This window comes from Pistacia vera, unplaced genomic scaffold, assembly GCF_008641045.1.
Source record: "Pistacia vera cultivar Batoury unplaced genomic scaffold, PisVer_v2 Contig84, whole genome shotgun sequence".
Lineage (NCBI taxonomy): Eukaryota > Viridiplantae > Streptophyta > Magnoliopsida > Sapindales > Anacardiaceae > Pistacia > Pistacia vera.
In genome coordinates, this window is record NW_022196712.1 from 3,957 (window position 1) to 137,308 (window position 133,352).

The following is a 133,352-nucleotide window of genomic DNA, read 5'->3' on the forward strand; positions in this document are numbered from 1 at the left end:
AAACAGTTATCAAACACCGAGTCAAGGTATCCAGAGATGGCGTGACTAGCTTTTGCCTTAGTAGTCACCTCCAGAAAGCTGCGACCTTATTTCCATGCCCACACCGTCCATGTTTTAATCAATTACTCGCTCAGACAGGTCCTTCAGAAACCAGAGGCCTTGGGTAAATTGCTTAAATGGGCCATGGAATTAAGTCAATTTGATCTGCATTATAGACTGAAAACAATAATTAAAGGGCAAGTTGTGGCTGACTTTATATTGTAGTTCTTCGATCAACCAGATCGGGAACCCAACCAACCAGCCAGTGAAGTCGTCCAAGAGACTGTTTGAAACTTGTTAACATGGAGCCTCTATGTTGATGAGTCTTCTAACAGAAGAAGAGCTGGAGTTGGTCTTTTACTTATCGGGCTTGAGGGTACTCACATCTATGGAGCCCTTAGGTTTGGATTCAAAGCCACAAATAGTGAGGCTGAGTATGAAGCGCTATATGCTGGTTTACAACTAGCAAGAGAGATGGGATCATAAATGATCGACATCAATAGCGATTCCCAGCTGGTAGTCAGCCAGATATTGGAAGAATATCGATCCAAGAAATATAGTATGATTAGTTACTTGAAGAAAGCCAAGGCCACACTTGAGCCCTTCAAGCACTAAACGATCAAACAAATCCCGAGAGATAGCAACTCTATTGCGGATGTTTTGACAAAGATAGCTTCATTGCTGGACCCCAATGTGTCGGATAATATCCTGATCAAATACATCGAAGTTCCCAACATCAACTCATTTGACCAGACGGTGGCTATAACTGAATCTGTGTCTTGGATGATTCCTATCATTCAGTAGCTTAAAGAAGTGGTTCCTTCTAACAGTAAGACTGAGGCAAGACTCCTATAGACTAGAGCTACCTGTTACACCCTAATCGGAGACAATTATATAAACAAGGATTTAGCCATTCTCTTCTCCGATGCATTGTTTTAAAACCCGAACCGAAAGGCAACTTGTTTTGCTACCTGTGTGGACCGGCCGGTTGGACCGATGACATCAGCGACAATTTTATTTTTTAAAAAATTACATATTAATCCCTTAAATTTTAATATATTACAAAATTTTCCCTAAAAAAGTTTAAATTAGTCCCTAAATTTTTTATTTATTTCAAAAATACCCTAAAAATTACCAATTAATCCCTAAACTTTTGACATATCTCCAAAACACCACAATAAAATTACAATTAACCCTTATAATTTTGAAATATTATAAAACCCCCCTAAGACCTGAACTAGACTCGAGAAGTTGCCGAGTCCCAGTTCGACCGGTCTAGTACGGTTTTTAAAACAGAGCTCCGATGTATGACAGATGAAGATGTAGACTATGTCATGAAAGAGATACATGAAGACATCTGTGATAGTCACACTGTCGCACGATCTCTCACCAATAAAATTATCATTTAGGGATATTATTGGACCTTGCTTCACGTAGATACTTATAACTTTGTGAAGAAGTGTGATAAATGTTAGAGATTCACAAACATACCGCAAGCTTCTTCCCACTAATTGACAACGATGACCAGTCCTTGGCCATTCGCTATGTGGGGAATTAATCTCATCGGTCCCATGCCAACTGGTAAGGATGGTGTCAAATATGCTATAGTCACAGTGGATTATTTCACTAAATGGGTCAAGGCAGAACTTTTAGCCGCGATCATCACAAATAAGCTCAAAGACTTCGTCTTCAAGAATATAATGTGTCATATGGAATTCCTTATACACTCATCTCAGATAATGAGAAACAGTTAACAATGAGGAGTTCAAGCATTTTTGCGAAGAACTAGGGATTCATAAGAAATTCACCTCAGTAGCAAGACTACAAGCTAACAGACAAGTTGAAGTTGTCAATAAAACCATTAAACACACTTTCAAGACCAAGCTTGGCATAGCAAAAGGTAATTGGGGCGATGCTCTCCCAGAGGTTCTATGGGCATATAGAACAACTCCGAGAACTTCTACTTTAGAAACACCATTCTCGTTGGCATATGGCTGACATGCAATGGTCCCAATTGAAATAGGGACTAGTTCCCTTCAGAGAGAATTTTATAGTGAGGCAAACAATGAAGCACTTATGTGTGCAAGTCTGGAGTTGGTTGAAGAACACCGTAACAAAGCTCAATTAAGGATAGCTTTCTACCAGCAATAGGCTAAGAGTTTCTTCGACTCCAAAGTCAAGAGAAGAGACTTTCAGGTCAACGACTTAGTCCTCAAAGAAGTATTTCTTGGTACAAAAGAACCAAGTGCAAGGGTATTGGGGCCTAACTGGGAAGGTCCCTATCACGTCGCTAAAGTGATATGACCTGGGACATATCATCTCAAAAGACTCAATGGTTCTGAAGTACCGCAAGCTTGGAATGCTAAACATTTGCAACCTGATTATTAGTAAATTTCGAGCTCTTGTATAGTTTTTACAATCTCTTTTACTTGTAAATTTCATCAATATGATTATTCTAATTCTCCCCCAAGAATTACTTGTGTCATAATCTCAAGTTTTTATAATCCTATTATTTACAATGTTGTACAAGTTATGCGATCAGAAAAATTGTTCTCATTTAGTGAAGTGCTTAAATTTTAAATTCTAAAAGTGTTATCACAAATGGCAAAAAGTCTTGTTTATATATTCAAAAAGTATGTACAAGGACGATTAGAGAGCTACATCAAAAGTAAAGAGGAAAAAGAGATTCTTCGAGAGCGAGCTGAAGGGAGGACGTTCACTTCTCTTATTAGGATCCCTGACTTCAGTTGCTGCGACCTCAGGTTCAATATCTGGGTCTTCGAGATTCTCTGTTTTTTGGTTATCCCCCTCTTGGATAGTCTCAGAGTCTTCCTGATCTTTAGCCGACTACATTGATACGAGGACTACCTGATTTTCCTCAAGAAGGCCGAAAAGGTCTAACTGTGGGTTTTACTCTTGCAAGCTATGAATAACTTGCAGTGACCACTGCCCAACCCTCTTTTCCACCTCAACATTAAGCTGTCGCATCTACTTGGTCAGTGAAATCACTTGCCCGCGAGACGCCTCGAGCTTTCTATATTTTGCTTTGATCTTCTTCTCTGTGTTCGCCTATAGTGTAGATCAAGATTCCTCCATCTCGCGGCTTAAGCTCTCTAGAAGCTCACTCTCTCTCTTTTTCTTGAAGCTCTTGCTTACGCGAGCTCAGATCTCTAGTGAGCCTTGCCACTGTTATCTAAAGCTCTTTGACCTAGTCGTCCTTCTTTTGAAGCTTGCTTCTAGAACTCTACTACTCGTAGAGCAGAATTTTTTTTGCCTGAAGCGTGTCCGCCTGAAGTTATGTTTCCCTTGAGGCTTCGTTGGAATCCGTAAGGGCTTGCCTCAACTTGACGATCTCCTCCTTCATTTCATGGAGTTTTCCTTCGGAGTTGATTTTCATTTTGTTGTGTGTAATATTCAAGGCAAGAATGGATTGCAAAGAAAATGAACAAGATTTAGTTTTTTTTAATCAAAACTAGGGACTTGATCATGTCGAGAATTTCCTCGGTCTATTCTTGGTCGGCTTCTCCTTCTTTCCCTTGAGTGTCCTCATCTTCCTTCCCTTGAGTTGCCTTTGGCACATCCTTCGGAAGGGCCTTCAAAGTATGAGAGATTTGGGTGGGCAATAATCTGGTGAGCAACACTCCAAAGTCGTATGATTCAGATTTAGGCCCTTCTGCCATTATCACCTTCATCTTCTTTGTGCCCATGGTCTTCTTCTTCATCGGACGTGCTGCAACGAGCTGGGGAGCTTCTTCATGTCGCTCCACAGTTGGGCGCCTTTTGGCACCAGTTTGGGTCCCCACTACAAAGACATTGGCTGGAGTTGCTCTAGCTTGGGATTCTTGGAACAGTCTGGGGAATTTGACTCCCATAGATCGTTTTTTCCTCTTCGGCTGATTGCTGCTACATGACATTAGAAAATTGTCAGCGAATAAAGTCTAATATATAAAAGACTTGGGGTTTTTTAGTAAAAGAAAAACTTACGAGTTGAACCGTCCAAATATGCGTCAAGGGGAAAGAATTTGTACTTTCGAAGATTCTCTGCCATCACGAGTAGCTTCGCGTCACGACCTCTGTCCGTAAGTTGACCAATAGCTTGAATGCAACTGTGATCTATCAACATCTACAATCTGGTAGTTTTGTTTTCTACATAAGAAAAGAGTTTGTTAGTCTATATTTTGGAAAAAAGAACAAGTAAAAAGGGTAAAGGACCTGAAATTGAAGGGGAAAACCTACTTGGTTCCTAAGATTTATAGACCCCTTGTACTTAAAGAAAAAATATTGGGTTTCATATGGTCTTGTATTACTGGGATAACCAAATATTCGTCCCTCGATCGTTGATCGCTTGGAGAGGTAGTATGAATCCTTATCTTTGCTCTTCTTCAAAACATAGGCAGATGCGAGCTCCATCGTCGTTGGCTCTCTGAGGTTGTGCTCGCAGAATGATGTATAAATAACAATTGCTATCATATATACATCTGGCATCAACTGGAATGGTGCGACTTGGAAGTGGTCAAGTATCAACCTGATGTAGAGGTGGAAGGGAATTCTCACTCCACATTTCAAAATCGCTTCGAAAATCATAGCCATTCCCTCGGGAGGATCTTGAGCCATGTATTGCCTCTTTCGGAATACCTCTTCCAAAATCGCATATTGGTCCAACGCCTTCTGTATTTCTACCAGTGTGGCAATTGACCTTATCAACTTTTCGGGTCTTTTAGAGGTACCTAATGGGTGTGAGCTTTCATCGCTGGCTCTTCTCATTTTAGGAATCTCCACTGGCTCTAGTGTTTGTAAAGGTATGACATCCAAGAAAGAATCAAACCCAGAAAAAATCTACTTCATACGACGACTCATAAGAAGTAGAGGAAAGCTCTATGGCTTTTGCCATGGCTGTTTGGTTTCTAAACCTAAAAACTTCTAAAAATGGTCCTCTAAGACTCTTTACCTAAGTTTTTAAGCCTTCAAGTGTTTTTCTCGAACACTACCTAGAAGTGCTTCTTTCCTAACCTACTAGATACCCATAACCACCATGACTATAAAAAATTGCAGAAATGTGAAAAAGAGTAAAAGAAATTTCTTTACCTCACGATGGTCGGAAATGGGTGCTCTGATGTAGCATTGGGTTCGCATGAACTAGTGAAGTGAGAAAGAGTTTTTTGAGAGCAAGAAAATGATGTTTTCTCTTTGAAAAAATTTGAGTTCTCTGAAAAATTAGGGCAAAGTTAGGGTTTTATGTGAAGAAGGTGACAGTAGAAATCCTTTGTAAGCAAATTCTGGGCGGGAGTTTATTCTTGGCCGTAGATTGCAACCATGTTTCATCGATCCATGGGAAGAGTAACTTCCATGCCTCGCAGAAACCAACCGATGTTAGCCTGTATCGAGAACATCAATCGCTGGTGTAATTATCTCTTTCACATTTAATGCGCTCTCATCGCATTTAATTCGTCAAAAGAGAATGTCGTTTTAGTATGACTTGTATTTAATGTTCATGGCTGACACTTAATGCGCACAGTGACACGTCTGTTAGATAAAAATTACTTTATTGACTGAGCCAGCTGGCAAATGCAATAGATAACATCTAAAGAGGTCGTTCAAAAGAGACATCTATTCACAATGCCAAACGCGAACACCAAACAAGATGGTTCAAAAATTTTAGCTATGGGAAAATCTATGTTTTTTAGGTCGTGAATGATAATCAAAGCTAAAAAAATCCTTTGATGTCTCAAGACAAGATCAAGTTCAAGTCGATAGATCTTAGTAAACGTTCACATTAGGTCGCATGCCTTACTCTCAAGTCATAGTTTTCGACCAACCGCCAGTTCTCAAGTCAAGATAGAATTTTAGAAGTCAGATTAAGCAACCAACTTCAGGTCACCTGCAACGATGTGATTGCCCCTCAACTTTCAACTCGAGCAAGCATCTCTGAAGTCAAGTTAGGTCGCGGCATAATCATGAAGTTCTCAAGATCCAATTCCTTGAATCTCAAGAACTGAGGAGCTTCTGTTATGCCTAAAAAATCAGGGCTGACATAAGTTGATGTCAGCAAGCACCAATTAGAGTTCACAAAGGCTTTGCATTGTCCAGAGTCTACCACGTCACCCAAGTTAGAAAGAATATAGCTGTTAACAACCTAGCCGACTCAAGTTTTGTCTGTGAATAAATTTGGTTTGCACACCTATCCAAGCCCCATTTAATTTAAGCATATTTCCTAAGTTATCAACCAATGAGATGCCATGAGGGATTTGCATGGCACCAACCCACTTGTAGATATGTAATCATTACTTTTGAGTTCAGCAGGTATTAATAGGCAGCTTCCCCTCACAAAATTGAGATCAGACACTCTGAATTTAACAAAGAAAATAGCAAAGACACCTTATGGGAAAAAGACTAGCTTGAAATTCTCTAAGAACACTTAGAACACCAAGAACTTGTAACCCAGATCACAGTTTGCGACCTCTTGTAAACTTGGCTAATAACCAAGAACTCACTCCTATAAAAGAAAACAGTGGATGTATGATTCGCTTTAAGCATCCAAACCACTATAAAACTCTCATTGTCTCATTTACTTTAAGTCTTTGCATGCAACTGTGATAACAATATTCCATAATCAAATCTCATAATTGTTCACGTGTAATTTTTAAGATCTTTCTTAGCACTTTGCATGTGCGAGATCGTTGATGTTAAAATCACGCATCAACAAGCTTAATCTAAAATTTAAAGTTAAAAAGTGTTAGAATATTACATTTGTGCTTTGAGAAGATCGAATAAACTATCCTTTATGGTTTAGCTAAGCTCAAGAATAAAACTTATAATAAAACTAGATTTTTTATTTGTTTTGAGGTAATGGGGAATGTTGACATGCAAATCTGAAATGCATTGTTTTAAAACCCGGCCGACCCCGGCCGGTTGAATCGGTTTAACCAGGACCCGACAGCTTCAACGAGCCGAGTTTAACTTTTTCGATTCACCCCCAAACCCTAAGATTTGGGAGGATGATCGGCGAACAATCGATGGTCGGAAGGTTAGGGATTTTGAAGACTAAGGTTCGGTGAATACAATGGTGGTGGTGTCGTTGATTTCCGGTGAGTAAATCGACCGGAAATCGAAGAAACCTAGCAGCGGCAACAATGGGATTTTTTCGGCGATTGGCTAGGCTAACGGGGGTGGGGTGAAGTGGGTTTTGGTCGGGAGGAACAAGGGAGTAATTCCTGGGTGATGGGGACGTTTGTAGGCGCCGGCGTGGATGAGATCTGGCCTGGAATACCCACACTGGCGTGGATGAGATCTGGCCGAAATCGAACCTATTTCGGCCAGATCTTGGGTAGATTTTAATGGAAATGGGCTCAAGGGAAGATTGGGGTTGCATCTGGGGTGTCGCCGCTGCCAATCAGTCACCGGTCGATTTTTAGTTGGGGTGTGTTTGAGAAAGTTCAAACATGTAGGGACTTGAAGGTACTTTTTAGGGGTGTATTTGTTGAGTTTTAAAATTTTTTGTCAACCGGTCAACCCAGGCCCAAAAAATTTGCTGGGTTTCACCCCGGGTTGGGTTTTAAAACATTGCTGGAATGAGAATATTTGTTGAGCCCTCATGTGTTTTGATATGTCAGAACTAATCAAAATATTGATTGAAATCTAACAAAAATGCAAAGGTATGACTTAAGTCATAACCAAATCAAAAATGTAGATTTCTTCAGAATGGAATGCTAGTTCATCTCAATCGAACGCTCGTTCCTACCTTGTTAAATTTCTCATAAACTTGTGTAACATGGAAAGACATCGTTCCTCATGCCCGTTCACGGTTCTGTCAAATTTCTGACAAAGTTGTTCAAGTCATTCTAAATGGAATGACCAAATCGAATGCCCATTCCAAGCATACCGAAGACTTAAGCAAGAAGGCTAAAGCACGCATATGGAGAAAAAACGATTAGAATGAATGACCATCCATCAAGTCCGTTCCATATGAATGACATTGTTCCATTCATCGTTCATGCTTCTGGAATCTTAACACAAATCTACGATCAAAGAAGGAACACCCGTTCCACGTGGTGGAATGCCTATTCTAGTCAAAATCAAGATTTGGACTTGGAAGTTTCAAGCTCAAATCAAGTTTTGGAATTCAAGTGTTAGACCCAAATGACCTTAACTCAAGCTTGTTCCAGAACTCATCAAAGATCATTCCATAAAGGAACGACATCGTTCCAAGAAGTCGTTCATGCTTTTGGGAATTTTTGGACTTTGAAGATCTAAATATGAACGACCGTTCCAAAGTTCACGATAGGGGAACATCACTTTCAATAAAGCAAACAACCATTCCAAAACCTCGAAGTCAACGAAAAAGTGTCTGTTGGTGTGATGGTGCAATGCCCGTTCCTTTGAATCTGCAACTTTGCATAAGTCATTATATGCAACAACGACTTTATTTTTCAAAGGGGTTGGTGAGATATAAATTTAGCAATTTATTGCTAAAAAAGCAGTAGACAAGAGAGATACAAGTGACTAAACATCAAGAACATTCTCACATAATACCTAGAGCTAAAAAATCCTAATTATAACTCTCATTTGTACTCATTATAGAAAACCTTTCGACAGTACCTTAAAATTATATTGAATGTATAAGCCTAGCTTAGATGTAAATCATTCACAAACACTTTCGTATTAATCTTGTTGGCTAAATCCTGTAAATCTAGAGGCAAAATCTTGTCAAATTATTGTAGCGGCAAAATCTTGTGAAAACTAGTGTAAAGGTGAAATTCGATTATAGTGAAACTTCAAGGAGGCTGCCTTGAAAAAGTGGATGTAGGAGGCTTGTGGATATAGTTCCAAATCACTATAAATCTCTGAGCATTTCTCTTCCCTTAACTCTCTTATTTATTGCTTATTGAATGCTTATACTGTTATCTCATGCATTTAAGACATATTTATTGATTATAGTATATTGTTCATAAAGTGAAATCATTTATTGCACATCTTTTGTTGTCTCTTGTGTAGTTTAAGTGTCCATAACATTTGGGTAGTTGGAGAATTAATTATTTCGCATTAATTTTTTAATCTCCTATTCACCCCCTCTAGGAGTATTTGCCATGTTAGAGTTTGACAATTCTCATTCCTATTGTATTTTAGATATTCTTATTTTTCCTTTATTGTAGAGATTGCATCAGTATTGTAATGATTTCTATCCTTATATAGCTATCACATTTATAGTATAAATAGACAATGTTGATTAAATTATAAAATTCAATAACAAATGAATTCACTAAATTATCTCCTTAACTCTCCTTTGCTCATAACTCCAACATGGTATCAAAGCATCCAGATCCAGGACAATGAGTAGCTATTTCTATAGATATATGCATGTCTAAGAAAATTTTGTCAACAAGATGATAAATGTCTAAGGAGGTTGGGTTTTAAATGAGACTGTTTGTGACCCCTCCAGTGTTCCTTGGGAATTTTACTATTGCATATTAAATCATTTTCAGCACTTACTACTATCCTGGGTCATTGAGTTGTTGTCCAACATCTTCCCTAGTGACTCCTACTATTCCTTCTTTGGAGATAGTCTTTCAATGACGGTCCTCCCGTCTCACTCGACCTCCTATTTGGACAGCTAACTATGTTTGTCCAACCATTTCGGCTCCCTTCTTGGGTACTACTTATCCCACATCCAATGGTAGACAATAATCACATCTATTATGCAAGCTTGAAGGTTATGACTTATACAAACCATAAGCTTGAGGAGGAGTGTTGACATGTGAATATGAAATGAGAATATGTGATATTATTCTTATTCATATTGTATTTTAGATATTATTATCTTTCCTTTATTGCAGAGATTGCATCAGTATTGTAATATTTTATATCCTTATATAGCTATCACACTTTTAGTATAAATAGGCAATGTTGATTCAATTATAATCAATTCAATAACAATTGAATTCACTAAATTATCTCATTGAGTCTCCTTTTCTCATAATTCCGATAGAGAAGAGAACAAAGATAGAAAAATGGAGAAAAGTTAGAGAGTGGAGAAGAAAGAAGTTATGCTAAGGGTATTATAGCCCAAAAATCTTATAAAAGGTCTTACCTACTACTATAATTAAAAGTTATCCTTAAAAAAGGGTTTATTAAGTAAATTTCTCATATACAAATGATAATGTATAGTTGTTATACCCCCATACTTTTAAGAGAATAATTATTAGCTCATTGAATTGCACCCAAACCCAATTACCAAAGGCAAAAGTTAAGTGATATTTCTTTTCTAATTTGATCATTAAACGAGATGTGGAGAGGTAACTTATTTCCATTTATGAAAGCAAATAACATACAATAAAGTCTAAAAAAATATATTCTTTGCAACATCAACATTAACACCAAAGAATTATATTACTTTCTTCTTTCTCACGTCAATACTAATTCTTTTTTTTCTTTATTATTAAACATGCCCCATTTGATACCTTGCTTTGGCTATTCTTGGCTATATTCAATTTCCTTTGTTTCACTTTTATTCACAATTAGTTAAAGAGTACTATATATCATATTCTTCAAGGTTCTATTGTACCAATTTCACTTCACCTAATGCCATTTTGAATGCGGTGCGATATCTTCTTTGCATACTTTGTTGTTTTGAATCTTTCTGGTTTGTCTATCTTCACAAATATTTGAAAAAGAAAATCCAATTAGTTCAGGTATGACATATATATATCCTCTTCTATATTGTGTTATCATATTCTTGCAATTAGTTATGTTGATCTAAACTCATCACCTCTCTTTCTAATTAGCATTTTGGATTCGGAGTGATATTTTGTTCATACATCGATCTTGTTGCCTTCAATCCTTTCGGTGCTTGCATCTTTGCAAATATTTGAAACAGTTGATAGCCGATCAATTCAGGTATGACATTTTCTCTTCTAGCTATTATTTTTTCATGTTTTACCCTTTCCTCTAATTTATTTTATTATAGATGTTGTATCATGCACTGTGAAATATAGAAAATTAAAAACGAAAAACAATTTTTTTTTTTTTTTTTTTAAGCAAACAATAAGTAGAACTAATGTAGTGAGTAGATTAGCTAAATGTTACCCTAACGTATGTCTCGAATCCACAAGCAGTTGATGTACAATACAATGTAGAGGAAAATTTTCCACTATGGTTTTGGACACGATACATGTTATTATCCATCGTCGACCCACATAGAATCAAAGGGATCACCGGCTACGCTCCCAATGGCAGAGCCACCCTTAGGCCTTGCATGGCCATGGTCACCCCAACTTCAAGCCCATGGATGGCTCCTAGATAACTTGCTATGTATATAATGATTCATAAAGAAAATATATACTATTTTTTTCATTGGCCACCCTAATATTTTTATTACACATAAATTATTGATTCTGATTCTTTAATTAAATCATCATCATAATATATAGAGTTGTTAAATAGGAAAATTATTAATGGAATTCAAATTTATAATTAATGGATTTCCTAAATTCTTTTATAAAATGCATATGGGCCAAAAATCGTATTGGGTCATACAATAACGAAATAAACATATTATGGCCCAGTGCCTTTGCCCAATTCCGGTTGGGCCTATGCTTAAATCCATCTCGTGGATTGACCATCTTGTGGGATGACCCAATTTGTGAGAAGGACCATTCTATAGGCTAGACCATTCTATGAGTTGGACCACACCACAAGATGGGCTACTTTATGAGTTGGGCCTCTTTACGAGCAATGCCACCTTATGAACTGGGCCAACATACTCTTTGGGTCATTTCATGAGTTGGGCCTTTCTATAAAATTAAGCTAAATCGGACTCCAGCCTATTAGCCCACTTTCACCCAAAATAGGAATTAGAATCCATCACATTGCTAATTCATTCAAGTTCTAGTATCTTACATGAATTAGTACCATTGAACGGATAAAGGTAAGGAACAAGAGTTCCTTCCTTATTCGGACTCCCATACCAAGTAGGACTCAGAGTTCTACTAAGACTCAAGCTACCTTGAGCTCCTATATAAACAAAGGTCAAGTCTGTCATTATGCATGCATAGATAGCCTAAAGCTTTAGCTCCTAAATTCTTGCTCTTAAGAATCGTCGTCTTTCGTTGCCGTAAAGCTTAGTTCCGACTAACTTTACCATCCTCCGCTTCCACAAAGCTGTGCTCTGGCCATTTTTTGTTAATCCTGCCCTAGCCACATTCCGGTAAATCCTTTCTTGCTCTCAGCCCTCACTACACTTGCCTTCAAACATGCTGACTTCAGCGTCAGTCGTAGTGCCTACGGCAGACACCACACTAGGGTGCCTTGAGCCTTCTCGTTTATTCTTTCTCTTTGAGCATGTCCATCCGATTATCAGTGGCTCGCTTCTCACAAGATTCGTCCCTTCTAAATCAACTATAGATTTTACCGTCTACAAAATGTAAAACTTCATTTTTGAATCTCCTTTTTCTTTCTCTAATAATAACTCATTCTCTCCGATCTTCAAAAATGATTTATTTTATTTTGAAAAAATTTCTCTTGAAATCAATGATATTAGGTTTGGAAGTTCCAAAGTATTGTATATTTTTTATTTATTAATTTAATATAAATTTAAAACTATTATTTAATCAAATTTTATTCTCATTTTCTTTTCAACATGTAAAATTGAAGCATTAATTAGATTGAATTAACCAAAAATAACCTATTTTCATATCATTTTTTTTTTTTTTAATATATAAGAAGAACACTTTCAAGTTTAATTTTTTTTGAACTTGTTGTGTGTGATTTTTCCATTAAGCTTAGAGAAGTTAGAGTTCCGTGAGGTTGTAGTTCAACCCAGAATCAGTTCAGCTCTACACTTATCCGACCCAGTATAAGCTTGTCGAGATATAACTCGACCCAACATAAGCTAGTTGCAACCAATCCTAACAGCTGTTCTAGCAGATCATAGATAAGCTCAAATCTCAAATATTTCGGAAGAGATCAGATCAACAACAATGATAGCATGATTTTAGCACTCAATCATGAGAATATCGGAGTTGCACTTTAATCTTGATTGTAATTCCTTTAATTTCGTTCTTTCCTTTGTAAAAAACTGATATATAAACCCCTTCCAACGATGGAAGAGGGGTTAACAAATTATTCTAGGCATTATTGTTATTTCTTATAAGTTCTTTAAGCAATAAGAAAAATAGTAGACGTAGGCTCAAGATCTAAACTTGCCGAACCACTTTAAAAACCTTTACTTGCTTTGCATTGACATTTATATTACACTGCTGATTATCTTTAATCACGCACACATCGGTTTAAGGTCAATCGGATCACTCTAGTTAGTGTAATTCTAACATCAACATTTTTGCACTAGAAGGAGGGCCTCCGCCTACTTTCAAAATTTCCAGCAAACAATTTTAGTGACCCGATCACTTAAAATTTCAAATGGCCCATACCAGATAAAAAACCACCATCGAAAACCACAACAACATGGAAACCGCCAATCAGGAGGTGCATCAGACTGCTCCTCTAGGTCGACCACCAATGCCGCCAGTGCAGCAGGTTGCAAATCAGTAAAGGGTAGGGACTTCAAATCCCGAGAATGACCAGGTAATGGAGATGATAAGGACGATGGTTGCATAGGCGGTGTAACAGAAAATGGCTAAATTAAGGAATTAGCAACCGGCCCACTAGGACCTTGATTAGCCATGCTTCATGAAGTTACTCAAACGTGTTGGAATGGCTCGACTGGCGACCAATCTAGCTCGTCGACACCAAGAAGCGATCGTCACCCCCAACACCACAGGGCACATTTCGCTCACAAGTGTGAATCCCGTGGGCAAGTTAACCTCGGGAGGTAACCGAGCAAACAACCTATGGGGGAAAATGAAGCCCATGGTTGACAAAGGGATGCTCGTCCTAATCGGCGAAACAATCAATGCCAGCGTGTCAGTTTTAACCCACGCCAAAGGTGGGGTCAAACCTCGCAAGCTAGCGAGTTGAGCCGCGCGCGCCAATCTGACAATGACCGACGTTTCAGTTTTAATCAACGTCGTGAGCAACGTACAGATGAGCATGATAACATCTATCAATCCAACCATCATGACTCCACCTCACGCATGATAGAGTAGGCTCACAAGCAACTGATCTCCGAACTCACCTGCTCAAGGTAAGGCTAAACTGAGCTTGCAGCCTAAATACTCCTTATGATGAGGACTTAGATCAGGTGCAGAGAATGCTCGAGGTTATAGTTCGACCCAAAATCAGTTCAACTCAATACTTGTCCGACTTAGCATAAGCTCGTCGAGATATAGCTCGACTCAACATAAGCTAGTCGCAACAAATCCTGACAGTTGTTTGAACAAATCACAAATAAACTTAGATCTCGGATATTTAGGAAGAGATCAAATCAACATCAATGATAGTGATCTTAGTGCTCAATTGCGAGAATATCGGAGTTGCACTTTAATTTTGATAGTAATTCCTTTAATTTCACTCTTTCTTTTGCAAAAAAATGGTATATAAACCCCTTCCAACGATGGAAGAGGGGTTAGCAAATTATTCTAGGTATTGTTGTCATTTCTTGTAAGCTCTCTAAGCAATGAGAAAAACAGTGGACGTAGGCTCAAGATCTAAACTTGCCAAACCACTTTAAAAACCTTTCGTGTTCTTTACTTACTTTACATTGACATTTATATTACATTACTGGTTATCTTTAATCATGTACACATCGGTTCCGATTCCATCAAGATCAGTCAGATCACTCCAGTTGGTGTAATTCTTGCATCAACAGAACTCTTTTAATCAATTCATAGTCTACCACCCCTGGACACAAATCCTCACTCTGCCCCTGCACGCGCCCTCCTCTAACTCAAATTTCTTCTTAAGTGCCCCTTCTAACTTAGATTTCTAGGTCTGCCACTAGTTAATAATACTTCACTATCAATGATAAGGTCTCAAACTCATTGCTTGATGGTTCATCTAGCATTTAGGATTTAACCTCTCATTGGGCGCGTACATTTGCACTACCAAAGATCGATGCTCTTTGATCTTCATTGGTACATTATGTTGATGAGTCTCGTCTTCAAACTCTTAATGCTCATAAGCTAGCTTCTCTTCATGTGTGGCTAAACTGACAGACATTAGAAGGATTAAAAGGATCGATGGTCTACATAAGAAGGGGGTGAATTGGGTATTTAAGGCTAGTTCCATATTTTACGTTAAATTACCCCCTTCTTTTTTGGGCCTCCTAAATTATTAAATCAGTTTTAATGCAATTAAAGAACTTTGAGAAATTATAAAATAAATAGAAAAGGAATAGAGAAAACCAAACATAGTATTAATAGTAGTTTGTCTACTCCTTCGAGATTCTCATTTGAAGATTTTCATTATCTCACATCCCACTTAGTCTTCAAGAAAGACTAACTGTGTGTAGCGTGTACTTATGTCCACTCATATTATACAATGTTTAATAGGTCTGTTGTATATAAGCAAGAGAAAATGGGACCTAGCCTATTATATTGGAATTTTTATTAAAATATAAATTTTGTTTTTCTTTTGAAGAAAAACACTCTTTATCGGGTCCACCCACCAGATAGCCCACAACCTTGGTCTACGCTAAAACATCATATCAAGTTCAACTTAGGTTTAAAGCCCATCAGGTGCACCTGGGAGTTACATAAAGGAACTTGAAGATTGATAGGTATAGCTTATGAAGTTTGAGACTTCGAAGACTAAAGCTCTTCAATTACCTCTGAAATCTACTATTTATGCAGAAGTTAACAAGTTCTGTTAATTGTTTGTTTTAATAGGATAAAGGAACTTGAAGATTGAAATGTATAGCTTCTCAAATGCTTCCATTGAAGAGCATAAACGCCAAGAGTTGAAAATTGATATAAACGAAAAGTTAGAGCCTGCATCTGAGTGTTGTATTTATAGGGTTCCTACAGATCTTCGCAAAATAAATGAAGGAGCCTATACTCCTCAATTAATTGCTATAGGTCCTCTTCACCATGGCAACAAGGACTTGGTTGAAATGGAAAAACAAAAAGTGAGATAAAAAAGATTTTGGTGAGCGAATCCGAGCAAAGAAATGGGAGGATCTTATAACATTCATAAAAGATAACGAGAAAAAAATTCGTAATTGTTATGCTGAAGCTTCCCAACTTCGAAGTTTTGAGTATATAACAATGATTTTATATGATGCAATCTTCATCATCGAGCTCTTCTTGAAGAACTGGGAAGGCAAATATGATCTTTTGCTGGAAAAATCACGCTTATATTCACGTTTAAAACAAGACTTGCAATTGCTTGAAAACCAACTTCCATACTTCATCCTCGAGAAAGTATACAGTTTAGATAAAATTGAAAGAGAAAACTATCCTGGTGTCTTCATTGATCTTTCTCGTATGTTCATCTCTGATAACTTTTCTAATAGAGAACTTTCTGGTCAAGCAACAGTTCAGCATTTCACTGATTTGAGAAGACATGATTTAGTACAAAACCTCCCTGAAGAATCTGGTCAACCTTTCTCAAATTTACGTTGTGCAGCCAAACTGAATGAGTCAGGAGTGAAGTTTAAGGGTATTAAGGGAGGTTGTTTACTTAACATAATACGCGAAAAGAGAAATTCTAGAATCCCAATTTCATTCCTCAGTGGAGTTGAATTAAAAATTCCACAAATGAAAGTAGTTGATCCTACAGAAACTGTGATACGAAATCTGATGGCACTAGAACAATGCCATTATCCATCAGACACTCACATCTGTAACTATATCAGTTTCATGGGTGATCTTATCAAGACAGAGAAGGATATAGATTTGCTTATTGAAAAGGAAATTATTTTAAACGGTATGGGCGATAATGCTACAATCGCGCGGATGTTTAATAGATTTGGCCTAAACATTTATTTAAGTGAATCCTGTTACAGTGGTATTGTCAAGGATCTAAATGCACATTATAATAATGGTTGGAACCGTTCCAGGGCAACCTTGAAGCGTGTTTATTTCAGCAATCCATGGAAAGGCACTGGGACTATTGCTGGAATTATACTGCTACTACTTACATTCATATAAACCATTTGTTCCATTAAGCAAGTTTTCTGGTCTTAGTAGTAAATTGTATTAGACATGGATTTATCTTTCAGTTGCAAAAGTAATGTTGAATTTAAACCTTACATTCTAGTTTTACAGTCTTGTTAAAATGTAATATATGCGTTTTTCATGATTCAAATCAATCGATTGGGCTTACTTTTATGAATGAGTATTGTTACAGTCACCGAAAATAGTGCACCAAATTCATGCACTAAATGATGCAGCGCAATTCTGACCATCAGATTAAAATTAATCGATAATCAAGATTGCACCATGTCACTCGATGCACTGTTTTCGGTGACTATATTATTTCCCTTATGAAAATGGGTAAGTCTTATTGGTTCTAGTGAGTTGACTCTTGTATCTCTCCTCTTGTTGACGAGAAGCTATCCTACCTTCGGTGTACCACCTCAAAATGCTGTGGTGGTACCACAAACCAATAATAAGTTAACACGTATTACATTTATATGAAATTAAATAATACAATGAAAGACAAAAAGGAAATAAAGCATAAAATTAAGTGTCAAATTGAAATGAATGTTTTTTTGTTGTTGCACTGACAATGCATCTTGTTTTTATTACCACCGCCACCTCCCCATATTTGCCAGCGCCACGCCTTTGCCATCATCTTCGCCAGCACCTTCGCATTTTTTGAATACATCTTCTGCATACAATCAAAGAACTCATTTCATTCTTCAAACAATAAAAAAAAAAATTCTGCCAATTCTTCAACCCAAAGCAAACCATCAGGCAGACATTTGACACACAAAGAATCCACACCATCAACTCAAGCTTCAAAGCAATGGTCGAATCAAGCAACATAAGCAACCCCCCAAAAAAATTTCAAATTCTGTGTCAGTTTGTGCAAGGAGGAAAATCAATGGTGGTGTTGTTAAGTTTAAGAATTGATGGTGTCGAGCGAAAATATAGTTGCTATAAAGATCTCTAGAACGACCAAGCAGTGGCGGATCCAAGAATTTCACTCGATAGGGGCAAAAAATAAACAAAAAAATTTGTGGGGGCAAAATGTCAAAGTCTTATAGGGGGTAAAATGCAACTAAATATAAATATTTATACAATCGAAGTTTTTTAAAATTTGAGTGGGGGCCGTGGTCCCCACTCGTCATTAAGTAAATCCGCCACTGCGACCAAGAATCCACACGAACTAATTTTTTGTTGTGAAAGTGGAAATTGTAACTTGTATGCTTGGTGGGTGCCAGATAGTTTCAAATGCAACATAGATGATGAAGAAGCTAACGTAATGTAATGACTAACATGGTCTTCCAAGAGGAGGATCTAATATAATCTTTCAAGTTCGAATACTTTTGAGGATAAAAGAGCAAGAAGAGGATCTAATATAGTCTTCCGAGTTTGAATTTCCATGGTTGCTAATTGGGGTGACCACTGGAGTTTGTACTTGGCCATTAGTTCAAGGGTCCTGAGAGATTAATTGAGATACGCGTAAACTAGCCCGAACACCCTTGATCATAAAAAAAAACCAATGTAATGGTCCTTATCAAAAATTTGTAACCACACAACCAAAGGAACCATCTTCAACTTTGAAAATCAACAACATTTACATAATCCTAGAGAATCATTCCCGACATGACATACAAAATCCATTCAACAAAAAGTCTACATACGTTCCACATAACTCTGAAATAGGATTCTACTTAGATTAACAAAAACAAAGATTTTAACAACATAAACCCTAAGTATAATATCCGAACATAATAACAAAAGCATACTTTATAATGGCTACATGCTTCTACTGTAAACCTTATCACCTATTAAAACATTGTCGAAAACCAACAATCGCCTTTCAAACTCAACCCAAAGTTTCCATTTTTTAGAAACTTTTCAATTGAAAAAGTACGAAATAAGAGATAGTCAACCTACTATCAACTTTCTCACCATCGAAAGTATGTTCTTCCCCCTTCCTCTCTTCTTCCTCTCTTTCAACTTCCCCCCCCCCCCCCCCCCCCCCCCCCAACAAAAAAAAAAAAAAAAAAAAAAAAAAAAAAAAAAACATATTTTGTCAGAAACCAGAAACTCAGCAAGCAAAAATTTGCTGCATGTTTGGCTTAATATTTTTATCCCTATTCTGGATCCTATTCTCCAAATAATGTTTGGCACACTATTCTAGAAATATTACCCTATTTTTTAATTACATTTTAACCCCATAAGGTTATTAATTTCACTAAATACCCCCTGAAAAAAGTTTAAAAATTAACAAAAACACCCCCATCAACCCAACTTGTCAGATTCCGGCAACCACCGTCGGTGATAGCCGGAATCTGTACAAACGGCCTAACTTCCGACCAGAAATGGCCGGAAGTTCACCGCTGTGGCCTTTTCCGGCCAGATCCACCACGGATCTGGCCAGAAAAGGTCGTTGACCGAAAACGACGGCCAAAGATAGCCCTCGTTTGGCCTTTTCTGGCCGTAACAAAATTTTTCAGCCAGATTCCGGCGGTGGTGGCCGGAATCTGACACTGCAGGTGGTGGGGGTGTTTTTGTCATTTTATATGTTAGGGTCTTTAGTTAAATTAGTAAACGTAAGGGCTTTTTCATAAATTTTTAAAATTTACCTCGTAATACTCCCCTATCCAATAACCCAATACTATCCCTAAAATCCTATCCAAAATACTAAACCAAATGCACCCTTGGATATTTTACAAACGACAAGTGCGAAATATCATCACTTATCAACAATGGCAGACAAAGACTGAATTTTTTTTCAAATTCATGGTTATGGTTACAATTGCCTCCTTTGTTTTTTTGCATCACAGCCAAATCACAACACCAATGAATATCAAATGTCATCGACGATTTTCTGACGTCCAAGCCCAAAGAACTTACTCCAGCAAGCCAACTTTCCTGTGTAACGCTTCATCTGCTGCAATGTCCCGGTTGTGGCTTATAAAGGGTCTTTGGGTGTTTAATAAAGAAAAATATTATACTTACAAAGACCCATACAAAGAGAGCTATAAAGTGACATCATCCAAAAGAAAAAAACAAAGAAAAAATGGAAAAACAGAAGGAGAGAAATCATGAAAATCAAGGATGGGGATTATTGGGGATTGTCTTTGTATGTCCCTTTTGTATATGTCTTTGTAAAACAAGTATCGTTCTTTAATAAAACCTTTTAACCTAGGGGAATTTTTTATTAAAATATTATTATATTCTAGATAATTTATGTTAGAATGTTGCAATTACTTAATTGCCCTACTTTATTCTGGTTTCTAATAGAATAATTGGACGGCTCGTGAAAATTGGGGGCTAAGGTCCAATTTTTCAAAACAATGAGCATTTTCAAATAATTCCTCAAATGCCTTTTTGAACTTTTTTCAACATTCTAATAACTTGCTTATAACTGAGTTTGACTTATATGATCAGACAAAAATTATATAAAATTTAAAGTAATATTATACTCACAACTAAATTATACAAACAGACAAAAAATAAAGCATAGAGTAGTATTTTAAATAAATTTTTTACCATTTTTGTCTGTTTGTATAACTCAATTATAAGCAAAATTTTATTGTAAGATTTATGTGAAATGACTACTATATCCTTTATTTTTTGTTCAAGAACAACTAAACATAAAAATTAGTAGAAAAATCAGGCATTATCACAGTTCTAGCAACAAGTTGGTAATAATTTGCCCTTCTTAAAGTGCTCCCTTGACCTTAAGTGTAGATACTAAAGCTTCATCAACTCAAAGTCTTCTTAAGTTGTCTCTGTTGGAGAAAGGTCTTGCCAATGAAAACGTATTTCTCGACTCTTATTTTGGATTCGACAATCTACAGCAGCTTGAGGATTTGGCACCATAAAATCATAATCTTAACGTTTAATTCAAAAACTATTTTTGTAAATATTTCAACTCTGTTTTTGTAAAAAAATGAGTATTGTATTTCTAAAATTAGCGAATACTCACTAAAAAAAAACTTATTTCAACTGCTTGTCTTGTGATTGGATGACAAGACTTCAATAATTTGGGTAGGTTACTCAAATGTCTTGTGTTCGAGTCTCACAAAGTGATTATCCACTACATTTATGACTTACTACTCTCGTTGACCGGTCTGACCTGTTGACCGGGTCAGGTTGACCTGTCAGGTTTTGGGTTGGGTTGACTGGGTTGTTTGACCCGTCTTGATAGTTGACTTTGATAGGGTCAATTTGACCCTTTTATCCTATTGGGTCGGTTCTTCTTGACCCGTTTCTGCAACTTTTTACCCAGTTTTTTTGCAGATTTTAACAGCCCATTTACAGCCATTTTTCCGGCATTTTAAAGGGGAAACTTGAATATGGACATATAACCTATATCGATGACAACTCAAATGACAATTTCTTCCTAAATTGGTGCCATAAATGGCTTCCAAAAACACCCAAACGATAATTTATAACCAAAATTTTAAGCTAGCATAACTTTGCAACCAGAACTCCGTTTTTGACAAATAATATACCGTTAGAAAGCTTTTTCAACAAGGATTCCAATGACATCAAAATCGAAGACAAATTCTATTTATAATAAAAGTTATGCTTGGTTTACAGTACGGGTTTTAATTGAAAAATCCCAAATTTTATGCAATATTTTCTAGATTTGCAACAAACATTTTCATGCTAGGTAGAGATTCAAACAACGCTCTGATACCAAATGTAAAATACATTCATATTTCAATATTCATATAAAAGTTGATAATATAATCAATTTCAACCTAAAATCTCCATGGAATATATGCGGAAGGAAATGACAAACCTTTAGCCATAGCAATTGTTGTTTAATCTTCTTGCTCCTTCAAAATACAAGATCTTCCACTGACTGCAATTTTAGAGTGATGGTTTTGAATCTAAAAATAAAAATTGTGTCTAATGGGGACCTGTAAAGTCTCTCTTTAATACGCAGTTGTCTTTCCATCAAATACAACTGCCCAAGAGAAGAGACACAACCATGTGACCACATCAGTCCACATCAGCATAAAAGTGTATGACCATAATGTAATTATATTAAAAGTGTAGGACCATAAAGCAAAAAGTCTAACATAGTCATTTTAAATAAATTTTGTACCATTTTGACTATTTGTATAACTCAATTATAAGCAAAATATTATTGTAAGATTTATGTGAAATGACTTCTATATCCTTTGTTTTTTTACGACTAAACATAAAAATTAGTAGAAAAGTCGGGCATTATCACAGTTCTAGCAACAAGTTGGTAATAATTTGCCCTTCTTAAAGTGCTCCCTTGACCTCAAGTGTAGATACTAAAGCTTCATCAACTCAAAGTCTTCTTAAGTTGCCTCTGTTGGAGAAAGGTCTTGCCAATGAAAACGTATTTCTCGACTCTTATTTTGGATTCGACAATCTACAACAGCTTGAGGATTTGGCGCCATAAAATCATAATCTTAACGTTTAATTCAAAAACTATTTTTGTAAATATTTCAACTTTGTTTTTGTAAAAAAATGAGTACTGTATTTCTAAAATTAGCGGATACTCACTAAAAAAAAACCTATTTCAACCGCTTGTCTTGTGATTGGATGACAAGATTTTAGGGTCCGGTTGTTTTATTATTTTGGATATAATTTTGGGAATAATATTGGGTAGTTGAATAGGGGAGTATTACGAGGTAAAAGTTAAAAATTTATAATAAAAAAACCCCTTAGGTTTGCTAATTTAACTAAACACCCTAATATATAAAATTTTTGTAAAATGAAAAAAACACCCCCACCACCCGCAATGCCAGATTTCAGCCACCACCGCCGGAATCTGGCCAGAAAATTGCGTAACAACACATACCGGTCGGATCTTGCGGGTATGACGTCAATATGGCCTTTTCCGATCAAATACACCACGGATCTCGTCAAAAAAGGCCAGATCTACTGCCATATGTATCTGTTGATGGCCGCAAATGGCTGTCGTTGTCAATCAACGACGACCATTTCTTTGGCCGTCAGATCAGTGAATTACCGGCCAGTTTCGGTCGTGGTGTAGGCCGTTGTGACAGATTCCGGTTACCATCGACAGTGATTGTCGAAATCTGGCAAGTATGGGTCGATGGGGGTGTTTTTGTTAATTTTTAAAAAAATTTCTGGGGGTATTTAATGAAATTAATAAACTTAAAGGACCTAAAAGTAATTAAAAAAATATAATAATATTTCTCAAATAATGTGCCAAACAATATTTGGAGAATAGAATTGGAAATATGAGTAGAAATATTGAACCAAACGCACCCTTAGTCATTTGAGTAGGTTACTCAAATGTCTTGTGTTCGAATATTGCAAAGTGATTATCTACTACATTTATGACTTACTACTCTCATTGAGCATGTAGGATCTTCAATGAACTTAAAAAACCGAGTATTAGTTGAGGTACATGTAATCTACCCCGAACAACCGATTATCAAAAAAAATAAAAAAAAACCTATTTCAACAAAAAGCGATTTTCGTGTAATTATTTTGTTGCAAGGAAAATGTGGGATTTGCAATTAAGAATGGTGGTACGAGGCCCATTAATGGGCCAGGCGTGAATCTCTAACTTTCATAAATCTGGGACAAACTGGCCCAATTTTAAATGCTTCTTAAATATCATACACGCAATTTTTGTCCAAACGTTATTTTATCGTCTCTTTAGTGTCTAAGCTTTTGCTTCTTACTATAATTAATTAAAGCATCATTAATTAACATTTAATGAAAAAAAAATGTGATTTTAAAATAATATGTGCCTAAAATTTATAATAACTTTAGAAAAAGTGTTGAACATATAATTAATCATACAACGGCTAGTTGAGTCAAAAAGATTAAAAATAATTAAATTCATAACTTTTAATTAAGTCAAAAGTTAAGCTTTTATAAAAGGGATTTTCCATTTATCATGTAAAATCAAATTTTAATAGTTAAGTTTTGACAATTTATAAAAAAATTAATTTTATACCGTGTACCTAGATTTATGAAACTCATAAAAACCCGTTATAATAAATAAATACTTTCTTAAATTATTATAAATAGTGTCCTAATTTTTAGGGTAGAATCGAAACTATTGTGTACACGATATGTCGGTTTCGGTTTTAAATTTGGTGGAATCAATATTATGTGGGTCTAGACTTGGAACTGAGGTTCGGGTAGTCGAATTGTATTTGTAATCATGTAAATAATTGGGGGTGTATTGTATTTTTTATAAGACATTTTTGTTATTTTGAAAACAAAAGGGGTGTATTGTAATTTTTATAAACAGTGTCAAGTACCCAAACTCGTAAAGGTTCAATTCTAGGCATTTAGGAATTAGCACTAACCGGGTCCGATTCCTAAATCCTAAGAATCGTTGGGTTTGAGTCTGGTTCTAGTTCCATGGGAATCCGACCCGCGCACCCATAATTATAAATTTAGTAATTATTAAAAAAATAATAAACTATAATTAAGATATCAGGATTTATTAGTTTTTATCACATGAATCGATGATATAATTACGTAATCTATGTGTACTTGTTTGCAGTCATTAGTATCTAAAGAGTTATTCCGGCTTTTTTTTTTTGGGGGGGGTGAAAAGGCGCTAAACGGTGCGTTTTGAGGATACGAAGAACTCGGGCGTACTGGATCACTCACTCGGACACGCTCTGTTTCTTTTTCCGACTCTCTGAGTCTCTCAGTCGCTCTCGCCGAGAAAACCCCATTTAGCTCGTGGAAAAAGATGTATTAGCAGACAAATTGAGGGCTCAACGTACGAATTTTAACTTTATTATGAAAAACGATGAAGCTTTTGAGTTGTAAACAACTATGAACAAGAAGAGTTTAGCAATTCTGTTGCGCGCCAGAATGAGACCAAACAACTCAACAAAACTCGCTCTCTCTTCTTTACCTGTAAGTACTCTACCTTAGTTCCAAAATTCAAACAATTTTTGGCTCTAAAACTATCTTATGATTTTTAAATTAATTTCAAAATAGAACGAGGTGAATCTAATGCAATCCTCTGGTTCACGTGCTGCGCAACATGCTCTGGAGAATGAGAACAAGCCGCAGAAGTATGTTATTACATAGTATTCAAATTTTCAATTTTCAATTAATATAATTATTGAATGTTTTGTTATTATCATTCTTGGTAGAGAATTTGAGCATGTACGAGAATCAATGCGGTTGGCGATATCAATGAATAAAACTGAAGTTTTAGATACCGTGCTTAATGATTTTTCAGAGGTGAAATAAAACTGTTAAGTGATTATTTTAGAAGGCATATATGAACTATATTGTTAGTATTTTTGATTAATTTGTAATGTAATGCAGGGTTATTATAGCCTTTCTTATGAAAATCGGCGGACATTATTGCTTGTATTAGCTAAAGAGTTTGATCTAAATAGAACACAAGTTCGTGAATTGATAAAGCAATATCTTGGAGTTGACTTTTGTGCTTATTGTTGTTGCTTATTCATTTGTTTGTTGATTTGAAATTTCAAGTTTAGTGATATTGATTGAGTGTTTTAGAAGCTTTCTAGTGTCAGGCGAGGAAGCGCAGTTGGCTGGTGCTGAAGAGGCGGGTGGTTATCCCGCTGCTTTTTACCGTGTTGAGCGGAATTTGAGACATGCGCTTAAGCCGATGTATGAATCTCTTTTTGAGCGGCTTAACATGCATCCTGGAGGGTTGAAGTTTTTGTCCAGTCTTCGAGCTGATATTTTATATATTCTCACGTAAGGTTATGGTCCTTACGGTGTGATTCATTTTACTCTTGTATCATTTAGTGTTGTTGATGTTATCAATGATATGAACTCGCCAAAGGGAATAAATTTCTTGAATTGGTTATCTTGCAACCATTCAGAGAGGAGAATATTGCTTCCTTGAGAGCATTGGATTCCTATCTAAAGGAAAAACTCAGTACTTGGCTTAGTCCTGCTCTTTAGAGCTTCACCAGATTACTTGGGATGACCCAGCTTCTTTGCTGGAGAAAATTGTGGCTTATGAGGCATGCTTCTATTCCTTGTCTTGGTATGTTAATAGGTTTCCTTCGCAATGCGGGGTATGTATTTTTAAAGATATGTTTTTTATATAGGCTGTGCATCCAATCAGCAACCTTATAGATTTAAAGAGAAGGCTGGGGGTTGGTCGCCGGTGTTTTGGGTATTTACATCCAGCAATACCTGGTAAGCTATTCCTTTCACTGTTTGTGTATATCTAGTAATTAACAACAGTGAATGCTTGTTTTCATTTGGTTAGTTTTTATAAATATGAAGAGTATATTAGTATCTTGCATCCATATCATATTAAATGGTTTGCTAGAGGCTTTTGGATGATAAATTAGTTTTCCTATTAGAATTGCATACATTGATGCTAAATTTTACTGATGCAATGTTGAACTTGTCAGTATATTCAATGCAGAGATCTTGAGTCAATAGCACAATCATTAAATTTGACAGAAATTAGTATTAGCAGAATCAATCATGAATTGTGCGAGGGATGGCATTCTGTTGACAAATTTTTTTGCATCTAGACAATGTTTCTGATGTGAACTTACATTCATCTGGATAACTTGAGAATCTAAGTACCTTAACTTCCATGTTGCTTTGAAGTAGAAAAAAGTTGTTGATCATGTTACTACATGGATCCTTACCATTTGAATGTTTTTAATTTAATCATCCTGGTCTTTCTATTGGGTGTAATCCGATTATTTTTAATTATAATTATTCCAGGGGAACCTCTCATTTTTATTGAAGTTGCACTGTTGAAGAATGTGGCTCAAACAATTCAGGTTACTTTTCTTTCACCCTTTCATAGAATCCCCCTTTATTTTTTATGTATTGCTAACATTTTTTCTTATAATGGTAAGAAGTTTTATGGAATGATCCTCCTATACCTGAATGTGAGGCAACATGTGCATTATTTTACTCTATATCTTCAACTCAGGTAAATTCAGTTACTTCTTTTATTCGTAAAAGGAAAAGAAGTATATAAAAAAACAATTAGATATATTGAGAAAACTCAGCTAAAGTTTTACAGGGATTACAGATGTTTATCATTTTGTGATTAGAACATTATCTTTTTGCTTAATACGATATCTTTATCAATTTAGATCTGTTGATCTTGCTAGTGTGCACTTATTCTTTCGAGGCTATTCCTGAGTTGATTGTAACTGAAGTCATTGTATATGCCGTTCACATGTCTAACTTTCTTTTTCCGTTGTGATATGCCCCAAGGGAAGGGTTCCTTTCATGGTCGTTACCTTTTCTGTACGATGTCAGAACATAAGCATGAGAAATCAGAATCTGAAATTTTTGAATTTTTTTATAGGAAATGTGGAAATTAGTGTTTTCAATGTGATCTGTAGTTAAACACGATTGCATACATTTGTAATTTGCAGCCTGGCTTGGCAGGGATCAATCTTGGAAAGTTTCTAATTAAACGTGTGATCACCCTGGTGAACAGAGGTATGCCACAGATTTCTATAAGTACTTCTGTTATTTAATCCATAATGTTCTTGAAGAGACAGGACTTTTAAAGTAGTGATATTCAAGACTGGTTCACATAGCTTTTACTTCAGTTGATACTGACTGACTACTTTTTAAATTTCCTTTTTATGTAAAGACTTGCAACGCGTAGCCTAGTCCCAGGGTTTCAGTGGCTTATTCAAAGTTGGCATCTCAATCGAAGCTTGCTGAAGTGGAAGACATATCACAATCATCAGACGGTGGATCATCTACTTTTCTGTATATTTACTTGAACCAGAAGAGAAAAAGCACTAGTGGATTTGTCCAAGTAAGCTTTGTACTTCATCTTCATCAACAATCTGTTGTCCTGATACTCAGATATTGTGAAATTATCTAAGGTTTTTTCTTCAAAAATGCTGAATTAGATACAGATTCAGATTCAGCTTTGTGTTAAGATTAAGATTGCATTCCAGTTGATGATCAGAAGTACCTAACCTTTCTTGATGAAACTTTTCATCTTCACAAATCGTGTGCCTCGTAGCTCATACTTTTCCTTGACTATCTTGGACCAATTAATACGAAGGTACTTTTGGCACATTATGGAAGTGTAAGTTTGGTTGCCTGTTCATCTGTCTCATACTCTTAAGATTAATTAAATTATGAAGCAAGATTGCTCGCCACTAGTATATATATCTCTTCTTCCATTATTCACTACAATATTTTGCCATTTTGTATTACAAGGGAAAAAAAATTGCTCTAACGTCCATCATAAAATTTGCAGTTGCAGGGAGTCTGTTGCTGGAAGAAATGGCACAGAAGTAATGTTAAACTTGCTGACATCAAGAAACCATGAGTGGAGCAATTCAGACAAATTGCTTTCAGTTCTCAAAGCCCCTCTCTTACGACTATGTGCCAGGTGCAATATCATTAAATAATGCTAGTTGATGAGTAGTGTTCATGAGTCAATTATAATATCAATCAAGCTTTTTTGAGAAAATTAATCATAATTATAATTAGCAAATACAATCAATGAATCTTTATTGAATTAAATTCATAAGTTGATTATAAATGCTATCCATGACAAAAAATATCACTAGAAATTGAATGATGGTGAACGGTGAGATGTAACTGTATAGTCTAGTTTCTTTTGTATTGGAAATTTTCAATCTGTTGTCTGGAAATATTCAATCTTTTTGTGTTAGTTAACTCAAAATGTGGAAACTGAGTTGTATAAGTATGACCTTACATAAATTAGTTCTGTTCAGTTGCTCAAAAGCTTGAATTTATGTATTTGAACGAAAGTAGAATTCAACGATGTTGGGTTCTTTGAATTAGGTACCTTCTACAAGAGAAAAAGAGAGGAAAGGCTCTAGACTCTGTTGCAAATTTTCACTTGCAAAATGGAGCGGTATGTCATACAAACTTACTTTATAGAGTTATTAAGTGTATACTTCTTGAAAATAGCATTTTTCGGATGTAGCTTATATGTTGTAATGTAGAGTTGGTGGATCGTTCCCTATAGTTAATTGATGACAGTTCTTAACCATGACCAAATAGTTTGTTTTTATAGATCACATAGGTGGACACCTAGAAAATGTAGTCAGAGTTAAGAATTCCATTATGATAATTTGAAACCTTTAATTTAAATACCATTGTGTTGTAGATGATTGAGAGGATAAATTGGATGGCAGATCGATCAGAAAAAGGCCTCAATCAAAGTGCTGGTATCATGGTGAACTATGTGTACAGGTAATTTTCTTCTAACACTAACTTCTACCTTTTGATTATGCCACAATCATTCATAGTAAATGATGAATTGCAGGCTAGGGCATATTGAAGAATATGCTCAATCATATTTCAGCACTGGGAATATCCATGCATCCGATGATGTCCGTCGCTACGTTGAGGTATTTTTTGTGAATGAAATAAAACAATGTCCAACTTTCTGTTTTGATATCCCTGATTTGCTATCATTTGCAGCTGTCGAAGGAACGAGAAGCAAAAACAGATTGAGGACGATAACAAAACATGCCGTGAAAATTTTATTTCCACTTCATCAACAACAGGTGTATGGGACAATGCATATAGAAGCAAACGTGATTTAGCATATGATCTCATTTGCTAGAGGACATGGCTTATATGGACCAGGATTTGATGGAAGACATTTGTGGTACGGCTTTCGCTTATGTATATGTTTATCTTCATAAGATGATTTTTTCGCACCTTGAAATGCTGAAAAAAAACTAATAAATTCTACCATGACTCATTGTACTCTTCAACTAATCGTCTATAATATACAACTTGCACATTGAATGGCAAAATATTGTTAGATTGTGTCAGGCACCCAAGTAAGCACTTCATCTTCATCAACAATTTGTTGTCCTGATACTCAGATATTGTGAAATTATCTAAGGTTCTTTCTTCAAAAATGCTGAATTAGATACAGATTCAGATTGAGCTTTTTGTTAAAGATTAAGATTGCATTCCAGTTGATGATCAGAAGTACCTAACCTGTCTTGATGAAAACTTTTCATCTTCACAAAACGTGTGACTCTTAGTATACACTACTTTTCCTTAACCATCTTGGACCAATTAATACGAAGATACTTTTGGCACATTATGGAAGTGCAAGTTTGGTTGCCTGTTCATCTGTTTCATACCCTTAAGATTTAATTAAATTATGAAAGAAGATTGCTCACCACTAGAATATATTTCTCTTCTTCCATTATTCACTACAATATTTTGCCATTTTGTATTACAAGGAAAAAAAAAAAAAAAAAAAAAAAGATTGTTCTAGCATCCATGATAACATTTGCAGTTGCAGGGAGTCTGTTGCTGGAAGAAATGGCACAGAAGTAATGTTAAACTTGCTGATATCAAGAAACCATAGTGGAGCAATTCAGACAAATTGCTTTCAGTTCTAAAAGCCCCTCTCTTACGACTATGTGCCAAGTGCAATATCATAAAATAATGCTAGTTGATGAGTAGTGTTCACGAGTCAATTATTATATCAATCAAGCTTTTTTGAGAAAATTAATCATAATTATAATTAGCAAATACATAGATGTATCTTTATTGAATTAAATTCATAAGTTGATTGAATCCTTTTGTGTTAGTTAGAAACTCAAAATGTGGAAACTGAGTTGTATAAGTATGACCTCACATAAATTAGTTCTGTTCAGTTGCTCAAAAGCTTGATTTTATGTCTTTGAACGAAAGTAGAATTCAATGATGTTGGGTTCTTTGAATTAGGTACCTTCTACAAGAGAAAAAGAGAGGAAAGGCTCTAGACTCTGTTGCAAATTTTCACTTGCAAAATGGAGCGGTATGTCATACAAACTTACTTTATAGAGTTATTAAGTGCGCACTTCTTGAAAATAGCATTTTTGGGATGTAGCTTATATGTTGTAACGTAGAGTTGGTGGATCGTTCCCTATAGTTAATTGATGACAGTTCTTAATCATGACCAAATAGTTTGTTTTTATAGATCACATAGGTGGACACCTAGAAAATGTTGTCAGAGTTAAAAATTCCATTATGATAATTTGAAACCTTTCTTTTCCTTCCCTTTGTGTTGTAGATGATTGAGAGGATAAATTGGATGGCAGATCGATCAGAAAAAGGCCTCAATCAAAGTGCTGGTATCATGGTGAACTATGTGTACAGGTAATTTTCTTCTAACACTAACTTCACCTTTTGATTATGCCACAATCATTCATATTAATGATGAATTGCAGGCTAGGGCATATTGAAGAATATGCTCAATCATATTTCAGCACTGGGAATATCCATGCATCGATGATGTCCTCGCTATGTTGAGGTATTTTTTGTGAATGAAAGAAAACAATGTCCAACTTTCTGTTTGATATCCCTGATTTGCTATATTTGCAGCTGTCGAAGGAACGAGAAACAAAAACAGATTGAGGACGATAACAAAACATGCCGTGAAAATTTTATTTCCCTTCACAACAACAGGTGTATGGGACAATGCATATAGAAGCAAACGGATTTAGCATATGATCTCATTTGCTGAGGACATGGCTTATATGGACCAGGATTTGATGGAAGACATTTGTGGGACGGTTTCGCTTATGTATATGTTTATCTTATAAGATGATTTTTTCGCACCTTAAATGCTGAAAAAAACTAATAAATTCTACCATGACTCAGTACTCTTCAACTAATCGTCTATAATATACAACTTGCACATGAATGGCAAAATATTGTTAGATTGTGTAGGTATACTGGATTTTCTAGATTGTATTGGCAAGTTTTCAAAGCCAAGCGAAGCAAAATCACTGAAAGAAACCTGAAATCAGTTCCTAACAACCAGATAAACCTCGTTTTAGAAGAATAATTTTCGGCTTATATTTATTTACTGCATGGGTATATAGAATAGAAATGTATATGTAGAACACCAGAAGTTATGTTTCACTGCTTATCAGCTTATGTAATTGTATTGCAGAACTGAGCAGCTTAGTCTGCAATGTCGAGATTGCCGATTTTGATCACTTCCCACTTTCTACATGACTAGTTTCCAAGACATAATCTCTCATAATTCTTGTGTTAGATTCATCGACCATCTGGAAAAAGCCAGCCACAATATACGACACAAGAATGAAATAAAACATCGAACGCTTAACAGAGAAGAAAGAAAGAAAGAAAAATCATTACCTTAATGGCTAATCGCTTCAAATTATCCCACTCAAAATCATGTTTACAATATAGACGGACCTCTAAGATGCGAAGAGCTTACATGAACCCCACACGATAGTACAAAATTTAACCACATGTTAGTCGTATGTGATAAACATACAAGAATTAAGTGCTCAAACTCATTCCAAAAGCTAGCTCAAAGAAAAGGGAGTCCAATCATATATATATATATATACCACAGTCTACTAGATTTGCGATGTGAGACAAAAAAAACTCTTTAAGTTTATATTGCTCAATTGTTTGAGGTTTCGGTTGCCTAGTGAACTTAGAAAATAAGAAACCAATGTGAGTTAATTAGAAAAGAAATTTATGATCATCAACATACCTAAACTCTTATGCCTTGAAGATTCGCGCATCAATTCAGAGATGAATTTATCTCCATCATTCAGAGAGTGTCTACCCAGAAACTCCATTAATTCTTTATATGCCTCAGGGTTATAGCTCTGTTCTGGGAAATAATAACCATTAAAATATTTTCCAAATCATAACTTAACAAAGGAAGTGTAAAAGAAAGAAAGTAAGAAACAGATGAAGAGGAACCTGAAGCTGGGCAGTGACAATCCTAACTGCAATATAATTGAAGAAATTGTGGAGATTTTTGGCTGCCTTGGCTTCTGGTGATGCTTCTCCAAATCCTGCATCCAACAAACTCACTGTTAACGGAGAATAATAACTAAATGTATAAATATTCAGAGCGAGGGAGGAATTAATTAATACCCACCGGGGACATACATCTTTTGGCAGTGCAAACGAGTGGAATTAGAATTCCTTTGCTTGAAATTGGATGGAGAGGAAGGGAAAGCTTTGTTTCTATTGAGTTTTGGAGGGAAAATAGAAAGAAGAGCTAGTGGGAGAACAGCATAGGCTTCCATTGATTTGTAACAGAGAAAGTACTATAGATTAGAATTCAACAGAACTCCTTTGTGTCTGTGAATCTGAGAAACTATCTCAACCAAAAAGCCTTAAGTTTCAAACAAAAATATCCCAAGTTCTACATACAAAATATCTGGGTGTCCACTTGTGAAGTGTATAAGCACATATCTCTCCATGGGTTCCACCACATTTTTTAGCAGATCTTGTCAATTACTTACAAGTTACATAACCTGATAAATTTGTATTTATTATAGTGTAAAATATGCCAAGAAATACCCCCAAAACTTTTAGATTTCGTTAGTCTTTAGAGCATAACCGTAGGGGTGAGCATGGATAAAAGGTAGAACTAGAACTAGTGGGTATGCACCCGTCAATTCCAGGTAGGAATTGGAACCGGTCCCATTCGGATTCGGTTTCGATTCTAGAAAATTGGAATTGGGAATTCCCGGGTTCGATTTTGATTCCTGTAATGTTGGAATCGGGAACCAAAATCGGGACTGGAACCAGAACTGAGGTCCAGATACTTAGGTAGGAATCAAGACTAAATTATAAATTTTGGTAAACTGTTGGGGGCGTATTTGCAATTTTTTGAGGGTGTATTTGACATTTTTCAAAAAGTAGGGGATAATTAAAATTTACTTAGGTACCCAAAATCGGAACCGGAACCGAAACTGAAACCTATGTTTCAGTTTTCGGTTCTAGGTTTCTAGGAACCGGAAGGTTCCGGCTCCAAATCTTAAGAACCGATCAGTTTCGGTTCTGATTCCCTCAAAAAATGCAGGGTACCCGGAACCAATCACCCCTAATCCGCATAACTAAACTAAGAAAATTAATATTATAACTACATTTTTTTTTTTTTTTTTTTGCAACTAAGATTTTCGGTCCAGTTTACACATAAGTCGACTAATCTTAAGGATAGATTAATGCAGTAACCCTCTACCACGACCCCTACCTAAATAGTAGATGCTCAGATGGTGAAGTAAACCTAAGACCGTGCATATTCTAGCTTCACTTCCAGACAAAATTTCAATTGCATTTAGGCTAATCAACAAGTCTGTAAACCCTCATATACCCTAGTATACGGGAGCGATGCTGTCCACAAACATCGTTCATTCTAGCATGAACCTCTGAAATAATTCTGAAATTTAAAGAATTCAACGCATGAAATGACAGTCATAGGCCTCCTCAAATTAGACCGGCGTGTGGATTAGGTTTGAACAGCCGACTATTTTGATACTCTTCTCCTCTTCATCGAGAGTATGCAATGGTAAGGTGGGTTGGTTCAAATTTAGACACAAAAAACAAAATAATCTACGAATCAAAGACGTAACATAATGACAAAAGTAGCAATAGATGTCTAAGTTTTATCAACCCATCAAAGAGATTTAGCTACATTACAAACACCAAACACCAAAAACCATTTTCACATTCACATGATCTCTCAGACAAGATACCAGAACTTCACAAAACTCCCCCCAAAAAAATGTCCATTTTCTCTAACACAACTAGAATTCCTCCACTCATTTTCTTAACCTTTCATCTTCTTCTTCTTCTTCTCCTTTCTGTTGGAGTTCTGGAAGCCCAAGCCAAGTGCAAAACCGGTTGTCGTCTTGCTCTAGCTTCATATTACGTATGGGAAGGCTCAAACCTCACGTATATTAGCACCATTTTTGGGAAACAAATCTCTGAAATTCTTCAGTACAATCCTCAGGTTCCGAACCAAGATAGTATTCCTGCTGGTGAGAGAATCAACGTGCCCTTTTCGTGTGATTGCTTAAACGGTGACTTCTTGGGCCACACTTTCACTTACGAAACTGTGTTCGGTGATACTTATGATAAAGTTGCCAGTCTTCCTTTTGCTAATCTCACCACCGAGGATTGGGTGCACAGGGTCCAACATTTTGATCCAACTAGAATACCGGACGGTGCTCTCATCATGTCACCGTTAATTGCTCCTGCGGTGACAGAAGCGTGTCCAAAGATTACGGGTTGTTCACGACGTACCCTCTTCGTCCCGGCGAGAATCTGTCCTTCATTGCGGCGGCGGCGCCTGTACCGACCGAGTTACTTCAGAGGTACAATCCCGGAATCGATTTCAGTGATGAGACAGGACTTGTTTTTCTCGCGGCGAGAGGTTAGTATATCTTTTATTACATGTCAAATGATCATTCTGCAACTGTATCAATCAATTCATTACGCGAAAATATAAATAGTTAATTTGTAACTGACTTTGTATGCAGAAGTTGAATATATTATACCTTTAACTGGAAATGCTATATGAATTCATAGGAAAGAATTTAGATAAAAATGAATTTTTGTCTAATTCAAAGTGGACACGAAGGCTTAATGTCACGACCCCTGCTTGTTGACTCAAGTGGGTTGCACTTTGCTTAGTGGCTAAGTATACTTCGGAGTTAAGTAAACTTAGTGGCAAAGAAACTTAAAGGATAATGCTTATCCACCACCTAAGTTTGCCATCTAGGGGTGCCACCTAGTGTTTACTATGAGTTAATAACTTAAGACTAGTGTTCAATGTATCTAGACATTTATTTGAGGAGGTTTAGCCTATAAATAGGCCACCCCTCCCTTGTACATTTCATAACTTGAATCCTTTCAATACAGAGTTTATATTTTCTCTAAGCTTCTCTCTCTAAACTTTATACTTTGAGCTTGTTAGTTGTGTGAGCGTTAGGCTGCTTAACCATTTCCGAAGGGTTAAGGCCGCACGAACTTAGCAAAGAAGTAAGTGCGTGACAAGTGGTATCAGAGCCTCGGTTAGCATAACCTCGGTTTTTATTCAATGGTGAAAGACACTGTCGCTTCAACAAAGGGATCCAGGACGGCTGAGATGGAGGCTTCCGAAGAACGTGGTCGCTCGGAGAGAGTCGACCCCAACCCCAACCCCTCAACAGAGAGGTAAGTCCAAAGACTTTATTTCCAATTTTGACTCACGCCTATCTCGTTTAGAAGAAAGGGTGAGCGCACAGTCGATGAGCTAGATCATCGGGTGATCTAGAACGGAGGTGTCCGAAACTCACACTGTTGCGAAAGCCATGTTGCTTCAAATGGAGGAGTCGTTAGGCGAAATGGGAAAATCCGTGAGGAGTTCGAAGGGGAGCTTGCCAAAACCCGTCATGTGTTCAAACCGAAGTCAACGGCACCCTTGTTCCTTAGACGAGGTGCAAGCTGATTTAGCGCGATGCAAGCGCGCCATGTGCAAGACCCGGCAGTAGCGTCGTTGAAAGCCAACGAATTGACATACCAAGGCCTAAAAGCTTTGTGGCTCACGCAAGGCACAAGAGGTTGATAACTTCTTGTGGGACTAGACAATACTTTGGGGCCGTAGGCGTCACGGAGGAAACTCGAGGATTGAAACTGCAGTCCTCTATCTCACAGACACCGCAAGGTTGTGGTGGAGGAGACGAGAAAGGACTCGAAAAAGGTATTTGCACTATCTCTACTTTTGATAATTTTAAAAGAGAGCTTAAACGGCAGTTTTACCCGGAGAATGCCGAGGATGAGGCAAGAGCTCGCTTGCGACGGATCAAGCAAACAGGGACGATCCATGTTATATCAAGGACTTCACCACTTGATACTGGAGATCCCGGAGATGTCCGACAAAGATTCACTCTTCAACTTTATGGATGGGTTGCAGTCATGGGTAAAAACGGAGCTAAGGCGTCGGGAGTGCAAGATCTTGCCACGGCCATAGCGGTTGCTGGAGTTTGATTGATTATAGCACCAAAAAGAACCCACCGGCAAATCCAAAGAGAAGAAGGGTCTTTGTTAAAGGTGCGAGAGATAAGGGCAATCTAAAGAGAGTTACCGAGACACCCGCCAAGACAACTCCTCATCCAAGGGCAAGGACAAGGGCAAACGTTGGGAAGGCTCCAACAAACCCCGCAACGGCTGTTTCATTTGCAACGGCCACATTGGGTGAAAGATTGTCCGGAGAAGAAAGCTCTCACTTCCTCATAGCCAAGCTCAAGAGGCAAGCCGCCGAAAGCAGTAGTGTGGCACATATGGGATCGATGCAATTACTCAATGGGATTCAGTCCGCACCAAAAACCCAAGCCAAAGGGTTGCTCTAGTTGATATGGCCATCAATGGGAAGGCCACCAAGCCATGGTAGATACGGGAGCTTCGCATAATTTCATTTCAGGAAGCGAAGCAGTCGGCTAGACATCAAGGCTTCAGGAGGTGGAGGCACCATCAAGCAGTCAACTCAGTGGCACAACCGATACAGGGAGTGGCTCGACATGTCAAGACGACAAGGGGGACTTGGTCCGCTACTTAGATTTCTCGGTTGCACCGATGGATGACTATCAAGTTGTGCTTGCTTAGAGTTCATGGAACAAGTCAGGCATTTCCCTTGCCGTCAACCAACACCTGTGTATAATGGACGGACAACCTTGTGTGTTGCCTACTCCCTTACCAAACCGGGGACACAGTACTTTCAGCCATGCATTTCAAGAAAGGTGTCAATAGAAGAGGAAAGTTACTTGGCCATCCTCAAGCGTATGATGATGAGGAACCAATCCCGCCAGAGCAATGCCCCGGGAAGTAACACAAGTACTCAGTTTGTTGATTGTCTCACCGAATGAGCTGCCGAAAGAGCTACCACCTGAAGGGAGGTAGATCATCAGATTGAGCTGAGCCGGGCGCCAAGCCACCTGCTAAGGGTCCTTACCGAATGGCACCACCGGAACTAGCCGAGCTAAGGAGCAATTGGGAACTTCTGGATGCAGGGTTCATCAAGCCCTCCAAAGCTCCCATGGAGCCCCGGTCTTATTTCAAAGGAAGAAAGATGGTTCTTTGCGGATGTGCATAGACTACCGAGCACTCACAGTATCAGTGAAAAATAGCTATCTCATTCCTTTGATTGCTGATCTTTCGACCAGCTGGGGCATGCCCGCTACTTTACCAAGCTGGACTTGTGGTCGGGCTATTATCAAGTGCGCATAGCTGAAGGCGACGAGCCAAGACCCCACTTGTGTTACAAGGTATGGGTCTTACGAGTTTTTAGTTATGCCATTTGGTCTAACAAATGCACCTGCTACTTTTTGTACTTTAATGAATAATATTTCATCCATATCTCGACCGTTTGTGGTCGTCTACTTAGATGACATAGTATTATATAGCAAACTGGGAGGAGCATGTGCACCACCTAAGGAAGTTCCAGGTACTGCGGACAACAAGCTGTATACAAGAAAGAGAAATGCTCTTTCGCCAAGCCGAAGTAATGTTCTTGGTCACAAGATCAGGGATGGGCAACTTATGATGGAAGATGAAAAAGTGCGGGCTATTCAAGAGTGGGAAACACCCACCAAGGTGCCGGATTTACGATCCTTCCTGGGGTTAGTTACTACTACCGCCGATTTATCAAAGGCTACTCAGCAAAGGCAGCCCCGTTGACAGACTTACTCAAGAAGAGCAAGCCGTGGGACTGGCTAAAAGGTGTCAAGCCGCCTTTGAAGAGTTGAAAGCTCAATCACCGGAACCAGTGCTTGCCTTGCCAGACCACACTCAGCCGTATGAAGTGCACACTGACGCATCGGACTTTGCCATCGGAGGGGTACTCATGCAGAATGGGCATCCGATTGCTTATAGAGTCGAAAGCTCAATGAGACTGAGCGCGTTACACCGTGCAAGAAGGAGATGACAGCCATCATCCATTGTCTAGAGTGTGGCGGCACTACTTACTGGGGTCTAAGTTTGTTATTTTGACAGATAACGTCGCAACAAGCTATTTTCAACCCAGAAAGTTAAGTCCGAAGCAGGCACGTGTGGCAGGACTTTCTTGCTGAGTTTGATTATGTTTTGGAGTACAAGCCGGCAAGACCAATGTGTTGGCAGATGCACTGAGCCGCAAGACCGAGCTGGCAAGCATTATCAAGTCACAAGTGCGTTGGCCGACAGAATCAAGCAAGGACTCCACATGAGCCATTGGCTCGAAACATCATTGCCTTGTTGAAGAAGGGAAAACCCGGAGGTTTTGGTTAACTGATGGCTTCCTCTACACCAAAGGCAACCGCCTTTACATCCCGAGATGGGATAATCTGAGGAAGGAATTAACCAAGGATGTCATGACTCCTTGTGGGCAGCCATCCCGGTATGAGACGTACCCTTGCTCTCTTAAAATCTGCCTATATTTGGCTGGGATGCAGGATAGTATCGAGGATATGTACGTACGTGCCTTGTTTGCCAGCAAGACAAGGTAGTGCAACAACAACCGGCAGGCTTACTGCAACCATTACCCGTGCCCGAGAGACCTGGGAGAGTGTCTCAATGGACTTCATCACATGTTTGCCAAAGTCTGAGGGTCCGGGAGCATCATAGTCATGTGGACAGATTTAGCAAGTATGCCACCTTCATCCCTGCATCCACCGATTGCACCGCAGAAGAAACAGCCAAGCTTTTCTTCCGCAACACATCAAGTTATGGGGCATTCCGACAACATAGTCAGTGATCGAGATCCTCGGTTCACCGGGAGATTTTGGACGAGTTATTCAATACTAGTTCAAACCTAGACTTTTCGACCAGCTTTCATCCCCAAACTGATGGTCAAACGGAGCGTGTAAATGCATTGTTGGAGCTTATTTGGCGCACTATGTGAGTGCTAGCCAGCGGGATTGGGCAAAGCTCCTGGACACAGCCCAATTCTCATTTAACTTGCAACGGAGCGAGGCAACCAACAAGAGTCCTTTTGATACATCATGGGACGGCAACCGAACACACCTCTTTCCCTAGCCACACGCTACATGGGAAGAGCCCTGCACCTTCAGGTTAGCCAAATCATGGCACGAACAAACTGAACTTGCTCGTGCCCCTACACAAAGCAGCAAAGAGAATGAAGAATGGGCTGACAAGAAAAGAAGGCATGTTGAGTTCCAAGAAGGTGATCTTGTCCTTGTAAAGCTTCTGCCCCAACAGTTCAAGACATTGAGGAGAGTGCACAAAGGCCTAGTGCGCAAATATGGGGGGCCCTTTCAAGTGATACAACCATCGGCAAGTCTCGTATCGACTCCAACTTCCTCCGAAATTGAAGTACATCCGGTCTTTCATGTAAGTTTGTTGAAGCCATTTCATGAAGACCCGGAGGAGCCATCCCGAGGAGTCTCTAAACGAGCACCAACCGCTGTCGTAACATCCTTTGACAAGGAAGTTGAAGAAATATTGCCGACAGAGTCGTTCGCCGACGAGAGTGCCAAATTACCGGGAGTACTTCATCAAATGGAAGGGACTTCCCGATACTGAGGCCAGTTGGGAGACCGAGAACTCATTGTGGCAATTCCAAGACTCCATCCGGCATTATAAGGATAGTGCGACGAGGGCGTCGCAACATTAGGTGCGGAGAGTGTCACGACCCGCTTGCTTGGTGACTCAAGTGGGTTGCACGTTGCTTAGTGGCTAAGTTACTTCGGAGTTAAGTAAACTTAGTGGCAAAGAAACTTAAAGGATATCTATCCATCCACCTAAGTTTGCCACCTAGGGGTGCCACCTAGTGTTTACTTATGAGTTAAGTAACTTAAGGACTAAGTGTTCAATGTATCTAGACATTTATTTGAGGAGGTTTAGCCTATAAATAGGCCACCCCTCCCTTGTACATTTCATAACTTGAATCCTTTCAATACAGAGTTTATATTTTCTCTAAGCTTCTCTCTCTAAACTTTATACTTTGAGCTTGTTAGTTGTGTGAGCGTTAGGCTGCTTAACTCATTTCCGAAGGGTTAAGGCCGCACGAACTTAGCAAAGAAGTTAAGTGCGTGACATTAAGCTGGCTTTGTCAACACGGTACTTAAACTGGATTCTTTAATACAGTTATGGACAGACTTGACTGTAGAATGAAGAGTTATTATCTCCCATCTCCCCTCGAGGTTTCAGAATGTATTGCTAAGATCCCTAAGATTTAGGGGTGAGTATGGGTAAAAGGTAGACCTAGAACCGGTGAGTGCTCAGACCATCGGTTCTAGTTAGGAATGGTAACTAACTCTTATAGGGTAGGTTTTGGTTCTGGAAATTTGGAACTGAAATCGAAACCTACATTTGGATACCCTGCTAGGAATTAGTTTAGGAGCTAGGGGTGAATATGTGAATTTTGTGAACTATCAAGTGTGTACTTATAATTTTTAGGGTGTTTTTGTCATTTTTTAAATTAATAGGGGTAATTAAATTTTACAGGATATCCGAGAAAAGAACCAAAACTTTCAGGTTCCAGTTCCAGTTCCAGGAACTGAAGAACTAAAACCGGTCGGTTCTGGTTTCAATTCCTTTTGCTAAGAATCAGCTGGTTCTGGTTCCTGTTCCTAGCAATTCCGGCAGGTACCTAGAATCGCTCACCCTTACTAAGATTATATTACCCATCTATTTAGATGTACATTATAATAAGCCTTGATAAAGCTAGCCAGGGGAAGAAACAAATAAGCAAAGATCACTGCGGATTCACATAAATTTGTCTCTTTTCTGATATTACCAAATATGATTTTATTAAACTCATATTTTCTTTGGCTTCTTTCAACTAGTTGGTAGTTGTCAATGATTATTATCATCATTAACGAATAAGATCTTTATAATAATTAATAATCACCTAATCAATCATAACACTTTCCTCAGTTCTATACCGTTGATCTCTATCAAAATGCGGGCCCATTCTCCTTAAAATATTGCCCAGTTTTACATCAATGCATATGATTTGGTGTACTTACATGGGGCATCTCAATTGTTCCTTTGTTGTATATTATGGCAGGAATATTCCTCTTATATGTTACCATCAAATTCTTGCGCTAGAGACACTGATAGATTTGTATTCTACCAATGAAATAATGTTCAGAGACATCTTCTAGCTTCATTTGTTAATTGTTACTGCCTAGCACAATCAAACAGTAGAGCCAACACTCTTCTCTTATTATATGAACTTTACTATTCTTCTACAGAATGAGATAAGAGTGAAAATAATATAAATTTATTGATTAATTTTATAGGCGACATGCGTAATGGCTAGGGGTGACCATGGGTAAAGGGTAGAACTGGAATTGACGGGTACCTACCCGTCGGTTTTGGTTCTAGAAAATTGGAACAAAAAATTCTTGGGTCTGGTTCTCGTTCCTATAGTGCTGGAACCGAGAATAGGAACCGGAATTGGAATCGAAACTGAGGTTTGAGTACTTGAGTAAGAATTGAGATTGAATTGTAATTTTTGTAAACTATTGGGAGTGTATTTGCAATTTTTTGAGGGGTATATTTGTCATTTTTTAAAAAGTAAGAGAGTAATTGAGATTAACTCTGGTACCTGGAATCAGAACTGGAACCAGAACAGGAATCGAAACCTATGTTTTAGGTTTCGATGCCTGTTCCAAATCTTAGGAGCTGTCCAGTTATGGTTCATTAAAAAAAATGCAAGGTATCTTAAACTACTCACCCTTATTAATGGATGAAAAGTTAAACGTTTTTAGGATATAGGTTATGACAATTGGTATCAGAGCATCGACGGTTTCTTTAAGACTCAAGACGTGTGGTAGAGTTGTTTGCTAAGTAATTGACACAACCAGCCCAAATGATTCGAGGCAAGGCTCTACATATGCTAACCAAAATACAACGAAACCAATTAAAAGTTCCGGCTTTCAGAGGCCCAACTTGGAACAGAAGTTCAGCTCAATATATATCTTGAAGTCCACATAACCCAACGATAAAAGTTCGGTTTTAGCGCTTGGCGGTAATGGATGAACGTTTCGACTCGAAGAGGAAGAAGAAGATTCAACTGTCCAAAAAGTTGGGTGTAGATGTATTCCTAAGTCACTCCGATGGCTCAAGTTGACTAACACAAACACGTATCTCTCTGCTTTACTTTTTCAGCTTCGAACCCGTCTTCAACAACTGCTAATATTTAAACATTCTCGGCTTCAAGTTCACTTACACCACTAGAATCCGAGCAGACAAAAAAATGAGAGAACTTCAACTAAAACTAGCATCTTTTATACTATTTTTCTCGTGGGCAGTTACAGTAGAATCTAAGTGTAGCCAAGATTGTGATCTTGCTTTAGCTTGATATGTTGTGTGGGGAGAAGATTTGACATTCATTTCGAACCTCTTTGGAACCTCCGTTGACGAACTTCAAAGGTTCAATACAATAGCTAACAAAGACTTTATAGAAAATGGTACGAGAATCAATGTTCCCTTTAGTTGCAACTGCATTGAGGGACAATATCCTGGTCACAATTTTTCATACCAAGTGAAGTCTGGTGATACATACACGTCCGTTCAGAATAACTATTCGAATCTTGTTACGGTTGAGTGGCTTAAGAATACCAATTTATATGAAGAGTTTAATAGACCAGAAGATGGGTCGATAAATGTTATTGTTAATTGTTCTTGTGGAGATAAGAAAGTTTCAAAGGAGTATGGGTTGTTTGTGACATACCCTCTTAGCCCTGGTGAGAATTTGAGCAGCATTGCAAATGATACTGGCCTTGCTCCAGATTTGTTGCAGCGCTATAATCCTAATTCGGATTTTAGCAAAGGAAGTGGTTTGGTTTTTCTTCCTGGAAAAGGTAAGGTTACTTTATATTGCTTTGAAATTACAAGGAGAGAGGAAATATTAGAGTTTTAGCTACCCATTTATCTCTGTTTGCAATATGTTTTCTTTTGGTTATGTCTACAATGCAAAAGCGCTTTCATTGTCTTCATTTGACATTCTTTGTCGAGTCATTTAGAGATGCTTCATGCTTGCCTTCTGGAGTTGTAATTTAGAGCTGATTATTTACTCTTTGAATTTGCAGATCAGAATGGAGTCTATCCGCCACTAAATAATATAAGGTTTCTTAAGGAGAATTTGATACAACTTACGTTACAATTTTTTTATTTGTTCTTTATATACTTGTTTCAAGATGTCTAATAGTTAAATTTAATTGTATGTTTTCTGTCTTTTTTGCAGCCCGGGTGGTAGGCTTCTTTGACTATGTGTCACTGCTTCTTATCTCAATTTTCTGTGTATGTGGTCAAACATGAGCTTACTTTTTCATGGCATTTCTAAGCAGGAATATCAAGCGGAGTTATTGCCGGGATATCTGTTGGAGGAGTTGCTGGGGCTCTAGTTTTAGCATTTTGTGTATATGCTGGAATTTATAAAAGAAAAAAGGTGGGAGAGGCATCATTTCTCCCAGAAGGAACAGAAAACCAATATGTTCAACACGGATCTGGTAATTCTTGGCGGTTATCTGTTTGTAAGATTTCCTTTAAGAGAGGGTAACTTGAAAAATAGAATGTTGTTGAGGATAGAGTCATCAACATTTGAGTAGTTTTAAGCGATGCAAGTTAGTTGAGAGGATGTGCTTTTTGTTTGTCAATCCTTTCTTTCTTGTGATTAATATTTGCCTTTCCTGTGGATTTAGGTTCAGCGAATGCTTTGGAGAAAACTTTAGAATCAACTGCTCTTGTTACTGCTCCTGGACTTACAGGTATTACTGTGGACAAATCAGTAGAGTTCTCATATGAAGAGCTTGCTAAGGCTACAGATGACTTTATCTTGGCTAATAAGATTGGACAAGGTGGCTTTGGAGCTGTTTACTATGCAGAACTAAGAGGCGAGGTTCGTAGTTCAACTGTTAAACTTTTATCAGCAAAGATTTAACTCAGTCACCTTCCTGATTTGATTGAGTTCTCATAATGTTGATCTTAATTCATAGTATATGAGAATTATTCAAGCATCATTAGTAGTTATCTCACTTTTTTTTTCTCCACCAAAACTCAAACCTGGTGTATGAAATTACCTGACCTTTTGCTCTTACAATCATTCAGAAAGCTGCAATCAAGAAGATGGATATGCAAGCATCAAAGGAATTTCTTGCCGAACTGAAGGTCTTAACACATGTTCATCACTTGAACCTGGTATTTTGCTTTCCCTATTAACACTTCATTTTACTTGAAATCTTTGTTCAACCAGTCAGATTATGATAAGATCCTCGTTGACGACATTTAGATGCCTCAATCACCATATAAACCTGGTTTCAGGCCAGAAACTTTTGTCTCATTACCACTTTACCATTATGCTTCTCAGGATACCTTTTCCATTTTTAGTAGAAAAATGGCTTATAACTTTGAAAGAAGAAAGTTGGATGGTAATCTAATCTCTGAATGCGCCACTCATAGATTGGATAACTTTTGGGTTGTAATTCCACTGGATGGTGATCCTTTAATTGCATACGTGAACCCTCAATCTTACCGTGTTCTAAATATTCTTCTATGCAATATAAATCATGCAGGTGCGCTTAATAGGATACTGTGTTGAGGGTTCTCTGTTTTTGGTCTACGAGTTCATTGAGAATGGCAATCTAAGTCAACATTTGCGTGGCCAAGGTGAGAAAGGATTATTCATATACACATAAGATATCCTATATTTTGCTATCACTAAAATCTTATGGTAAATGTATACATATTGTATTCTCCATTTCAGGAAAGGACCCATTGCCATGGTCAAGCAGGATGCAAATTGCGTTGGATTCAGCTAGAGGACTTGAATATATCCATGAACATACTGTTCCTGTTTACATCCATCGGGATATCAAATCAGCAAACATTTTAATAGACAAAAACTTCCGTGCAAAGGTTGAAAATTTTCCCATACTAATGTAGTAATAATCTCCAAAGTTTTTAGTATTACTTCAGTTTAATTCATTTTGGTTACAGGTTGCTGATTTTGGATTAACTAAACTTACTGAATTTGGAAGTGCTTCAGTGCAAACACGTCTTGTGGGCACATTCGGATACATGCCTCCAGAGTAAGATCCTTTTTCCATACATATCCTATCCTATCCTCTGCTAAATTTTATTCCACAAAAACAGTTAGACTGAGTGCAGCATCAATGATGCAGGTATGCACAATATGGTGAGGTTTCACCCAAGATAGATGTGTATGCTTTCGGAGTCGTCCTTTATGAACTTATATCTGCAAAGGAAGCTGTTGTGAAGACTAATGAAAGCGTTTCTGAATCTACAGGACTTGCAGCTTTGGTTGTTACTCTTAGCTCTTTTCTACTCACAATATATTTCTGTTAAGTTATTTCCTCCTGAGGACCAGAATTAACTTGAACATGTTGGTTTTGTTTCAGTTTGATGATGCTCTCCGTCAGCCTGATCCAAGAGAAGGTCTTCGGAAACTTGTTGATCACAGGCTTGGTGATAACTACCCAATGGACTCGGTCTATAAGGTAACATCCGATCCCTGGAGTTGATATGGGCTATGGCCGAATACTCTCAACACTAATTAGCTGGATGTTGTTTGGTCACAGATAGCTCAGCTTGCTAAAGCTTGCACAAAAGAAAATCCTCAACTAAGGCCAAGCATGAGGGCTATTGTGGTCGCGCTTATGACACTTTCATCTACAACTGAAGATTGGGATGTTGGCTCATTCTATGAAAATCAAGATCTGGTTAATCTAATGTCAGGAAGGTAGCAAATTGAGCAGCATTGCCAGTCAGTAGTCTCAACAAGTGCCACCACAAAGACCAAATCCTGAGTTTCTTGCTCAGGATTTGTCTTTCAAATGTGAATAACTGTAATTAACCGCTCTAGAATGATTCTTCTTTGTATGTTAGTTCAATTAATTTGTCACGTTCTTCCCCCTAAGACCGAGCACATTCTTCATTCTTCCCACTAAGAAATTGCATAAATTATTGAGGAAATAAAAAATAAAAAAAGAAGAAAGAAACAAGCACAACTGCAAGTGATTTCTCATTATTATTAAAAATAATAAGTTGGCTTTTTTCAATGTTTTTCTTTGATAAATAGCTTGGGTAGAAGCCAAGCTCAAAATCTAACTTAAAAAAGGAGGGTGTCCAACCACTTATATATATCATAGTAGGCCATTAACTTGGCGATGTGGGACAAAACCCTCTCTCGCATGATGTGGGACAAAGTCGGGTCCAAACCCATCATCATCTCACATTAGGGATGGGCATAAAACTCGACCCCGTGGGGACCCGCCCAGAACGGAATAGAGTTTCCCCGAATAATTCAGGATTTGGGTTGGGATCGAACCCAAAATTAGTCTCGAAATTTGGGGACGAGTCGGAACCGGGATAGGTCTTGCATATATTAAAAAGTCAATCATATATATTATATATACCTATATTAATTTTAATATTTGAAAATTAATCATATATTATACAATAACAAATTATAATTGTATAAATATTTTATGAAACCATATACAAATAGGTAATAAATAAAACTAGATTAAATATAATAAATCATTATAAATATTTGTAATATATATAATATTTTAATACTATGAAACAAAAGTTATACATTTGACATTATACATTATATATAGTATATAAGTATAATGTATATAACATACATATGTTATACGTTGTACAAAATATGCTATTATCTATAATCATATATTACTACATAATATATATGTGTAATATATCATTTGGTGTTTTGATTTAATTATAATAAATCAATAAATCATTATAGATTTAATTTCTTTTTGGATAGTATATTATAATTTAGAGAAAATGGTAACAAGGACACAAAATCCCCAAACGGGAAATTCGGGGAATCTTCGAATTCCCCATTCCCTAGTTGGGAAACTGTTAGAGTCATAAAAGTGACTCTATTTTTGTGATAAAAATACCCCATGTGTGATTAAATTGAAGTATATTGAGACAATTAAAGAATTTATTCATGGAAATCGCTTTCTAATATTTTTCTTATGAATTTAACATGTTTGGAATGATTTTGGAAAGAATATGAGTTGATATTAGGTTGTGGTTTATGGATTAGGGGTGATTTTGTCTCATTTATGCTGTTTAGGGGGTAAACTGCCATATTTATAAGGGTTGATTTTGTCATTTTTCAATTATACAGGGACCAAAGTGATATTTTGGTAGTTTGTCTATAAAAGAAAATGAAAGGTCGCGTTTCAAGGGAGGCGCTGTTCATCCATTTTTCGGCGACTCTTTGTCTTCCTCTCCGGTGACCTTCGGCGACGGTTCGTCTTCCTCGTGCACAGATCTTCATCGTTCCGGATCACCACCGTGAGAACCATCATTGTCGCCGCTACGTTTCATCTTCCTGCCACTACTTTTCACATTCTAGCCGAGATTTCACCATTTTTCGGTGACGGTTGGTCTCCCCAGCACTTGATCTTCCTTCCCCACGGTTGGATCTACCCATTCCAAGCTTCAGCTGCCGCGAAAACCGTTGGAATTCGGCATCTAGCCGCCGCGCCTCTTCATCTTCCAGTCGAGATCTTGATCATTTCCGGTGACCTTTCACCTCCCCAAGACCTGATCTGAACTCCCCATCACCAAAGCTTTCCAATCAGTACCTTCGGATCCCATTTCTGCCACCATTTTCTGGAAGACCCGTCGAAAAATTAACGTTTTTCGGCGAGTGCGACTGTTCGTATTTCGGGCTGTCCATTGGTTGTTTTCTCCCCTTCTTCGCATTATATCGTTGTCGGTTACCTCCTCTCCACCATGATCAGCTTCATTTCCATCGTTTCAGCCTCCGTTATCACCACCATGAGCGGCTAAGTTCCCGATTGTCTGTTACGACGTAGACGAGATCGAGATTGACTCCACGGCTCATCAGCTCTCGACTAGTTGGATGAGCCCGATTGTAGAACATTAGCTAGTATTGTGTTTCGAATTATAATTGTTTTCGTTTCATGTTTGATTTCGATACTTTAATATGATTTGAGCATAATTTGTAATGAATATTGTTGTCCATTGTGATTTAATGATTTCATAGAACTTGTTGAATGATAAACATTGGTTTGAAATAATTGAATGATGAATATTGTTTTTCATTTCTTCGCATCGATTGTAATTGAGTTGTGTTCAGATTTAATTTCATTTCTACTGTTGTTACGTTTATTATGAAGTTAGTTGATTGGAACATACGTGTTGATAAATTGTATTTGTTAATCGCGTACCAACTAGTGGTATTGTTGTGTAGCGTTTATCGGCATTCAATGATAGTCTTTAACAAATCGAACTTGAGTGATCGGGTGAGACATGATAGATTATAGCTAGAGTGCTGGGAGGCCATTTCATTGATTTACCTTGCCTTGTAAGTTTAGGGGATTGTAGAGGGTGGAGAAGAATTGTGTGAGTCGGTCTCGTGTCGAACCAAAACCGTAACGGCAATATTTTTATTATAAAGTATTTATTAGTTTTAATTTCACTCTTTTATTATTTGCATTTAGTTTGTTTCGTTTAATTAATCAAATTACCAATTTCATTTCCGCTACTCAATATACATTAGGTTGTTAGTCTTACTCTCTGTGGATTCGACTCTGCTTACCGCTAACTATGATATTTAGGTTTAATTTTGTGACCGTAACGATTGGTTCAATAGAAACAAGCTTTATTTGAGGATTCTCTAAACCGGTTATGGGCCAAGATCGAAGAATCCTCTTGGGTTTTTGGGCCAAGGCCCCAACCCAACCCCTAAACCCATCCCTATATCACATAATAAAGTAGCTTGGATAGAATTTAAAGCTAATTCAAGGAGAAGGAAGTGAAACTAATTATATACATCATGACAACCACTGACTTGACACGTGGAACAAATTCAGCTTCAATATTCTTATCTATCTTGTCTGAAAAAACAGTGAAATCTGGTCAATCAGTTCTCAAATGCCACCGTTTTATGATGATGAGATATTATATGAAGGCTGCTGTTCGACTCGCAAATGAGGTAAAGCCCACTCATCTTTATTGCAACAGAAGTAGTATTAGTGCTATCTTAGTCATGAAGTAATATAAAAAGGATTATCAATTGATAATCAATTCAAATACCCCTCTACAAGTCCAAAGTCAAGATGCTTTCAATAAGCAAGTCTTGTTCATGCCTAACTTCCACAAAACTTTTCAACACGCTATTTTCACATTCAAAAGGTCAAAGAGTTTGGAGTCTACACGACTCAAGATTAAGAAGTGCTATATTATAATCCATTAAAATCAGTTCAAGCAAAAATAAAAATAAAAAAATGACAGAACTTGAATCAAAATTTTCATTTTTGATGCTGCTGATCTTCTTGTGGGCAAGTGGGGTTGAATCGAAGTGTAGCAAAGGATGTGATCTTGCTTTAGCTTCATACTACATATGGGATGGAACAAATTTAACGTTCATAGCAGATATGTTTGATACTTCTATAGAGAACATCCTAAGCTTCAATCTCGATGTGCCTGACAAAGACAAAGTCCATTTTGGTTCAAGAATCAATGTTCCCTTCAACTGCAACTGCATAGAGAAACAATTTCTTGGTCACAGTTTTCCATACCATATAAGGACTGGTGACAGTTACGGAAAGATTGGTGGGACATACTATGCAAATCTCACCACAGTTGAGTGGCTGAGCAATTCTAATAATTTCAATCCGAATAATATCCCGGATGTTGATACGACGATAAACGTTATTGTGAATTGTTCTTGTGGAGACAAGAAAGTTTCGAAGGAGTATGGGTTGTTTGTGACTTACCCTCTTAGCCCTGGTGAGAATTTGACTAGCATTGCTAATGCGTCTGGCGTTTCTCCAGAGTTGTTGCAGAGGTACAATCCCCATTCGAATTTTAGCAGTGGAAGTGGTTTGGTTTTCATTCCTGGAAAAGGTAATTAATTTCTGTTTGGTTTAGTTGTGTTTATAATTCAGTCCAATTTAAGAAACCCATACTGATAATTGGTATTGCATATGATGATCACTCTCACCAACGCTTTTACTTGACAATTTTGCAAGATCAAACTGGAAACTTTCCGAGATTAAAGATAAGGTAAGTCATGCCATCTTGATATATGCAATCCAATTTTTTAGAATGCCGGTTTGAAGATATACTGACAATGATTTTGTACTGTATGGTTTCTCATTTTTGCAGCACAGGTGGTAAGAGTCTTGAGTATTGCTTCATTGCATTTATGTGTATGAGGTGAAGATTGAAAATGTCAATTATGACATAGATATTGTCACGGGCTGATGGTATCTGGGCTTTTCTGAGCAGGAATTTCTAGAGGAGTTATAGCTGGCATATCTGCAGGAGTTGCTGGGGCTCTATTTCTGGCATTTTGTCTATATGCTGGGCTTTATAGGAGGAAAAAGAGCAGGGAAGTGTCATTTCTCCCAGGAGCAACAGCAGAGCATGGTAATTCTTTAGGTTTGAATGAATTCCCTTATTCAAGGCAGAAGTAGAGAAATCTATTAATTGAGAGGGAATTGTATTTTAGGATGAGACTTTTGTTTGTCTATTTTTTGTTGCTATGCAACTCAACCATCACAAGTTTATTGATAACTGACCACATTTTCTAACCAAATACTTGGGGATTTTTACTCAGTGATTAGTTGTTGCCAATCTTGTAGATTTAGGTTCCAAAAGTACTTCGCGAAAAACTTCAGAAACAACTGGACTTATTGCTTCTTCTGGGCTCACAAGCATTACTGTGGACAAATCAGTGGAGTTCTCTTATGAAGAGCTTGCCAGGGCTACTAATGACTTCAGCATGGCTAACAAGATTGGACAAGGCGGCTTTGGTGCTGTTTACTATGCAGAACTGAGAGGCGAGGTTCGTAGTCCTTCTGTTAAACCTCCATTAGGGACTGTTTAATTCATCTGACATCGTATTGATTTTAAGTCTAATATATGAGGGCTATTCTGAAATCATTTGCTGTTGAAGCTCTTTGAAATTTCTCCACCAAACTCAACCTCGCCGTATGAAATTGGCTGACTCTCTGCTTCTATTTTCATTCAGAAAGCTGCAATCAAGAAGATGCAAATGCAAGCATCAAAAGAATTTTATGCTGAACTGAAGATTTTGACAAATGTTCATCACTTGAACCTGGTATTGTGCTTTCCCTAATGTAGATTTCATTACTCTTGAATACTTCTGCAGGCACGTTTTGATAAAATTCTCAAACTAGTTCAAAATGTTGTAGATTGAACTCAGTAGTTCTGGAAACATATGTCAATAGATGGCTGTTTAAAGGAGGACTGGCCTAAATCAGTTGAATCAAAAGTATATACTTGCTTGAAATTTTGATGCCTCAATCACACTAAAAACTGAGAATATTTGGTTGTCAATAGGCTTGCAACATCTGTCTTTTAACTCTTTGCCATCGTCCTTATCTGGATTACTCTTTACCTTTAGGATAAAAATGGCTTAAATATTTGGATACTGCTGACAATCATCTAGAGATGTTTCTACTGAAGAATCATTATTTGACCAAATTGTTGTTTACATTCCCCATCTTCTGATTATGTAAACAAATTTCAAGTTCTTGATCCACCAAGACGATCATATAACATGATACATGAACCCTCTTTCTTACTGTGTTTATCATGCAGGTGCGCCTATTAGGATATTGTGCTGAGGGCTCCTTGTTTTTGGTCTATGAGTTCATTGAGAATGGCAATCTAAGTCAGCATTTACAAGGATCAGAGAAGGAGCCATTGCCGTGGTCAACTAGAATGCAAATTGCCTTTGATTCAGCTACTGGACTTGAATATATCCATGAACATACTGTTCCTGTCTACATTCATCGCGATATCAAATCAGCAAACATATTAATAGACAAAAACTTCCGGGCAAAGGTTGAAACTGTCCAAGCCTATACTAATAATATTCTCTGCAATTCATTTTTATTACTAAGTTTAGTTACTCTTGGTTAAAGGTAGCTGATTTTGGGTTAACCAAACTGATTGATTTCGAAAGCGAGTTATCACACACGGAACACCCCATGGGTACATTTGGATACATGCCTCCTGAGTGAGATCTTTCTTCATATTTTATTTGCAAAACAATGATGCTGATCCCTCTTGGCACTTTCATTTTATAGCTGGACTCAATGAGGCATTGTGATACAGGTATATGCGATTCGGCGAGGTTTCTCCCAAGGTAGATGTGTATGCTTTTGGAGTTGTTCTCTATGAAATTATCTCTGCCAAGGGAGCTGTTGTGAGAACTGAAGGCATTACTGAAGCTACAGGACTTGTTGCATTGGTTCTTTTTCTAGCCCTTCATTACTACAGTATACATATCTGTGAAATTATTTCCTACAGAACCTAAGTTTTTACATGCCTCTTGGTTAATTTGTTTCAGTTTGAAGATGTTCTGAGTCAGCCTGATCCAAGAGAAGATCTTGAGAAACTAGTCGACCCGAGGCTTGGTGATAATTACCCTTTTGATTCTGTCCTCAAGGTAATATCTGATCTCAAGAGTCATGGAGTTTGGAGTAATGGTGTATTATTAATGAGATGAGTTGATGTTTTGGTCACAGATGGCTGAGCTTGGCAGGGCTTGTACAAAAGAAGATCCTCAAGTGAGGCCAAGCATGAGGGAAATTGTGGTTGCTCTTACAACACTTTCATCTGAAACAAAGGAATGGAATGTCAGCGGATTCCATGGAAATAAAGCTCTGCTCAATCTAATGTCAGGAAAGTAGCAGTTTGAGCTGCAGTGCTTGGCAGTGGTGCCTTGTTTAAGTGCCCACACGATGAAAATTCTAATCAATTTGTTACATGATAATTTTGATGTTCAATTTTTCATTGTAATTCTTTTCCAATGAAGATGAATTTAGTGTATGGAAACACAGAAAATTCTCTCTATAGACCTCTGACAGTAGGAAAATATATTGTAATATTAGGATTTAGCGTTTATCAGCAGGCTAAGAGCTTAAAGCTCTTACCCAGGATGCAACTTTATTTTCATATTCCATCAATGAGACAATGACATTGACAGCGCAAAGCCCACATTTAACAGTTGCCGGATATGTGTTGGCCGGGTAAGCACCGAAGTCATGTTAGAATCCTACATCAGATCTCACACCCATCAAGTAAGGTACTTAAGTTTAAGGGCTCTCCCACTTATCATATTGGTCTTTTAGGTTGGACTTTCTCTTGAACTTGAGTTTTAACATTAGTATTCTTGTTGAGAGTTAAGTTGCGAAAACGGTTACAGATAGGGTAGATTAAGGTATAATGTGCTCTCCATCGGAGGTGATGTTGCATCGAATAAATGATAGGTGAATGAAGCCACCCAAAAGGGGAAAGGGCTTTTGTCAGGTCGATGATGATAGAGTGAAAGTCGTTATAGACGTCGACTTTTGAAGAGAATGCAATGCTAGGATCTCACATTCACCAAGTGTGATACTTAAGCTTAGGGGCTCTCCCACCTATCAAGCCAATCGTTTACGTTCGGTTCTCTCTTGGACTTGAGTTTTAACATATCACGTAGATGGAGTCTCTTCATGGGAAATTCATGACCCCATAATGTCAACACAGAAATCAGGAGAAAATAAAAGAAACAAAAACTTCAAGCCATTGTTGCAGCTACAGCATGAACAAATTGGGCAGCTGATTTAACAGAAGTAACTACTTCTATTCAGGTAGTTGGATTAGGTATCTATCAATTATATACTGTTCTTATTATTCTTTATTTCTTTTATCTGAATTGATGGGCGGCAATATCAGGAAAGACCTTTACTTAATTTCTGGTTCATCTTTTGTGTTTTGTTGAATTCAGCAGACACCTAAAGAAACCAAGTAGAATACAAGCCAAGTAAAGAAAGCTTCTTCTACATACAAACAATTGCAGAAAGTCCAAATTTTTTTTGGCTGTTTCCATTGATGAACAGTAAACTTCCAAATCACAAGTCTACTCCACCTTCTGATTAAATATTATTATTGAGGAAGAAACTGGAATGGCGGTTGAACTAAAAACATTTTGTGTCACATCCTGATAAGCTGGAAGCCATAACAATATCTTCCTTGCTTTGCCCTCCATTGATAATATCTTCTACAGTGTTTTATTTTTCTTTCACATTTTCCAGTTTTAAAACACCCATTATAAGATCCAATCCAATCGATTGCAATATGTAAAAAACTCAAAAAATTCATTCTAAAACTAGTATTAAATTAATAAAGCTGAAATGGGTCAAAAGAATTGATATTTAAGCCAGCTGGGGTTTATGTTTTCATTGGATTTTCTGATATGCTCAATGTTAGCCTGCTGTTATTGATCTTAATCAACTATAATATAAGAAGAAAAAAGGGAAATGGTCGTACCAAAATGTCACCCACCTGAAGAATCTTGAGGATTAAAGCGTAAAATGTTGCAATCCTAAATTTTTTTAAGTACGGACTAAAGGTGAGCGTTTGATCGTCAAACTTTATAAACCTTAAAATCAAAATTGAACCATAAATCATATATATATATATATATATATATATATATAACCGAGATGTCCGGACTAACTTTGAATAACTCTATAAGCTCAATGAGTCAGGAACGATAGCTAAGGTTGCGTTTGATTTATTATTTTGGATAGGATTTTGAAGATAGTATTAGATAGTGGAATAGGGTGATTATTTTGAGGTAAAATTTAAAAATTTACTAAAAAACCCCCTAGGTTTGCTAATTTAACTAAACACTCCAATATATAAAGATTTTGTAAAATGACAAAAACACTCTCACCGTCGGAATCTGGCGTTATGATGCAGACCGGTCGAATCTAGCCGAACATGTGTTGATCTGGCCTTTTCCGGCCAGATCCACCACAAATCTGGCTGGAAAAGGTCAGATTGACGGCCAGATCACGGCCGCAAGGTATTTTTAAATTTTAAATCTTTTTCTCCGTATCCATCTCATCCCAAACCTGTTTGCACAACCCTCTTGCGTCATCGATCGATTTTTTGATCGGATTTAATATTTTTCTACCAAGTTCAGTGATAAACAGTGGCACTAGCCCTTGCCGGCGCACGTTGGGAATGGAGATCGGTGGGTATTCTAGTCTTTTCACCATTTTTGTCTTTTAGCAGATAGAAATTCCTAACAGAACATGACGGAAAGTGGGTGTTTGTCATTTCCAAACCTTTTGGGTACCACTTTGTCTTTACAACAAACTTTGGGTAAGTGTAAGTCGTTTTCCCTAGAAATAATAAACTAAACGCACCCTAAAGTCTTGCCATCTCACTATAAAGCTAGTGGTATTTTATACTTTTTTAGTATTAATAAGCACTTTATACCTTTTTCTCCTTCTAATTCCATTCAAAATTATTAGATAAAAGTAGTAATAGGTAGTTGGTTGGTGGTTTTACTTTTAAAAGTCCAAATTTTTAAACTTTTAACTTTGGGAATTGAAAATGAATTGAAAAAGGGGTCTCCATTTCAGAATGTCACAATTGAATCTAATTAATAAAATCTAAAATCAAAGAGGGTGACATTAAAGACACCGAAAACCTTGAAATTCCAGTTAACATTATTAAAACTCTGGCTTTGGACACAAAGCTTGCACAAGGATTTTAATTATCATATAAACTAATAGAAATTTAAATGGAGAGCACGTTGAAATCAAGGTCATGGTTTGGGGCACATCTCTCTGGTCAAAAATTGCAAATTAATTAGAAAAAAAAATAAAAAATAATTCAACATAAAATAATATGTGAAAATAAATAAAGGTAATTTGGTAGGGTAGTGGTTTAGTTGTTCATGGGTTAGGTTTGGGGGGTTCTGATATCATCATTTTGTTGTTGTATCCAATTCCAACCCCACCTACGGATTCTACACTTATCTCCACGCCATTTATATGGCTTTCATCATACTTTTTTTTAGTTATTAAGAATAAAATAATAAAAAAACGATCAAACCGGTTAGACCGACGGTTCGTAAAAAAAAAAAATGATCTAATTACGGTTTAAACTGAGTCATTTGAAAATTCTGGTTTCTTAATCGAACTGATCCAGCTCGATCACTAGTTCCCGGTTCAACCGGTTGAATCGATTGGGTCGAGCCGAGTTTTAAAACCATGATTCCAATCCCACCCACAGATTCTACACTTATCTCCACGTGATTTATATGGCTTTCATCATACTTCTTTTGAGTTATTAAGAATAACTATTTTAACTAAACTTCTATGAACACTAAAAATCACCAAGTTGAAATTTGGTTAATTGATTCAAAAATACTCAAAACTGATATAAAAAATTGGTTAACTGATATTGAGATATTGTAACTTGCTTTCCTATTTGTTCCTAGGTAAAATTATTTAATAAAAAAATATAATTGTAAATATAAATAGAATTATGAGAGTTCTATTAGGAATTGAAATATGAATCATATTAAAAATAGAATATCATATATACTACCAATTAAAAAATGTGAGAACACATTATAGAAATAAAATATTTTGAAAATAGGGAAATAAATGTAGCCAATGTATTTGATATAAGAGTTATTAAATATCATGAGTAAAGTGCCTTAGAAATTAAGATTGTTTTCGTTCTAGGTATTGGTGGACGTAGATGAGTTATATCGACCGCTTAATATCATGTCTCTTTATATGGTATAATTATATTCATATATTATTAATCTTGAATTTATGTTATCATAGTATCATACTAAAAATATTGGGGGTGGAGCTACTTTGAGTTGCCAAAAAACTTTAGAATTTATATAGAAAAGCGTTAATCTAATCTTTGAAAGTTCAATTTTTCTTATTTTGGCCCTTTGACATTTTAACTTTAACACTTCAACCCCTGTAAATATGACTTCCTAATTTTTTCTTTAATTCCCTCATTCATAAAATTTTACAATTTGGCCACTCAATATAAATTTCTCCGCTCCATCCACTTTTATACTATATATATAAACTATAGATTTTAACAAATTTTATATATATTTTTTAGAACATTTGTTTTTATTTGTTGACTTTAAGACAAATCCCATAAATTTATCATTAATTAAAATATCATAAAAAGTAAATCTCAAATACATGCAACAAGCATGCTTGCATAATCACAAAAATCGAACAAGTAATAAAAAAATCTTAGAAGAAATTATGTACTATATAACTATCTTTACCTATTTTAATTTTCAAGATGTTGAGATTTTGATTAGTCATAAAATCACATGATTTAATTTATTTTCCGTTAATAAAAAATAATAAAAATAAAAATGGTCGAAATATATTATACTACAAATCGACTGTTATATGTCAATTTTTTTCATTAAAGATATAATAAATTGCATAAATCTTTTTCTTAATGCAATTTTCTACATTTGTCAATCCCTGGTTATACCATCTGTACTTTTACCCATAAAGTCTGAGGGTCGGTCCAAATCCGAACTGGGTCCGAGCTGTCTTTATAGCCCACCACACCCACGCAGACGACGCTGCAGCCACGCGGCACTACACACCACGTCACACTCAGAGACACACGCGCTCTCTTTTCCACGCACATCAATCACTTTCTCCCAAAACACCCCACCTTATCCGCCAAATCCCACTGTGTTTCCCACGCCCCCCACCCGCTCGTGCAATAAAATCCCCTCCCTCCCGAAATGTAGCCGTTGGGAAATACCTCGTGTCCACTTGCCGACAACCAAGGCTACCCTAAACGGCTAATCGGTTCATTATTATAATAATAAGAATAAAACGTAAACTGAAGATCAAGCCGAAATGAATGACCCACCGCTACAGCCTACAGCACAACACAACGCTTCGTTTTAGCCTTTATATTTATGAAACGAAACAAAGTAGATTTCGTCTCTCTGTAAATTTACTTTCCTTCTCCACAGCCACTGGCGATTCTTGTTTCTGGAGTTGTCTATAATTATTCCTTTCTTTTAATTCACTCTTTTATAGTTTTATCAGTGCGTGGTTGAACTAAAAACATTTTGTGTCACATCCTGATAAGCTGGAAGCCATAACAATATCTTTCTGGCTTTGCCCTCCATTGATAATATCTTCTACAGTGTTTTATTTTTCTTTCACATTTTCCAGTTTTAAAACACCCATTATAAGATCCAATCCAATCGATTGCAATATGTAAAAAACTCAAAAAATTCATTCTAAAACTAGTATTAAATTAATAAAGCTAAAATGGGTCAAAAGAATTGATATTTAAGCCAGCTGGGGTTTATGTTTTCATTGGATTTTCTGATATGTTCAATGTTAGCCTGCTGTTATTGATCTTAATTTAACTATAATATAAGAAGAAAAAAGGGAAATGGTCAATCCAAAATGTCACCCACCTGAAGAATCTTGAGGATTAAAGCATAAAATGTTGCAATAATTCATAGTCAATCTTTTTTTTTTTTTTTTTGGTATCCAAGAGTGTTCAGATCAGCTTGAACACACATCAATTAGTCATTTAGAACCCTGAAATTAATGATCAGGTAAACCTCTAGTGGCTATCTCTTATTATTAGTCACGAGGATGCGAACTCAGGACCTCTTGAATAATATACCCAATAGTTACAAGCAAACTACCTAAAGGTGGTTAATTCATAGTCAATCATCTTTCTTGTGGACATCCTAAATTTTTTAAATACGGATTAAAGGTGAACGTTTGATCGTCAATTTTATAAACTTCAAAATCAAAATTGAACCACAAATAATTTTTTTTTTATAACCGAAGTGTCCGGGCCAGCATTGAATAATCCTATAAGTTTAATGAGTCAGAAACTTCTGGGTAACTACCCAGATGACTAAAGTCTTGTCATCTGACTATAAAACTTTTTACTTTTTTTTTGTTCCTTAATGATATAACTATTGTATAATGCGAATCATTTTGTTCCTTATTAATAAGCACTTTATACTTTTTTTCCATTCAAAATTATTAGATAAAAGGGTATTAAAATAGTAATAGGTTGTTAGTTGGTGGTTTTACTTTTAAAAGTCAAAATTTTTAAACTTCAACTTTCGGAATCGAAAATGAATTTTTAATTATCATATGAACTAATAGAAATTTAAATGAAGAGCACGTTGAAATCAAGGTCATGGTTTGGGGCACATCTCTCTGGTAAAAAATTGCAAATTAATTAGAAAAAATAAAATAAAATAAATCAACATAAAATAATATTTGAAAATAAATAAAGGTGATTTGGTAGGGAAGTGGTTTAGTTTGTTAGATGGGTTAGGTTTGGGGGCTTCTGATATCATCATTTTGTTGTTGTAGGGCAGGGCTCCATTCCTTTACCGGTTCAATCCAATTCCAACCCCACCTACGGATTCTACACTTATCTCCACGCCATTTACATGGCTTTCATCATACTTTTTCTTAGTTATTAAGAATAAAATAATAAAAAAACAGTTCAACCGTTGGGTCGAACTAGTTAGACTGACGGTTCGAAATAAAAAATCCAGTCTAATTGTGGTTCAAACTGCGTTATTTGAAAATTTTAGTTTTTTAGTCGAATCGACTTGGCTCGATCATTGGTTCCCGATTCAACTAGTTGAACCGGTCAGACCAAGCTGAGTTTTAAAACCATGATTCCAACCCCACCCACAGATTCTACACTTATCTCCACACGATTTGTATGGCTTTCATCATACTTTTTCTTAGTTATTAAGAATAAAATAAAATAAAAATGGTTAAATCGGTTAGACCGACGGTTCATAACAAAAAATCCGATCTAATTGCGGTTCAAATTGAGTCATTTGAAAATTTTAATTTTGTAGTCGAATTGACCTGGCTCGATCATCGGTTCACGGCTCAACTAGTTGAACCGATCAGGTCGGGTTGGGTTTTAAAACCATGATTCCAACCCCACCCATAGATTCTACACTTATCTCCACACGATTTATATGGCTTTCATCGTACTTTTTCTTAGTTATTAATAATAACTATTTTTACTAAACTTCTATGAACACTCAAAATCACCAAGTTGAAATTTGGTTAATTGATTCAAAAACACTCAAAACCGATATAAAAATTGGTTAACTGATATTGAGATATTGTAACTTGCTTTCCTATTTGTTTCCAGATAAAATTATTTAATAAAAAATACAATTGTAAATATAAATAAAATTACAAGAGTTATATTAGGAATTGACATATGAATCTTATTAAAAATAGAATATCCTACATACTATTTATAAATATAAGGATCAGAACCAATCCAAGAATGTGAGAACAAAATGTATTTGATGTAAGAGTTATTAAACATCATAAGTAGAGTGCCTTAAAAATTAATATTGTTTCCGTTCTAGGTATTGGTGGATGTATGTGGGTTATATCGACTGCGTAATATCATATTTCTTTGTGTGGTATAATTATATTCCTATATTATTAATCTCGAATCTATGTTTTCTGTTGTGCGATCTCTTAACAATTGATTCTCCAATTCGACTTATGAAATTTTTAGGTGTTAGCCTATTCTAATACTTATGTGGTCACTTTGGTTTGCTTGTTATCATATTAATAAGAGTAATGCTACAGTCACCGAAGGTTGTACACCGAATGACGTGACAAAATCCTGACCGTTGATTCATTATCAGTTAATATTAATCAATGGTCAGGATTTTGTCACGTCATTCGATGCACAAATTCGGTATGCAACCTTCAGTGGCTCTATCATTTTCATACTAATAATATTGGGGGGTGGAGCTACTTTGAGTTGCCCAAAAACTTTGCAATTTATATAGAAAATCATTAATTTAATCTTTGAAAGTTGAGTTTTTTTTTGGCCTTCTCAGATTTTAACTCTGACTCTTCAACCCTGGTAAAATGTAAATATGACTTCCTAATTTTTCTTTAATTCCCTCATTCATTAAATTTTACAATTTTGCCTCTCAATATAAATTTCTCGGCTCCATCAACTTTTATGCGAGATAGCTATAAAATTAGCATTAAATAGAAAATATATATATTGAAAATAGGGTCTCCAACGTGCACCTCAACTAATTCTTTTAGATGACTAACACAACATTCCACCATCATAATCATTTACTTAAATCTTGAGAGATAAGAGGATTCGAACTTGAATAACAATATATATACGAACTAATGAACTATAGATTTTAACAAATGTTATATTTTTATTTTATATTTTTTTTAGAACATTTGTTTTTATTTGTTGACTTTAAGACCAATCCCATAAATTTATCATTAATTAAAATATCATAAAAAGTAAATCTCAAATACATGCAACAAGCATGCTTGCACAATCATAAAAATCGAACAAGTAATAAAAAAATCTTAGAAGAAATTATGTACTATATAACTATTTTTACTTATTTTAATGTTCAAGATGTTGAGATTTTGATTAGTCATAAAATCACATGATTTAATTTATTTTCCGTTAATAAAAATAAAAATAGTCGAAATAAAGTAGACTACAAATGGGCTGTTATATGTCAATTTTTTTCATTAAAGATATAATAAATTGCATAAATCGTTTTTCTTGATGCAATTTTCTACATTTGTCAATCCCCAGTTACATCATCTGTACTTTTACCCATAAAGTCCGAGGGTCGGTCCAAATCCGAACTGGGTCCGAGCTGTCTTTATAGCCCACTACACCCACGCAGACGACGCTGCAGCCACGCGGCACTACATGTCTACACACCAGAGACACACGCGCTCTCTTGCCCACGCACATCAATCACTTTCTCCCAAAACACCCCACCTTATCCGCCAAATCCCACTGTGTCTCCCACGCTCCCCATCCGCTCGTGCAATAAAATATCCTCCCTCCCGAAATCTCACGAAATGTAGCCGTTGGGAAATCCCTCGTGTCCACTTGCCGACATCCAAGGCAACCCTAAACTGCTAATCGGTTCAATAAAATATGAATAAAACGTAAACATCAAGCTGAAATGAATGGCCCACCGCTACAGCACAACACAACGCTTCGTTTTAGCCTTTATATTTTATGAAACGAAACAAAATAGATTTCGTCTCTCTGTAAATTTACTTTCCTTCTCCACAACCACTGACGGTTCTTGTTTCTGGAGTTGTCTATAATTATTCCTTTCTTTTAATTCTCTCTTTTATAGTTTTATCAGTGCATGGTGGAAGCGTGCGTTGTTGCTTTGTGCTTGTGTTTATCCTGGAGGATAAGTGGTGATGCGTGATTCTAACACCAACTAATTGATACATGCGTAACGTTGATTGATCAAGAGACACACGTGATTATGGATAGAAAAATATGAAATAAATGCAATGGGAGCTTTTTAAAGTGGTTCAGATGCTAAGGTAGCAAGTCCTACGTCCACTGATTTGTATTAGTATAGTGGGTCAGGTCGCAACAGCGGACTGACTTACAAATGATTGGGAAAAATAAATACAAAGTTTGTATGAGAGAGAGAGAGTTCTAGTGTAAAATGGTCGAATCCCCTTAATGAAGGGGTCTTCCTCTTTTTATAACGGGATGAACGCGTGTAATCATCATTAAATCCTTGGGTTGGTGTGAATGTCAGGACTTAATCCAGCTTTACGTCCCATTGCCCACTTCCCAAGCTGATTTCACGCGATTTGGAGCAGGGAAATGGACACGTGGGAGCTCCATAGCGTTTGGCAGGTCTGACGTGCGCTTACCGTTCTGACTGGAGCAGGTCAACCTCACCACGTGACCTCCCACGTCAGCCCTTGATTTCCCAGGCATAACAGAAGTCCCTTAGTTTTTAAGGTTTGAGGATCGAACCTTGGAAACTAAGTCATGCCACAATTGGAGGTTCTGGCAATTTCGACCTGAATGGAAGAAGCTCGGGACATGGCCTTTTACGAACACGACCTCGCACAGTCTTTGCCCAAACGACCTGACAATCATCATCCTAGCGACCTGGATTCATCGGACGTTTCTTACCGTGCCTTAGGGTTGGAGATTCGATGAGCCTGTTTCCGCGCTGTCAGATGCTCTGCACGCGTTAAAGCATCTGGCAGGCGCATTAAATGTGTTGCGTGCTAACTCGGCGTTGTTTTGATAGCATTAATTGCATGACACATTCGAAACGACGACCCTCATCACAACGTTGAATGTGACATGGGGCGCATTTAATGCGGAGAGAGAGAAGGCTGTCGTTTCGATTCCGAGGGGTGGTAACCGTTGGTTCGCAGTCCATATAAAAGCCCAAATTTTTCAGATGATGCCACCAGAATCCCTTCTGCCTCGAGCAAAAAATCTTTGCAAACCGGAAGCTCTTCTTTTCCGATTGGCATCACTCCGGTATCCAAAACAAGATCCGTCCTCGGTCACCGCCCCAGAAGGTAAGGTCTTTTTCTTTCTTCCTCTCCCTCTTTCTTTTGTGTTTGGTTGGTGGGCAATAGCGTTGGGTCTCCTGGTGTTTCACCAGAGACGCGACGCCGTCGCCGAATTCAAGCCGTGGATGGCGGCTCGAGTTACTGTTAGGGTTTAAGGGATTTGTCCCATGCTGCCGTGTGGGACAACATGCGATGGCTAAAATGACCTGTCTGTCGTGTTGCAGACTCTGGAATGGAACCGTCAACGTCCAGACCCAAGGAAGGAGCCAGTTCGTCCTCACGGGACGTTCCCTTGATGTCTTCTCGGTTCTCACCCGAGAAGAGTTCGATAGGACAAAAAGACAGTTCGACGTCTGGGCGGAGATGTTCCATGACAACACCCAGTCGTCGCGGCATCCTTCTGATGGCCTAGCTGCGATCTCTGAAGAGATCTTCAAGGGTGGAGGGACGATTCCTTTCCATCCTTTCATTAGGTCGGTCTTGGACCACTTCGGGATCGCACCAATGCAGTTGACGCCAAACGCGTATGTCATCGCCGTCGCTATATACATCGCGCGCCGCGAGAGTGGCCTGGGCGAGCTAACGGCGGTAGAGCTCGGTATCGCCTATTATCTTAAAAAAAGCAAGGACAAAGATTCCTATTACTTGTCCCGGCGACCTACCATCGCCTTAGGGATACATAGCTATCCCAGCAACATGGGGGCCTACAAGACAAAATTCGTCTTTTTATGCTATGACGGCCACTGCCGCTTTCAGAAACCAAGTAGGTTCTTCTTTGCTAGGTTCATTCTCTGTTCGTTTTCTTTATTATAACGACCTGTGTGCTTTTGCAGTTAACAAGACGACCAGCGAAGACCTGCTCGCTGACCTGGACAGGCTCGTGCCTTTTGGAGTCCTTCTCGAGGAAAGTCGGGACACAAGGAAGCTCGTGACAACCGCGAACTTGCGGAAGTACGGTTTTTTGAATAACAACGCGTCTTTGGAGCCCCTAGAAGAAGGTAAGTCACACTGATTCCCCTCAGGTCGTAGAATAGTTTTTGTTTAGTTACTAATGCACTTGCATGCAACGACCATGCCTCCGAAAGAGTCCGAGCAGCCCTAGCGAGCACCGTTCGTCTTCCCTTGATCGAGGAGAGAAAGGGCGACCGAAGCTGCTCGCCCCACAACGTCACAACCGGCGCGAACAGCAGCGCCTTCCCAGCCCCATCCTGAGCAAGGGACGACTAGGATAGAACAGGTCGTTCAGCCACCGCCTGCTCGCCCGAGGCGGAAGGCCCCGGCCCAACGGTTGAAGAAGAGGAAGCAGATCCAGGTCGATGATTCAGAGACCGAATCTGAGAAAGAGCCCTTGAGGTCGTGACAGGACTCAAGGAGGAGGTTGGGCAAGGAACCCGCGGACAAGGCGATTGCTGCCGACAAGGTGAAGGGTGCACCAATGCTGGACTCGTTGGGGAGTCTGCCCGAATACCTGCAGCCGATAGTTTATTCTCTACTCGAGTGTGGGCTATTGGAGTCATATGATGAGTTCGCAGACACGGGCGACGACCTGATGACCACGTTGTTCCAGCATCTAAGCAAGGTAATCGAACTGTTCTCAAAGCTTGTACGCCATTTTCATTCTAATTCACTTCTTGCTCGCAGGTTTTGCTTGCGATGAGGATGTCTATGGAGAAGACTCGGCTAGGGGCCGCGAAGGGGGCAAGTGATCTAAAAGAGGAGGTCACGAAGCTCAAACAGAGCCTGAAGACCGTTGAAGAAGAAAGAACGCAAGCATTCGAAGCAGCGAACAGGTACCTGAACCAAAAGGATGCCGCTTTGCGAACAGTGGACTTCCAAAAGGCGGAGCTTGAACGACGTGTGGAGGAGGGAAATGAGCTTCAGAGGACAACCGCTAGGCTCTCTAAGGAGGTCGGAGAGAAGGACCAAGAGCTCCAGACGACCTTAACACGGGCCCAGCGAGCAGAACAAGAAAGGACGTCCTTCGAAAAGGAAAAGCTAGCTCTTGAGGCCGAACTCTAGGAGAGTCGGGGAAAAATTGCTTCACTGACTGAAGAGATGTGGATCCAGTCAGAGGAGATCGAGGATAAGGCCGCTGACTGGGCAATCGGGTCCATTTACAGCCTGCGACCAAAGAACCCTGATATGGATATTTCTGACCTCCCAGAGGGGTGGCAAGAGGCCTTGTGGATCTTGGCGGAGGAAGATGATGAAGCAGCAGCGGCCACCTGAACATCCGACCAGGCAGAGGGTTCGGGCCTTGCTTCGAAGGATCCCCCCGACTAGGCATAGTGCAATGTGCTCGACTCCATTGGAATTAATAGGGCATTGACAATTTTTGTTGTAAATAAATGAAAATACATTTTGCTTTCAATTGCTGTTCGCTTTATCATACATAAGTGCAGTTTACAATTTTTTCATAAGGCAATATTACATGCGAATTGTTACAAGCGAACAAAATAATACTTTACATCAAAGAGGGAACTAACAAGATTAAGAATTAATTTGAGAGCTAAGTTCGGGATTACTGATAGTATGGCCGGAGGTGCTCGGCATTCCAAGCTCGGGGTGTTTTGGAACCGTTCAACCTTTTGAGATGGTAAGTCCCTGGTCTGATCACCTTGTCGACCCGGGACGGACCTTCCCAGTTAGGTCCTAGTACCCCCGCACTTGGCTCCCTGTTTCCAAGGAGAACTTCTTTTAGCACAAGGTCTCCGGCCTGGAAGTCTCTTCGTTTGACCTTTGAATCGAAGAACCTCTTCGCACGTTGCTGGTAGGCTGCTATCCTTAGCGAAGCTTTGCTGCGGTGCTCTTCAACGAGATCCAGACTTGTCCTCATAAGTGCTTCGTTTTCAACCTCATCGTACAAGTCTCTTCGAAGATAACTAGTTCCTACCTCCACAGGGATCATTGCTTCGCAGCCATAGGCTAGCGAAAAGGGGGTTTCTGAGGTAGAGGTTCTCGGAGTTGTCCTGTACGCCCATAAGACCTCGGTGAGATCGTCAGCCCAATTTTCTTTGTCTGCCCCAAGTTTAGCCTTTAGAGTGTGCTTGATGGTCTTGTTGACTGCTTTAACTTGGCCATTCGCTTGCGGTCTGGCGACTGAGGCGAATTTTTTATGGATGCCCAGCTCGTCGCAGAACTGCTTGAACTCCTCGTTATCGAATTGCTTTCCATTATCCGAGATGAGGGTGTGGGGAATTCCGTAGCGGCACACTATGTTCTTGAAAACGAAGTCTTTCAGCGGGGAATTCCGTAGCGGCACACTATGTTCTTGAAAACGAAGTCTTTCAGCTTTTTGGTCGTGATCGCGGCCAGCAGTTCAGCTTCCACCCATTTTATGAAATAATCTACCGCGACCACGGCATACTTGACCCCTTCTTTTTCGATTGGCATGGGACCGATAAGGTCGATCCTCCACATGGAAAATGGCCAGGGGCTAAACATCATTACCAGCTCGTGAGAGGGGGCTCGCAGAATGTTCGTAAACCGCTGGCACTTGTCACATTTCTTGACAAAATTGTGCGTATCTTCTTGGATCCGGGGCCAATAATATCCCTGACGAACAACCTTGTTCGCAAGAGATCGAGCAGGTGTGTGATTGCCGTAGATCCCTTCGTGAATTTCCCTCATGACGTAGTCTACTTCTTCACTGGTTACACATCGGAGGAGAGGGGCACTGAATCCTCTCCTGTATAGCTGGTCCCCGATGAGCGTGTAACAAGCAGATCTTGCTCACAGGACCCTTTCCTCGACCTTATCGCTTGGCAAGGTCCCATCCTTGAGGTACTGGACAATGGGAGTCATCCAGAAATCCGGTTGAGTCACATTTACGGCCTGTTCGGTTGAGCTGATAGTTGGAGCATCAATGAAACGAACATGAATGTTATCTGGAGCCTCTGAATCCAACGACGAGGCTATCTTTGCTAGGGCGTCCGCTATAGAATTGCTATCTCTGGGGATCTGAGTGATTTCAAAGTGTTTGAACGACCCGAGAGCGGTCTTAACTTCTTTCAGGTAGCGGACCATGTTCTCTTCCTTTGCTTGGTATTCCCCTAAAATTTGATTGACGACCAGCATGGAGTCACTGTAAATGCTGATCGCGGTTGCACTCATTTCTTTGGCAAGTCGTAACCCGGCGAGCAGGGCTTCATACTCAGCCTCATTGTTGGTCGCCTTAAACCCGAACCGGAGAATACCATGAATTCGAGCCCCCTCGGGGCTTACAAGGAGAAGACCCACACTGACTCTTTTCCTGTTCGATGACCCGTTGACATAGAGGTTCCAGGTCGACAGGTTCTGGATACTTTCCTGCATGACTTCGCTAGGCTGTTGCTCGCTTAGGAGATAGGAAAATTCTGAGATGAAGTCTGCAACAGCTTGCCCTTTAATGGTCGACCTGGTACTTCAGGTCGAACTGGCTTAATTCCATGGCCCATTTGAGCAGTTTACCCGAGGCTTCTGGTTTCTGGAGGACCGGCCTGAGGGGGTAATTAGTCATTACGTGGATCGTATGGGCATGGAAGTAAGGTCGTAGCTTTCTGGATGCGATCAGCAGAGCAAAGGCTAGTCGCTCTATTTCTGGATACCGCATCTCGGCATAAGACAGACGCTTGCTCGCATAGTACACTGGCCATTGCGCATTTTCCTCTTCCCGTACTAGAGCTGCACTGACCGTGAACTGAGATACTGACAGGTAGATGAGCAGGATTTCCTATGGAAGAGGCTTAGAGAGGAGAGGTGGCTTCCCGAGGTATTCTTTTATACTTTGGAATGCCTGTTCGCATTCGGGAGTCCATTCGAATTTCTTATTGGCCTTCAGAACATTGAAAAATGGTAAGCAGCGGTCTGTTAGTCTCGATATGAAGCGACTAAGTGCCGCTATTCGCCCATTTAGACTCATGACTTGTTTCTTGCTGGTCGGGCTCTCCATATCGAGCAGAGCTTGAATCTTCTCGGGGTTTATTTCTATCCCCCGCTGATTGACCATATATCCCAGGAACTTTCCTGACGATACCCCGAACGAACATTTGAGAGGGTTCAGCTTCATTCTGTATAGCCAGAGTATGTCAAACATCTCTGCAAGATATGCAATGTGTTCTGAGGCGACCCGGGATTTGACCAGCATATCATCCACATAGACCTCCATTGTCTTTCCGATCTGGTCGGAGAACATTCGGTTAACCAACCTCTGATAGGTCGCGCCAGCATTCTTGAGGCCGAAAGACATAACTTTGTAACAGTAAAGCCCCCGGTCCGTAATGAAGGACGTATGCTCCTCGTCTGGCCCATACATCGGGATTTGATTGTATCCCAAGTATGCGTCCATGAAACTTAGCAGCTCGTGCCTCGAGGTGGCATCAACGAGCTGGTCGATTCTCGATAGAGGGAAGCTGTCTTTTGGGCAAGCCTTGTTCAGGTCGCTGAAGTCAACACAGGTCCGCCACTTGTCGTTTGGCTTCTTTACCAGGACCGGGTTGGTAACCCAGGTCGGGTAGAGTGCCTCTCGGATGGACCCATTTTAGAGGAGGTTTTCCACTTCTGATTTTAGTGCAGCATACCGCTCCGGATCCATTGCTCTTCTTTTCTGGCGAACCGGTTTGGCCTTACTGTTGACGTTTAATGCATGGCAGATAATGTCCGGGCTGATCCCGACCATGTCTGCATGCGACCAAGCAAACACGTCAATGTTTTCCCTTAAGAAACTTATCAGTTCGGAAGCGAGCTGAGGGTTGAGGCAGCTTCCAATCCTTAACACTTGGCTCGGCTCTTTTGGGTCAACCGAAATCTCGAATAGATCTTCAACTGGGCCACTGGGAGGGATTTCCTGGATTTGCGGATCTATGTTATCCTCCGCTGGACCAGGCCGTGGCTCGATCCGGCTGATCGCCATAGCCTAGCGAGGCATACATCGCGAAATACCCTTGCCTGCCATCTGCACCGCTTTTACGTAGCATTCGCGAGATGCGCTCTGCGATCCGCTCACTTCCCCTATCCCCGTTGGAGTGGGGAACTTCATCTTGAGGTGGTATATGGAAGTGACCGCCTTGAAGCTTCTCAATAGAGGTCGCCCCAAGATTCCATTAAAGGCCGATGGGCAATCCACGACCAGGAATTCGGTAACCCTAGTCACCTCATTATAGTCGTCAAGCGTGACTGGTAGCTGGATCGTTCCTTTGGGGATCAGGTGGTCCCTTGTAAAACCGTGAAGAGGTATCGAGGCGGGCTTTAGGTCGGCCTCGTCTAGGTTCATTCTCTCGAAAGCGGTCTTGAGCAGGATGTTCACCGCGCTTCCGTTGTCCACAAGCATTCTGTAGACATTATGGCACCCTATCAAGGGCGTGATCACCGGGGCGTCCTCGTGAGGATGGTGCAAGCGAGCTGCTTCCTTTTCGCAGAAGGTGATCGGCTCCTCCTTTCGAGCCTTTTGCGGCCACTGCGAAGTGTTCATCACCCTGATCGGGTCGTGATATGCTTCGCGAGCGTACCTTTCCTGCGCACCTCGCGTGTTTCCCGTGAGGTGTGGGCCTCCGAAGATTATGTTAACACTACTGTACCCGCTGCGATCACAACGCTTTGCCTTTTGCTCCCCTTGGTTCTCTTTTGGAGAGTCATCAATATACTCTTTGAAGTGCCCTTTCTTGATGAGCTCTTCAATTGCCTGCTTTAGAGCTCGGCGTTCATCAGTGTGATGCCCGTTATCCCGATGGAAACGGTAGTACTTTTTGCTGTTTCTGGCCGTAGCAAGGGTTTTCATGGGTTCCGGGTCACCGAGCAGGCTGGACTCCTCGGATTTGTCAAGGATTGCAGATATAGACACGTTCAGTGGAGTGTATTGAGCTCTGTCCCGGTCGTGACGAGGAACAGGAGCATAAGACTTTTTGTGTTCGTAACGGGGTTTCTTTCCTTTTCGCTGATCACCAGTGTCTTCTTTGCGATCAGCTCTCCTATTTTCTCCCCGACCAGACATACTGCTTGAAGTGCTGTGATCGCGACGGCGGAGTGCCGCCAATGAATTCTCTATTTGTAGATATTTTTCTGCAAGGTTGTAATCTGGTGAGGGAAACATCGTCCTCAGCCTGCAGTTCTTTCCACAGGTCGGTTTGCAGGCGAACTCCAGCTATTATAAGCATTCAGATGGACTCTTCGGGGGCATGAGCCACCTTGTTGAGTTCCCTGTGGAAACGGTCGATGTAGGATTGCAAGGATTCGTCTCTTTCTTGCCTTATTTTGCTGAGATAGCTCAAAGGCATCGAAAACTTCCAATTTGCTTAGAAATGCCGTAGGAACGTCGTGCTCATCTGGGGCCACAAACTGATCGATCCCGCTGGGAGCGACCTTAACCACCGCTTGGCATGAGAAGTCAGTGTTGCGGCCAAACAACGATATTTTGCAAGATCCGATACCTGGTGGAGCTCTATCAGGTCGTTGAATTCATACAAATGATCCTGCGAGTCATTGTTCCCATCAAACGACCGCATGTCGGGCATTCTGAACCCCGACGGGAGTGGGGCAGCTAGTACTTCGGGAAAGAAAGAGGATGTTGAGGTGACCTGGGCCTGCTCGTTTTGTTGCTCCCTTAACCTGTCCAGAGCTCGCTGTAGCTCCTCAATTTACGGTAACGGAGCTAATTGGGGATTGCTTTCACCCGTGCGAGTCCGGTCTTCATGATTACGGTTCAGGAAAGTCCGGAGGTCGGACTCCTCTTCGCCTCAGCCGGCATTTCTGGCTGCACTCAACACATGCTGACTAGAGGCATGTGAAGGCGATGGATTGTGCGGGGCATTTTCACGACCCTCACGGTGGTACGAACCGCCCCGCGAGGTGTGGGGACCACCCACATGATAGCGATCGGGATCGTTCAGCTGGCGGTGGTAGGAATCGTAGCGCCCGACACTTTTGCTTGGGTTCACCTGCGACATGGCATAGGACAGCTCGGGATTCACTTTTTCGCCGAGTCTCAGCTTTGCCGGCACCCTGTTCGAGGCACGGTTTGTGTTTGCTGGTCCTTGAGAGCCCGTAGGCTTACTTTTTGCCACTTGCTTACGCTTACGTCTACGCGTTGCAGTGCTCGCGGCCCGGACTATTTCCCTTTGCCGCGCTTTCGCGCGACCTACAAGCGTTTTTGGCGGTTGCACCGCCCCAGCTGTGGTAGATGATATGCCTTGGTCCAAACGGTCCAGCCTCTGGTTGAGCGTCTGGAGAGTATTGTCGAACCTCTCCAGGTAGTTTCTGATGGTGGGGTCAAGCTGCGAAGCTGCCGGGATATCCACCGCAACATTTTGTGAAACTGGAGGTATGTTGGAAGGGGTATCCCCCTGGGCTAGGGGAACTCCCTCAGCTCACTGGTTAGCTTGCTTAGGTTCAGATTGGTGGGCCATTTGTTGCTGTAGGACCAGTAGGTTGAAGATTCTCCTGATGAAGGATGAACGCTAAATCAGGCCCTCCTTCTAGCGCCAAACTGTTGATGCGTGATTCTAACACCAACTAATCGACACGTGCGCAACGTTGATTGATCAAGAGACACACGTGATTATGGATAGAAAAATATGAAATAAATGCAATGGGAGCTTTTTAAAGTGGTTCGGATGCTAAGGTAGCAAGTCCTACGTCCATTGATTTGTATTAGTATAGTGGGTTAGGTCGCAACAGCGAACTGACTTACAAATGATTGGGAAAAGTAAATAAAAAGTTTGTAAAAGAGAGAGAGAATTCAAGTGTAAAATGGCCGAATCCCCTTAATGAAGGGGTCTTCCTCTTTTTATAACGGGATGAATGTAATCATCATTAAATCCTTGGGTTGGTGTGAATGTCAGGACCTAATCTAGCTTTACGTCCCATTGCCCACTTCCCAAGCCGATTTCACGCGATTTGGAGCAGGGAAATGGACACGTGGGAGCTCCATAGTGTTTGGCAGGTCTGACGTGCACTTACCGTTCTGACGGGAGCAAGTCAACCTCATCACGTGACCTCCCACGTCAGCCCTTGATTTCCCAGGCATAACAATAAGTTTAAGTATGTTCTTAACTTCTGTTGAGTTTTCAAGCCATCGAAACGCTCCCTAACTCATTCTCAGATCCAAGAATTTTAAGAATTTCCTATATAACTTAAGTTTTTACATGCCTCTTGGTTAATTTGTTTCAGTTTGAAGATGTTCTGAGTCAGCCTGATCCAAGAGAAGATCTTGAGAAACTTGTCGATCCGAGGCTCGGTGATAATTATCCTCTATTCTGTCCTCAAGGTAATATCTGATCTCAAGAGTCATGGAGTTTGGAGTAATGGTGTATTATTAATGAGATGAGTTGATGTTTTGGTCACAGATGGCTGAGCTTGCCAGGGCTTGTACACGAGAAGATCCTCAAGTGAGGCCAAGCATGAGGGAAATTGTGGTTGCTTTTACAACACTTTCATCTGAAACAAAGGAATGGAATGTCAGCGCATTCCATGGAAATAAAGCTCTGCTCAATCTAATGTCAGGAAAGTAGCAGTTTGAGCTGTATGTGCTTGGCAGTGGTGCCTTGTTTAATTGCCCACAAGATGAAAATTCTAACCAATTTGTTACATGATAATTTTGATGTTCAATTTTTCATTGTAATTCTTTTCCAATGAAGATGAATTTAGTATAAGGAAACACAGAAAATTCTCAATAGGAAAATATATTGTAATAGTAGGATTAAGCGTCAATCAGCAGGCTAAAAGCTTAAAGCTCTTACCCAGGATGCGACTTTATTTTCATATTCCATCAATGAGACAATGACATTGACAGCGCAAAACCCACATTTATCAGTGGCCGGATAGCGTTGGACGAGTGGGCACCGAAGTCATGTTAGGATCAGCATCGGGATTTTCACACCCATCAAGTGTGGTATTTAAGTTTAGAGGTTCTCCCATTTATCATATTGGTCTTTTAAATTGGACTCTCTTTTGAGTTTGAGTTCTAACATTAGTATTCTTGTTGAGAGTTGGGTTATGAATAGGGTTACAGATATGATAGATTAAGGTATAGTGTACTCTCCTTGGGTGGGGATACTATATTGAATAACTGATATGTGAGTGAAGCTACCCGAAGGGGGAAAGGGCTTTCGTCAGGTCAATGTCGATAGAGTAAAAATTGTTATAGATATAGAGTCTTGAAGGGGATGCAGTGCTAGAATTTCACATCCACCAAATATAGTACTTAAAGCTTAGAGACTCTCCCACCTATCAAGCTAACGTAAAACCAATCGTTTGCGTTGGACTCTCTTTTCAGTTTGAGTTTTAACATGTCACGAAGATGTGGGAAATTCATGACCCAATAATGTCAACACAGAAAATCAGGAGAAATAAAAGAAACAAAAACTTACAGCCATTGTTTCAGCTACAACATGAATAAATCGGGCAGCTGATATAACAAAAGTAACTGCTTCCATTCAGGTAGTTAGATTAGGTATACATCAATTATATACTGCTCTCATTATTCTTCATTTCTTTTATGTGAATTGATGGCCAGCAATATTAGGAAATACCTTTACTTAATTTCTGGTTCATCTTTTTTGATTTGTTGAATTCAGAAGACACCTAAAGAAACCAAGTAGAATACAAGCCAAGCAAAGAAAGCTTCTTCTACATACAAACAATTGCAGAAAGTCCAAAAATTTTTTAGCTGTTTCCATTAATCAACAGTAAACTTCCAAATCACAAGTCTACTCCACCTTCTGATAAAATATATTATTATTGAGGAAGAAACTGGAATGGCGGTTGGATTAAAAACATTTTGTGTCACATCCTGATAAGCTGGAAGCCATAACAATATCTTTCTTGCTTTGCCCTCCATTGATAATATCTTCTACAGTGTTTTATTTTTCTTTCACATTTTCCAGTTTTAAAACATCCATTATAAGATCCGATCCGATCCAATCGATTGCAATACGTAAAAAACTCAAAAAGTTCATTCTAAAAATTAATAAAAGCTGAAATGGGTCAAAAGAATTGATATTTAAGCCAGCTGGGGTTTATGTTTTCATTGGATTTTCTGATATGTTCAATGTTAGCCTGCTGTAATTGATCTTAATTTAACTATAATATAAGAAGAAAAAAGGGAAATGGTCAATCCAAAATGTCACCCACCTGAAAAATCTTGAGGATTAAAGCATAAAATGTTGCAATAATTCATAGTCAATCTTTATTGTGGACATCCTAAATTTTTTTAAGTACGGATTAAAAGTAAACGTTTGATCATCAACTTTATAAACCTTAAAATCAAAAAATCAAAATTGAACTATGAATCAATTTTTTTTTTATAACCGAACTATCCAGATTGAGTAATGCTACAGTTACCGACTGGTGTGTACCGATTTTGTGCACCGAATGATGTGGCACAATCCTGACCGTTTATTTATTATCAGTTAATATTAATCAATGGCCAAGATTTTGTCACGTCATTCGGTGCACAAAATCGGTACACACCAGTCGGTAAGTCTATCATTTTCCATCCAGATTAGCTTTGAATAACCATATAAGCTCAATGAATTAGGACCTCTGGGTAACTATCCATATGGCCAAAGTCTGGCCATCTGTCTATAAAATACTTTTTTTTTGTTCCTTAATGATAAGTATTGTATAATGAGAATCATTTTGTTCCTTATTAATAAGCACTTTATACTTTTTTTCCATTCAAAATTATTAGATAAAAGGGTATTAAAATAGTAATAGGTAGTTGGTTGGTGGTTGGTCTTTTAAAAGTCAAAATTTTTAAACTGTAACTTTGGGAATTGAAAATGAATTTTTAATTATCATATGAACTAATAGAAATTTAAATGGAGAGCACGTTGAAATTAAGGTCATGGTTTGGGGCACATCTCTGTGGTCAAAAATTGCAAATTAATTAGAAAAAAACAAAAAAAAAAAATCAACATAAAATAATATGTGAAAATAAATAAAGGTGATTTGGTAGGGTAGTGGTTTAGTTGTTGATGGGTTAGGCTTGGGGGCTTTTGATATCATCACTTTGTTGTTGTAGGGCAGGGCAGGGCTCCATTACTTTACCGGTTCAATCCAATTCCAACTCCACCTACGGATTCTACACTTATCTCAACGCAATTTATATGGCTTTCAACATACTTTTTCTTAGTTATTAAGAAAAAAAAAAAAAAAAAAAAAAAAACGATTCAATCACTGGGTCAAATCGGTTGGACCGACGATTCGTAATAAAAAATCTAATTTAGTTTTAACTGGATCATTTGAAAATTTTGATTTTTTAGTCGAACCGACTCGGCTCGATCACTGGTTCCTAGTTTAACTGGTCTGGCCGAGCCGAGTTTTAAAACCATGTTTCCCACCCCACCCACGGATTCTACACTTGTCTCCACGTGATTTGTATGGCTTTTGTCATACTTTTTCTTTGTTATTAAGAATAACTATTTTAACTAAACTTCTATGAACACCCAAAATCACCAAGTTGAAATTTGGTTAATTGATTCAAAAACACTCAAAACCGATATAAAAAACTGGTTAACTGATATTTGGATATTGTAACTTGCTTTCTTATTTATTCATAGGTAAAATTATTTAATAAAAGAATACAATTATAAATATAAATAGAATTATAGAAGTTCTATTAAGAATTGAAATATGAATTTTATATATATAGTCTCCAATGTGCATCTCGATTAATTTTTTTAGATGATTAACACAATATTCCGTTGTCATAATCACTTACTTAAATTTTGGAAGATAAGAAAATTCGAACCTAAATAACAACATATATACAAACTATAGATTTTAACAAATGTTATATATATTTTTTTAGAACATTTGTTTTTATTTGTTGACTTTAAGACAAATCCCATGAATTTATCATTAATTAAAATATCATAAAAAGTAAATCTCAAACACATGCAACAAGCATACTTGCACTATCATTAAAATCGAACAAGTAATAAAAAAATCTAGAAGAAATTATATACTATATAACTATTTTTACTTATTTTAATTTTCAAGATGTTGAGATTTTGATTAGTCATAAAATCACATGGTTTAATTTATTTTCCGTTAATAAAAAATAATAAAAATAAAAATAGTCGAAATATAGTAGACTACAAATCGACTTTTATATGTCATTTTTTTTTTTAATTAATGGAGTTTTCTACGTGTGTCAATCCCCGGTTATATCATCTGTTAGACTTTTATCCATAAAGTCCGAGGGTCGGTCGGTCCAAATCCGATCTGGGTCCGAGCTGTCTTTATAGCCCACCACACCCACGCAGACGACGCTGCAGCCACGCGGCACCACACACCACGTCATACACAGAGACACACGCGCTCTTTTTTCCACGCACAGCAATCACTTTCTCCCAAAACACCCCAACTTATCCGTCAAATCCCACTGTGTTCGCCACGCCCCCCACCCGCTCGTGCAATAAAATCCCCTCCCTCCCGAAATCTAACGAAATGTAGCCGTTGGGAAATCCCTCGTGTCCACTTGCCGACATCCAAGGCTACCCTAAACGACTAGTCGGTTCATTATTATAATAATAAGAATAAAATATGAATAAAACGTAAACATCAAGCCGAAATGGATGACCCACCGCTACAGCACAACACAACGCTTCGTTTTAGCCTTTATATTATATTTTATGAAACGAAACAAAGTAGATTTCGTCTCTCTGTAAATTTACTTTCCTTCTCCACAACCACTGACGATTCTTGTTTCTGGAGTTGTCTATAATTATTCCTTTCTTTTAATTCTCTCTTTTATAGTATTATGGTTTTATCAGTGCGTGGTGGAAGCCTGCGTTGTTGCTTTGTGCTTGTGTGTATCCTGGAGGATAAGTTCAAGTATGTTCTTAACTTCTGTTGAGTTTTCAAGCCATCGAAACGCTCCCTAATTCATTCTCAGATCCAAGAAGTTTAAGACTTTAAGTTGTGTTATCTCTTCTTTGGCGCCTGTTTGTTCTTTCGAGGAGACGAGTGATAAGGTCGTTAACTTGAAGAAATCACGCAAAAAGAAGGATATTCATTTCCTTTTTTTTTTTTTTTAATTTATATATGTATGTTTTTTATGATCGGGCTGGAAAAATCTTTGTGATGGTGAAATGAAGTAGATACGAGAAAAATTAAGTGACCGTTATGTGAATATATAACAGGAAGGTCTTAGTTCAATCTAGTGAAGTTTCTATTTTTAGTTATTTTTTATTTTTATTTTTATTTTTTTGTAGTTTTCGATTTTAAGTTTAGCGCCGGAAAATGAAATGATTTAATTTGGAAATAGCATTGGGATTGTGTTCTAATTGTTTTTAAGTTCTTGTTGATTCTGAGATTTCAATTTTTGATGAGTATTAATAGTGTTGCTCGTTTGACAGGGGAAGTTGAATTTTGTTGCAGATATAGATGGCGACGATCGCAGATATAGGGGTTTCAGCAGCTCTTAATATTCTTAGTGCCTTCATTTTCTTAATAGCATTTGCAATATTGAGGATTCAACCGTTCAATGATAGGGTGTACTTTCCGAAATGGTATCTTAAAGGGTTAAGAGAAAGTCCAACGCATGGGGGGGCACTTGTGCGGAAGTTTGTGAATTTGGATTTTAGATCATATATAAGGTTCTTGAATTGGATGCCGGTTGCATTGAAGATGCCGGAACCTGAGCTTATTGAGCATGCTGGATTGGATTCAGCTGTGTATTTGCGGATTTACTTGTTAGGACTTAAGATTTTTGTTCCTATAGCATTGGTTGCTTGGACTGTTTTGGTGCCAGTTAATTTTACAAATAGCACATTGGACGTAGCAGCCAAACTATCAAATGTGACTTCAAGCAATATCGATAAGCTTTCAATATCAAATATCCCACTAGAATCACAGAGGTGTGCGCTCCTCTCTCTGAAACTTTTCTTTCCTTTCATATCTAGATGTTAATCAACTCTGGAGCCTGGAGGATATTTATACTATCTTGATTGAAATATGATAATTTGCTTTTGAACAAGAATTATGTTTATTTCTGACCTGCAGGTTTTGGGCTCATATTGTGATGGCTTATGCCTTTACCTTTTGGACATGCTATGTGTTGATGAAGGAGTATGAAAAAGTTGCTGCTATGCGGTTGGAGTTTGTTGCAGCAGAAAAACGTCGACCGGATCAATTTACAGTACGATCTGTTCTTTCCTCAATAAATTAGTTCGAATATATGATTTTTTTTTTCAAACAATTTTGAGATTGATGAGATTTATTTGTTATAGTGAAGATTTTTTTTTTTTAAATTATTACTTATTATTTTATTTTTTATAATCGAATAGATTTTATTGTTAAGGTGCAAATTCTGTTATTAGTAGTAATAGCTGTTAGATTTGAAAGACGGAAGTCACGGAAGTGGGAAACTTTCTACTCTACAAGTTTTTTGTACTCTACCAGAATATCATATGTCAATATTTCTTACCATCTGCTACTGGTATTATGGTTCTATCACTTTGTAATCATAACTGAAAGTTACAAAACGAAAATACTTGATTTAATCATCAAAGCTCATAAGATATGACAACTGGATCTTCATATATCATGCTTTTATGCCAAACTTGTCTGATGGAATCTTGCTTCACAGGTCCTTGTTAGGAATGTTCCCCCAGACCCAGATGAATCTGTTAGTGAGCTTGTGGAGCATTTCTTTTTGGTGAATCACCCAGATCACTACCTAACACATCAGGTTGAGTTTTGTTGATATCTGATTTCATCGAATCTGATTTATGGTCAGAAGCCATGAGTTATGACATTAAATTATGTACAACACATGTTTAATGAGTGATATTTTTTGGGGACTCACTTCTGATTTGATTCATGGTATATTTTATGTAGGTGGTAATCAACGCGAACAAACTTGCCAAATTGGTGAAGAAGAAGAAAAAGATGCAGAATTGGCTTGAATACTACCAAAATAAATATGAAAGAAATAATTCGAAGAGGCCGGTTATGAAGGTAATATACTTGAGATGTTATTGTCATTGTAATATGTAAAGTTTGCTAGTTTATTTGTATCCTTTTAAGGTTTAACTTTTTGTGATATCAATGCGAATGTTTTCTTTGACCAGACTGGTTTTCTTCGACTTTGTGGAGCAAAAGTGGACGCAATTGATCATCACATATCTGAAATTGAAAAATTGTCAACAGAAGTGAGTATTATTCCTGTAATGTCTTCTATATTTAAATAATTTAGACAGGACAATCTTAGTTGATGCTCTATGCCAAAACTAATCATGGTAGCCTTTTTTATTTTTTATTTTTTAACTTTATCTGGCTTTGCTGTGCTCACTTTTTGTAAATATAACATACTGGTTGCTGTCTCAGTATATTGTTTCTTCAAATATATAGCCCTACCAAGCAACTAGAAAATGCCTGAGTTTGGACCAAATTTAGTTAAACACTGGACAGCATTATAGTAGTCAATCAAACTCAAAACATTTTTCTACCACATTAGAGCGTTTGCCAATCTGTACGAGTTGGTAAACAGTTGACTGTATCCTTTCTTTCCCTTTTTTTCAAATACTGTGAATGTCTCAGTAAAAATCTAGCCTGTCTCATTATTTTGACCCATGGAAAATGGTTTTTTTCCCTGGTAAGAACAATGGATAGATGGTTTTGTATTTTTCAACAATTACATGTCTTGCTCTTCATATTTAGGAGGGCTGAGCAATCCAATTTAAATTTAAAGCATTGTCATGATGTTCTTTAGGCCTTTCAATCAACATGAATGCTTAGTGCTATCATGTGATGATATTGATACAGTGATTTGCTATTTTATGCTTGGGTCCATATGAATAAATGAGAGGTTTCTGTATTTTATTGGGCTTCTTTTGTTATATTTCCTTTCAATGTCATTACTTGAGGACAAGTTTGATTCAAAGACATTATATTTTGGTGTTGTTCAGATAGCAGAAGAGAGAAAAAGGGTTGTTAATGATCCCAAGTCTATAATGCCAGCAGCATTTGTTTCCTTTAAAACTAGATGGGGTGCAGCTGTGTGTGCACAAACTCAACAAACCAGAGATCCAACTATGTGGTTGACAGAGTGGGCCCCAGAGCCACGTGATGTCTTTTGGAAAAATCTGGCAATTCCATATGTTTCACTCAGTGTTAGAAGGCTGATTATTGGTGTTGCATTCTTTTTCCTCACCTTCTTTTTCATGATACCCATTGCATTTGTACAATCTCTTGCAAGCATTGAGGGAATTGAAAAAGCAGCACCATTTCTGAAACCCATAGTTGAAACGTAAGTTTCTATCATCCTCAAACACTTTTAGTATTCAGATTGCATTACTTTAACCAACTGATGTTATCTTAATTCACTATGATGCAGCAACTTTATTAAATCAGTCATTCAAGGTTTTCTTCCTGGTATTGTATTGAAGCTTTTTCTCATCTTCCTGCCGACGATATTGATGATTATGTCTAAGTTTGAAGGATTTGTATCTCTATCATCTCTAGAAAGAAGATCAGCTTCTAGATATTATCTTTTCAATTTTGTGAACGTCTTCCTTGGGAGCATAATAACTGGATCTGCATTTGAGCAGCTAAATTCTTTTATGAAGCAGTCAGCAAATGAGTATGTTTTTCTTACTGACTACTTATTATCTTCTTTGTTTTCTGTCCTCTTATTTTAGAATGCTATTACATTTCTGTTTCTGTGTCTTGGTGTGGGTTCCAACCTAAAAAATATTCATTTCATCCTTAAGTAAACTAAGTGGTGGATTACTATTGCTGACGAGTGATTGCATAATCATGGATTACTATTGCTGACGAGTGACTGCATAATCAAGTCAGCTAGTGATTTGTGTTGTAATGTCTTCATCCAATTTTTAACGTTCTTCAGTTTTGTGAAGATGAAGCTTAAATCTTTTCTCTTTTGGCAGTATTCCCAAGACAATTGGAGTAGCTATACCAATGAAAGCAACTTTCTTCATAACTTATATAATGGTCGATGGATGGGCTGGTATAGCTGCAGAGATTTTAATGGTGAAACCACTGATTATCTACCACTTGAAGAATTTCTTCTTGGTGAAGACTGAAAAGGACAGGGAGGCGGCAATGGATCCAGGAAGTATTGGTTTCAACACTGGAGAACCTCGTATACAGTTTTATTTTCTGCTAGGCCTTGTCTATGCGACAGTGACTCCTTTTTTGCTCCCTTTCATAATTGTTTTCTTTGCACTGGCCTATGTTGTTTTCCGTCATCAGGTAAGAAGTATTTACCAACATTCCACCTGTGTTTTTAATTTTTAATTTTTATTTTTAATTAAATGAACTATATGCTACAGCTATTGTTTTCATACTAGAGTTCTGTTTGTTAATTTTATTTTAAAATGTAGGTCATAAATGTTTACAACCAAGAGTACGAGAGCGGTGCAGCATTCTGGCCTGATGTCCACAAAAGAGTCATTGCGGCATTGGTTATATCACAGTTGCTTCTTATGGGGAGGGGGTTTATGTTTTCATTGGATTTCTGATATGTTCAATGTTAGCCTGCTGTAATTGATCTTAATTTAACTATAATATAAGAAGAAAAAAGGGAAATGGTCAATCCAAAATGTCACCCACCTGAAAATTTGAGGATTAAAGATAAAATATTGCAATAATTCATAGTCAATCTTTATTGTGGACATCCTAATTTTTTTAAGTACGAATTAAAAGTAAACGTTTGATCGTCAAACTTTATAAACCTTAAAATCAAAATTGAACTATGAATCAATTTTTTTTATAAACCGAATATCCAGATTAGTTTTGAAAAACCATATAAGCTCAATGAAACTATCCATATGGCTAAAGCTTGCCATCTGTCTATAAAATACCTTTTTTTTTGTTCCTTATGATAAGTATTGTATAATGAGAATCATTTTGTTCCTTATTAATAAGCACTTTATACTTTTTTTCCATTCAAAATTATAGATAAAAGGGTATTAAAATAGTAATAGGCAGTTGGTTGGTGGTTGGTCTTTTAAAAGTCAAAATTTTTAAACTTTAACTTTGGGAATTGAAAAGGAATTTTTAATTATCATATGAACTAATAGAAATTTAAATGGAGAGCACGTTGAAATTAAGGTCATGGTTTGGGGCACATCTCTATGGTCAAAAATTGCAAATTAATTAGAAAAAAAACAAAAAAAAATCAACATAAATAATATGTGAAAATAAATAAAGGTGATTGGTAGGGTAGTGGTTTAGTTGTTGATGGGTTAGGCTTGGGGGCTTTGATATCATCACTGTTGTTGTAGGCAGGGCAGGGCTCCATTACTTTACCGGTTCAATCCAATTCAACTCCACCTACGGATTCTACACTTATCTCAACGCGATTTATATGGCTTTCAACATACTTTTTCTTAGTTATTAAGAATAAAAATAAAAAACGATTCAATCACTAGGCCGAACGGTTGGACCGACATTCGTATAAAAAATCTATTTAGTTTTAACTGGATCATTTGAAAATTTGATTTTTTAGTCGAACCGACTCGGCTCGATCACTGGTTCCTGTTTAACCGGTCGGGCCGAGCGCAGTTTTAAAAACCATGTTCCCACACCCCACGATTCTACACTATCTCCACGTGATTTGTATGGCTTTCGTCATACCTTTTCTTGTTATTAAGAATAACTGTTTCACTAAACTTCTATGAACACCAAAATCACCAAGTTGAAATTTGGTTAATTGATTCAAAAACACTTAAAACCGATATAAAAAACTGGTTAACTGATATTCGGATATGTAACTTGCTTTCTTATTTATTCATAGGTAAAATTATAATAAAAGAATACAATTGTAAATATAAATAGAATTATAGGAGTTCATTAAAAATTGAAATATGAATTTTATATATATATTGTCTCCATGTGCATCTCGATTAATTTTTTTAGATGATTAACACAATATTCCGTTGTCATAATACTTACTTAAATTTTGAAGATAAGAAAAATTCGAACCTAATAACAAACATATACAAACTATAGATTTTAACAAATTGTTATTATTTTTTAGAACATTTGTTTTTATTGTTGACTTTAAGACAATCCATGATTTATCATTAATTAAAATATCATAAAAGTAAATCTCAAACACATGCAACAAGCATACTTGCACTCATTAAAATCGAACAAGTAATAAAAAAATCTAGAAGAAATTATATACTATATAACTATTTTTACTTATTTTAATTTTCAAGAGTTGAGATTTTGATTAGTCATAAAATCACATGGTTAATTTATTTTCCGTTAATAAAAATAATAAAAATAAAAATAGTCGAAATATGTACTACAAATCGACTGTTATATGTCATTTTTTCATTAAGATATATAATTGCATAATCTTTTCTTAATGCAATTTTCTACATTGTCAATCCCTGGTTATATCATCTGTACTTTTACCATAAGTCCGAGGGTCGGTCCAAATCCGAACTGGGTCCGAGCTGTCTTTATAGCCCACTACACCCACGCAGACGACGCTGCAGCCACGCGGCACACACACACCACGTCACACACAGAGACACACGCGCTCTCTTTTCCACGCACACAATCTTTCTCCCAAAACACCCCACCACTATCCGCCAAATCCCACTGTGTTCCCCACGCCCCCCCACCGCTCGTGCAATAAAATCCCCTCCCTTCGAAATGTAGCCGTTGGGAAATCCCTCGTGTCCATTGCCGACATCCAAGGCTACCCGCCTAAACGGCTATCGGTTCATTATTATAATAATAAGAATAAATATGAATAAAACGTAAACATCAAGCCGAATGGATGACCCACCGCTACAGCACAACAAAACGCTTGGTTTAGCCTTTATATTATATTTATGAAACGAAACAAAGTAGATTTGTCTCTCTGTAAATTTACTTTCCTTCTCCACACCACTGACGATTCTTGTTTCTGGAGTTGTCTATAATTATTCCTTTCTTTTATCTTCTTTTATAGTTTATGGTTTTATCAGTGCGTGGTGGAAGCTGCGTTGTTGCTTTGTGCTTGTTGTATCCTGGAGGATAAGTTCAAGTATGTTCTTAACTTCTGAGTTTTCAAGCCATCGAAACGCTCCCTAATTCATTCTCAGATCCACAAGTTTAAGACTTTAAGTTGTGTTATCTCTTCTTTGGCGCCTGTTTGTTCTTTCGAGAGGAGACGAGTGATAAGGTCGTTAACTTGAAGAAATCACGCAAAAAGAAGGATATCATTTTTTTTTTTTTTTTTTAATTTATATATGTATGTTTTTTATGAGGGCTGGAAAAATCTTTGTGATGGTGAATGAAGTAGATACGAGAAAAATTAAGTGACCGTTATGTGAATATATAACAGGAAGGTTTAGTTCAATCTAGTGAAGTTTCTATTTTTAGTATTTTTTATTTTTATTTTTATTTTTTTGTAGTTTTCGATTTTAAGTTTAGCGCCGGAAAATGAAATGATTTAATTTGGAAATAGCCTTGGGATTGTGTTCTAATTGTTTTTAAGTTCTTGTGATTCTGAGATTTCAATTTTTGATGAGTATTAATAGGTTTGCTCGTTGACAGGGGAAGTTGAATTTTGTTGGAGATATAGATGGCGACGATCGCAGATATAGGGGTTTCAGCAGCTCTTAATATTTTAGTGCCTTCATTTTCTTAGCATTTGCAATATTGAGGATTACGTTCAAGATAGGGTGTACTTTCCGAAAGGTATCTTAAAGGGTTAAGAGAAAGTCCAACGCATGGGGGGGCACTTGTGCGGAAGTTTGTGAATTTGGATTTTAGATCATATATAGGTTCTTGAATTGGATGCCGGTTGCATTGAAGATGCCGGAACCTGAGCTTATTGAGCATGCTGGATTGGATTCAGGTGTATTTGCGGATTTACTTGTTAGGACTTAAATTTTGTTCCTATAGCATTGGTTGCTTGGACGTTTTGGTGCCAGTAATTTACAAATAGCACATTGGACGTAGCAGCCAACTATCAAATGTGACTTCAAGCATATCGATAAGCTTTCAATATCAAATATCCCACTAAATCACAGAGGTGTGCCTCCTCTTCTGAAACTTTTCTTTCCTTCATATCTAGATGTTAATCAACTCTGGAGCTGGGGATATTTATACATCTTGATTGAAATATGATAATTTGCTTTGAACAAGAATTATGTTTATTTCTGACCTGCAGGTTTGGGCTCATATTGTGATGGCTTATGCTTTACCTTTTGGACATGCTATGTGTGATGAAGGAGTATGAAAAAGTTGCTGCTATGCGGTTGGAGTTTGTTGCAGCAGAAAAACGTCGACCGGATCAATTTACAGTACATCTGTTCTTTCCTCAATAAATTAGTTCGAATATTGATTTTTTTTTTTTTTCAACAATTTTGAGATTGATGAGATTATTTGTTATAGGTGAGATTTTTTTTTTTTAATATACTTATTATTTATTTTTATATCGAATAGATTTATGTTAAGCAAATTTGTATTAGTAGTAATAGCTGTTAGTTACTTTGAAAGACAGAGTCACGGAAGTGGGAAACTTTCTACTCTACAAGTTTTTTGTACTCTACCAGAATATCATATGTCAATATTTCTTACATCTGCTACTGGTATTATGGTTCTATCACTTTGTAATCATAACTGAAAGTTACAAACGAAAATACTTGATTTAATCATCAAAGCTCATAAGATATGACAACTGGATCTTCATATATCATGTTTATGCCAAACTTGTTGATGGAATCTGCTTCACAGGTCCTTGTAGGAATGTTCCCCCGACCCAGATGAATCTGTTAGTGAGCTTGTGGAGCTCTTTTGGTGAATCACCCAGATCACTACCTAACACATCAGGTTGAGTTTTGTTGATATCTGATTTCATCGAATCGATTTATGGTCAGAAGCCATGAGTTATGACATTAAATTATGTACAACACATGTTTAATGAGTGATATTTTTTGGGGACTCACTTCTGATTTGATTCATGGTATATTTTATGTAGGTGGTAATCAACGCGAACAAACTTGCCAAATTGGTGAAGAAGAAGAAAAAGATGCAGAATTGGCTTGAAACTACCAAAAAAATATGAAAGAAATAATCGAAGAGGCCGGTTATGAAGTGATTGATCAAGAGACACACGTGATTATGGATAGAAAAATATGAAATAAATGCAATGGGAGCTTTTTAAAGTGGTTCGGATGCTAAGGTAGCAAGTCCTACGTCCACTGATTTGTATTAGTATAGTGGGTCAGGTCGCAACAGCGAACTGACTTACAAATGATTGGGAAAAGTAAATACAAAGTTTGTAAAAAAGAGAGAGAGTTCAAGTGTAAAATGGCCGAATCCCCTTAATGAAGGGGTCTTCCTCTTTTTATAACGGGATGAATGTAATCATCATTAAATCCTTGGGTTGGTGTGAATGTCAGGACCTAATCAAGCTTTATGTCCCATTGCCCACTTCCCAAGCTGATTTCACGCGATTTGGAGCAGGGAAATGGACACGTGGGAGCTCCATAGTGTTTGGCAGGTCTGACGTGCACTTACCGTTCTGACGGGAGCAAGTCAACCTCATCACGTGACCTCCCACGTCAGCCCTTGATTTCCCAGGCATAACAATAAGTTTAAGTATGTTCTTAACTTCTGTTGAGTTTTCAAGCCATCGAAACGCTCCCTAACTCATTCTCAGATCCAAGAATTTTAAGAATTTCCTATATAACTTAAGTTTTTACATGCCTCTTGGTTAATTTGTTTCAGTTTGAAGATGTTCTGAGTCAGCCTGATCCAAGAGAAGATCTTGAGAAACTAGTCGACCCGAGGCTTGGTGATAATTACCCTTTTGATTCTGTCCTCAAGGTAATATCTGATCTCAAGAGTCATGGAGTTTGGAGTAATGGTGTATTATTAATGAGATGAGTTGATGTTTTGGTCACAGATGGCTGAGCTTGACAGGGCTTGTACAAAAGAAGATCCTCAAGTGAGGCCAAGCATGAGGGAAATTGTGGTTGCTATTACAACACTTTCATCTGAAACAAAGGAATGGAATGTCAGCGCATTCCATGGAAATAAAGCTCTGCTCAATCTAATGTCAGGAAAGTAGCAGTTTGAGCTGAATGTGCTTGGCAGTGGTGCCTTGTTTAATTGCCCACAAGATGAAAATTCTAACCAATTTGTTACATGATAATTTTGATGTTCAATTTTTCATTGTAATTCTTTTCCAATGAAGATGAATTTAGTATAAGGAAACACAGAAAATTCTCAATAGGAAAATATATTGTAATATTAGGATTAAGCGTCAATCAGCAGGCTAAAAGCTTAAAGCTCTTACGCAGGATGCGACTTTATTTTCATATTCCATCAATGAGACAATGACATTGACAGCGCAAAACCCACATTTATCAGTGGCCGGATAGCGTTGGACGAGTGAGCACCGAAGTCATGTTAGGATCAGCATCGGGATTTTCACACTCATCAAGTGTGGTATTTAAGTTTAGAGGTTCTCCCATTTATCATACTGGTCTTTTAGATTGGACTCTCTTTTGAGCTTGAGTTCTAATATTAGTATTCTCGTTGAGAGTTGGGTTATGAAAAGGGTTACAGATATGATAGATTAAGGTACAGTGTACTCTCCTTGGGTGGGGATACTGTATTAAATAACTGATATGTGAGTGAAACCATCCGAAGGAGGAAAAAGGGCTTTCGTCAGGTCAATGTCAATAGAGTAAAAATTGTTATAGATATAGACTCTTGAAGGGGATGCAATGCTAGAATTTCATATCCACCAAATATAGTACTTAAAGCTTAGAGACTCTCCCGCCTATCAAGCCAACGTAAAACCAATCGTTTGCGTTGGACTCTCTTTCCAGTTTGAGTTTTAACATGTCACGAAGATGGCGTCTCTTCGTGGGAAATTCATGACACCATAATGTCAACACAGAAATCAGGAGAAATAAAAGAAACAAAAACTTACAGCCGTTGTTTCAGCTACAACATGAATAAATCGGGCAGCTGATATAACAAAAGTAACTGCTTCCATTCAGGTAGTTAGATTAGGTATACATCAATTATATACTGCTCTCATTATTCTTCATTTCTTTTATGTGAATTGATGGCCAGCAATATTAGGAAATACCTTTACTTAATTTCTGGTTCATCTTTTTTGATTTGTTGAATTCAAAAGACACCTAAAGAAACCAAGTAGAATACAAGCCAAGCAAAGAAAGCTTCTTCTACATACAAACAATTGCAGAAAGTCCAAAATTTTTTTAGCTGTTTCCATTAATCAACAGTAAACTTCCAAATCACAAGTCTACTCCACCTTCTGATAAAATATATTATTATTGAGGAAGAAACTGGAATGGCGGTTGGATTAAAAACATTTTGTGTCACATCCTGATAAGCTGGAAGCCATAACAATATCTTTCTTGCTTTGCCCTCCATTGATAATATCTTCTACAGTGTTTTATTTTTCCTTCACATTTTCCAGTTTTAAAACACCCATTATAAGATCCGATCCGATCCAATCGATTGCAATATGTAAAAAACTCAAAAAGTTCATTCTAAAAATTAATAAAAGCTGAAATGGGTCAAAAGAATTGATATTTAAGCCAGCTGGGGTTTATGTTTTCATTGGATTTTCTGATATGTTCAATGTTAGCCTGCTGTAATTGATCTTAATTTAACTATAATATAAGAAGAAAAAAGGGAAATGGTCAATCCAAAATGTCACCCACCTGAAAAATCTTGAGGATTAAAGCATAAAATATTGCAATAATTCATAGTCAATCTTTATTGTGGACATCCTAAATTTTTTTAAGTACGAATTAAAAGTAAACGTTTGATCGTCAACTTTATAAACCTTAAAATCAAAATTGAACTATGAATCAATTTTTTTTATAACCGAAGTATCCAGATTAGTTTTGAATAACCATATAAGCTCAATGAAACTATCCATATGGCTAAAGTCTTGCCATCTGTCTATAAAATACCTTTTTTTTTTGTTCCTTAATGATAAGTATTGTATAATGAGAATCATTTTGTTCCTTATTAATAAGCACTTTATACTTTTTTTCCATTCAAAATTATTAGATAAAAGGGTATTAAAATAGTAATAGGCAGTTGGTTGGTGGTTGGTCTTTTAAAAGTCAAAATTTTTAAACTTTAACTTTGGGAATTGAAAAGGAATTTTTAATTATCATATGAACTAATAGAAATTTAAATGGAGAGCACGTTGAAATTAAGGTCATGGTTTGGGGCACATCTCTATGGTCAAAAATTGCAAATTAATTAGAAAAAAACAAAAAAAAATCAACATAAAATAATATGTGAAAATAAATAAAGGTGATTTGGTAGGGTAGTGGTTTAGTTGTTGATGGGTTAGGCTTGGGGGCTTCTGATATCATCACTTTGTTGTTGTAGGCAGGGCAGGGCTCCATTACTTTACCGGTTCAATCCAATTCCAACTCCACCTACGGATTCTACACTTATCTCAACGCGATTTATATGGCTTTCAACATACTTTTTCTTAGTTATTAAGAATAAAATAATAAAAAAAACGATTCAATCACTAGGCCGAACCGGTTGGACCGACAATTCGTAATAAAAAATCTGATTTAGTTTTAACTGGATCATTTGAAAATTTTGATTTTTTAGTCGAACCGACTCGGCTCGATCACTGGTTCCTGGTTTAACCGGTCGGGCCGAGCCGAGTTTTAAAACCATGATTCCCACCCCACCCACGGATTCTACACTTATCTCCACGTGATTTGTATGGCTTTCGTCATACCTTTTCTTTGTTATTAAGAATAACTGTTTTCACTAAACTTCTATGAACACTCAAAATCACCAAGTTGAAATTTGGTTAATTGATTCAAAAACACTTAAAACCGATATAAAAAACTGGTTAACTGATATTCGGATATTGTAACTTGCTTTCTTATTTATTCATAGGTAAAATTACTTAATAAAAGAATACAATTGTAAATATAAATAGAATTATAGGAGTTCTATTAAAAATTGAAATATGAATTTTATATATATATATATGTGGTCTCCGATGTGCATCTCGATTAATTTTTTTAGATGATTAACACAATATTCCGTTGTCATAATCACTTACTTAAATTTTGGAAGATAAGAAAATTCGAACCTGAATAACAACATATATACAAACTATAGATTTTAACAAATGTTATATTTTTTTTACAACATTTGTTTTTATTTGTTGACTTTAAGACAAATCCCATGAATTTATCATTAATTAAAATATCATGAAAAGTAAATCTCAAACACATGCAACAAGCATACTTGCACTATCATTAAAATCGAACAAGTAATAAAAAAATCTAGAAGAAATTATATACTATATAACTATTTTTACTTATTTTAATTTTCAAGATGTTGAGATTTTGATTAGTCATAAAATCACATGGGCTTAATTTATTTTCCGTTAATAAAAATAATAAAAAATAAAATAGTTCGAAATATTTTATACTACAACATCGACTGTTATATGTCAATTTTTTTTCATTAAAGATATAATCAATTGCATAAATCTTTTTCTTAATGCATTTTCTACATTTGGTCAATCCCTGGTATATATCATCTGTACTTTTACCAAAAGTCCGAGGGTCGGTCCAAATCCGAACTGGGTCCGAGCTGTCTTTATAGCCCACTACACCCACGCAGACGACGCTGCAGCCACGCGGCACTACGTCTACACACCACGTCACACCAGAACACACGCGCTCTCTTTTCACGCACATCAATCCTTTCTCCCAAACAACCCCACCCTTCCGCCAAATCCCACTGTGTTCCCCACGCCCCCACCCGCTCGTGCATAAAATCCCCTCCCTTCCGAAATGTAGCCGTTGGGAAATCCCTCGTGTCCAGTTGCCGACATCCAAGGCTACCCTGCCTAAACGGTAATCGGTTCATTATATAATAATAAGAATAAAATATGAATAAAACGTAACATCAAGCCGAAATGGATGACCCACCGCTACAGCACAACACAAACGCTTGGTTTTAGCCTTTATATTTATTTTATGAAACGAAACAAAGTAGATTTTGGTCTCTCGTAAATTACTTCCTTCTCCACAACCACTGACGATTCTTGTTCTGGAGTTGTCTATAATTACTTCCTTTCTTTTAATTCTCTCTGTTTATAGTATTATGGTTTATCAGTGCGTGGTGGAAAGCCCTGCGTTGTTGCTTGTGCTTGGTGTATCCTGGAGGATAAGTCAAGTATGTTCTTAACTCTTGTTGAGTTTTCAAGCCATCGAAACGCTCCCTAATTCATTCTCAAATCCAAGAAGTTTAAGACTTTAAGTTGTGTTATCTTTCTTTGGCGCTGTTTGTTCTTCGAGGAGACGAGTGATAAGGTCGTTAACTTGAAGAAACACGCAAAAAAGAAGGATATCATTTCCTTTTTTTTTTTTTTTTTTTTAATTTATATATGTATGTTTTTATGATCGGGCTGGAAAAATCTTTGTGATGGTGAAATGAAGTAGATACGAGAAAAATTAAGTGACCGTTATGTGAATATATAACAGGAAGGTCTTAGTTCATCTAGTGAAGTTTCTTTTTAGTTATTTTTTATTTTTATTTTTATTCTTTTTGTAGTTTTCGATTTAAGTTTAGCGCCGGAAAATGAAATGATTTAATTTGGAAATAGCATTGGGATTGTGTTCTAATTGTTTTTAAGTTCTTGTTGATTCTGAGATTTCAATTTTTGATGAGTATTAATAGTGTTGCTCGTTTGACAGGGGAAGTTGATTTTGTTGGAGATATAGATGGCGACGATCGCAATATAGGGGTTTCAGCAGCTCTTAATATTCTTGTGCCTTCATTTTCTTATAGCATTTGCAATATTGAGGATTCACCGTTCAATGATTGGTTACTTTCCGAATGGTATCTTAAAGGGTTAAGAGAAAGTCCAACGCATGGGGGGGCACTTGTGCGGGAAGTTGTGAATTTGGATTTTAGATCATATATAAGGTTCTTGAATTGGATGCCGGTTGCATTGAAGATGCCGGAACCTGAGCTTATTGAGCATGCTGGATTGGATTCGCTGTGTATTTGCGGATTTACTTGTTAGGACTTAAGATTTTGTCCTATAGCATTGGTTGCTTGGACTGTTTGGTGCCAGTTAATTTTACAAATCAGCACATTGGACGTAGCAGCCAAACTATCAAGTGACTTCAAGCAATATCGATACTTTCAATATCAAATATCCCACGATCACAGAGGTGTGCGCTCCTCTCTTGAAACTTTTCTTTCTTTCATATCTAGATTTATCAGCTCTGGAGCCTGGAGGATATTTATACTATCTTGATTGAAATATGATATTGCTTCTGAACAGAATTATGTTTTTCTGACCTGCAGGTTTGGGCTCTTATTGTGATGGCTTATGCCTTTACCTTTTGGACATGCTATGTGTTGAGAGGAGTATGAAAAGTTGCTGCTATGCGGTGGAGTTTGTTGCAGCAGAAAAACGTCGACCGGATCAATTACAGTACGATCTGTCTTCCTCAATAAATTAGTTCGAATATATGATTTTTTTTTCAAACAATTTTGGATTGATGGATTTATTTGTTATAGTGAAGATTTTTTTTTTAAATTATTCTATTATTTTATTTTTTTATCGAATAGATTTTATTGTTAAGGTGCAAATTGTGTTAGTGTAGTAATAGCTGTTAGTATCACTTTGAAGACAGAGTCAGGAAGTGGGAAACTTTCTATCTACAAGTTTTTTGTACTCTACCAGATATTATGTCAATATTTCTTACCATCTGCACTGGTATTATGGTTCTATACTTTGTAATCATAACTGGAAGTCACAAACGAAAATACTTATTTACATCAAGCTCTAGATATGACAACTGATCTTCATATATCTGCTTTTGCCAAATTGTCTGATATCTTGCTTCACGTCCTTGTTAGGAATGTTCCCCCGGACCCAGAATCTGTTAGTGAGCTTGTGGAGCATTTCTTTTGGTGAATCACCCAGATCACTACCTAACACATCAGGTTGAATCTTTTTGATTCTGATTTAGTCATCTGATTTAGGTCAGAAGCATGAGTTATTGAAAAACATTAACTTTGTACTACACTGTTTAATGACTGATTTTTTTGGGATCACTTTAGATTATTCATGATATACTTTTTATGTAGATGGTATCAACGCGAACAAACTTGCCAAATTGTTGAAGAAGAAGAAAAGAGCAGAATTGGCTGGAAACTACCAAATAAACTATAAAAAATATTTCGAAGCCGGTCATGAAGGTACATATTGAATTTGATATGCTGTTTGTCTTGTAATATGTAAGTTTGCTAGTTTTTTGTATCCTTTTAAGTTTCTTTTGTGATATCAATGCGAATGTTTTCCTTACCAGATGGTTTTCTTGCTTTGGGAAAAGGTGAGCAATTGATCATCACATATCTGAAATTGAAAAATTGTCACAGAATTGAGTAATTCTTCTTAATGTTTCTATATGTTAATAATTTAGAGAGGACAATCTAGTTGTCTACTCAAACTAATATGTGCCTTTTTATTTTTTATCTTTAACTTTATCTGCTTTGCTGTCCTTTTTGTAAATATAACATACTGGTTGCTGTCTCAGTATATTTTTCTTCAAATTAGCCCTACAAAACTAGAAAATGCCTGAGTTTGGACAATTTAGTTAAAACTGGACAGCTTATAGTAGTCTCAAACTCAAACATTTTTCTACCAATTAGAGCGTTTGCCATCTGTAACTAGTTGGTAAACAGTTGCTGACCTTTCTTTTCCCTTTTTTTCAAACTGTGAAATGTTCCAGTAAAACTCAGCCTGTCTCATTATTTTGACCCATGGAAAATGGTTTTTTTCCCTTGGGAAAATGGATAATGGTTTTGTATTTCCCAATTCCATGTCTCTCTTCATATTGGAGGGTGAGCATCATTTAAATTTAAAGCATTGTCATATGTTCTTCGCCTTTCAATCACAGATGTTAGTCTATCATGTGATGATATTGATAAGTGTTGTGCTTTTTATGCTTGGGTCATATGAAAAATAGAGCGTTTTTATTGGGCTTCTTTTGTTATATCCTTTCAACTCTTACTTAGGACAATTTGATTCAAAAACATTATTTGGTGTTGTTCGATAGCATGAGAGAGAAAAAGGGTTGTTAGTGATCCCAAGTCTATAATGCCGCAGCATTTGTTTCCTTTAAAACAGGGGGTGCAGCTGTTGGCACAAACTACAACAAACCAGAATCCAACTATTGGTTGACAGAGTGGGCCCCAGAGCCACGTGATGTCTTGGAAAAATCTGGCAATTCCATATGTTTCACTCAGGTTAGAGGCTGATTATTGGTGTTGCATTCTTTTTCCTCACTTTTTTTTCATGATCCCATTGCATTTGTACAATCTCTTGCAAGCTTGAGGGAATTGAAAAAGCAGCACCATTCTGAAACCCATAGTTGAAACGTAATTTCTATCATCCTCAAACACTTTTAGTATTCAGATTGCATTACTCTATAACAACTGATATTATCTTAATTATATGATGCACAATTTATTAAATCAGTCATCAAGGTTTTCTTCCTGGTATTGTTTGAAGCTTTTTCATCTTCCCCAGATAGATTGATGATTATGTCTAATTATGAAGGTTTGTATCTCTATCATCTCTAGAAGAAATCAGCATCTAGATATTATTTTTCAAATTGTGAACGTCTTCCTTGGGAGCTAATAACTGGACTCATTTGAACAGCTAAATTCTTTTATAAGCAGTCACAGCTAATGAGTATGTATTTTCTACTGACTATTTTATCTTCTTTGTTTTCTTCCTCTTATTAAATGCTAATGCGGTGTCTGTGTGGGTTGAAACTAAAAATTTCATTTCAGTTAGTAAATAAGTGGTGGTTATATTCTCATATTGGTAATCATGATACTATTGCTGAACAGTGACTGCATAATCAAGTCAGCTAGTGATTTGAGTTGAATGTCTTCATCCAATTTTTTAGTTCTTCAGTTTGTGAAGATGAAGCTTAAATCTTTTTCTTTTGGCAGATTCCCAAGACATTGGAGTAGCTATACCAATAAAGCAACTTTCTTCATAACTTATATATGGTCGATGGATGGGCTGGTTAGCTCAGAGATTTAATGTGAAACCACTGATAATCTACCACTTGAAGAATTCCTTCTTGGTGAAGACTGAAAGGACAGGGAGGGGCAATGGATCCAGGAAGTTTGGTTTCCATACTGGAGAACCTCGTATACAGTTTTATTTTCTGCTAGGCCTTGTCTATGCGACAGTGACTCCTTTTTTGCTCCTTTCATATTGTTTTCTTTGCACTGGCTATGTTGTTTTCCGTCATCAGGTAGAGAAGTATGTTACCAACATTCCACCTTGTTTTTATTTTTAATTAAATGAACTTATGCTCAGCTATTGTTTTCATACTAGAGTCTGTTTGTTAATTTTATTTAAAATGTAGTCATAAATGTTTACAACCAAGAGTACGAGAGCGGTGCAGCATTCTGGCCTGATGTCCAAAAAGAGTCATTGCGGCATTGGTTATATCACATTGCTTCTTATGGGGCTGCTGAGTACAAAGGAAGCTGCTCAACACACCATTTCTCATTGCTCTTCCTGTACTTACGATATGGTTTCATAGGTTCTGCACGGCCGTATAATCTGCATTTGTTAAATATCCATTACAGGTTTGTTGGTTCATATGTAAATTTAATGGTTATTCCATAAACAGAATTTCAGAATATCGTTTGTTTTTCTTTTCTAAGCAATCTGAATTCTTGTTTCTTTGGTTTCAGGAAGCAATGAGAAAGAACTTTAGAACGTGCAAGGGAACCAAACTTAACTTGAAAGTTATCTTCAAAGCATACATCCATCCGTTTCAAGCTGATGTGAAGATAATGAAGATGAAAGGATATGCTATTGGACGGGGAAAAGGAAATGTTTATCCCACAAAACGCCATCCCGTAAAAACACCACCTGCCCAGCGAATAGTGGTGCATCCTCACACTCCTCTTGCCGACACTGTTCCGAAAAGCTCAGAGCCTGATTCTGTTTAAGCTTATACTTTTCCTACACATTTGAGTATTGCACAGCGAAGGATGACAACATTGTATTAATTGAGAAAGAGAGCATAGTTTCTTGATAGACAGAGTGAAAGAAGGAGAAGCGGCCACTTGAACAGATTTTAATTTTCCGCAGGAAGCAAGTTCGGATTTTGTGGCAGGCAGTTGAAAGGTACTTCAATGGTGAATACATCAGTGAGGAATTTTTTAAGATTGTGTGAAAAGGTGGATGGTTTATTAAATTTATTATTTGTTTGTATCATTGCACAGTGTGTCAATGTATGTAGTTTCACTCAACATATAAGAAATTTGGGCTTAAACTTAGTCTTCTTAATGGTCGAGCAGTCTCAATTTCACTACTGGATTTGCGAATGAATGCTGGCCTGGACTCCTTGAATGGCATGAGCAGCATGCGGGAGACCCGCACGTACAGTTTTTAGGGGGATTTGGTCTAAAGCAAAGATCGGCCTACGCCACCGACTAGAGGGATTATCTTATTTGATCGTTCAAAGGCGATCGTGGAGTCATTGAATGACGTCCTCCTATGAAATATGGCGACCACAACACATGTGTAGAGGAGATAATGCTCTATAGCTTCTTGACTGCGTAATATAAATCAGAACCAAAAAAAAAAGAAAAAAGTTTATAAAATTGAAATAGCTAGTTGATGTGCATGTAGAGGTGGCAATGGATTGTGTCGACACGGCTCAATGGCACAACACGAAAAATTTTGTGTCGTGTCATGGGCTTAGGATTGGTATATGGGTTGGTACGGTCCACGAATTTAAAAAAAAATAAAAAACTAAGATTTTTAAATTTTTTGAGAGGAAAACCTATACTAATCCATGAAACGTAACACGACATAGTCAATCAGGCCATGGGTCATGTCGTAAGCTTTGAGTTTAGTTGTTTGGCACGATATGACATAACTCACATTTTTGTGGCTATGGCACAATAGACTATGAAATTTTGACCTAACACGATTTATTGTCATCTTCGAGTATATAAATTGGTTCGGATACTCTTGTTAAAAAAAAAAAAGAAAGAATAGCCTTAACATAACACATGTCGGCACTAAAATCAACAGTGTTGAATGTATTATTCGCCTTTTTACCGCCATATCTTTTCTCTACTATTACATTTACACTAAAGTAATTATCCTAAGTGTGCAGCCGAAAGTTGATGGCGTACAACTTTCCGTGCTACAAGGATAGACAGGTGTCATTACTGTAAACTAAAACGAGTGAAAAAGCGGAGTGTGAAGAGTACGTTGCCTCCCATTGTCGACGAACTTTCCTTTCTCTACAATAACCATCGATTCTTATTTGTGGAGCTGTCTTTTTAATTCTCTCTTTTTGTCTTCGCATCAGTGCGTTGTAGATCGTGCTTATCCTCCTGGTGGATATTTAAGTTGAAGAATGTCTTAGCTTCAGCTGAGTTTTCTAGCCATCAAAACACTTCCTAAGTCATCTTCTTCCACTAAGCTTGAAGAAATCACGCAAATAGTATGAGCTTCATTTTCTTTTAAATTTATATTTGTTTTCATTCGTTTTTGTTCTGATTGATCGAGAAGAGCTTGAATTTCATTTATTGTTTTTTAATTCTTTGTAGTGGAAACTTAGAGAGTGAAATGAACTAGATATGAGAAAATGAAGGGATAGTTATAACGGACTAAATGCTCTGTTTTTTAGTAGAAGTTTAGCGCCAGAAAATGAAAATGCAATAGTATGATTCAAACATTTCAATTTTGATGAACAATAATATTAATAGGGAAATGGATTTTTTTTTTTTTATTTGTTGGAAGATATAGATGGCGACGCTCGAAGATATAGCGGTTTCAGCAGCTCTTAACATTCTTACTACCTTCATTATATTAATAGCATTTGCAATATTAAGGATTCAACCGTTCAATGATAGAGTATACTTTTCGAAATGGTATCTTAAAGGGTTAAGAAGTAGTCCAACGCATTCGGGGGCATTTAAGCGGAAGTTTGTGGATTTGGATTTTAGATCATATCTAAGGTTCTTGAATTGGATGCCGGCTGCATGCATGATGCCGGAACCTGAGCTTATTGAGCATGCCGGATTGGATTCAGCTGTCTATTTGCGGATTTACTTGATGGGACTCAAGATTTTTGTTCCTATTGGAGTCCTTGCTTGTGCTGTTTTGGCGCCGGTCAATTTTACCAACAGCACATTAGGCGAAAAAGCCAAGCAATGGAAAGTAACTTCAAGCGATATTGATAAGCTTTCAACTTCAAATATCCCGTTTAAATCAGAGAGGTGTGCTCTCTTCCCTTGCCTTTTTATACTATCTCTTGATTGTAATATGATGAATTCCTCCTGCACAAGAATTATGTTTATTTCTAAGTTGCAGGTTTTGGGCTCATATTGTGTTGGCTTACGTCTTTACCTTTTGGACATGCTATGTGTTGATGATGGAGTATGAAAAAGTTGCTGCTATGCGGTTGCATTTTCTTGCTGCAGAAGGACGACGGCCCGATCAATTTACAGTATGATCATTCCTTTCACAATAAATTAGTTCAAATATTTATTTTCTTTTCAAACAATTTTCAGATGATATGATTTATTTGCTATATTTAAGAAAATTTATTTTTTGAATTATTTTTAAAACCGGATAGAATTCATTTCTAAGGTGCACGTTTTTGTATTAGTAGTTATAGCCGTTAGTATTCACTTTGGAAGAGAGATGCGGAAAACTTCTACTCTATGGGGCGTTTGGATTGGGAGTATATAAGATAACGAGAGTAATCTTTGTTTATTTTGCAAGACTCCGGTGTTTGGTTTGCAAGTAATAAAATATTACGGTAATATTTTATTGCAAATAGTATTTACTGTTGGTAATGTGGGGGTAATCTTATAACCTTGTTATGGGGTGTTATTGAAATATTACCGGGGTAATCTGATTTTTCTACCCATTTTGCTCTTAATATAAAACTATTTCAGACACAATTGCCCTCAAATGTCTACCAAATAACAATTAGCCCAGCTCCCATACATTTAAGAGATTAGCTAAAACACCCCAACTATAAAAAAGTTTAAAAGATGACAAAATACCCTCAGCCACCCAAGACTACCGTCGGCTATGACTCACCACCGCCAGCCGCTGGCATCCTGGTAAGGCCTTTTCTAGCCATGGATCTATAATGGCAGATCTGGCGTTTCTATGACCGTTTCAGGCCAAATATGTGGTCGTGAAGCGACCATAGATCTGGCCGTGAAATGGTATGGCCAAAGATATGGCCTTTTTGTAGCCAGATCTGTGGTCATAAATGGATATAGATCTGGTTGTTTGGCCATTTCTGGCTTTGCTGGCACACGGTCGACCATATACGACGAGTTGTGAATGTCATTCTGTCGACTGCTAGCGGTGGTCGACGATAGTGGCTGGTTGCAAGCAGTGGCTTGGGATGGGTGGGGGTGATTTTGCTATAAATTAAAGTTTTATACAACTGGTTTGTTTTAGCAAAATTTCAAATATATGGGGTTAAAAAGCAATAATAAAAAATACTATTATATTAATATTTAAAAAGGAAAGCAATTTAGTAATCTATATAACATATCCACCAATTTATCCTCCCAACCAAACATATTATTCATAAATTTTTTCGAATCAACCAAACATATTCTCTAAATATTCTCAATAATATTTAAGGTAAACTTTCTTTCCGTTAATATAATATACCCCTATAATAAAGTTTTATTCTGCTAGGAATTTGTGCATCAATATTTCCTTCCATCTGCAACTGGTATTATGGTTCTATTACTTTGTATACGTAACTGGAAGTCACAAAAATAAAAACTTAATATATTCATCAAAGCACATGATCTCCATATACTATGCTTCTGTGCCAAAGTTGTCTGATATCTGATTACTTCACAGGTCCTTGTTAGGAATGTTCCCCCAGACCCAGACGAATCTGTTAGTGAGCTTGTGGAGCATTTCTTTTCGGTGAATCACCCAGATCACTACCTAACACATCAGGTTGAATCTTTTTGATCTCTGATTTTAGTTCACTACCTGATTTAGGTCAGAAGTCATGAGTTATGGCATGTTAAAAATATTTTGCACTTCAATTAACTTCTGTGTGTACTACACGTTTCATGACTGATTTTTTTGGGGGGAATCACTTTAGATTTAATTCATTGTAAACTTTTTATGTAGATGGTAATCAACGCGAACAAACTTGCCAAATTGGTGAAGAAGAAGAAAAGGGTACAGAATTCGCTTGACAACTACCAAATTAACTATTCCAAAGATTCTTCAAAGAGGCCGGTCATGAAGGTACTTATATTGAATTTGATATGCTGTTATCTTCGTCTTATATTGAATTTGATATGCTGTTGTCCTCTTGCTAATTTTATGTTTCCTTTAAAGTTTCGTTTTTTGTGATATCAATATGTACATGTTTTCTCTTACCAGAATGGTTTTCTTGGGCTTTGCGGAAAAAGAGTGGATGCAATTGATCATCACATATCTGAAATTGAAAAATTGTCACCAAAAGTGAGTAATGTCTTCTATATTGTTTTCATGTTCCAATGTTAAATAATTTAGAGAGGACAACCTTAGTTGTTCTATGCTCAAACTAATTATGTTTGCCAATTTTTTAACTTTAGCTCGATTTGCTGTTTTCACTTTTGTAAATATAACATACTGGTTGCTGTCTCAGTATACCATTTCTTCAAAATATAGCCCTATCAAGTAACTAGAAAATGCCTGAGCTTGGACAAAATTTAGTTAAATACTGGACAGCTTTACAGTAGTCTCAAACTCAAACATTTTTCTACCATATTAGGGTCTTAGCAAAAGCTGTACAACACTCTGTCTCACTTGTTCTGTGTCATTGGTGAATCGAGTTGGTAAACAGCTGATGGTATAATTTCTTTCCCTTATTTTTCAACTGCTGAGAATTTTCGGTAAAACTCTGACCTGTCTCATTATTTTGAACCATGGAAAATGGTTTTTGCCCTTGGGGAATAATGGATATATGGGTTCTGCATTTTTCGACAATTACATGTCTCATTCTTCGTATCTCGGAGGGATGAGCGTTGCAGTATATATTTAAAGCATTGTCATAATGTTCTTCAGGCCTGTCAATCAACTTGAATATTTAAGTCTATCATGTGATGGAGTTGATAAAGTGTTGTGCTTTTGCATGCTCAGCTTCGTGTGAATAAATAAGAGCGTTTTATTGGGCTTCTTTTGTTATACCTCCATTCAACATTCTTACTTGAGGACAAATTTGATTCAAATACATTATTTCGGTGTTGTTCAGATAGATGAGGAGAGAAAAGGGTTGTAGTTGATCCCCAGTCTATAATGCCGGCAGCATTTGTTTCCTTTAAAACCAGATGGGGTGCAGCTGTATGCGCACAAACTCAACAGACCAGAAATCCAACTATATGGTTGACAGAGTGGGCTCCAGAGCCGCGTGATGTCTACTGGAAAAATCTGGCAATTCCATATGTTTCACTCAGGATTAGGAGGCTGATTATTGGTGTTGCATTCTTTTTCCTCACTTTGTTTTTCATGATCCCCATTGCATTTGTACAATCTCTTGCAAGCGTTGAGGGAATTGAAAAAGCAGCACCATTTCTGAAACCCTTAGTTGAAACGTAATTTTCTATCATCCTCAAACACTTTTGAGTAGTATTCAGATTGCATTACTCTATACAAATAACTGATATTATCTTAATTTGTCATGCAGCAAGTTTATTAAATCAGTCATCCAAGGTTTTCTTCCTGGTATTGTGTTGAAGCTTTTTCTCATCTTCCTCCAGATGATATTGATGATTATGTCTAAATATGAAGGCTTTGTATCTCTATCATCTCTGGAAAGAAGATCAGCATCTAGATATTATATTTTCAAACTTGTGAACGTCTTCCTTGGGAGCGTAATAAATGGAAATGCATTTGAACAGCTAAATTCTTTTATAAAGCAGTCAGCTAATGAGTATGTAATTCTCTCAGACTAATGATTATCTTCTTTGTTTTTTCTCCTATTTAGTAATGCTAAATAGAAAAAGGAGAGAGAGGAAATAAAGAAGATGGAGAAGAAAAACAAAGAAATTGCATTTGTTGGAATATAGGTGTTGAATTCATCTCATCTATATTGGTACAAGAATTTTGCTATTGTATGGCTATTTGTTTTTTCCCATTCCTCAAGTAAATTAAGGGGTGGATTAACCTCTACTAGGTGATTTCATAACCAATTTAGCTATAGATTTGAATTGCAAATGTCTTCATCCCATTTTTTATTGTTCTTCAGTGTTGTGAAGATGAAGCTTAAATCTTTTTTTTTTCTTTCTTTTGGCAGAATTCCCAAGACAGTTGGAGTAGCTATACCAATTAAAGCAACTTTCTTCATAACTTACGTAATGGTAGATGGATGGGCTGGTATAGCCTTAGAGATTTTAAGGTTGCAACCACTGATAATCTACCACTTGAAGAATTCCTTCTTGGTGAAGACTGAAAGGGACAGGGAGGAGGCAATGGATCCAGGAAGTATGGGTTTCCATACTGGAGAACCTCGTATACAGTTTTATTTTCTGCTAGGCCTTGTCTATGCGACAGTGACTCCTCTTTTGCTCCCTTTCATAATTGTTTTCTTTGCACTGGCCTATGTTGTTTTCCGTCATCAGGTAAGAGGAATATTTTTGTTAACAGACAGTTTATTTTACACAACGATTTACTTGTGCATGTGGTCATGTTCATGTTAGGAAGACGGAAATTATTCTCTTGTAAGATTCTTGAAATACTGTTCTGCCAAATTACTGGGGCATGCGAATTTCTTGGCGCTTTTAGAATATGCTTCTGTAATTAAGTATTTACCAACATTCCAGTTGTGTTTTCAGACTGTGCTTTTTATTAAATGAACTATACGCTATAGCTATTGTTTTTATACTAGATTTCTGTTTGTTAATTTTGTGTTATAATGTAGATCATAAATGTTTACAACCAAGAGTACGAGAGCGGTGCAGCATTCTGGCCTGATGTCCATAAAAGAGTCATTGCAGCATTGGTTATATCACAGCTGCTTCTTATGGGGCTGCTGAGTATGAAGGAAGCTGCTCAATCAACACCATTTCTCATTGCTCTTCCTGTACTTACGATATGGTTTCATAGGTTCTGCACAGGCTGTTACGAATCTGCATTTGTTAAATATCCTTTACAGGTTTGTTGGTGTTTACATACTGTAAATTTGATGGTTAATTACTGTAAACATAAGTTCAGAATTCTGTTATTCTTTATCTAAGCAATCTGATCCTAAATGTTGCTTTTGTTCTTCTAACTTTTGTGTTTTAGGAAGCAATGATGAAAGATACTTTACAACGTGCAAGGGAACCAAACCTTAACGTGAAAGATTATCTTCGAAAAGCATACATCCATCCAGTTTTCAAAACTGCTGATGAAGATGAAGATGAAATTGATATGCTCTTTGGAAGCCGGGAAAACGAAAATGTTTTAATCCCCACAAAACGCCAATCCCGTAGAAACACACCAGTACCATCGCGCAGCGAAATTAGTGATGCGTCCTCACAATCTCCCTCTTTGCCCGACACTGTTCGCGACAGCTCAGAGCCTTGATTCTGTTTAAGACTTATACTTTCTGTCCACATTTGAGATATGCACGTCGAATCAGTGAAGGATGACAACATTGTAAATAAATTTAGAAAGAAGAGCATCATAGTTTCTCTGTATAGACAGAGTGAAAGAAGAGAGAAGTGACCACCTGAACTCAGGTTTCCATTTTCGAGCAATAGAAGCAAGTTCTGGAAAGATTTCCTATTTCCCATTTCAATCTTTATGTGCTTCTTAGAATCAACGTAGATTTGCTTCAATTTTCAATATCATAAGTTGTCAGCAATTGTTTTCAAATCTAACATTGCCTAGTTTATATACATTACTTGTGGATGGCACCATGTCATCATTTATCTTTTGTTAGTACAAACGTGACTTGGAGGTTGGGTCGAAAATCTCCAATTGTTATACTAACAACTAACAACCAAGAGCAAGCTATAAAAGCAACCATTATAAGGGCTTTTGGCACAGCACAGCAAAAAATCCCTCCGCTTAACCATGTGATTCATGTTATAAGCTCTATTTTAAAACCTGGATTGGACCGATCGGTCAGACTAGGACCCGGTAGTCTGTCTAGTCCAATTCAGGTTTTAGGGGAGTTTTTGCTATATTTCAAATTTATAGGGACTAATTAAATTTTTGGGGGTATTTTGTAATATTTCAAATTTATAGGGACTAATAAATTTTTGGGGGTATTTTTGCAATATTTCAAAAATTTAGGGATTAATTGAATTTTTTGAACTTTTAAAATAAATTAAAAATTCAAGGACTAATTTAAAATTTATTAGAGGTGTTTTTGTAATATACTAAAATTTAAGAGACTAATTATAATTTTTTAAAAATACTTTTGTTGTTGATGTCACCGATCTAATTGGCCGATTCAACCGGTTGGAACAGTCACCTTGTTGGGTCTCACAATGAATCGGGTTTTAAAACAATGGTTATAAGTAATTGTATGCTATTATGTAAAAACTTTAGAAGAGTAATTGCAACTTGTTCCCTAAAAGGACTAAAATATTGATAAAAAATATGGTAAAGGACAATTTGATATTGTAATAATATCCCTTTGTCAATCACCATCGATATTAAAAGAGTGAAAAAGCAGGGTGTGAGGAATAGATTGCTCCCTTTGTCAATCATGATCGATTCTTGTTTGTGGAGTCGTCTTTTTTTATTTGTATCAGTGCGTTGCAGCTCTCATGCTTATCCTTCTGGTGGATAATTAAGTTGAAGAATGTTCTTAGCTTCTATTGAGTTTTCTAGCCATCCAAACACTCCCTAACTCATCTTCTTTCCAATAAGCTTGAAGAAATCACGCAAATAGTATGAGCTTCATTTCCTTTTCTTTTTAAATTTGTATTTGTTTTCGTTTCGTTTTTGTTCTTGATTGATCGACAAGAGCTCAAATTTCTTTTTTAAATTTAGATTTGTTTTCCAAACTGTTGAAAGTGGTGGACTTCCACCGATTTGGCACATGACCGATACAAGTCCACTTAAAGACATATGACTCATGTAGGTCCACTTGAAGACACATGATCTATGCAAATCCCGCTCGGAGATGGGATATGTTTTTACTTACAATAGCACTGCAATATCATGACGTTCTACAAAATAAACAATGCTTGCTACTTCTTTCAATCACTCCGAGATTCTTGTATTTCATAAAGCTAGTTGAGAATGCGTACGGTTAAGATTTGTCATCCATCATATCGAGAATACATGCAAGTTATCATATACCTCAGATACTCTTACAATTATAAATGAAGATAATGTAACATATATTGCTTAACTCAGAGGAATATATATTAAAGGAGACAGAACTAAGCACATGTCACTGAAATTATTTTACACTCATGAATTCTAGCAGAATCGAGAGATTGATATCAAACAAATACGCTTCAATGATAATCTTGAAGATTTATTCAATAAAACCTTACCGACACAACATTTGAAAAGTTAGTGTATGACATTAATATGCGGCTACTTAATAAGTAACTAAGTTAATTTTGCCATTATGAGGGGAAGCATCGATTAGGAGGAGTTTAGAAGGGACTATGGTACTAGACATATGTGCACTTTATTTTTTTTTTCCTATACTAGATTTTGTCCCACTGAGTTTCCCTGGCAAGGTTTTTACTGAGGCAGTATGAATCATGTCTATCACCACTTTACTGTTTTATTATAGAAATGTATTTCTTTACTTAGTTTTTTTTTTTTTTTCCAACTAATATATATATTTTTTTTTTAATGTAAGGTTAAATGCAATTATCTATAAATGGTGGATATCCAAAGGAGAGTGTTGTGAGTGGTGGACTTCTACCAATTTGGCGTATGGCCCATGCAACTTCAATTGAAGACACATGGCCCATGAAGGTCCACTTGAAAATATATGACCCATGCAAGTTCACTTGAAGACACATGAATTATGATTTGTTATTGGATAATTAGTTTTTAGGGGAGGTGGATCAGTGAGGAAAGTCTATAAATTGAGTCCATTTCCTTCCGTTAATACACAACTCAGTTGAGTGAAAGAGTTAGTAAAAACTTCTTTTCAGCCCTCTTTATTCTGCTCTTTTACTTTTCAGTCCCCTTTAGTTTATTTTATTGCAATCATACCACTAAGATTATAACACAAACAACATAATTGATATTGAAATATTAGGTTTATACAAATAGATATTAGAAATCATTTATGATAAAGAATGACACCTCCCACTGGCATCAAGGGATGCTAAAGTAAGGCTTGAACATTATATACACATGTACAAACAAAATTATAATTTCTTTTGTACAATGGACTTAGGTAAAAACAAGATTTAAAGTATGTCGAGAATTAGAACGTGTGATATTCTTTTAAGGATGTAGTTTCGTTTGACACATCGTATATCACAAAACAAATACAAGAATTAGTGTCAACAATTGTTTTCAAATCTAACATTGCATGGTTTACTTGCTGATGACACCATGTCATCATTAATCTTTTGTTAGTACAAACATGACTTGGAGGTTGGGTCGAAAATCTCCAATTGTTATACTAACAACAAAGACAAAGCTAACTATCTCTAAATAGCTTGCGTGATTTGCTTGGAACTCTTAGGTTTATTATTCAAAAGGTCTCAAGTTTGAATCCTCACGACTACTAATAAAGGGTAGTTATTGGAGATTTATCTGGTCGTTAACTTCAGGATCCCAAGAGACTAGTTGAGGTACACCCCGGTTGACCATGTGATTCATGCTATGTAGAAACTTTAGTAAAAGCAATTGCATCAAGACTTAATGCATGATTGATAAAATTATTGGAAAGCAATCACGGTCCAAATCATTAAGGCTATTGAAAAGGGATGATCGATGATTCGTTTGGTAATAGAGGGTTAGATTGTGGTGGTTGGAGTCGACCGATATTGTGCGTGAAAATTTAATTTGCGGTGGCTGGCGATCACAAAACAAATACAAGAAAATGTCATTTACACCATTTATTAGTGTCAACAATTGTTTTCAAATCTAACATTCTATGGTTATACACACTACTTGCTGATGACACCATGTCATCATTTATCTTTTGTTAGCACGAACATGACTGGTAGGTTGGGTCGAAAATCTCCAATTGTTATACTAACAACAAAGACAAAGCTAACTACCTCTAAATAGCTTAACAGTTTGCTTGAGACTGTTACGTGTGTTACTCAAAAAATCTTAAGTTCAAATCCCCACGATAATGCTAACTACTAGAGGCTTATCTAGCTGTTAATTTTAGGGTCTTAGAAGACTAGTTGAGGTGCCATTAACTTTAAAGTTTCAAGAGAGTAGATGAGTTATTCGTAAGGTGACCCAAACATTCTGTTTGACCATGTGATTCATGCTATGTTGAAACTTTAGTAAAAGCAATTGCAACAGGACTTAATGCATGATTGATAAAACTATTGGGGTGATGACTTTTTTATAACATAATAATGATGACGAAAGTCTATGACGTACAACTTTCTGCAACACGAAGATAGACAAGTGTGATTACTATATAAAAAGAGTGAAAAAGTAGAGTGTGAGGAATAGATTGTCCCCTTTGTCAATACTCTACAATCACAATCGATTCTTGTCTGTGGAATTGTCTTATTAAGTCCCTCTTTTTTCATTTGCATCAGTGCGTTGTAGCTCGTGCTTATCCTCCTGTTGAATAATGTTTTTAGCTTCTGTTCAGTTTTCTAGCCATCCAAACACTCCCTAACCCATCTTCTTTCCAATAAGCTTGAAGAAATCACACAAATAGTATGAGCTTCATTTCCTTTCTTTTTAAATCTATATTTGATATTTTCATTTCATTTTTGTTCTTGATTGACCGAGAAGAGCTTGAATTTCATTTTACTTTTTAATTCTTTGTAGTGGAACCAGCTTAGTGAGTGAAATGAACTAGATATCGATGGCGACGCTCGAAGATATAGCGGTTTCAGCAGCTCTTAATATTCTTACTACGTTTATTATGTTAATAGCATTTGCTATATTAAGAATTCAACCGCTCAATGATAGAGTATACTTTTCGAAATGGTATCGTAAAGGAAGAGAAAGTCCAAAGCATGGGGGGGCATCTGCGCGGAAGTTTGTGAATTTGGATTGTAGATCATACATAAGGTTCTTGAATTGGATACCGGCTGCATTGAAGATGACGGAACCTGAGCTTATTGATCATGCCGGATTGGATTCAGCTGTCTATTTACGGATTTACTTGATGGGACTTAAGATTTTTGTTCCTATTGCAGTCCTTGCTTGTGCTGTTTTGGCACCGGTCAACTTTACAAACAGCACATTAGGCGAAAAAACCGAGCTATGGAATGTAACTTCAAGCAATATTGATAAGCTTTCAACTTCAAATATCCCGCTTAAATCAGAGAGGTGTGCTTTCTTCCCTTGCCTTTTTTATACTATCTCTTGATTGTAATATGATGAATTGCTCCTGCACAAGAATTATGTTTATTTCTGAGTTGCAGGTTCTGGGCTCATATTGCGTTGGCTTACGTCTTTACCTTCTGGACATGCTATGTGTTGATGGAGGAGTACGGAAAAATTGCTAGTATGCGGTCGCAGTTTATTGCAACAGGAAGGCGTCGGCCCCATCAATTTACAGTATGATCGTTCCTTTCAGAATAAAATAGTTCAAACATATATTTTCTATTACTTTGTATTCAAGACTGGAAGTCACAAAAAGAAAACTTTTGATGTATTCATCAAAGCTCATTAGATATAACAAATAAATCTTCATATACTATGCTTCTGCGCCAAAGTTGTCTGATATATCTAATTGTTTCACAGGTCCTTGTCAGGAATGTCCCCCCAGAACAGGACAAATCTGTTAGTGAGGTTGTGGAGCGTTTCTTTTTGGAAAATCACCCAGATCACTACCTAAAACATGAGGTTGAATCTTTTTTATCTCTGATTTTAGTATTTAGTAGGGTCAGAAGTCATGAGTTATGGCATGTTTAACACATGAGGTAAACTTTTTATGTAGTCGGTATACAATGCAAACAAACTTGCCAAAATGGTGAAGGAGAAGAAAAGGTTGCAGAATTGGCTTGACTACTACCAAAATAAATGTGAAAGAAATAATTCAAAGAGGCCAGTTATGATCAAGGTAATTATATTGAATTTGATACATCATCGTCATTGTAATATGTTAAGTTTCCTAATTTATATGTTGAGTAAACAACTTTTTCCCACCCAAAAAAATGCTTAATGACACTTTCCCTCCCTTAGACTTTTAAAATATCATTTTTCCACCCAAAACACAAATCTGTTAGTATTTTTTGTTGCAAAGAAAGGCAAGATGGTCAAAAGCTAATTAAAAGGAAGGGTAGAATGGGCATATTGTCGTTTTGGTTGGATATCTTTGGAAACCCTGACCACCGATTCAGGCCAGTTTAGGCAATTTGACATGAATCCGATGCCGGTGATCAGTGCTGACTCCACCTTTAGTTTCCCACCACACTAAGCGCGCCAATCGCCAGCCACAGCTGGTTTTCTGTTTGCGTGACTATTGAGCTTCCAGGCCAGATTCCGGTCGATTTGGTTGCCAAAAAGTCCACTTGAAGCCACTTGTAGTATTAGCAACACCTCGTCTCTAAAAGCCCCATCATCCTAGACCTTGGTTGTTCACTGTTCATCGGACGCCAAGCATTCAGCAAAAAGACTGAACCATGGCCGTCGGCGATTGGAGAGCAATCACGGTCCAAATCGTTAAGGCTATTGAAAAGGGATGGCCGATGATTCGTTTGGTGATAGAAGGTTAGATTGTGTGGTTGGAGTCAATCGGAATTGTGCGTGAAAGTTTGATTTGCGGTGACTGGCAATCAGGGATTGAAATTTGGTGGGGTATTTTTGTCTTTGTAATCAATATTATTGTAATTAAAGGGAATTATCAACAGAATTTGTGGTTTGGGTGGGAAAGTGGTATTTTAAAAGTTTGAGGGTAAAAAAAGGCAATTAAGCCCTTTTTTGGGTGGGAAAAAGTCGTTAACTCTTAATATGTTTCCTTTAAATTTTAGCTTTTTGTGATATCAATATGTATATGTTTTCTCTTACCAGACTAGTTTTCTTGGGCTTTGCGGAAAAAGAGTGGATGCAATTGATTATCACACATCTGAAATTGAAAAATTGTCAGGAAAAGTGAGTATTATTCCTGTAATGTCTTCTATATTGCTTTCATGTTCCAGTGTTAAATAATTTAGACAGGACAACCTTAGCTTGAGCTTGGACAAGAGAAATGCCTGAGCTTGGACAAAATTTAGTTAAAAACTGGACAGCATTATATAGTTGTCAACCAAACTCAAAAACATTTTTCTACCATATTCAAACCTTAATTAGCCGAGCTGTGCATGCAACACTCTTTGTCTCACTTGTAATTAGTTCTGTGTCATTGGTGAATCGAGTTGGTAAACAGCTGACTGTATAATTTCTTTCCCGTATTTTTCAACTTTCGAAGAATGTTTCTTTAAAACTCTGACCTGTCTCATTATTTTGAACCATGCATGGAAAATGGTTTTTGCGCTTGAGGAATAATGGATACATGGGTTTTAATTTACATTATTTCGGTGTTGTTCAGATAGATGAGGAGAGAAAAGGGGTTGTTAATGATCCCCAGTCTATAATGCCGGCAGCATTTGTTTCCTTTAAAACCAGATGGGGTGCAGCTGTATGCGCACAAACTCAACAGACCAGAAATCCAACTGAGTGGTTGCCTGAGTGGGCTCCAGAGCCACGTGATGTCTATTGGAAAAACCTGGCAATTCCATATGTTTCACTCAGGATTAGGAGGCTGATTATTGGTGTTGCATTCTTTTTCCTTACCTTATTTTTCATGATCCCCATTGCATTTGTACAATCTCTTGCAAGCATTGAGGGCATTGCAAAAGCAGCACCATTTCTGAAACCCGTAGTTGAAATGTAATTTTCTATCATCCTCAAAACCCTTTTGAGTAGTATTCAAATTGCATTACTATATATAAATAACTGGTATTATCTTAATTTTGTTATGCAGCAAGTTTATTAAATCAGTCATCCAAGGTTTTCTTCCTGGTGTTGTATTGAAGCTTTTTCTCATCTTCCTCCGGAAGATATTGACGAGTATGTCTAAATTTGAAGGATTTGTATCTCTATCATCTCTACAAAGAAGAACAGCTTCTAGATATTATCTTTTCAATTTTGTGAACGTCTTCCTTGGGAGCATAATAACTGGATCTGCATTTGAGCAGCTAAATTCTTTCATAAAGGAGCCAGCAAATGAGTATGTTATTCTTACTGACTACTGATTATCTTCTTTGATTTTTGTCCTCTTATTTTAGAATTCTATTACCATTCCTTAAGTCAATTAAGTGGTGGATTAATCTTTTCTCTTTTGGCAGTATTCCCAAGACAATTGGAGTAGCTATACCAATCAAAGCAACTTTCTTCATAACTTATATAATGGTCGATGGATGGGTTGGTGTAGCTGCAGAGATTTTAATGTTGAGACCACTGATTATCTACCACTTGAAGAATTTCTTCTTGGTGAAAACTGAAAATGACAGGAAGAAAGCAATGCGTCCAAAAAGTTTTCGTTTCAAAACTAGAGAACCTCGTATACAGTTGTATTTTCTGCTAGGCCTTGTCTATGCGACAGTGACTCCTCTTTTGCTCCCTTTCATAATTGTTTTCTTTGCGCTGGCCTATGTTGTTTTCCGTCATCAGGTAAGAGGAATATTTTTATTAACAGTTGTTTTTATACTAGAGTTCTGTTTGTTAATTTTATGTTAAATTGTAGGTCATAAATGTTTACATCCAAAAGTACGAGAGCGGTGCAGCATTCTGGCCTGATGTCCATAAGAGAGTAATTGCGGCATTGGTTATGTCACAGTTGCTTCTCATGGGGCTGCTGAGTACAAAGGAAGCTGCTCAATCAACACCATTTCTCATTGATCTTCCTGTACTTACGATATGGTTTCATAGGTTCTCCACAGGCCTTTACGAATCTGCATTTGTTAAATATCCATTACAGGTTTGTTGGTATTCACATATTGTAAATTTGATGGTTATTAATGACCATAAACAGAATCTTCAGAATAGTGGCGGTTTTTTTCCTTTACTAAGCAATCTGGGAATTCTTGTTTCTTCTGGGTTTCAGGAAGCAATGACGAAAGACACATTCGAACGTGCACAGAAACCAAACATTAACTTGAATGGTTATCTTCAAAAGGCATACATCCATCCCGTCTTCAAAACTGATGATGAAGATGAAGGTGAAGATGAAGATGAAGATGAAGATGATATGCCCTCTGGAAGCAGGGAAAACGAAAAAATTTCAGTCCCCAAACAACGCCAATCCCGTGGAAAGACACCATTGCCCAGCGAAATTAGTGATGCATCCTCACCATCTCCCTTTTTGCCCGACACTGTTCGCGAAAGTCAGAGCCTTGATTCTGTTTAAGACTTATACTTTCTGTCCACATTTGAGCTATGCACTTCGAATCAGTGAAGGAAGACAACACTGTAAATATTTTGAGAAATAAGAGCATCGTAGTTTCTTGTATAGACAGAGTGAAATAAGAGAGAGGTGGCCACTTGAACTTAGGCTTTCCATTTTCGAGCAATAGAAGCAAGTTCTGAACATATTTCCCATTTTAATCTTTATGTGCTTCTTAGAATTAATGCAGTGTGTTTAATGTAGTTTTGCTTCAATTTTTCAATATCATAAGTTTATTTTTACTCTGTAAAAATCCATCTATGAGCCTCAAACTTGGAGCATGATATCCTGGACTGAATTGTGAGACCACAAAGTGTTATCAATAAAACAGAAGTTACATATCTTTATTATGGACCCCCCAAATTCTGTTTTTCACACAATAGCCCTCACACGATGTTCGATTCATGTACAGACTGTACAGTAGTAGGCAAACATAAAGCATTTATAGTGCAAAAAGAATTTCTATAAAAGAAAGTAAAACGTGCGCATACTTTATAGAGTAGATTTTGGAATTAATGAATCGACAAATCTTAGTATCCTACCAATAATAATAATAATTAAGGGTGCGTTTGGTTTATTATTTTGGATAGAATTTTGGAAATAATATTGGGTAGTTGGATAAGGGAGTATTACGAGGTAAAATTTAAAAATTTATGAAAAAGGCCCTAGGCTTGCTAATTTAATTAAACACCCTAATGTATAAAATGACAAAAACACCCCACCGGAATCTGGTCGAAAAATCGCGTTACGACACAGACTGGTCAGATCTGTGTCGTAACGCGTCGTTATGGCCTTTTTTGGCCAGATTCGTGGTGATCCACGGCCTGCCGTGGCTGCGACAGTCGGAAAAGGCCAAAATGACGACCATTTCTTTGGTCATCGTTACGGCCAGCCGGATCTGGCCGGAAAAGGCCAGATCGGTGAAATTCCTACCATTTCTGGTCGGCAGGTAGGCCGTTGTACAGATTCCGGCTACCACCGATGGTGGTTGCCGGAATCTGGCAAGTATGGGTCGTGGGGGTGTTTTTGCTAATTTTTAAACTTTTTTCAGGGGGCATTTAATGAAATTAATAACCTTATGGGGTCTAAAAGTAATTAAAAAATAGGGTAATATTTCTGAAATAATGTGCCAAACATTATTTGGAGAATAAGATTGGAAATATGGGTAAAAATAATAAGCCAAACATGCCCTAAGAGTAAATAACTTTCTCCCACCCAAGGTTTGCCTTAATGACACTTTCTTACCTAAAAAGTTTCAAAATATCACTTTTGCACCCAAAGTTTATATTTTGTTAACATCCAAAGCCAATTTTGGTCAATTCCGACGACAAACATTCTCTTCGTCACCACCATTTGAACCTTCGATTTATTTTTTTGGGTGACCTGAGGGTGTCTAAGCCAGCTTGCACACACCTCAACTAATCTCCTAAGGCCTTGAAGTGAACAACCAGATAAATTCCCTAATCTCCCGAGGCCTTGAAGTGAACGACCGGATAAATTTTCTAATCCCCCGGGGCCTTGAAGTGAACGACCGGATAAATTTCCTAATCACCCGGGGCCTTGAAGTAAACGATCGGATAAATCCACTCAGTGGCCACCTTTACTAGTGCTTAGGGGGACTTAAACTCATGAACCTATGTTAGACCCCTTTACTCTTTTACCATCAGGCCACCCAATGGTGGTTATGAACCTTCGATTTCTTCTTTATAAAACTTCTCTCACTTCAACACCTGATTTCTCGTTAATTGTCGGCCACTGCAAAGCTAAAGTTTCCTATTTTTAGATGATTTCCAGCTAATTTTGGAGATAAATATTCAATCAGTTACTACCATTCAGTCTACGGGCCTCCACTCCACCCCTCTTACCTTGGCTCCTGGTAACTCGCTAAACATCAATTGAGAAAGTAAATTGTATTTTGGGTATTATCGAAATATAAACTTTGAGTGAGAAAGTAGTATTTTGAAATTTTTTGGGTGGAAAAGTGTCGGCGAGGCAAACCTTGGGTGGGAAAAAGTTGTTTACTCTAATAATTTAAACAGAGCTGTTTTATTAATTAGTGCTTGAAAAATGAAGATAAAAAATCGTAAGACTTGGAAATGAAGGGATAATCTGGTTGGCTAAAACTGAAACTGTGTACGACGGCATCAGTGTAAACAACAAAACCAGGGGCGCCTCTTTCTCTTTGCCTCATCCAAACAACCAACCCTTCTTCTTCTTCTCTTTTTCAACTACCATTATTATTTATCCCTTAACCCCATTAAATATAATATATATATTTCTTTTTTACTTTGGCTAGAGAAAGGGATGCAGAGAGATTGACGAAGAAGGAAGAAGAATCTCCAAGAAGCAACTTCATCCATTGCTCAATTCTAAAGTTCTGGGTAAGTGTATTTTCTTCTTAACTTTCATGCTTACATTTATGTTTGGTTATTTTGATTTCTGGGTACTGGGTAGCTGAAGCATTTGTTCCTGGGTTGGCTGCGTGTGAGGGACTGCTGGTGGTGGTGGTGGTGGTGGTGGTGGTGATTTTCCTTGTAAACGCAGCGTTTAGCATGGCCTCTCAGAGAGTGCCACGTGGGGTCGAATTTATCATATGTTTTACTCCATGGTCCCTATCTTTACCAATTGCTACTTGCTAGGCACGGTAGAGTATCAAATTCTTGACACGTGGGAACTGCCACTTGGCAGAAATACCATGTGATCAGCCTTGAAAGTAGCTCATCATAAACAGAATTACATAGAGATCAAATTTTAGAATGATAAATACAATTAAAATAAACGGAATTGGATAAGTGTAATTCAAAGTAGATATGAGATAGGATTAATTTAAGACTATATAAACTATATCTTATGCTTATAAATTTATATGTTAATTAATTTTTTCTAAGAAAAATAATTTGTATATTGTATCGAATTTAATTTTTTTATTAAACACATGAATTTTGCCCTATTTGTGAACAATTAAAGGGATACATATAAGTTAAGTTAACTATATTCAGAAATCTTATATTTGAGTCACGAAAAAGGTATTAAAAAAATATATATATTAGCTTAAAATACCAATTTCCAACTCCCCAAAAGGCAAAACTTCTCCTTTACTTAATGAAATTGAAACATTATTGCCACCTAACATATTACCAAATTTTTCAGGTTGAATTATATATAATTTATTTCGAGAAACAATTTTTTTTTGGGTGATCAAGTGTCTCCTTCAGTAGTCATCTTTATTAGGTTCGAAGAGAATCGAATTTAAAATCTTTTAAATAATACATTAAAAAGTTCTTATCGTCTCACTCGGTCACTCAAAAATAATTTCTTTCAAAAAACTTAATGTTCACAAAAAAGACGAACCACACTAGCAACTAATTATTGTAGCCTCAAATAAATCCATAAATAAATTTACTTTAAATCGAATAATTAATTAATTACACAATAAAATTTAAACCCTATAAATTAATAAAAAAAAATCTAAAATATATCAAAATTACCATTCAGGAAATAGTACCATTACCAAGAAGAAGGAAAAGAAATTCCATACACGCGCCCATAACACGCGTGGTTTGCCTCTTGTTACCTTGACTGGCACGTACTATATAAGGTCGAGTCTTCTCCCACAGAAATAGAACCAGAACCAAAAGCGTGGAAATTAACTTTGGTATTGTTCTGTTTTTATCTCGTTCTTTTCTAATTTTTTAATTCCCCAAAGGCCTCGATTTTCACTCACACTCGCGACGATCAGATTGAGTTTTAATCCGTTTCCTGTTCTTGAGTCCTCAATTAGCCGAATTGAGTTGAATTGCGTCGACGTTTCACTTATCCGAATTGTTGATTTTAAGAAAAAAAGGTGAGTTAGTTAAGAACAATCTCTGCATTTTTCTTCATTATCTTTACGTCGTTTTGTTTTGTTTCGTTTCTGATTTCTGAATTTCGTTTATATGATTCTGGCTCTTGTGTGTGTTGCAGCTGCGTTGACTTTGGTCAATATCTGATATTTGTTAGTTTGATCGGTGTTTGGTTAATGTAGGAAAACGGCATTGTTTATTCAATGATTATTAGTTTGTTTGTGTGAAGATATGATTTGTGTGTTTGTTTGCAGTGAGGTCTGTTTGTTTCCCGGGGAAAATATTTCGTGACTTCTGAAATTAATGTTTCGTGGTCTGAAATACCAAATTTTGATCTGGATTTTTTTTTTTTTTTTTGGGTAAGAAGTCAGTATATCAGGTTGATTTCGATAGAGTATGATGAAGAAATTGGTAATTCAATGCCTGTCAGTTTGTTTGCGTAGAGATATGATTTTTATGTGTTTGGTTCCTTAGGTGTCTGTTTGTTTCCCGGGAAAGTGTTATTTTACTTAGAGGCCAAATATTATGTGGTGAGAAAATTGATCTGGATTAGTTTAAATGTTTTGCCCAATGAACTTTGGTGTAAGATGTTTTTTTATGTTCATTTTGATGTAGGATGAAGAAATTGGTAACTGTGTAAGGATTTATTTTATTTTGCTGCTGTGGGAATGGCAGCTATGATAGCAGATGGTTACAATGATGAAAAAAAGCAGCAGAGGATTCGTAGAGCCTCAAGCCTATCCTGGATTGCTTCAAAGAGGAGAGTTTCAAAAGGTATGTGCAATGAAAGTATGAAGAAACCGGAAAAAGAGAAAGAAAAGGACAATTTAGAGTCAACCGCTCTAAGATTCAATGTTTCATCGAAGAAAAGAAAGGTGAGCGGACTACATGGATTCTCTGGGGGTAGTAGAATTCCAAAGAAGCCCCGTAGTGTCCTAAATAAGAAAGTTGGTTATGAAGACGAAGTGTTAAACAGGAAAAGCTGTTTCGAAAAGGAAGTTCTGGAGGACGAACTGGATTTTGATGATGAAACAATGGCTTTATTGAGGATCAAAGAATATCGGAGGTTTAGAAGTTCAGATGATCCAACAATCAAAAGAAGTCCAAGAAATGAAAGAAGGAAGAGTGATTTAGTGAAGAATTCTTCATGCTCTTCGTCGTCATCATCTGCATGTTCCTCCATTTCAGTTTCGAGAAGTGATGGTTATGGAAATGATAGATGTACAATGAGTAATGTGAAGGTAATACATCTAGCCTGTGATTTTCTTACTACAACTAGATGATGTGTTTCCATGCTTTTTTTGTTGGAAGAAGTTTTTATATTTTGTTTTACTAACTAAAGGGTGTAATAATTCTTACTTGAAGGAGGCTAAACTTTTAGAGCGCTTCAAATGTCATCAGTGTATGAAAACTGAACGTAGAATTGTTGTCCCTTGCACCAAATGTAGACGTAGAGCATACTGTATCCAATGCATCAAACAATGGTAAATTTGCAGCTTAAAATACTTATGTTTTTCTTTCTTTACAGTATAGAAATGTAAAGACTTATTTTGCTATCTTTTCTTTTGGGTGTATAATAGGTATCCTCAGATGTCAGAAGAAGAAATAGCAGAGTTATGCCCATTTTGCCGTAGAAATTGCAACTGCAGTGTATGCTTGCACAAATGTGGGTTGATTAAGGTTTGTTTTTATCTTTTTATCTTTTCTTTCATTCTTTCTTTTTTCTGGAGCTGAAAACATTTTTGCTGAAGCAACAACCTTCTGTAAGTTACTCCAGCCATGTTAATAAACCAAAAAGAAGCTACACCAGCTAGGTCATCTAACAGTAAGCCTGCAGGTCATCATGAAGTTTGCAAAGATGTTTCCCTCTCTGGAACATGGAATTATTGATAATGCCTTTTGCTCAAGTTTCTTGCCTTTAAGATTTCCGCTCGTAGTTTGTCCTAACAAGTGTAGGAATCCTAGCTCAGTTTGCCACCACCACTTCAAGCAATTCTCATTGTTCATGTTTTAGCTGAATATAATGTCTTTTAGCTCAATTATTAAAGGCAATATATTTCTTTAGTTGGTCTATTAGGTGACAAGTAGCCGTCTATATGTAATTGCTTTACACATAGTGCCTAGGGATAGAAGGGTCTATGCATCTTATTGGGTTTTCTGTTTGCTGGCTTCCAACTATGCTTGAAGTTTCTTCACCGTGGGCTTATGGGCTGTTTGTTTATTCTAATGTATAATAGTAACGCTAATTACTTCAGATGGTTGTCTGTAAGTGAACTATATTATTTATAAAGACAATGCCATTGGATTTTATCCTCTAACATATGTGCATGATAATTTCTATCCTTCAGACATCAAAGAGGAACATAACTGATCGTGAAAAGGTTCAGCATCTCCATTACTTGATTAAGTTACTGCTTCCTTTTTTAAGACAAATTTGTGAGGAACAAACTCGGGAGACAGAATTTGAGGCAATCATTCAAGGCAAGTAATTTTCCGGCTTTGGGGCTCAGTTCTTTCTATTGAAGTCATTTTGATGAAATGAAGGTTTTTTATGTGTAGGGGTGCATTCTTCAGAGGTTGACATATCAGAGACACTTTGTTGCAATGATGAACGTGTTTATTGGTAAGTATCTCCTCTTCTTCAACCAGAGTGAAAAATATGTAATTGTTTGTATTATTTATGAAGATCTTACTGTTTAATTTTGGTCTTTGAGCAGTAACCATTGTGCAACTTCCATTGTTGATCTTCATCGAAGCTGCCCAAATTGTTCTTATGAACTCTGCCTTAACTGTTGCCAAGAAATTCGTGAGGGAAGCCTTTCAGGCCGTGGTGAAATGAAGTTTCAGTATATCAACAGAGGCTACAGTTACATGCACGGCGGCAATCCTTTGCCCGAAACTTGCTGTTCTGGAACTTCTCATGATCATTTTGATTCACCAATTTGGTGGACTGCAAATAATGATGGAAGTATTTCGTGTCCTCCAAATGAAATGGGTGGTTGTGGTGATTGCGTGTTGGAGCTTAAACGAATTCTTCCAGATGGATGGATTTCAGATTTGGAAAAGGAGGCTTCAGATTTATTTGAAATTTTTCAAACCAACTTGACGAATTTGAATTGCAGCTTTTCTGAAACGGGCTCAGAGATGTTATGTAGAGCAGCTTCTAGAGTAGGATCTGATGACAACTTCTTGTATTATCCACCTTCAACAGACATTCAAGAGGAAGAAGAACTTTTGCGCTTTCAAAGACATTGGGTTAAAGGTGAACCAGTTATAGTTCAGAATGTTCTTGAAAAGGTGACTGGTCTGAGCTGGGAGCCAATGGTCATGTGGCGTGTGTTATGTGAAAATGTGGACTCAGCAATCGGTTCTAAGATGTCAGAAGTGAAAGCTATTGATTGCTTGGCTGGTTGTGAGGTTTGTTATTCCCTTTGTTTTTGTTCTAAATTTTCACCTATAAATTTTGGATTGATATGATGAGCTAAAGAAACTCTTCTATATTAATTCTAGAAAAAAAGGTTTTCCAATCATTGTCATATGATTGATATTTACATGTCTCTCAACACAATGCCTACCTAATATCTCAGGATCTGTTTCAGATTCCACTTTTGTAGTTTAATATCTGTATGATCATCTGTTTAATACTTGTCTACGGAAATCATGTACCTTACGAAATGGCTATGGATTTCAACATCCTTTTTCATAAGATTCATACTCGAAATATGCTTGTAATCTTAATGTTGAATATTTTTCTCTTTCTCCTATTTTACTCCACTTCTCTTTTAAATTCTAAGTTTGTCAAAAACACAGGTGGAAATTAATACTCGCCAGTTTTTCAAAGGTTATATAGAAGGGAGAAGATATGATAACTTCTGGCCTGAGATGCTCAAATTAAAGGACTGGCCTCCTTCTGACAAGTTTGAAGATCTTTTGCCACGCCACTGTGATGAATTCATAAGCGCATTGCCATTTCAAGAATACAGTGATCCTAGGTCTGGTTTCCTCAACCTTGCAGTTAAGTTTCCAGATGGTGTCTTAAAACCAGATTTGGGTCCAAAAACATATATTGCTTATGGGGTTGCTGAAGAGCTTGGAAGAGGAGACTCTGTGACAAAGCTTCATTGTGATATGTCAGATGCGGTATGTCTTCAAAATCTCAGTTATATTCTAATATATTATGACTTTTTTTCATCTCAAATATCGTTATTTGAACCTAAAGAATTATTTTTCATTCTATTTCTCTCTTTCCATAAACTTTTAGTGTTTGATTTGTTGCTTTATTTTGATATCAACTGCTTAAGAAGTCAAAATCTATGGTAATGCTGTCTAAATTGTGATGCAGATAGGAAAATACAATTTATTTAGATACTTAGGACATGTTCATGTTATAAGCGCATTTTTCACTTTTCCTTTTATTGTGCCTTGGGAATTTGGAAATAACTTTTCAGCTGTGTCATTTCATGTTTCCATAAAATACAAAAAATGCAGTCTTTGCACTTTACATGCGAAGTAGAGAGATTGTGGACTGTTATCCATGTTTTTTCAATTTATAATCCCATTTGCATAAATTTAAAAAAAAAAAAAAAAAAAAAAAAAAAATCATTTCTTTTCCAATGGCTTGCATTCAAAATCTAAAGTAAATTTTATGATGGAAAATCTGTAAGCTGTAAATATTAGTCAAGGCTCAAGTTTTATTTGTTTGCTATGGTTATAATTATCTCCTACAAGATTTATTTGTCAAAACTGAAAAAAAAAAAGGGTTATTATTTTTTTACTAATTTCTTATAAATAATTTTCATTTCATTTGTGAAATTATTAAGGTATTAATAATATAAGCTAATATATATTTAGGAATCTATGTATTATTGTTTGTTTTAGTTGGTTTTTATTTCCAAAAGGTTAATATCTTATTTGGTAGGATTTGAGTTCTTATTAGAAGTAGATTTTTTCCTTTTTATTTAGAACTAGCCACAATATAAGAAGGGCTTTTTTTTTTTTTTCTAAGAGACCATGCTTATGCTTGATTATTGAAAAATAGTGAGTTCTCCCCCACATTCTCTGTTCTCTCAATTCTTTTCCTTTTGTGATCTTCAACTATTAATATTTTGGTCCAACTTCAACCAAAACATTTTCTCAAACACCCAGTTCAATCCAAACATTTCTGCAAATAGCTGAAATAGTGCTCGTAAACCTTTCCAAAAGTCCATTTCTGCAAAGAGCTATAATGGTGCTCTTAAGCCTTTCGAAAATTCAAAAGTACCTATACCATAGAGCACTAATATATATCTACGGTCAAGCATATGTTGGAAGAATCGTTCCGGCATCATGTGTTGGCGACACAACTAGGACCATTGGCAACAATGGTGTCCAATCTACATACCTCACCGAAGCACTCCAAAGTTATATCTCTTCAATTCCTAAGATACCATCTAACCTAGATCATGAATCCGCTGCTTTACAAAACAATGCTATTATTTGTAGCATATTCTAATTTTTTTTTTTTGCTTTGGAAACTAACAAAGCGTGTTAATTCTTTATTTACTTTTTTTTTAAAAAAAAAGAAAAAATCATATATTAAGTGTAAACCTTGACAATTTGAACACTAATATTTATCTTCTTATATCACAATAATGCTGACACTTACAAAGTTGAGATCCCAACTTCATATTCCAACGCATATGAAAAAAAAATCATATATTAAGTGTAAACCTTGACAATTTTAACACTAATATCTATCTTCTTATATTACAATAATACTTACAAAGTTACAAAGTTGAGATCCCAACTTCATATTCCAACACATATGATAGTTAGGTTGGCATTATCTCTTTAATTATAGAATGATAGGATTTCGGGTTAGTATTAGTTGACCCATGAACTCGAATTATGCTACAAAACCCAATCCACATGTTGGTTTAAGTTTTTAGATTCACATTTTGCATCCCTTGGGTTTTTGCCCTTATCACTGGATCAATTGGCAATTTACTTTTCGAAGTAACTAACGGTCCATTGATTAATGCGGCAAACAAGTATAACCGAGGTACTTGCAAAGCCTGTTGTGGATCATTTGTCTTGTGTGTGCAGAGTCTTCAACATAACTTTAGCCAATCATTCCAAGATCAAAATTTCATCCATCTCAACCCAAATGGATCCATTACTGAATTTGGTGTTTCCTTGTCTTTCCGTAGGCATCCATCCAACATGTGATGAAGTCTATGTACTTTAGTTATTTATTGATTATTTTATTTGTTTTTGTTTTGTAAAGTTAATTTTTTATTTAGATAGGATTTTTATAAATTGTTAGAAGTAGATCTAGTTTATTTAAGATTGGCCACTATATAATTAGGGCCTTTTAGATAGTTAGTAAAAAAAGATTTTGATAATGGTTGATTCAATGTTTTTATACTCCCTTGACCCTGTTAAGGGATTAGTCCTTGGTCTGGGAAGTCTGATTGGCGGGTCGAACTGATGATGTCGGCATGAAACCTTAGTATGAAACTTAACAGATATACCCTTGAGAAACTACCATCAGTATCTACGGGTTTGAAATCTAGCGAACACACCCCTATGATATGGCTAGGAAACCCTAGTTGTCGCAACTGCAATCCACCCCAGATCAGCCCAACGCTAGACAAACCATCACGAAAACCGTAATCCACTACAAAACACCACCATCTACCACAAAACCCACCACAAATCAGGGGAGCCATCACGAAGAGGAGGTCAAGGTTGAATGGGCGAAGAGGGACCACATGACCAGCGACGCAGAGGCAAAACGGAGTACAATCCAGATCGAAGATTACACGATTTGAAGGAGTGAAGATGAAGAACTGAAGATTGAAATTGAAGAATAGAATTTGGGGATTTTAATTTTAGGAATTAGGATTTTGTTTTAGCCACTGGTTCTATGACTTGACGGTTAAACCGGCTATTCAGCATTGTTTCGTCGGTTCAACCCCAGGTCAATCTGATCCAATTGCTATAACCAGGTTTATAATGTACTCAGATTGGTATAATCGATTGGTCCGGTCCGGGTTTTAAAACAATGGGTTGATTATTAAAAATTATAAATACATCTATTGCATGGTAATATGTGAGTGGAACGACCTGTTAATACGATACGAAGGTTGCCGGTTGGAGTTGATCTTAATCATTTTCCCATTATATTAGTATTTGAGATTCTCAACTCACATAATATTCGTAAAATATTCGTGTTTAGGGTTCTCAACGTATACATGAATATAGGCTTGCGATCTAATGAGGTAATCCTCCTTTAGCTTCATAAGCCTTTTTGATGTTATTTGAAGTATTGAAATTTAAAAAATATCTTCGTATAATTTTATAAATTTGATTTCCTTTCTTCTTATATTAAAGCTCCTTTTTTTTTTCTTTTTTTTTTTTTTTTTTGGGTGTTGTTGTCTATTAAGGCTAAAAAAATCTTCTACATTTTCTTAACCAAGAGATTTAACCGTTTTTTTTCATAAAAGTTATATTTTTAGAAGTGTTACTTTGATAAACTTTACTCGAAGAATCCACCCAAACAAACCAATTGGGTGGGTTTATTTGCAAGTTGAGCAATGTTATCCTTATAACTGAGTCATACAACCAAATAAAAAACAAAGGACAGAGTAATCATTTTACATGAATTTTGTGTAATTTTTGTCTGGTTGTATAAGTAAGTTGTAAGTAAAACATTATTGTTAAAGTTAAAGGAGCTTATTTAATCTCAAAACCTCTATTGCTTGGTTGAAGTCCTAGAAAACTTATTGGTAATTAAATAAGTTGTTCTACATCTATTAATTCAAACTAGAAACTCAAAATTTGTGTTTTTTACCTTTTTTTTTTTTTTTTTCTTTTCTAGCTTATTTAAAGTTTTTAACAGTAAAATGTCATCATATTCTTTTTCAAAAAATGGTCTTTTTTTCATTCCTTTGAAATGAAATCCCTTTTGTTTTTTTTTTTTCCTTTCTAGCTCATTTAAAGTTTTGAACAGTAAAAATGTCATCATATTCTTTTTCAAAAAATGGTCTTTTTTTCATTCCTTTGAAATGAAATCCCTTTTGGTCTTTTTGGTATTTTGAAATTATAATCTCTAAACATTTGTCCAACTAAACAACCAATAACTTTATATATATAAAAGCTATGGATGATATAAAGTTATTGGTTGTGTTCTTTTATGAATTCGTTTTGTTTTGTTTTGTTTTTTTTGTTTCGGTAAATATTTTAAAACGCGTATAACATGTTTGTCTAAAAATAATATTTAGGAAATGTGAAAATAAATTGAGCAATATTACATCCACAACCTAATCTCACAATCTCATCTTACAACTCCAACGTGACAATTGAGTTAGCAACTGTGACGTCAGCTCCCACCACAACCAAGACGCTAAATGATTTAGACTAAATACGGATGGTTGTTTTTTAAAGATGAACGAATGTTCCTTCATAAAGAATGATTGTACCTTATGAAAGAACATATGTTCATTTATAAGGGATAATTGTTCCTTCATGGTTGTTTCTTACGAAGGAACAATCATTCTTTATGAATGAACGATCGTTCGTCTTTAAGGAATAATCGTTCGTTTTTAAGAAACGACCTTTCATATTTAGTCAAAGTTGTTAATTGACGTGATAGTGCCAATTTTGCTGTCACATAGAGGTTGTAAAAGAAGGTTGTGAGATTGGGTTCTAAAAGTAGTATTTTTTAAATGAATTCATATTTGTTTGAAAACATAAAGGAGTAGATGAAAAAAAAAAGGCAACTCACAACCTACACAACTAATAAAATCCTTTCAAATCATCACTTGATTTGTTATACTTCCTTAAACGTACAGTTAAACTTCGATAAATTAATAATCTCGATAAATAAATACTTCCTTTAACTTCATCTTCTTTGTTATTTTCAACAACTATTCCTCATATCACATTAACCATACACAATTTATACATGCATTAAGTTCAATGTTAGAAAAAGAAAATAAAGAATGTCTCAATAAATTAATAATTTTTAATTTATATAATTAAATAATATATTAAATAAATTTTCATAGTCTAATATTTGGAGGTTCAATTGTATATGGTAAAGATTTTGATTAGAGCTCTTTCCTTCACTTGTCCCACTTTCCTGCTCACCATTTGACGTGTGTGAAAAAGACAAGAAATGGAGGAAAGCTAAACACATTTTTTTTTCACTCGTTTTCTCACTTTCCTATCCACCATTTCACTGTGTACAGAAAGACAAAAGAAATGAAAAAGGAGGTAATCATTTATTTCTCTTTTTTTTTTCTGTACACGTGTCATAATGAGAGAGAGAGAAAAGTTAAAACAGAAAGGGCAAAAGGGAGTCTTCTCCCCTGGAAATTAAAGAGAAATTGAATATATAATGCAATGCAATTTGGACTTCATGAAATCTGCATGAATAAGTTCTACTAGAAGATGTATCAAATGAAACCTTAGTGACATACAGTCGTTTATGATTAGACGTGTCATGTATGATTACCAATTTATGAGACAATTATCTATTGATGCATGATTAAATTTGCATATAAATAACTTTATGTTTGCAGATATTCTTTATATTCAATTGTTATCATTCTCTTTTGAATTTCACTTAAAATATTACTTTGCAAAACGTTCATACTGCAGGTGAATATACTGACACATACAGCAGAAGTAGTGTTAACCGAAGAGCAACGTTCTGCAGTGGAAATATTGAAAGAGAAACACAGGGCACAAGATCTAAAGGAAGGTCTTGCGCAAGAGACACTGGATGAACCTATTGAAAAACTCAGTGGCGATCAACCCACTCAAGAAATTGGTGAAGGCACCAGTGGTAATAATAATAATAATAATACAGAAGGGATTACAGAGGAATCAGGCGGTGCTTTGTGGGACATTTTCAGAAGGGAGGACGTTCCCAAGTTAGAGGCATATCTTAGAAAGCACGTCAAAGAATTCAGGCACACATATTGCTCCCCAGTAGAACAGGTTACTTGCTTGAATCAGAGTTACTGTTTGGCACGATATCTGGGTGGCAGTTTTCTAACAGTTATGCTTGTTTATTATCACAGGTCGTTCATCCGATCCATGATCAGTGTTTTTATTTAACTTCAGAGCACAAAAGGAAGTTGAAACAAGAATATGGTTAGTACATTATTGCTGCGATGTCAATTATCTTTTACTATAACTCTCCTGTAAACATATTTGCCATGAAATTTATAGGAATTGAGCCATGGACCTTTGAACAAAAACTTGGAGAGGCTGTATTCATTCCTGCTGGATGCCCACACCAAGTCAGAAATCTCAAGGTTTGAATTTCGTTGCCATTCGCAAACAAGTTGGTTTCTTGTTCTAGTTATCTGACAAATGTTGTATGCATGTCAGTCATGTACAAAAGTAGCTGTGGACTTTGTCTCTCCTGAAAACATTCATGAGTGCCTGCGTTTAACTCAGGAGTTCAGACTTCTGCCGAAGAACCATAGAGCCCGAGAAGACAAACTTGAGGTAATACTCTTTTATTCATTTTGTGCCATTTTTTTCTTCCTTTTTATTTCCTTCTCCTAAGCAATTTATTTTCCTCTTTGTTGTGGTGGTAATCAGATAAAGAAGATGATACTCTATGCAGTTGAGCAAGTAATTAAAGATGCAAGGAATTTGTTAACATAACAAAGTTGAGTCTTTTGAGTAGCAACCAAGAGCAATAACAAAATCTTGTACATTCTTTTTTGAAAGAGTAGTTAGCCCGCAAGGTTGGATTTTGATATCCAAATTTAATGACAAAGTTTATAATGTTAAGCTTTTGGTTCATTGTTCTCTCCTTTTACATCTTAAAAGGTATTGGGTAAGACTAACATACCATTTCTTCTTTCATAAATCCTAGATTGTGACTATGTGACATATCCAAGAAGTAGCTAAAACATGAGCCAATCCCATAATATAAAGATGATACCAGTTTCTACAAACTCTTTATAAAAAGATACTAATTCATATGGAAAATATGAATGATACCTACTTATACAGTCTTTCATGCAATCATACAAAAATAAAGATAGGTTGACAAACACTTTTTATAACTTTTTTTTTACAAATGTTGACGTGACAGCTCGCATTTGATCAGGCGGTATCTATTGCGAATTGACCAATTATGAGTTGACATGTCGCGTTTGTAAGAGAAAGTAAGAAGGATTTGTGAGTGTAGTATTATTGATCATACAAACAACTAACTCATGGGAAGAGTAATGCTATGTTTACAATTGAATCATACAATTAGGTAAAAAACAAAGGACAAAGTAGTCATTTTACATGAATTTTGTACAATTTTTGTTTAGTTGTATAACTCAATTATAAATAATACATTATTGCTCATGAACTCTTCGCACAAACAACTAATCTAATTTGTGTTTATATAGAGAAGAATGGAGCTTATAATATTTTAAGAATAATATTATACTTACAAAGACTTTATACAAAGTCTTTTGTAGAAAATGACGTGTCAAATTATGATTGGATGAATTAACATAAAAATCAACCTAATAAATGCATATTGAATGATAGTGAATGATATTTCAAAGCAAGAGTATTGTCACATCACTTTGTATAAATGACTTTGTATAGAGTCTTTGTAAGTATAATATTACTCATATTTTAATTGAAAACAACAATAACAATCAATGTAAATTATTTGTACAAACTTTTATATATAAAATGATGTAGCAAAATGAATAAAATAATAATGAATTCTAAATGTATAACCAATAATAAGAATAACACCAAATGTACAAATTATGTATACATATTATGTTACCCAAAATGAATAGATAAGTGCATATAAAAAGTCAACTAAATAAATGTTCAATAAATGTAGATAAACGATATGACAATAAAAGAGTTTGTATGTATGACACCAATAAACTTTACAATATAATGTCAAACTCAATAAATGAAAATGAATGATACGATAATAAAAGGATTAATAATTTGACAATGAGAGCATGCTCGCTTCTATTTTCGTTCTTATTTTAAAATCTAAGTTTGTTTTCCACCTTACCAAATACACAAAATACTAGCTTGCTTAGTGATGCAATCCTAACGTTCGACATGGTAACCTAGCTCTGCTATACTAACTACCTAGCTAGTAGCTAGTCCAACACCCATGCCTCGTCATGTCTTACATGGTAACCTTGCTTAGACTTTGTCCAATACCCAACTACTAGGTTGTTTGGTGATGCTATCTACGACAATCCATGATGCCTTGTAACGCTCAACATGGTAACCTAGCGCTGACGTGCTAACTACATAGTCAATCCAACACTCATGCCTTATCATGTCCTACATGACCTTGTCAAATACCCAAAGACTAGCTTGTTATTCGAGAAAAGTTTCGGATTGCCTAGTATTCCACCAATTAGTAATCCAATATTCTAGTTTATTAAATGAGAGAGAAATCCTCTAGCACGAAAATAATACAATAGATGGGAGATGTCTAAGGGGAATGGATACTTTCTTTTGCCATTTTTTCATTTGTGAATTGTTACTAAACCCACCTCATTTGTTGACTCTATTCCATCTAATATTTTTATTATATCAAGCATGAGTTATATAGCGCCTAAGAATTTAGTCTTGGTTTTTTCGTTGTGATTGAATGATTAGTCCTTGAACCTAATGTAGAAGTTGAGATTCAATTATCTTCACACCCCATGATGCCTTATAACGATTGACATAGTAACCTAGGTCTAGCAAGACACTTGCTAACTATCTAGCTAGTCCAATACCCATGTCTCATCACAACCTACATGATAAACTAGCTTTACATGATAACCTAGCTTTTACAAGACGCTAGCCAACTATCTAGTAGTCCAACACTCATGCCTCATCACAACACTCTATAATGCCTTATAACGATGGATATGGTAAACTATCTCTAACGAGTCATTTGCTAACGACATAGCTAGTCCTACCAATGCCTCGTCAAAACCTACATGATAACCTAGCTTTCACGAGATTTTTGCCAACTATCTAGTAGTCCAATACAATGCCTCATCACGTCCTACATGACAACCTACTTTGACAGACAATTGCCAACTATGTAGTAGTTTGACACCTATAGCCCAAATGTCTACTAGGCCAACACACTTTGGTAAATTACAATGCTTACTAACTATCCAAAACACGTTATGCCATTTCGAAACAGTTAGACAAAATATAAAAACACTATTTTAACCCTAAAATGGATAATTGTATAAACATCATAAACCCTTTTTACTTCAAAACTAAGTTCAAATCAAAGGACACATCTAAATCCAAGAAATTGGAGCGTTTGTTATTTGTTTTTGAAAAATTATTTTATTAAAAAAAATAATTGAGTACAGTTTATATGGGTAGCCAAACAGTAAAGGCGAACCAACCCACAGTTTCAAGTTCGATTTTCCACCTAGGGCCGCGGTAGTGGGTTTTTGTGAGATAGATCCCTTGAGAATTAGTCGAGATGTATGTAAACTAGCCCCGAAAAAGCTAGATCTATGGCCAAAGATCTGACCGTCCAGATCTTTGGCCGTAGCTGGTTGTCAACGACGATCAAGTTGACGACCATATCTTTGATCATCGTTGACAACCAAACGTGGCAAGATCTGACCATTAATAGCCAAATCTAGCCGTAGATCTAGCCAAAAAATGTCATATCGACGCACAACCGGCCAGATCTAGTCGGTCGTATGCCATTATGGTGATTGTCGGCCACCCTCCGACGGTGGTGGTCGACTGCCATCATTTAATGGGCGAGTGGGGGTGTTTTTGTTAATTTTCAATGTTTTATTGTAAGCGTGTTAGCTAAATTAACAAACGTAGGAGGTTTTTTGTTAGTTTTTAAATTTTACCTCGTAATAATCACTCAACTCAACTTTTTCAAAAATCTTACCCAAAATAATAAAAAATGACACACACACAAACATATTTTTTTATCTATAGTCAAAATAGTAAAACTCTAGTGCGATTTGATCCAAGACCTTCTCTCCTTGAAGATTAGTTGAGATACACATAAACTAGCTTTATCCAAAAAAAAAAAAAAAAAANCTCCTTCCTTTATATGATCCCCTATAACTATATACATACAAATAAATACATTGACTTGAATTTCATCCAGCGGTCCGATGATGATCCATTTTTTCAAAAGAGCGCAAATTGAGTTACCCCATATAATACGTTTACACATGCATAAAAACTTTTTTTAGTTATGTTTGTAGGAATCTATGTGTTATACAATATTCTACCAAATGGGTCTTATCAAATCGAAGTTTTTAAAATAAAAAAGGGATTTATACGATTCGGTCTCATCCGATCTAAAAAATCTTATTTTTTTGAATATGAAGAAATAAAGAAGCCATTGCAAGTGCCGGAAAGACTAGGCCTACTAAAGGCACAAAAATAGAGGGTAAGTTGTTGAAAGTTGTCATAAAATGGGGTACCTCAATTTAATATTTGTACCTGTTATTGTTATATTCTGAATTCTAAAGATATCTTAGAATATCTTGTAGTTTTATTATTTCTATTATATATATTATATAATTATACTAAGTATCTTTAAGTAAATATATATCGAATACTAATATACAACCTAATAGAAATATATAGAATAGAACCTACTAGAAATAGAATAAAAAAATAGGTACAAGAAACGCCAAACTAAATAAATGGACTTATTAATCTTTCAAAATAAAATAGATGTATTATCATAATCTACCTGTTAGATTTATTATTCTTTTTGTTCTTTTTGTCTTCTAATAGTCATTAATAAAGAAAAAAATTTTATTCCATTAAAAATTTATACAAAATTTATTGGAATCTGATCCAACAACAGGTAATTTTCGGAAAATGCAAAACGATGCAAGACTCTCTATAGATCTATATCTCTATTTGAATTATCTATCCATATGCAAGCAAGAGAGGAAAAAAACTTTGTTTAATTTTTCTAGTCGAATTTGAACTTCCCGAAAGCAAAAATTCACTTTTTATCTTGTTGATAAAGGTTTACTGAGTAGTAAACAAGAATATCGATAAAAAAAGGATTCGAAAGAAAAATGAATTTTTCAGGGTTTTCGTTTAATTATGATAAACTAACTGTTTTATTTGATTTCATTTTTGTTCAAAGGAAAAAAAGCATGGAGCTGAAATAACTCACTCACAACACCTTTTAAAGGATTACGTGGTACAATTGCATCCAATAAGCCCTTACGTAATAAAGATTCAGCTGCTTGTGAACCTTCAGGCACGGCTTTTTTCAATGTTTGTTCAATTACTCTTTTACCCGCAAATGCAATATAGGCATAGGGTTCGGCAATAATGATATCCCCCAACATACCAAAACTTGCTGTCACCCCACCGGTAGTAGGAGATGTAAGAATTGATATATAGAATAACTTTTTACTTGATTGATAATCACATAAAACCGAAGAAATTTTAGCCATTTGCATCAAACTTAAACTTCCTTCTTGCATTCGTGCTCCTCCGGAAGAACACACTAAAATAAGAGGTAAACATTGATTGGTAGCATACTCGATCAAACGAGTTATTTTTTCGCCNTTAAGAAAATTAAGTTCTCTTGTTCCTCGCCTACCATTTTAGAGAGAAGAAAAAGAAAAGTAAATTTATAAAATTAAATTAAATTCAGAGAAAAAATCAAAAGTGGAAGAAGAACTAACCAAGTATCGTAAATTTATAAAATAAAAAGCAGAGAAAAACTCAAAAATAGGCAAGTACCAGGTCAGTGCGAAGCCGCTCGGCGGAGAAGCTGGGTAAAGGTTTTATATAGGTTTCTAAAATTAACTAATACTTAGCAAAATAATTTAAACCTCTAAA

At 36.8% G+C, this 133,352-nt stretch overlaps 10 protein-coding genes and 2 long non-coding RNA genes across 16 annotated transcripts; 10 read left to right on the forward strand and 2 right to left on the reverse strand.

Annotated features, from left to right (window-relative positions):
- Positions 1 to 16,193: 16,193 nt before the first annotated feature.
- On the forward strand, positions 16,194 to 17,078 carry LOC116118228 (UPF0481 protein At3g47200-like). The gene has a single exon (XM_031404192.1). The coding sequence runs from the start codon at positions 16,194 to 16,196 to the stop codon at positions 17,076 to 17,078; it is 885 nt and encodes a 294-aa protein (XP_031260052.1).
- Positions 17,079 to 24,693: 7,615 nt separating this feature from the next.
- Positions 24,694 to 29,839, forward strand: LOC116118263 (malonyl-CoA decarboxylase, mitochondrial-like). The gene is given in 19 exon segments (XM_031404230.1): positions 24,694 to 24,953; positions 25,038 to 25,114; positions 25,196 to 25,286; positions 25,374 to 25,494; positions 25,583 to 25,775; positions 25,904 to 25,977; positions 25,980 to 26,047; positions 26,135 to 26,225; positions 26,772 to 26,828; positions 26,906 to 26,985; positions 27,440 to 27,552; positions 27,664 to 27,701; positions 27,704 to 27,807; positions 27,809 to 27,834; positions 28,294 to 28,422; positions 28,842 to 28,914; positions 29,170 to 29,255; positions 29,329 to 29,413; positions 29,487 to 29,839. Coding segments are annotated over 19 exon segments (1,623 nt in total). The 5' UTR covers positions 24,694 to 24,869; the 3' UTR covers positions 29,520 to 29,839.
- An 867-nt stretch (positions 29,840 to 30,706) lies between these two features.
- LOC116118246 lies at positions 30,707 to 31,302 on the forward strand. Its single transcript, XR_004126126.1, has 3 exons — positions 30,707 to 30,831; positions 31,087 to 31,172; positions 31,244 to 31,302. It is a non-coding gene; the product is annotated as an uncharacterized LOC116118246 (long non-coding RNA).
- Positions 31,303 to 31,839: 537 nt separating this feature from the next.
- LOC116118274 (chaperonin-like RBCX protein 1, chloroplastic) lies at positions 31,840 to 33,209 on the reverse strand. Its single transcript, XM_031404247.1, has 5 exons — positions 32,944 to 33,209; positions 32,763 to 32,857; positions 32,548 to 32,665; positions 32,181 to 32,257; positions 31,840 to 32,089 (listed from the first exon to the last, which is right to left on the reverse strand). The coding sequence occupies exons 1-5, from the start codon at positions 33,092 to 33,094 to the stop codon at positions 32,015 to 32,017; spliced, it is 516 nt and encodes a 171-aa protein (XP_031260107.1). The 5' UTR covers positions 33,095 to 33,209; the 3' UTR covers positions 31,840 to 32,014.
- A 1,308-nt stretch (positions 33,210 to 34,517) lies between these two features.
- LOC116118275 lies at positions 34,518 to 35,309 on the forward strand. The gene is made up of 2 exons (XM_031404248.1): positions 34,518 to 34,725; positions 34,807 to 35,309. The coding sequence occupies exons 1-2, from the start codon at positions 34,579 to 34,581 to the stop codon at positions 35,302 to 35,304; spliced, it is 645 nt and encodes a 214-aa protein (XP_031260108.1). The 5' UTR covers positions 34,518 to 34,578; the 3' UTR covers positions 35,305 to 35,309.
- A 2,814-nt stretch (positions 35,310 to 38,123) lies between these two features.
- Positions 38,124 to 46,704, forward strand: LOC116118229 (chitin elicitor receptor kinase 1-like). Its single transcript, XM_031404193.1, has 13 exons — positions 38,124 to 38,452; positions 41,335 to 41,417; positions 43,871 to 43,907; positions 44,026 to 44,033; positions 44,129 to 44,290; positions 44,483 to 44,679; positions 44,889 to 44,978; positions 45,353 to 45,446; positions 45,544 to 45,695; positions 45,777 to 45,868; positions 45,962 to 46,100; positions 46,199 to 46,297; positions 46,379 to 46,704. Exons 1-13 carry the CDS (start codon positions 38,124 to 38,126, stop codon positions 46,541 to 46,543), a joined length of 1,647 nt encoding a protein of 548 aa, XP_031260053.1. The 3' UTR covers positions 46,544 to 46,704.
- Positions 46,705 to 50,069: 3,365 nt separating this feature from the next.
- On the forward strand, positions 50,070 to 54,961 carry LOC116118260 (chitin elicitor receptor kinase 1-like). Of its 2 annotated transcripts, none has more exons than XM_031404227.1 (11): positions 50,070 to 50,717; positions 50,843 to 50,876; positions 50,979 to 50,983; positions 51,102 to 51,242; positions 51,464 to 51,660; positions 51,847 to 51,936; positions 52,440 to 52,685; positions 52,766 to 52,860; positions 52,959 to 53,094; positions 53,194 to 53,292; positions 53,372 to 54,961. In XM_031404227.1, exons 1-11 carry the CDS (start codon positions 50,096 to 50,098, stop codon positions 53,534 to 53,536), a joined length of 1,830 nt encoding a protein of 609 aa, XP_031260087.1. In that variant the 5' UTR covers positions 50,070 to 50,095; the 3' UTR covers positions 53,537 to 54,961. The 2 variants fall into 2 exon arrangements, with proteins under 2 accessions (XP_031260087.1, XP_031260086.1); XM_031404226.1 differs by having other exon boundaries at positions 50,979 to 50,986; positions 53,372 to 54,960.
- A 23,042-nt stretch (positions 54,962 to 78,003) lies between these two features.
- LOC116118230 (calcium permeable stress-gated cation channel 1-like) lies at positions 78,004 to 93,543 on the forward strand. Its single transcript, XM_031404194.1, has 18 exons — positions 78,004 to 78,027; positions 78,412 to 78,912; positions 79,058 to 79,193; positions 79,644 to 79,745; positions 79,895 to 80,014; positions 80,128 to 80,208; positions 80,965 to 81,305; positions 81,393 to 81,638; positions 81,946 to 82,270; positions 82,402 to 82,514; positions 84,990 to 85,064; positions 85,807 to 85,900; positions 86,196 to 86,258; positions 87,758 to 87,856; positions 87,936 to 88,046; positions 92,170 to 92,245; positions 92,767 to 93,075; positions 93,386 to 93,543. Exons 2-18 carry the CDS (start codon positions 78,440 to 78,442, stop codon positions 93,541 to 93,543), a joined length of 2,922 nt encoding a protein of 973 aa, XP_031260054.1. The 5' UTR covers positions 78,004 to 78,027; positions 78,412 to 78,439.
- A 5,342-nt stretch (positions 93,544 to 98,885) lies between these two features.
- LOC116118232 (calcium permeable stress-gated cation channel 1-like) lies at positions 98,886 to 104,684 on the forward strand. The gene is made up of 10 exons (XM_031404195.1): positions 98,886 to 99,358; positions 99,453 to 99,588; positions 100,980 to 101,081; positions 101,262 to 101,381; positions 101,520 to 101,604; positions 102,382 to 102,712; positions 102,805 to 103,050; positions 103,414 to 103,738; positions 104,038 to 104,271; positions 104,403 to 104,684. Exons 1-10 carry the CDS (start codon positions 98,886 to 98,888, stop codon positions 104,682 to 104,684), a joined length of 2,334 nt encoding a protein of 777 aa, XP_031260055.1.
- A 1,238-nt stretch (positions 104,685 to 105,922) lies between these two features.
- Positions 105,923 to 113,981, forward strand: LOC116118254 (calcium permeable stress-gated cation channel 1-like). The gene is made up of 11 exons (XM_031404216.1): positions 105,923 to 106,001; positions 109,056 to 109,562; positions 109,658 to 109,793; positions 109,980 to 110,081; positions 110,176 to 110,298; positions 111,249 to 111,329; positions 111,766 to 112,106; positions 112,201 to 112,446; positions 112,565 to 112,889; positions 112,963 to 113,196; positions 113,323 to 113,981. Exons 2-11 carry the CDS (start codon positions 109,093 to 109,095, stop codon positions 113,623 to 113,625), a joined length of 2,361 nt encoding a protein of 786 aa, XP_031260076.1. The 5' UTR covers positions 105,923 to 106,001; positions 109,056 to 109,092; the 3' UTR covers positions 113,626 to 113,981.
- A 1,850-nt stretch (positions 113,982 to 115,831) lies between these two features.
- LOC116118247 (lysine-specific demethylase JMJ25-like) lies at positions 115,832 to 128,309 on the forward strand. 4 transcript variants are annotated; one of them, XM_031404210.1, is made up of 13 exons: positions 115,832 to 116,042; positions 118,119 to 118,744; positions 118,869 to 118,987; positions 119,084 to 119,183; positions 119,852 to 119,984; positions 120,063 to 120,126; positions 120,221 to 120,920; positions 121,314 to 121,643; positions 127,149 to 127,490; positions 127,574 to 127,646; positions 127,725 to 127,810; positions 127,887 to 128,006; positions 128,103 to 128,309. In XM_031404210.1, the coding sequence occupies exons 2-13, from the start codon at positions 118,172 to 118,174 to the stop codon at positions 128,166 to 128,168; spliced, it is 2,706 nt and encodes a 901-aa protein (XP_031260070.1). In that variant the 5' UTR covers positions 115,832 to 116,042; positions 118,119 to 118,171; the 3' UTR covers positions 128,169 to 128,309. The 4 variants fall into 4 exon arrangements, with proteins under 4 accessions (XP_031260070.1, XP_031260068.1, XP_031260071.1 ...); XM_031404208.1 differs by lacking the exon at positions 115,832 to 116,042 and adding an exon at positions 117,267 to 117,505; XM_031404211.1 differs by lacking the exon at positions 115,832 to 116,042 and adding an exon at positions 117,267 to 117,505 and having other exon boundaries at positions 118,179 to 118,744.
- LOC116118249 lies at positions 127,318 to 128,029 on the reverse strand. Its single transcript, XR_004126127.1, has 2 exons — positions 127,741 to 128,029; positions 127,318 to 127,610 (listed from the first exon to the last, which is right to left on the reverse strand). It is a non-coding gene; the product is annotated as an uncharacterized LOC116118249 (long non-coding RNA).
- Positions 128,310 to 133,352: the final 5,043 nt, after the last annotated feature.

Coding starts and splice junctions, on each gene's coding strand:
- LOC116118232 (XM_031404195.1), top strand. CDS start 98,886: ATGGCGACGCTCGAAGATATAGCGGTTTCAGCAGCTCTTAACATTCTT. Junction 101,082..101,261: donor ATCACTACCTAACACATCAG/GTTGAATCTTTT, acceptor CTTTTTATGTAG/ATGGTAATCAACGCGAACAA. Junction 101,605..102,381: donor AAAATTGTCACCAAAAGTGA/GTAATGTCTTCT, acceptor CAGATAGATGAG/GAGAGAAAAGGGTTGTAGTT.
- LOC116118254 (XM_031404216.1), top strand. CDS start 109,093: ATGGCGACGCTCGAAGATATAGCGGTTTCAGCAGCTCTTAATATTCTT. Junction 109,563..109,657: donor ATCCCGCTTAAATCAGAGAG/GTGTGCTTTCTT, acceptor TCTGAGTTGCAG/GTTCTGGGCTCATATTGCGT. Junction 113,197..113,322: donor TTGTTAAATATCCATTACAG/GTTTGTTGGTAT, acceptor TCTGGGTTTCAG/GAAGCAATGACGAAAGACAC.
- LOC116118247 (XM_031404210.1), top strand. CDS start 118,172: ATGGCAGCTATGATAGCAGATGGTTACAATGATGAAAAAAAGCAGCAG. Junction 119,985..120,062: donor ATTTGAGGCAATCATTCAAG/GCAAGTAATTTT, acceptor TTTTATGTGTAG/GGGTGCATTCTTCAGAGGTT. Junction 128,007..128,102: donor CCCGAGAAGACAAACTTGAG/GTAATACTCTTT, acceptor GGTGGTAATCAG/ATAAAGAAGATGATACTCTA.
- LOC116118229 (XM_031404193.1), top strand. CDS start 38,124: ATGCCATTTGGTCTAACAAATGCACCTGCTACTTTTTGTACTTTAATG. Junction 44,291..44,482: donor ATATGTTCAACACGGATCTG/GTAATTCTTGGC, acceptor CTGTGGATTTAG/GTTCAGCGAATGCTTTGGAG. Junction 46,298..46,378: donor CAATGGACTCGGTCTATAAG/GTAACATCCGAT, acceptor GTTTGGTCACAG/ATAGCTCAGCTTGCTAAAGC.
- LOC116118260 (XM_031404226.1), top strand. CDS start 50,096: ATGACAGAACTTGAATCAAAATTTTCATTTTTGATGCTGCTGATCTTC. Junction 51,661..51,846: donor ATGCAGAACTGAGAGGCGAG/GTTCGTAGTCCT, acceptor ATTTTCATTCAG/AAAGCTGCAATCAAGAAGAT. Junction 53,095..53,193: donor CTACAGGACTTGTTGCATTG/GTTCTTTTTCTA, acceptor AATTTGTTTCAG/TTTGAAGATGTTCTGAGTCA.
- LOC116118230 (XM_031404194.1), top strand. CDS start 78,440: ATGGCGACGATCGCAGATATAGGGGTTTCAGCAGCTCTTAATATTCTT. Junction 81,306..81,392: donor CTGAAACCCATAGTTGAAAC/GTAAGTTTCTAT, acceptor ACTATGATGCAG/CAACTTTATTAAATCAGTCA. Junction 81,639..81,945: donor ATGAAGCAGTCAGCAAATGA/GTATGTTTTTCT, acceptor CTCTTTTGGCAG/TATTCCCAAGACAATTGGAG.
- LOC116118275 (XM_031404248.1), top strand. CDS start 34,579: ATGTCCATTTTCTCTAACACAACTAGAATTCCTCCACTCATTTTCTTA. Junction 34,726..34,806: donor TTGCTCTAGCTTCATATTAC/GTATGGGAAGGC, acceptor TACAATCCTCAG/GTTCCGAACCAAGATAGTAT.
- LOC116118228 (XM_031404192.1), top strand. CDS start 16,194: ATGATTTTATATGATGCAATCTTCATCATCGAGCTCTTCTTGAAGAAC.
- LOC116118274 (XM_031404247.1), bottom strand. CDS start 33,094: ATGGAAGCCTATGCTGTTCTCCCACTAGCTCTTCTTTCTATTTTCCCT. Junction 32,858..32,943: donor CCAAAAGATGTATGTCCCCG/GTGGGTATTAAT, acceptor TGTTGGATGCAG/GATTTGGAGAAGCATCACCA. Junction 32,090..32,180: donor TGAAGCGATTAGCCATTAAG/GTAATGATTTTT, acceptor GGCTTTTTCCAG/ATGGTCGATGAATCTAACAC.